General features: G+C 46.8%; 1 long non-coding RNA gene across 1 annotated transcript; it reads left to right on the top strand.

Moving 5' to 3' along the window:
- Nucleotides 1-75,990: 75,990 nt before the first annotated feature.
- Nucleotides 75,991-133,277, top strand: LOC146871136 (uncharacterized). Its single transcript, XR_014980586.1, has 3 exons — nt 75,991-76,213; nt 129,550-129,615; nt 130,670-133,277. It is a non-coding gene; the product is annotated as an uncharacterized LOC146871136 (long non-coding RNA).
- The last annotated feature ends 10,902 nt before the right edge of the window (nt 133,278-144,179 follow it).

The raw sequence follows: 144,179 nt of genomic DNA, 5'->3' as shown, positions 1-144,179 counted from the left end.
GGAATTTTTTTACTTTTCCCAAGGGGCAGAATAAGACCAATGCCACCTTGGTCACGTGCAAGATTTGCAAAAGAGTCCTATCGAGAGGGGATCCTAACAAGAAATACTCTTGCGGCACGGCAAGTATGATGAAGCACATGAGGACCCTTCATCCAAACAATCTTGCAAAAGAAGAGTGCCGACGGATGAGAAACACTCCTGCGCCATCCACCTCATCGCAGCCGAGCACATCAAGAGTGCATCCATCAGCCCAAACCTTGGACATCCGTCCTCAATTTCAATTTTTAAAAGTGCTCTGCACTAAGTGCAATAAGACTTTGTGCTATGGCGAGCAGTCGATCGATCTGATCTGCCGCCGCCAAGAAAGTCACATTTGCTAGCTTTTTTTTTTTCTTTATTGTTCCCTGAAGTTCATTGTTTGGTTTCTCCTGTTTCTTTGTGTTTTTTTTCAGAAAAACCAAAAAAATCACAAAATTGTTAGAAAAACCAAAAAAAAAATATAAAAGAAGAAAGAAGAAAAAAAAAAGTTCTTGTAAGAACTAACTTTCCTGGTTTAAAAAAAGAGCTAAATTTCTTTGTTAGTGTGTGAAAGTTTAGATGAATCTATCTGTAGTACGTAATTGACTGAATGAATGCATTAGTAGCGTATGGTGAATGTATAAGTGCAGAACTATAAGGAAGTGCTGCAGCATCACACAGTAACCTCTTTAACTGCAGTGTGGTGTAGTACTTCCGAAGCACAGGGATGCAACATATGTACACAAATATGTTGCAAATCTATGCTTCTCTCTGCACGGCTGCTTAAACTGCAGCCATGTGGTGACACAGGCACCCTTGCACCATGGTGCAAGGATATCTGTGTCATGTGCTGTTTGTTTTTCTACAGGAAGACACACCTTCCTGCACAAAAACAATGAGAAAATGCATTTTTCACCTTCAATGTATGCTGAACATTTCAGCATGCATTGAAGATATATTAATTCTCTTTGTTGTCCTTTCCTACACCAATTTTAGAATGGTGCACCATTCACACACATATCGAGATTTATGATTTCTGATAAATCTAGACATGTGTCTTGTTCTATGAGTATTAAGTGCAATCATGCACAACAACACTTATAGAACACCCTTTCAACACAAAGTGGTCTAAATGATGAGGTTGTATTTACATGGAGTATAAAAAGTGCACCGAGTGCCTTTCCTTGCGAATGATAGAAGGTAAGCACAGAGTTTTGTCTGCAAAGATGTTCAAAGAAGAATGATTGAAATGATTGCGGTCCTTCAACAGCTAAAAAGGTGAAATATTATGAACCCCTCAAATCTCTTTTTTTGCAGGTCACATGATATCTGATTATGGTCAGATTTCAAAACTACATAAACAGAGTGTTTTTAGAAATGTGTTTCAACTTTGTAGCTTCTTGCAGGCCTCTTCATTCTGCATATTGAGACTTAATTAAACTTACCTTCACAGTAATAGGAATGAAAAATGGTATTCATTTTTTGCTGTTTTTCATTCAAATATAAATTCTTAAAAATTGCTTATTTTAAAATTTGGATCTGTGAAAGAAAAGAAAAAAGATTATAACATATAATAACACTTTTTTACAACACAACATAATTTCCACAAAGTAATTTGTTTGCCTTTTTTGCTGTTCTCAGAATATATTGAATTTCACTCGAAATAGTGATTTCAATTGTACTCATCACTTAACAGCGGGCAAAAAAAAAACAATCAGAAAGATTGTTAAAAAAACAACAACATACTATTCTCAGTAAGGTACCAGAAAATACATATCATACATGTATGAAATGCTTACAGATTACAAAATTTTATAACTTTAACTTAAAAAAACTGTAAATGTTGCCGCATTAAAATAATCACCGAATAAATGACCACCAAAAAGTCCATAATTCAAAAATATACCTTTCCTTGAGGCCAAATGATATTTTTGCACTTCTTCTTTATGTAAATTGTCTAATGGTAGTCCTATTAAATTATAATAATAAATTTCTCAGAGAGTGAATTATCTTCCTAAAACTTTGGCTTTAAAAATATTAGGTAGGAATTTTGTAATTCCCTAGGCAAACGTTGTTTGAAAACCAACTGGGCATCATTACAAAGTGTCCAGCCTTTGTAACATTTTAGATAGGCAGTGTAATGTCCAGATGTGGTGGAAGGGCCATCATGGAAAATTATTGCAATTGCTACAAAAGTCCTTCCTGATATTGATAGTTGTGCTGCTACAAATTGTTTTATTAAAGTATCCAATTTTCCTCCATCAGCTGTACAACGTTGCATCATTAAAATTATGTATTTTCCATATTTTGTTAAGAATAATGTGGATAACATTTCTGATTTACATTGGCTACACTCCATGTTTTGAATTGCACCTTTCACTAATTTATTGAAAGACACTGATTTACAGTCTGGTAATGTTAAATACAGAAATCTCTCAGTATCTACATTGGTGCTACATGTATAGCAATTTTCACAATAATGTTCCCATTTGTAAGAAAGGCCAAAATATTTTCTATTTCTACACCTTCATTTTCAAAAATTGTAAGCATATACATTAAAAATTCCTGAGCATCTTGTTGGATATTTTGTGTAAATTGTGTAGAACCAGAACACACATCCAAAAGAATACGAACATCTGAAACAGATTGTATTTTACTTCTATCTGTTGTCAATTTTTCATAAACAGAATGCAACAGAGAACAAAATCTTTTTTCCCGATTCTGCATAATTTGTGCTTGCAAACCTTCCAGATAAAAAACAACATTGCCCACTACATTAGCATAGCAGTTGACACCAGAACTATTTTCAAACTGATAACCAACAATCTCTTCAACAGTGTCCAATTTCTTTTTACCTGCAATCACAACATTATCTTGTTCTTTTCCCTTCTTGACATCTTCAGTACAGATATTCTCTAACCTTCTTTTTCGACCAACCACACGCTTTTCAAATACAGTAAATTGACCTAAATTGGGAGCATACACCCTTCTTAACCTATTATACTCTTTTACACAGTTTGCATCTGCAGTAACCTTTGTCTCATCAAAATCAATCAAAAACAAACCAGATAATGTTCTGACTCGCGACAAAGCAACAAATGCCATACCCTCTTTAAATACAGTAGATCCAATGTTCACCAATGCACTGTCTACACTTAATCCTTGAGATTTATGAATAGTCACAGCATATGCCAGAGAAAATAGAAATTGTTTCCTACGGACATATAAATCTTTAACAAGCAAAAAACGAACTGAACAACGACCAATTTCTTTAACTTCATCAATCTGATCAAATTTAATTTTTAGAAATTCAATTCCTTCTTTTTTCTGATAATTCACAAAATCCACCACTTTGCCCATTGCACCATTAACTAAACCTTTCTCTACATCCAAATTACGCCTTAAAATTACCCGACAGTTTACACACACATACAGTGTCTTTTCCAAACCAGCAGTTTTAGATATTTTTTTTTCTAAACAATCTAGTTTTGATCTCAACTTACCCGTCAAAATAATAGTGATTCCTTCATGTAGTATTTTATCGATGGCTTCCATTTTTACAATTTCTTCATTTTCCAATTTTAATATTTCTTCGTTGAATATTGAACACTCACGCAGTGTCGGCATTAAGCAAATCACTGACTTATTTTTAGCAATTTGCACGTACACTTTTGCAGCAACTGCATTTTCATTTGGAAAGACATTGCAAAGTAATCGACTCTCCAAAGCTTCTCTCCCTTTTTTTGAAAGAATTCCAATTCTTATATCTTGAAGAATACTTCCATATTCAGCATCATTTGCCTGTCGCATATTTGTTGTCAGTTCTTTGTATTCAAAATTACTCCAAATGTTCACATTACCAACACTGCCAAGAGACTTTCTGGTATCTTCATGGGCAAGTGTTTTAAATACCGGTTGTCCTTTTACCGGTGTCAGTTGCAGTAGATCTCCAAAAACTATGACGTGTTTTCCTCCAAATAACACGTCATACTCTGTTTTAAGAATTTGCTGCATTCTTAAATGCACAAAGGCAAGCATCAAGTTTGAAACCATGCTCACCTCATCAATAATGAGAAGTTTCATTTTCTTCAGCACTCTTGAAACTTCACAACAAGCTTCTCCAGATAGCTTGTGGTATTCCAATTTGTTCTCATGCTCTACTGGCAGCATTAGTAAACGATGTAAAGTAATTCCTTTAATGTTATGTGCTGCCAACCCAGTTGGAGCAGTGACAACACAAGACAAATGCGACTCAGTTGTTTTTTTGCATATAACTTGTAATTACTTTAATTAAGAAACTCTTTCCTGTTCCAGCTTGACCACTCACATATATTCGGATAGGTTGAAATAATGTACATGAGCACACTCTCTTTTCATGAAGTAATCCATGATCAATCTGCTCTTTCACTTGCTGATATATTTGTTTCTGTTCAACATTTAGTTGCTCTTCCAAGATTCCTAACTGTATTGCATCTTCTTGTGCTTGATACATTGCTGTTTCCACCTCATTCATTGCAATCGCTGCTTCATTTTCAACAATTGGTTGTCCTAGTGGATCTTGACTCAGTGCAGCAGAACTTTGACTGTCTTGAGAACTGTCTCTAGCAATCTCAGCTGCAATTGTAGCTTCTTGATCAATTTCATCATTCAACATTTACACATAATTTGGCAAAAGCACTGCATTGTATGCTATCTTTACCAGCATTAAATGAATCTTCATAGCTGGGAAAATCTCCAAGTAATTCCAGTTCAGAACGCCATGGTTTGAACATTTGCAAAAGGGCTAAATAGTAAAATTCCCTTTTGTCAGCAGTGTCGCAACTCAGTTTTCTGTGATTAATTAAATTTCCTTTCCTTTGTTTCACCAGACATCCTTCAGAACCAATCACTCCATATTTTCCATCGTTGATGTTCTCTGTAATATTCTGTTTAAAAGTGTAGTTTTGCAGCACTTCATAGAGACACATGTTCTCAAGATGATGACTTCTCTTTGGATAGTATGTGTCCAACATATTGGTTTTCAAAATATCTGTACTTTCAGGGTCATTTTCTGCTAAATATTCAATTTCTTGAACAGATTTCAGTACCCGATTTTGCATCCCTGCAAGACCTAGACTCACCCAAATAATTCTTCTACTTTTGGAATATAGACATGCAGATGATAACCGATCTGAACATTCATATGCTCCAATTTCACGATGCGATAACATCTTCAAACTGAAACTGTATGATTTCTTACTGAGAGTCTTCTCGTGAGAAATCTCTTCCCACATTTCTTTCAATTCAGTCTTTTCTGATTTAGTAATGTAAGACGTTACATATCGAGCAACAGCAATGGAATTGTCCGCAACATACTGAATATCCATGTTAGCGTTCCACATGGATAAAATAACTGGATTGTAGTCATTTATGTATTTTGATTCTTCGCTTCTTCTTAAGTTGTAGGTGTTTTTCTGAGACTTTCTTGTGATGGTATGTCGTACAGCTGACATAAAACTGTTCACTCTTCCTTTGGCTAATACAGGACGTGGAAATCAAAAACGACATTTGGTATAGAACTTATCCTTTGACTTGTACTTTCGTCGACAGTATTTTCCACACCTATGGCTTTGAAATCGTAAGACTTGTTGTTTTAAGTTTTTCTCTTCTCTGCTATTTGGAAGAGCACATGTAGCATAATCTTCAATGAAAGACAAAACAGTTTCATCTGAATCTGTTCCAAATTTGGGGGCGTCCTTGACCCATAACAACATATGTATGTGAGGAGCACCTCTTGCTTGATACTCCTTTCTCCAAAAGAAATCCACAACTTCTCCAAGAGGAGGATTCTTTTTATTGCAGATGAAAGACATCATAGCTTCAAATCTATGATTGAAATATCTGCATACATTGACAGGATCCAAAAAGCACAATTCTCCAGGTCTCTTGTATTCAATATTTTTTATATTGGAATTTGCCTCTCGAAGAAATTCAAGTAAATCATCCCAAGTATACTCAGCACAGCTTAGAGTAACAAACCATGTAGGAGTTCCCAAGTTCCGTAGCATGCATTTCAGTTCTCCATGTCGACGGTACCAATATTCATTAGTCCCACGCTGACATGCCATCAGATTAATCAACTGAGATTCTAAATGATCATCTCTCTGGTGCACTTTATCCATAAAATCCTTTGCAGTTACATTTTGAAGATGCATTCCAGTTTTTAAAATGTGATTTATTTTTATTTATTTATTTATTTATGTCATTTGTAGAGCGCATGAATCACCCCAGATGGGGTATCTCCGCGCTAAGGACAGATAGAGGTGATGACTGAGTGTTTAGAAGAGTGATGTTTTAAGTTTTTTCCTAAAAGGCAGGTAGTTATTGCAGAGACGAATATCCAGAGGTAGCTGGTTCCACAATTGAGGGGCAAGATAGGAGAATGCTTTGCCTCCTAGTCTGGTTTGTTTTATCCTTGGAATGATGAGGAGACCTTTTCCTTGAGAACGGAGGGTACGTGAGGGGGTGTTTCTGACTAGTTTATCTGCCAGATATGTCGGTCACATTTGATTAAGGCCTTTGAACACAGATTTTGAACTGAATCCTTTTACGTATTGGTAACCAGTGTAGCCTGCGGAGAAGGGGGAGAGAGGGGGTTCGGTAGGGTGCACTGGCTATCAGGCGAGCTGCTGTGTTCTGGACCACCTGTAAGCTGTTCAAGGAGGACTCCTTTGCGGCGATTAGCAGAGCATTGCTGAAGTCCAGACGGCTGAGTACTAAAGCGTGTACCAGAGTTTTCCGAGTGGAAGGGGGGTGGAAGTGGAATACTCTACGGAGTAGGCCAAGGGCATGAAAGCATGCTCGTTTGGTGGAAGTTATGTGTTCGTCCAGATTGAGTTTGCTGTCTATTAGGACCCCTAGGTTTTTGATCACTAGTTTTGGGGAAGGGGGCAGGCCTAGTTCTTCTGGCCACCAGCTCGGTGCCCAGCTAGTAACTGCATCCTTGAATAGCATTATTTCTGTTTTTCCTGCATTGAGCTGTAGGAAGTTATTGCTCATCCATGATGTTATTGTTTTCATGCCTTCCGAGAAGATGTTTTTAGTGTTGGGAGAGTCTTTATCAAAGGAGAGAAGCAGTTGGGTATCATCTGCAGAGGAGATTGGGGTGAACCCAGTGTTTCTCAGGAGAGTAGCAAGAGGGGCGACGTATACGTTGAATAGAGAGGGGCTGAGACAGGAGCCTTGCGGTACTCCCTTTGTTACCGACGTGGTCTTGGATTTGAACGGTCCTAGGTTTACTGTTTGGGTTCTTCCGTTGAGGAAATCTCGTAGCCAGTCTAGAGCAGCGTCCTGTATTCCTATGGTTTGCAGTCTTTCCAGCAAAATCTGGTGTGAGATGGTGTCGAATGCAGCGGACAAGTCGAGCAGTATGAGAATTACTGCTCGGCCCGCGTCCGTCTGCATTCGGATGTTGTCTATGACATTGACTAGAGCGGATTCTGTACTATGTCGAGGGCGGAATCCTGACTGTGAGTGGTCGAGACAGCCGGATGATTCAATGAATGCAGAAAGGTGAGTGTTGATATGTTCTTCCAACAATTTGCTATGTAGAGGGAGTAAAGAAATTGGTCGATAATTGGATATTACATCAGGGGGCAGTTTGGTGTTTTTTCTTATTGGCATGATCTGTGCCGCTTTCCATTCATCGGGAAGCTTGCCTTCCTTGATGGATTTGTTGAGAATGTGACATAGGGGTGCTGCAAGTTCTGCTGCTAGGCTTTTTGATACTTTTGCTGGTATAAGGTCCTTGGGGGAACCTGATTTGGCGGATCTCAAGAGAGATTCTGTTTCTTGAATCGTGAGCAGAGGGAATTCTTGGAGGATAAGTGAGTTAGATGGAGGAGGGGCTTTTGTAGTATGCGGGTTATGGTGCGTTGTTGTGGTGGTTATTTTATTGTATATATCATTTATTTTTTGTGAAAAATGGTTGGCTATGTTGTCACATAATGCCTGGGTGGGTTCATCTTCTGGGTTATAGGCTTTGGGATTAATGAGGGCGTTAAGTACTTGAAAAAGGACTTTGGGGGTGTTGTTTGTTGCCTCTAATTGGTTGGCTATGTGATTTTTCCGGGCAGATTTTATGTTTTTATGGTAAGAATCCAGGGCTGATTTGTATTTTCCCTTGTCCAGGGTGTCCTGAGTTCTACGTCATTGACGTTCAATTTTTTTGCAGTGGCTTTTTTCTGTACAGAGGTCTGCGGAATACCAGGGTGCCTGTGTACGTTTGGGGGTGGCAGAAGAGTGTTTCAAGGGAATCAGGGCCTCTATGGTGGATTTGATTGAGTTCTGGAAGGTAGTTATGCATGTGTCCATAGAGTCAAAGGCAGATTGTTGGGGAGGAATGAATGGGTCGCGAAATAGTGTAGGAGTTAATTTATGCCATTGTCTGTATTCTCGAGATAATGATTTTTTCGTGGTTGTATGATCGGAGGGGCCTATTAGATTAAATTCTATAGTAGAGTGATCAGACCAGGTCAGCGGGTTAGTTGATATATATTCTCTGTGCGGTGAGTTGGAGAAGACTAAGTCCAGGGTATGGCCTCCAATGTGTGTGGGAGCATTGTTAATTTTTGTAAGTCCTAGCGTTGAGAGCTCGGTCAAGAGGGTAGCCGCCTCTGGGTCGTTAGTGATCTCACTATGGAAGTTGAAATCACCTAGAAGAAGGAATTTGTTGAAGGATATCACGTGTGAGGCAATCATATTTAGGAGGTGTTATATGGAGTCAGAGATAGGTCCAGGAGGACGATATACAAGTGCTCCTTTCCAACTCAGCTGAGAATGGATGTCAATTCTGAAGGTTAGGATTTCAATTTTATCACTAGTATGTTGGTCAAGTATTGTTGCTTTTATTGGGTCTTTGTATATGATGGCTATGCCACCGCCTGCCTTACGTGGTCTGTCAACTTTAAGCAGACGATATCCATTAGGTATTGCGATGTCGATGGCATGGGTGAAGGAGGGTTTTAACCATGTTTCAGTAAGGAAGCCAATGTCAGGGAGAGTGGAGGAGAGTAGGTCCCAGATGTTGATCGCGTGTTTCGGCAGTGAGCGTACGTTGGCTAGGAAACAGTTCCAACTAGTTCTTATTTCCCTTGTTTTATCTAACTATTGCCAGATTTTCTTATTCTTAGTAGGAACACCATTAACTAGAATGACTAGTGGCTCATTTTCTACATGATCTACACCAATAGTTTCAAAATGTTTCCTTAAATCTAATGGTAAATACACAACTCTTCCTTTCAATCCTCTTTGCAACTCTGATGGAGGTAATGTACTTGTTTTGGGCTCCATACGAACAATAGCCTGAAACGGGTGAACACATTGTATCAGAATAGACTCATACGTATTTAAATCTATCAGCTCTGGAGGAATAGCAACCAACTCTAGATTATTATGAACAGCTCTAGCAGGCATTTTATTCTCATCTAATTTATTATAACAATATTTGCAAATACGCTGCTCACATCCCAAATCAAAACAATCCTCTACCAACAAATAAGTTGCAAATTCCATCCACTTATCATTATCTTCTATTTCACTTTTTAAATACAGATTGACACCCCTAGTCTGATTTTTATAGTGACTTCGCCGACAACAAATACAAGAAACATTTGGTCTTTCACCTGAAATTACCTTAAACTTTGTGATTTCATCCTCAAATTTTTCTGTAATTACAGGTTCTACATTGTCTTCAACATTTTGTTCTACTAATGTGTCAGTTTCTTCACTCTCTTGCTGAGGCCCAAAGTAACAAAACTCAATATCCTCACAGACCTGCTTCACATCTGAAACTGACCCACGCAAAAGAGCACTGTTCAACTCACTTAACTTTAGTGCTGGACTTTTTGCTAATACAACCTTCTCACTAACTTCCGTATTTGAGTATGATGTACTGACAGCATTTTGAAATGGTGAAAAACACTTTCACAAACTTTGCTAGAAAGACAAGCCAGAGAATGACCTTGCAAACCAGTATGTTTTCTCACTCTGCAAGGGTCTAGTCCTTGCAACAGCTTAATCTTTTGTTTTACACTTTTTTTAGTATAGACTCGTAAAAAAATACATAATTTTTCAATAGATTCCTGTCGTACACTACAAACACTACTGCAATCCCAAGTGTACACAGGGTTTTTAGCACGTCTCCCTAAAACTTCATCAGCTATCACTTCTTCTGCATTTCTTTCTCCATTGGACAACCATCACTAACCACATAACCTCTACCACTGGTGACAACTGCATACAATAATTTTTCACTTAGTGAATAACTCTCTTCATTAAAAAAAGGCTCTGAACTAGAACTGTGTTTCCATTCTCCCAAAAAAAATCACAATTTTTTTTTATTAATAACTCTTTTCCTCCTACTTTTGGCCTTCATTACATATATTGGTTTATCTAGTGATCGCATTCTGTTTAACAGTAAAATAAACAGTTTCCTTTTTACTTCAAAAGCCTTTTCCACAATGCTTTCTGGCATAATTTCTCAATTTTAACGTTGAAAAACAGTATCTGCAAAAAAGAATCACAAATAAATGTATATTAATAACTTTCAAATTTACAGTATTCCATTACTGTACAAACACATTTTATATAAAAACAGACTAAGAAACTATAGCCCTGAACCACAAGTGTGACGATGATTAAAACACTACATACATAGTGCATACTACTTTGAAGCAGTTCATGCCCTAAAGCCTACCTCACTAAAAGACTACATGCTAACTGACTGAATGATTACAGTACTAAAAGGAGACACGCTGGGTGAGTAACAGGGTGTTTGCTAGAAGTGTATGAATACTAACTGGGGAATTGAAGGTGCGAAAGACAACTGTGTAGCTGATTAGAGAACTGAATGCATACTGGATAGGCATTTAAAGCAGTCCATGTGCTAAAGCCCGTCTCACTGCATGAGTACTTGGGTACTGACTGAATGATTAGACTACAGCAAGGAGACTGCCTGGATGAATTTATAAGTGGTAGGCTTTTCGCACAGGGAATGGATTAGTACTTGGTACTGAATGGGTCACTAGAAGAGTGCAAAGGGAGTGACAGGATGCTTGCTGGACTATATGGATACTGACTAGGGACTTGAAAGTGTAAAAGTCTATAGGTGGTTAGAAGACTGCATGCATAGTGCATAGGGGTTTGAAGCAGACCATGTGCTAAGGCCTTGCTCAGTGCATGAATACTTAGACAGTGACTGAATCATTAGAGTACTGGAAAGAGAGTGTCTTGGTGAATTTATAAGTGTTTGGGTTTTGGCACAGTGAATGGATTACTACATGGTGCTGAATGGGTCACTAGAAGACTACAAAGGGAGTGACAGGGTGTTTCCTGGAAGTGTATGGATACTGACTAGGGAATTGAAGGTGTGAAAAACAACTATGAAGGTGGTTAGAGAACTACATGCATACTGCATAGACATTTGAAGCAGTCTATTTGGTAATGAATGGTTCACAACATAAGTACTTAGAAACTGACTAAATCATCAGACTACTTCTAGGACAGTGCCTGGGTAAACATTTTAAATTTTCAGTTCTGGTGCAGTGAAGACAATACTACATGGTACTGCACTTTAGTGTCAAAGCATGACTCATTTTATCAACGCATAAGCAAACACTGGCTTCTAATGCTACTAAAACTTGACAACATGACAGGTTTTATAACAGTTATCTGTCAGCAAATACACGATGTTACCAAACGCTTCTCTCACAGTGGTTCCCAAATGTACACAGTCTCACAGTGTGATTCTAGACAAGCACCACTATCCCTAGGAGTTTACCAAAACTCATTCACTACAGTGGAAGAGGTAAGGGAACTGCACACAATCTACATATTTCACGACTGCACTTTATTGTCAATGCCTGACTCATGTAATCAACACATAAGCAAACACTGGCTTCTAATGCTACTAAAACTTGACAACATGACAGGATTTAAAATAGTTATCTATCAGCAAATACACAATGTTACCATATGCTTCTCTCACATTGGTTCCCAAATGCACACAGACTCAGTGTGATTCTAGACAACAACCACTATCCCTATGAGTTTACCAAACCTTATTTACTACTATGGAAGTGGTAAGGGAACTGCACACAATGTGCATATTTCAAAAGTGCACTTTTGTATCAAAGCCTGACTCATTTAATCAACGCATAAGCAAAGACTGGCTTCTAATGCTACTAAAACTTGACAACATGACAGGTTTTAAAAGAGTTATCTGTCAGCAAATACAAGATATTACTAAATGCTTCTCTCACAGTGGTTCCCAAATGCACACAGGCTCTCTATGTGATTCTAGACAAACAACACTATCCCTTGCACTATACCAAAACACATTTCTTCATCTACAAGGAGTACTACATTTTACTGCAGAAACATAACTCATTTCACAAATTCATAAACAATGACTGGTTTCTAATCCTACCAAAATATAAAAACTGCATAGTTATCTGTCTACAAACACATGAAGAAAACAAATCCTTATCACAAAATGGTTTCTACATGCACACACACTGCCAATAAGATTGTAGAGAAAAAAAGTACTCCCTACACTTTAGCAGAAGAAATACATTACTCTGATTAAAATAAAAATAGTCTACATACATCCCCTCACAATTAAATAACTCACCTTTCAAGATGTTTTGTAGATTAAGAAGTATATCAGTCACACACCAGATATCAGTCACACACCAGATTTTCTTATACAGAATCTCTGCACTGTGCACCTGTCAGCAGAACCAAAGAATGGCGAAGTTTCCCTCTCATTTTCCACACATATACATGTAAACATCAAATCACATTCCGTCCAACAAAAATTCAAAAGCAAACACACATTTCTATTGGTTAAACATTTCAACCCTTTCCAAATGACATAAACTTCAACCCTTCCCCCAATCTGCCTTCTGCCCGTTACCATAGAAACAGGTCATGGAACACTGTACTGAGCACACAGGTCACACGTTCAGCACACACAATGTTGCTAATCAAAACAGCAAGTGTGCTTGACTTCTCAACATATCAGCTTATCATATATAATGTTCCTTACAATCAGTTTTTGTTAACCAATAAGAATCATGCGTTTAAAAAACAGAAATATGCACCCTACCTTTCAGTGTAGAAGGTTGTTAAACAACCAATGATTTCCTGTCTTTTTTCAAAATTGCATCTTAGCCACCATTTTAGAAACATCTTACTTTCCAAACTGCCATTTCATTTACAGAGACCATCTGAGTGCATCCAGACCTCCTTACAAGATGCTTACAGTGTGGATTGTGGGACACATCTACATTTTCTGGAGCCAAAGGTATGCAGAAAACAAAGGCATTCACAAAGACCTATGTTTGCCAAATGTAGACATTAAATGGATTGGACAGAGAGGGTTAAAGTGGCACCAATTGATGCCATCGGTGAAATCCTTCATGCAAATCCAACACCCTGACCTCATAATAGTGCACTGTGGTGGCAATGACCTAGGCACTTTGACTGGGGTAGGTCTGGAAATGCTTATGAAGGACACCTTTGCAGAACTGATTTCAATTTTCCCTAAAACTGCCTTTGTGTACTTTAACATATGCCAAAGGCAGAAATGGAACAGGTCCGATCATTTTTGTCCACAGATTGAGAAAGCTAGGAAACATGTGAATAAATCTGTTTCTGCTTTTTTCCGAGACTACAGAATGGGGTCCATTTACAATAACAATCTGCGCTTTCATATGCAAGAGATGTATAGGAGCGATGGAGTACACTTTACTGATGAAGGAAACAGAGTCTTCCTCAACAACTTTAGACTCTGTATAGGTACTTACTTATAAGTACCAAAAACTCTCAATGAACACAACAGCTCTTTTTAGAGCCACTCAAGAACAAAACACTTAAGCTTAATCTTTATCTCCCAACAATTTAATTTTTTTTCCCTTGGATCCGCGAACCTACCGCGAGAGGATCCGTGCATCCAACGCGATAGGATGCACGCACCATGCGCGCATTTCGCCGTCTTTTTCTAAAAAAAGGGGGGCCCCAGGGGGTCCTTCTGGGACCCCCTAAACACCTCTAGAGGGTCAGAGTATTTCCACTCTGCCCCCTTTATATGTTTTACACACTTATTCCCCTTGCTTCTTCCGCCTCGCTTCTACCGAGGCAGAAAATGGCTGCCAACAGTTCCCGGTTTCGAATGTAGAGAGACATTCGACAGCCAATTAGCATTCAGCGTGCGATCGGGAGGGTGCGCGCTCGGTTCGGGGAGGGTGCGCGTACGGTGCGGGTAGGGTCCGCGGATCCTCTCCGGCCATAGATATCACTAACTTTTTTACCCTAATTTTCTCAGGAACTACTGAACAGATTCACACCATTTATGCAAAAGGCATGAGTCTGAACTGAGGACTACCTCTTTGCCAAATTTGGTGTCATTCCGTTCAGCGGTTCGGGCTGTAGCTGCGACAAAAGATCCTATGGGAAATTGCATGGGGAAAATGCGTTTTGGGACCCCCCTTTTTTCTCGGCCCCCGCTTGACGAATCACCACAAAACTTTCAGGGTAGGAGCGGAGCAGAGCTGGCCAAAAGGTTGGAAAATTTCGCGAAGATTCGTCAATCAGCATCAGACTTATTGGGAATAGAATGTTGCAGATTTCCTATGGAAAATAGGTCCTAACTATAACTATCTACTGGCGACCGCCAGTAGATAATATATATATATAGGCTTGCCACCTTTGGTCTTGTGTTGGAGTGCAGCTCAATCTTTGGGACAAGGCAAGGGAGCATTCATTTTTGGCGGCGGTCCAGCCGTCGAGCAGCACCACCCCGGGATGAGAGGGGGCCACTCGGCAGGATAATGCCAGCCGTCTTTGTGGAAGCACTGACCAGGGATTAAAGCGGACCTGAAAAGCGATGGCCCATCTGTGGGCTTGAAAAGGGCAGAATATTTGTGCACCATTCATGGTTTTATTCACCGGAACTACAAGTCCCAGGACGCTTGGGACAGTTGACCCGCCCATCTGGCGGCGTAAAACAGCCTTCTGGGACTGGAACCTGAGCACTTCCTAAGCGCGATTGCCTCTGAGGAAGAGGGACACACACCCTCGAAACGCGTCAGGCTGGTCGCGTGTATGGCTGCTACATTGTAATAGTTTTCAGCATGCCGCTTGTACTCTGAAATAAAGTCTTGCCACCTTTGGTCTTGTGTTGGAGTGCAGCTCAATCTTTGGGACAAGGCAAGGGAGCATTCATTTTTGGCGGCGGTCCAGCCGTCGAGCAGCACCACCCCGGGATGAGAGGGGGCCACTCGGCAGGATAATGCCAGCCGTCTTTGTGGAAGCACTGACCAGGGATTAAAGCGGACCTGAAAAGCGATGGCCCATCTGTGGGCTTGAAAAGGGCAGAATATTTGTGCACCATTCATGGTTTTATTCACCGGAACTACAAGTCCCAGGACGCTTGGGACAGTTGACCCGCCCATCTGGGGGAGTAAAACAGCCTTCTGGTACTGGAACCGGAGCACTTCCTAAGCGCGATTGCCTCTGAGGAAGAGGGACACACACCCTCGAAACGCGTCAGGCTGGTCGCGTGTATGGTTGCTACATTGTAATCGTTTTCAGCATGCCGCTTGTACTCTGAAATAAAGGCTTGCCACCTTTGGTCTTGTGTTGGAGTGCAGCTCAATCTTTGGGACAAGGCAAGGGAGCATTCATTTTTGGCGGCGGTCCAGCCGTCGAGCAGCACCACCCCAGGATGAGAGGGGGCCACTCGGCAGGATAATGCCAGCCGTCTTTGTGGAAGCACTGACCAGGGATTAAAGCGGACCTGAAAAGCGATGGCCCATCTGTGGGCTTGAAAAGGGCAGAATATTTGTGCACCATTCATGGTTTTATTCACCGGAACTACAAGTCCCAGGACGCTTGGGACAGTTGACCCGCCCATCTGGGGGCGTAAAACAGCCTTCTGGGACTGGAACCGGAGCACTTCCTAAGCGCGATTGCCTCTGAGGAAGAGGGACACACACCCTCGAAACGCGTCAGGCTGGTCGCGTGTATGGCTGCTACATTGTAATCGTTTTCAGCATGCCGCTTGTACTCTGAAATAAAGGCTTGCCACCTTTGGTCTTGTGTTGGAGTGAAGCTCAATCTTTGGGACAAGGCAAGGGAGCATTCATTTTTGGCGGCGGTCCAGCCGTCGAGCAGCACCACCCCGGGATGAGAGGGGGCCACTCGGCAGGATAATGCCAGCCGTCTTTGTGGAAGCACTGACCAGGGATTAAAGCGGACCTGAAAAGCGATGGCCCATCTGTGGGCTTGAAAAGGGCAGAATATTTGTGCACCATTCATGGTTTTATTCACCAGAACTACAAGTCCCAGGACGCTTGGGACAGTTGACCCGCCCATCTGGGGGCGTAAAACAGCCTTCTGGGACTAGAACCGGAGCACTTCCTAAGCGCGATTGCCTCTGAGGAAGAGGGACACACACCCTCGAAACGCGTCAGGCTGGTCGGGTGTATGGCTGCTACATTGTAATCGTTTTGAGCATGCCGCTTGTACTCTGAAATAAAGGCTTGCCACCTTTGGTCTTGTGTTGGAGTGCAGCTCAATCTTTGGGACAAGGCAAGGGAGCATTCATTTTTGGCGGCGGTCCAGCCGTCGAGCAGCACGACCCCAGGATGAGAGGGGGCCACTCGGCAGGATAATGCCAGCCGCCTTTGTGGAAGCACTGACCAGGGATTAAAGCGGACCTGAAAAGCGATGGCCCATCTGTGGGCTTGAAAAGGGCAGAATATTTGTGCACCATTCATGGTTTTATTCACCGGAACTACAAGTCCCAGGACGCTTGGGACAGTTGACCCGCCCATCTGGGGGCGTAAAACAGCCTTCTGGGACTGGAACCGGAGCACTTCCTAAGCGCGATTGCCTCTGAGGAAGAGGGACACACACCCTCGAAACGCGTCAGGCTGGTCGCGTGTATGGCTGCTACATTGTAATAGTTTTCAGCATGCCGCTTGTACTCTGAAATAAAGTCTTGCCACCTTTGGTCTTGTGTTGGAGTGCAGCTCAATCTTTGGGACAAGGCAAGGGAGCATTCATTTTTGGCGGCGGTCCAGCCGTCGAGCAGCACCACCCCGGGATGAGAGGGGGCCACTCGGCAGGATAATGCCAGCCGTCTTTGTGGAAGCACTGACCAGGGATTAAAGCGGACCTGAAAAGCGATGGCCCATCTGTGGGCTTGAAAAGGGCAGAATATTTGTGCACCATTCATGGTTTTATTCACCGGAACTACAAGTCCCAGGACGCTTGGGACAGTTGACCCGCCCATCTGGGGGCGTAAAACAGCCTTCTGGTACTGGAACCGGAGCACTTCCTAAGCGCGATTGCCTCTGAGGAAGAGGGACACACACCCTCGAAACGCGTCAGGCTGGTCGCGTGTATGGCTGCTACATTGTAATCGTTTTCAGCATGCCGCTTGTACTCTGAAATAAAGGCTTGCCACCTTTGGTCTTGTGTTGGAGTGCAGCTCAATCTTTGGGACAAGGCAAGGGAGCATTCATTTTTGGCGGCGGTCCAGCCGTCGAGCAGCACCACCCCGGGATGAGAGGGGGCCACTCGGCAGGATAATGCCAGCCGTCTTTGTGGAAGCACTGACCAAGGATTAAAGCGGACCTGAAAAGCGATGGCCCATCTGTGGGCTTGAAAAGGGCAGAATATTTGTGCACCATTCATGGTTTTATTCACCGGAACTACAAGTCCCAGGACGCTTGGGACAGTTCACCCGCACATCTGGGGGCGTAAAACAGCCTTCTGGGACTGGAACCGGAGCACTTCCTAAGCGCGATTGCCTCTGAGGAAGAGGGACACACACCCTCGAAACGCGTCAGGCTGGTCGCGTGTATGGCTGCTACATTGTAATCGTTTTCAGCATGCCGCTTGTACTCTGAAATAAAGGCTTGCCACCTTTGGTCTTGTGTTGGAGTGCAGCTCAATCTTTGGGACAAGGCAAGGGAGCATTCATATATATATATATATATATATATAAAATGATTTTTATCAATATTACTGTGAAACAATATTTATTTTCTATATTTTTGTTCTTACCATTAGAAGTATAAGGAAATCATATTTTTGTAACTGATATTTCTGACACAATATTTCTGCATCACGGTGTTGTTGTGATTGATATTATGTCAGTGATCCAAATTGAGAAAGGTGCAAGGAGAGTGTCGCTAGAGCGCATCTTGACATTTCTGAAGATAAAATAAACTACCACACAGACAGAAGTTAGCATGTTCTTGGGAATGGTGGTTTACTGTCGTCCGTGGATTCCTAACATTTCCCTGGTGGTGAAGCCCCTATGAACAGACCCTATGCACAATTATGTCACTAATGGATGAAGCGTGGAAGCATTTCAAAAGCTCCAAAATTGACTCTGTAGCGTACACACTCCTAGAATACCAGACTGCAAAGAAGAATTTGTGCTATTTTGTCACAAATGTGATGGGTGTGCACTGTCTGTTTTGTCGCTGGCATATGGGGAGGGAAAACGTCAAGTGGCAAATTTCTCAGCCACAATTGATCCTGTAGCTGCTGCACCTCTTGGTTGTCTCAAAGCAGTTATAGTTTTAATAGCAGCTAACGCTGTCAGTACAGCAAATGGGGTAGTGGAAGCATCCTACTTGTGCCATGTAACCTTTGCACTGAACTGATAGCTCTAACAAGGACATGCTGTACCTCTGACAGATTGAGAGTTACTATTTACACCAACAGTCAGTATAGATTTGGTGTCTTCCATGAATTCAGACAGTTTTCGTCACAAGAGGGTTTCTGGCCTCCTCTGGTTCCCTTATTTGGAACAGTCTCTACATTATGAATTTGACGGCACTCCAGTTGCCAAAGGAAATAGCTGTTATGAAGTGTGCTGCCCACAGGAGTGGTTAGGATTTTGCTACAGCAGGCAACAAGTACGCAGACAAGGTTGACGGATATTACGCTCAAGTCCAGCACATTTCACTTAGATGAACCATGCAGCGAGGATAATGTGACAGTTTCAAATATGTTCTTGAACACTGTACAGAACTTTGATGAGCTATGAGAATTACAGCGGAAGGCTCTTCAAGTGAAAAGGCAAAATGGGAGAAAACAACCCATGTGAAGGATTCCAGTGATATTTGTGTATCAGATAAGGTAAAGGCAATTTTTCCTGATTCCATGTTGCAATCTATGGTCCGGCATATGCATGACCTGACCCATGTTGATTGACACAAGATGGTGCAGACCTTCAAGCATAAGTAGCACAACTCTCATTTCCATGTTATGGCTGAAAGCCTGTGCCAGAGGTGTACCGTCTGTCAAAAAATTAATGCAGGTAGAAAAGTTGTTTAGACCATGTGTCACATAGGAAAGCCAGGCTCCAGAATGATTTCCTGGACATCACCGCTGTAACCAGATGAGGTGTATATTGGGTATTTTATGTTAATTTTCCAGATGGGTGGAGGTGTATCCTACTATGAGATGTGACAGTCTAACCGTGGCCAAACTACTTTTACTGGAGTTAATTATGAGGTTTGGAATGCCAGTTCATCTTGAACCCCATCAAGGGAGTCACTTCAAGAACAAAATGATGCAGCTACAATTCACAGTCTTAGGTACTGACCTTCACTGCAGTTAAAGACAGAAACATCAGGGTTGATAGAGAGGGTAACAGGGACGATCACTGTGAATTTAGAAAAAGTGTGTACCTCTACTTCTCTCAAATGCCATGTGCACTCATACTGGTACACATGAGCATTAGAAGCACTCCATTTAGGAGTGCAGGATTCCTGGCACACCTGGAGGAATTTCTGAATCAAAGAACAAAACTGTGTCTCATGAGCCTGAAGTGGCAGGGAGTCATGGAAGGATCATGGGAAATATAGGAAGCCTTATGCCTCTGGAGCAAAAATGTTGAAGTGGAGGTGCTGCAGGGCTCCTCTGAGCCCGACTCACTTCAATATTTCATTAGTCTTTAATATCGATATATTCCATCAAGAAAGACAATTACAGAATAAAAGTGCAAACATAGTGAATAATACAACAAATCCAATTTACACAATTAGAATAAGTTCGTAAATAACACAAAAATCTAATGACTCCTGTTTCTAATAAACCATACCCAGGCCAGAAATGTAGCCACAGCAACTACAACACATTCACCAGTATCAAATCTCAGAATTTTTAGGGCTACAAACCCCTGTCTAGTTCCCAATGTGCGACATATAGGTTTAAGCCACTTAGCCCGGGGGGCAGCATAGGCCGGGCAAACAAAAAATATGTGCCCAACTGAATCAGCACAATCAGTACACCAGCTACAAGAATCACAGGTTGCACCCTTCCATTTTTTTGCAAATGATTTAGTCGGTAAGGTGCCAACTCTAAATTGGTGGTATAGTTTCCTGTCTCTGGGCCTGGTAATAATGTCCCAGTAGGCTTCTAGCAGAGGGGTGTTTTTATGCTCTAGAAACCTGCCTGACAAGGACTCAGCTGGAACTAAGGATAAATGTTTTTGTAGCACCATTGACCAATAAAGGCTTTTAAAATGTTTTTTGGGGGGAAAAGGGTTAGTAGCCGGGTTGGTCCATAGAATTCCCAGACCCATAGATTCCAAAAGTTGACTAACTTGCCTGAACCAGGTAATGTTACCGGCTCCCATAATGGACCGGACATCGAGAAATGCCTTAGCATAGGGGCCTAACTCCGGGACCATCCATAGTCTCCTCCAGAAGGACAGTGGTTTAAACCTAGCAATGTCGTCAAAGGAATGGCAGCCAAGGTCCAGCAGGAGCGGTTTCACTGGGGTAGAACAGGGGAGGCCCGTAAGCATTCTGAGAAATTTACGTTGTGCCTTAACCAAGGGGGAAAGATCAGCAAAACCCCAAAGTTCAGCGCCGTATAGAATCGCTGAATTAACCCTTGCGTTATAGATTTTAATGGGAGAGCCTATCATTTTCGACTGGGATTGCTTTTGTTCTTTAATCAGGCACCCAGAAAGCTGGGCAAATTTAAGAGTTAAGACATCTATTTGCGGCCTCCAGTCCAACTTATTTTCAAAAACCACCCCCAAATAAGTCATGACAATAGTTCGTTCGAGTAAATTATTATTCATGGACACATGGCCTTTCACACGTCTCCCTTTATTAAAGACCATGTATTTGGTTTTTGAAACATTTACTGACAGGTCAAAGTCGGAGCAAAAGTTGACAAATACATTCAAAGCCACCTGTAACCCAGACAAGGTCTGGGATAGGAGTAGGGTGTCATCGGCAAACATGAGGAGTGGAATTTTAGTACCTCCCAACTTGGGGGCGTCCGTAGGTGTAGATGAAAAGTACTGCACAGCTCTATTTATGAATAACAGAAATAGAGTAGGCACAAGGACGCACCCTTGCCTGACACCCCTACTAACTTTGAATCTGTCGGTAACCTGCCCCTGTTTCCCCCATCGAACTTGTGCAAAGTTGTTTTCATGCAACCTGATGACGATGTTCAAGAGATCTGGCGGCATCCCTAGCTCCTCTAATGCACCCCAAAGTTTAGTCCTATTGACTAAGTCAAATGCTGACCGCAGATCTACAAAGGCAGCATATAAAGTACCACCACATAGATAAACCGTTTTCCAGACGATCAGTTGAAACTTGAACGCCTGGTCGATGGTGCTTGTGCAAGACCTGAAACCGGCCTGCAGGGGCGAGATGATATCCTCCTGCTCGATCCAGAGCTGGATTCTTGCCAGGATCATTCTTGCAATAATTTTTTGAACAGAGTCAATTAGACTAATCGGGCGGTAGTTCCCCGGGCAGGAGCGGTCACCTTTTTTGAAGATGGGCAGAATCTCAGCGCCCCTCCAAGAATCGGGAATGGCAGCCCCCTTAGCTACAGCATTTGCTATGAGTGCGATGTAAGGCACCCAGTTGCCAAGGTCGGATTTGAAGAGGTCCGCGGGAACACAATCTATGCCTGGTGCCTTACCACTAGGTACCCTACTTAGAGCCGACACAACCTCTTCACAATCAAATTTAAAAGTCGGGGAGGTGGACAAATCCCTGGTTAATGGGGGGGCGATCCCCTCAGCCAAGTTGGTATCCGAAAACTGAGATTCAAAATGCGACACCCAGATGTCCGGGAGTACATGATTAGTAGGGACCTGAGTGCTCAGAGAATTGCCCCACTTAACAATATGCCAAAACAAGGTTAAATTCCTATGTTTACTAGCAGCCAAAAGGTCATTCCAATGGTCATTGTCCCAATCTTGTTTGGCCATAACTTTAGCCTTGCTGTAGTCTTTTCTGGCTAGTCTAATGGCAACCTGGTTTCTAGTAGTGATAGCAGATTTCAGTTTGCTATAAGACTCACGGCAAGCTTTATTATACCAAGAATTTGGTTTTAAGGTAAGTGATTTCTTGGCCTTGCAAGGTTTGGAAAAAAGAGACTTGAGGCCATAGAATAGATTTTCATGTATTTGGGTGGACTCACCAACAACATCCTCAGGGCTCCAAAGAGCCTTTAAGTCCTTCAATGCACAAAAAACCTTTGAGCTGATCTCAGATAGTACAACACTGTCGATGGCAACCTTTTCCCAGCGCACTCTCCGTTGGTTGTTAGTGAGGAGTGCATCAGCAGTCACTATCTCTGAGGGTTTATTTCTATGGGCTAGGGAAAATATAAAACTCAAAACTAGTGGGTTATGATCACTCTCTGGGCGGTCTAAAACCACCATATCACAAAGTGTGGGCCAAAACTCCACTTTGATTAGGGCATAATCGATTCTGCTACTACAACGTCGACCATCGGAAAAAGTCATCTTGCCATTTTTATCGGACGGGGTCCGTCCGTTGGCAGCCCTATAACCGCGCTCCATACATAAGCTCATCCACTGGATAGCAGATTCGGTCCACCTCTTGATAGGGGGGAGATCAAGAGGAGGGATGTTCAAGATCGCATCCACTTCCAATGTGAGTGAATCCCGAGCAGTATGCAGAGGCTCAAAACAGCAGTTTAGGTCACCCAGTATTACCACGTTAGTACATGTATTGACGGTGTCCAAAAAACCCATCCAATTGTAAGAAGGTGTTAGTACCACGCCCACCAGGGAGGCCCCTATTATATACATTTATAATCAAGATTTCTGGGTCATCATTGATTTGCAATGAGATAATCAGTATATCAGGGCTGTCAATGGCCAGTTCGCTAAGACTACACTTGAGGGTTTGCCTTACCCATATACAGAGACCGCCCGAAGGACGGCCCCTTGTTCCACTGGAAGCCCCCTTATAAAAGTTTACATATCCATAAAAATAAATAGGGTCCACAGCCCAGGTTTCCTGGAAGACAAGGATATCTTGGGTGGTTACCCAGGCAGACCATTCTTCGTTAGTTATTTTACTACGGAGACCAGCAATATTCCAAGAGGCCAAAGTGAGTAGGGGAGAGCTAGAAGAGTCAGTCAGCAGGGGAACAGGTAAAGAACCCAGAACGGCTGGATGGGTAACGGTAATGCCAGGACCCTTACACTCAAACACAGGGGCACAGGGATCAGTGTATGTAGTCAATGGACTGTCACTATATGACGTACGAGTACGGGATACCGTCTCAATTCTCGATTGATTTGGGTTAACAGGACTGGTGGCCTTCATATCTGGACACTCCAGAACAGGTAATAAGGGATCGGAAATTGTAAGGGGGGCTATTTGAAGAACACGAGCATAATTGGGGAACAAGACGCCCGAGTCCATGTATACCCCCCTAGACCCGCCCCTACTTACTAACCCGGAACATTCAGGGCCAACAAGGGCCTCATAAACACAACCCATATTTTTTTTTAATTAGATTTGATGGCAGTCAATCTACCCCTTCTAATGTGTTCAATGGTGCAAAGAAATTAGACAGTGGGAGATGGAAATCGAATCTTGGCTGGTGACGGAAGCTCCTATTGACCCTTTCCCAGCCAGTAGACATGTCACAGGATATAACACAGGGGTTGTGAGGATAAAAGTATGACAAATCCAGAGTGGATATTCCAGTGACGCTCAAAATATTGGGGTAGGAACATATATGACTCACCACCCTTGGGTCCCGAAAATGTATAATCACACAATCTCCCTCCACTTTCTTAGCCCTATTTCCCACCCAACTCACCCTACGAACGGTCAGAATCTCGGCACTTAGTCTAGCCGGTAATGGCCTATTTCCATTTAACCAATGTATTACTTTATTCTTCAGCTCGCTATGAGACTCAGGCTTAGCCTGGGGGAGCCGTGGAACACCTACCATGATGACAGTGTATGGCTGCGACTCAGGAGGAAGGTTAATACATCGAAGTTTAAAAAGAAGACCATCACCCTCTGTTATAGGCAGCCCCCTTAGCTACAGCATTTGCTATGAGTGCGATGTAAGGCACCCAGTTGCCAAGGTCGGATTTGAAGAGGTCCGCGGGAACACAATCTATGCCTGGTGCCTTACCACTAGGTACCCTACTTAGAGCCGACACAACCTCTTCACAATCAAATTTAAAAGTCGGGGAGGTGGACAAATCCCTGGTTAATGGGGGGGCGATCCCCTCAGCCAAGTTGGTATCCGAAAACTGAGATTCAAAATGCGACACCCAGATGTCCGGGAGTACATGATTAGTAGGGACCTGAGTGCTCAGAGAATTGCCCCACTTAACAATATGCCAAAACAAGGTTAAATTCCTATGTTTACTAGCAGCCAAAAGGTCATTCCAATGGTCATTGTCCCAATCTTGTTTGGCCATAACTTTAGCCTTGCTGTAGTCTTTTCTGGCTAGTCTAATGGCAACCTGGTTTCTAGTAGTGATAGCAGATTTCAGTTTGCTATAAGACTCACGGCAAGCTTTATTATACCAAGAATTTGGTTTTAAGGTAAGTGATTTCTTGGCCTTGCAAGGTTTGGAAAAAAGAGACTTGAGGCCATAGAATAGATTTTCATGTATTTGGGTGGACTCACCAACAACATCCTCAGGGCTCCAAAGAGCCTTTAAGTCCTTCAATGCACAAAAAACCTTTGAGCTGATCTCAGATAGTACAACACTGTCGATGGCAACCTTTTCCCAGCGCACTCTCCGTTGGTTGTTAGTGAGGAGTGCATCAGCAGTCACTATCTCTGAGGGTTTATTTCTATGGGCTAGGGAAAATATAAAACTCAAAACTAGTGGGTTATGATCACTCTCTGGGCGGTCTAAAACCACCATATCACAAAGTGTGGGCCAAAACTCCACTTTGATTAGGGCATAATCGATTCTGCTACTACAACGTCGACCATCGGAAAAAGTCATCTTGCCATTTTTATCGGACGGGGTCTGTCCGTTGGCAGCCCTATAACCGCGCTCCATACATAAGCTCATCCACTGGATAGCAGATTCGGTCCACCTCTTGATAGGGGGGAGATCAAGAGGAGGGATGTTCAAGATCGCATCCACTTCCAATGTGAGTGAATCCCGAGCAGTATGCAGAGGCTCAAAACAGCAGTTTAGGTCACCCAGTATTACCACGTTAGTACATGTATTGACGGTGTCCAAAAAACCCATCCAATTGTAAGAAGGTGTTAGTACCACGCCCACCAGGGAGGCCCCTATTATATACATTTATAATCAAGATTTCTGGGTCATCATTGATTTGCAATGAGATAATCAGTATATCAGGGCTGTCAATGGCCAGTTCGCTAAGACTACACTTGAGGGTTTGCCTTACCCATATACAGAGACCGCCCGAAGGACGGCCCCTTGTTCCACTGGAAGCCCCCTTATAAAAGTTTACATATCCATAAAAATAAATAGGGTCCACAGCCCAGGTTTCCTGGAAGACAAGGATATCTTGGGTGGTTACCCAGGCAGACCATTCTTCGTTAGTTATTTTACTACGGAGACCAGCAATATTCCAAGAGGCCAAAGTGAGTAGGGGAGAGCTAGAAGAGTCAGTCAGCAGGGGAACAGGTAAAGAACCCAGAACGGCTGGATGGGTAACGGTAATGCCAGGACCCTTACACTCAAACACAGGGGCACAGGGATCAGTGTATGTAGTCAATGGACTGTCACTATATGACGTACGAGTACGGGATACCGTCTCAATTCTCGATTGATTTGGGTTAACAGGACTGGTGGCCTTCATATCTGGACACTCCAGAACAGGTAATAAGGGATCGGAAATTGTAAGGGGGGCTATTTGAAGAACACAAGCATAATTGGGGAACAAGACGCCCGAGTCCATGTATACCCCCCTAGACCCGCCCCTACTTACTAACCCGGAACATTCAGGGCCAACAAGGGCCTCATAAACACAACCCATATTTTTTTTTTATTAGATTTGATGGCAGTCAATCTACCCCTTCTAATGTGTTCAATGGTGCAAAGAAATTAGACAGTGGGAGATGGAAATCGAATCTTGGCTGGCGACGGAAGCTCCTATTGACCCTTTCCCAGCCAGTAGACATGTCACAGGATATAACACAGGGGTTGTGAGGATAAAAGTATGACAAATCCAGAGTGGATATTCCAGTGACGCTCAAAATATTGGGGTAGGAACATATATGACTCACCACCCTTGGGTCCCGAAAATGTATAATCACACAATCTCCCTCCACTTTCTTAGCCCTATTTCCCACCCAACTCACCCTACGAACAGTCAGAATCTCGGCACTTAGTCTAGCCGGTAATGGCCTATTTCCATTTAACCAATGTATTACTTTATTCTTCAGCTCGCTATGAGACTCAGGCTTAGCCTGGGGGAGCCGTGGAACACCTACCATGATGACAGTGTATGGCTGCGACTCAGGAGGAAGGTTAATACATCGAAGTTTAAAAAGAAGACCATCACCCTCTGTTATAGGCTGGCAGATTGTAGTATTACTCTTATCAGAAATAGCATTACAAGCTGGATCCTTTGGCATAACAGTGCTAACATGAGGGTGAGATACCTCCACAACATGATCTTTGTGAACAAGGGAATTGGAGGGTGCGCTGGCCAAAAGAGTATTACCATTAGGAACAATCCCCGTTTTAACTGCTACATCGGAGGTTGGTGGAATCTTTGAGCCAGTTGGAGTCGCTAAAATCTTCTCCAATAGAGACGTGTTGGTAAGCACCATACTCTCAATTTTCCCTAAGGAAGTAGAGAGTCTGTTAACTCTCTCATATAGGGGTATGAAAAAGGATTTAAGTAGTTGCTCTACAAGCTCAGAAAAGCCAGGGGGCATGGGGTTGGCAGTAGGCAGAGTAGTGGGAGGATGAGAAGACCTGGGACTCCCAATAACAGGAATTGAACTATGGGGCAGATAAGAGTTAGGAGCGTCACATTGAATTACAGGTTTGGACAATTTAGACACTTTAGGCACTTTAGCGCGTCTGCCCTTGGAGAACACTCCCATATGTTTTCTTTTTCCAGGAATGGGCTTGGACTTACTGCCCAGACTCAAAGTGTCAATGCAAGGCTGCACAGTAATGGGCTGCGAAAGGATCACACTAGTATTTAGGGGTAGACCGCTTGATTCAGAAATGTTTATAGTATCGGGTATATTATCCAGCGGACTCTGTGCTGATATGTCCGGCGACCCTTGCGAGTCTCTAAGTGGCCTGTCTAAAACTGGTTGGGGCAGCCTACCATCAGGAGAAATGGCTGCCATAATATTGCCAAGAGACGATAGCTTAGCAGAGATTTCTAGGGACAGTCTTTTTTCAGTTAATATAATTTCTTGTTCAAGAACCCGGGCTGCTCTTGTAATAAAATTATCAAGAGTCCCTGTTACACGACCCCCATTACTACTCTGAGCAATCTTCCTACCGGACCTTAGGGAAGTCATACTCAAAAGTAAAGAGCAAGCAGTAGGGGGATAGCCAGAAGAAGTGACAATGGACCTAAGAATACAGGGTAATACACCTAAAAACACGTAAAGATTAAAACACTAAAATGCTGAAATGGCATAACAGCTACAACATATGGCTATCAACCAGATAGCGATAAAACATAAACTCACAAATGCGCAAATGTTTGTTTCACAGGTTCGATGTCACACTTAGGGGGATGGCCCGTCCCGTCCTCGGCCGTCCACGAACGGCCACAAACGGCCCGCTCTTTGCCCGGTCTTCGCCCCGGGCTACGACCCGCGCGCGTTCCGCTAGCGCGTTAGGGAGGAATATTATCAATGATAGCGAGGGCAAGAGGGGGCGGGGTCGGGAAGAGGAGCCAGGTGAGGCGATTCGATTTGGCGCTGAGCACCGTGGTCCTCGCAGTCCCGAAACTGGGCGATTCAGCAGCTTTCCCCCTGATACAGCTTGGCGTCCTTGAGGGTCCTTTCGCTTCGTAAGTCACAACAAAAATGAAAACCCAGCCAGTGATTTATGCTGTCAGCGCCTGCGAGCGGCTCCCGCGAAGCAGGGGCCGCGAGGCGTTGGATGGATAGTTGGTGGAGGCGGGGTCGGGAAGAGGAGCCAGGTGAGGCGATTCGATTTGGCGCTGAGCACCGTGGTCCTCGCAGTCCCGAAACTGGGCGATTCAGCAGCTTTCCCCCTGATACAGCTTGGCGTCCTTGAGGGTCCTTTCGCTTCGTAAGTCACTTCAATATTTATATGACCCACCCCTCGGCATATTTGGTTGAATCGTTTGACATCAAGGTCATATCATACGTGTAAGAGAAGCAGCTCCTGCTCACTTATGATAGGGATTCTGCAAGTGCAAAGGATGCATTTGCACTTAGCCTGAAGGTGTTGCTTGAATGGCTTAGAGCCAAAGAATTGCAGTGCAACCCATACAAAACTGATATCTTACTACTTGGGCGGTGGCCACAAAAATGGGCATTTTGGTTGACTCTCAACTATCTTTCAGTACCCAGGTGTCAGCAGTTGTGAAATCATGCTTTTGGATTTGTCGCAAGCTAAGGAAATTTCTCGACTTCCTGCCTCATAATGCACAAGTCACTGTTTTCAGGGCACTGAATCTCTCTAGGCTGGGCTATGTCATCGTTCTGTACTTAGGTGTTCCTGAATATTTGGTTCAGCGGTTACAAGTAGTTCAGAACATGGCGGTCTGCCTACCCTATAAAATAACTCAAACACAAGGAGATGATGGAAGGAGCACTGAAACTTTTCAGACACTCGCCCCCAGTCACAGATCTGGGTTGAATCCAGCATCGTTTTTTAGCTCAGTTTGCCAGCCCAGTTCAGACCCAGCCATATGCAAATCAGTCTTGACCCTGTGCATCATGGGAACAGTCCAGCCCAAACTGCCAAGCCAGGTCTTCCCTGGACTGGAAACAAACATCCTGGGGCCGGTTTTGGGATAACACCCCTCATCAGCCAGGCTAACTTGATTCCAGTGGGAAAGTGTGCAAGGGACCCACGTCCGAGCATACCCTACCAACTTAGGGAGAACAAAGCAAACTCAAGGAGATGATGGATGGAGCGCTGAAATATTCCTGACACTCACTCTCAGTCACAGATCTGGGTTGAATCCATCATCGTTCTTTAGCTCACTTTGCCACCCCAGTTCAGACCCAGTCATATGCAAATCAGTGTTGACCCTGTGCCTCATGGGAACAGTCTAGCCCAAACTGCCAAGCCAGGTCTTCCCTTTACCGGAAACAAGCAACCTGGGGCTGGTTTTGGGATAACACCCCTCATCTGCCAGGCTAGCTTGATTCTAGTGGCAAAGTAAGCAAGGGACCCAAGTCTGGGCACACCCTGCGAACTGAGGGCGAACAAAGCAAACACAAGGACATGATGGATGGAGCGCTGATACTTTTCAGACACTCACCCCCAGTCACAGATCTGGGTTGAATCCATCATCGTTCTTTAGCTCACTTCGCCACCCCAGTTCAGACACAGGCATATGCAAATCACTCTTGACCCTGTGCCTCATGGGAACAGTCCAGCCCATACTGCCATGCCACGTCTTCCCTGGACCGGAAACAAGCATCCTGGGACCGGTTTCGTGGTAACACCCCTCATCAGCCAGGCTAGCTTGATTCCAGTGGCAAAGTGAGCAAGGGACCCACGTCTTGTGTTTGCTACTCTATAAAATATCCAAGCATGTGTTGGTATCTCGGCTATGGGAGAAATTGCATTGGTTGCTGGTTTGGAAATGCATCATGTTCAAGGCTCTGACACTGACATATCAAGCCGCCCACAACAAAGGGTCCATGTACTTAAATGAAAGGATCATGGAATGCAGACCAGGGAGGTCCCTGCACTCCAGTAATGCTGGTCTAACCTCAGTCCTCCATTTTAAAAAACAGTACAGAGGGGTCTCCTCTTTTACACTCAAGGTGGCCAGTGTGTGGAATCAGATGCCTGGGCATCTGAGATCCATCATGGACGAAACAAAATTCAAGAAAGAACTGAAAACATTTTCATCCAAACTTTACGGATTGTAGAACTTCCCCTCTTCCTTGCTTTTTTCCCGTCTCTAGCTGCCTAATTAAAGGGACACTCCTGGAGTAGCCTATATAAGACCTTCTCATTCATTCGTAGGAGAAAAGTGGAAAGAAAGAATTATGTCCAAATTTAAATCTGGATTTGGTGAAGAAACTGAAACTATGCATTGTTCAAGAACAAGAAGCCAATGATGGGTTTAAGTGAATGTGACCAAAAATATTTAGAGCCTGATTACGAGTTTGGCAGTCCAACCATCCGAGAACTGCATCTGCTATGTCCACGTCACCACTGTGCCGGCACTGGACCTCCAACCGTATTATGAGTTGTGCAGTCTAAAACCCAGACCGCCGGCACGGCAGTCCACCCAGCGTTCTTGCGCAGGTGCAAACTATTGGTGGTGTGTCCATGGACGCCACCAGGCCCATGGTCCTGGCGGCAAGCGTATTATGACTACACAGTCGTAATTGCAGTCGCACAGCGGTGGTCAACAAACAGCGGTACACCGACATCACCCACCGCCGCGGTTTGCACCAAATAATACACCACAACTAACTGTGACCACTGGATGCTTTAGAAAAATACACACTGATGTGTATTAGCGAGTAGACAAGCCTGCAAATCACACTATAAACACGCCTTGACCAGTATCCTTAATGTTTAAACTGTGGGCCAGAAGAGAGGCACCATCATCTGCACCAGACTCTAATTTTTTAGGCTAAGGCACCCCTTTTTTCGATCTTCCCCTTAATCACTCTCCACCACCTTCATATGGGGACACAAAGATACCCATTTCCCCAGTCAAATCAAGTCACAAATCCACTCCCATCTTCATAGTCACCATGGCAGAAATAAAAAAATCCTCCTCACAGAGGAGTTGTTAACAGTCATGGTGGATGAAATCCTCAGAGTGGAGCCCCAAGTTCTTGAAGCCCAAGTCTAGGACACTCCTTGGGATTGTGGAAGCATCCTTCTTGTGCCATGTAACCTCTGCACAAGTGGCCAAAATTGAAACTGGAAAAAGGAAATGTGGGACAGGATAGTCAACAGAGTGAATGCTGTTGGCACCACCCTGCACACACAGGGAGACATAAGTAAGAGATGGAACAACCTCAGGCAGAAGCTGTTCAGCCAGCACAACAACCACCAGTTGGAGGCACAGAGGACTGGCGGTGGCCCTCCCAGTGCACCATTACAACTCTTACCCTGGGAGAAGGTCTTGACCATCCTGCATACTGAGGGCTTTTCAGGAATTGAAGGGGGGTAAGTTTGCGCTCAATTCTGCTTTTCCTATTCTGTTCTCTATCGCAACTCCAGGAAATGCCACATGTTGCAATGCTGTCTGTAATTGCATTTCCATTAAAATATTCATCCAGGACCCATGATATGTGTTGAAATGTAAATGTATGGTCCATCCAAAATACATGTTACCAACAGCTATGGTGTACTGATTGTTTGTCAAGTGTTGCTGAAGTGACTACATCTACCATGAGGTCTTGTCACTCCAACTCTGACCAAGATGCTAGACTGTTTTTGCCCCTTCACACTTGTTGTCCATCTTACTACTGATATACACTAGTCAGGCAGCTTACCTCTTCTCAAGTGTTGGTAAGTAGAGATTGAAAAGTTACCACTACTACCACGAGGCCTTCCTTCTCACTCCAACTCTGACCAAGATGCTACACTGCTTTTGCCACTTCTCACTTGTCGGCCATCTTACTACTGATCTGCACTATTCAGGCAGTTTAACTTTTATCGGGTGCTGCAAAAGTGACATAGAACTGACTATAACTACCATAAGGCCTTGTCACTCCAATTCCATACAAGTAGCTACATTCCTTTACCCCCTTCTACTACTAGCTACACAACTCAGAGAATATGTAAAGTACAGACAATTTTCTTCACCAATACATGTCTGAACACTTTGCTTGATGGTGTCCTGGACACATCAACTAAAATTATTGATGGCCTGAATTAGGCCATAAACTGAGTACCCCTCATATATGTCAGCCATGAAAGACACACAGCTCATTTGCAATGACAGGTGACCCCCTGACTATAGGCTCATAACAGAATGAACAATACCACTTATATAACCAAGCTGGCTGTTTGTCTGACTTCGACATAAATAGGCTTTGGATTGGACAGATACACATGCTACAACTACACTGTGTGTGTAGCTGAGTGTTAGAGATGTCACGTCTATCCCTAAACCTAAAAAAACATATAGCGTCACAACCTATGAGGCGATGAGATCAGATACATAGATTGAATACAATCTAATGCCTAGTAACAAAATACAACACCATTGAAATTGCTTACTGAAGTAATCGCTATCTTATTTGCCATTCTAGGTCCAGAATTAACCTGACACAAACAACGTCGATGTACATACCTCAATTCTACCATTGACTATGTTCTTCATTTCTCAACAGGCCACTCCAACACTGTGTCTGAGCAGAGGCAGGAGAGCCAACAGATTCCCTCTCCCCCAGGAAGAAGAAGCCTTCAGTGTTGTCAATGCTCCTGAAGCAGTGGACGTCGAGGACCGTCCTGGACCATCATGTCAGCCTGGAACAACCACAACTCCCACCACAGTCGCAACAACCCAGCTAACTGCAGTCCCAACAACCAGTGCACCAAGCACAGTCAGTTTCACCCACTGCCCCCCAGTTCTGGACTCTCAGATGGCCACCACTACCCCAGTCAATAAGGAGTTCGGACCAATTGGGAGGTTCCAGTCTGTGCCAAGGGCACTGAGCCGCGGGGATAGCCCTAGTGGGAGGGTAAATGTGGGCCTATAGAAGTGGACCCACTGAGGCTACGGACACCCAGGCTACCATCACACAAGTCTTGGGACTCTACCAAGACTTCCACAGTGTGTTGAGCCAGGTTGTCACACAAGTGCGGGAAATGAAGGAGCTGCACAATGCCAAATACCAGGAGTTTGCCGGAATGCAAATTGAGGTGGCCGGTATCTACACTAAGGTTGTGGGACTATACACTGAGATGGCTGGGGTCTGCACTGAAAGGTCCGGCCTCCACACTGAGGTGGTCTTCCTGGTAGGGATACTGCTGGACATAAACACCACCCACTGCTGGGCTTTTTCACCTGCATCTGACCCTTCCTGTGGTCGTGGTACATCCAGAGAATCAACATCTGCAGCAGCCACAGGAAGGGAGGCCCTGACAGAGGAAGATATGCCTGCAAGTGCCCCTGGCTGAGCTGCTCCTGATCCCACCTCAGACAGAAAGAGGGGACGCCCATGCAAGACTTCAAGAGCAAAGGTTGGCAAGAATACTACCACAGCCAGCAAATCCCTTCGCCCCAATGTCTTCCTATGTATCGTACATATTTGCTTTGTTGACTGTTCCTGCCCACTTTGCCCTATCTGATGTGAAGTGTATGCTTGACTTTGGTCTCTAGAAATTTGGAACTCCATGCACAATGGTTTCATCCACCATGACTGAAGACTGCACATTTATGTCCTCATTGTACTTTGTTTAGGTTGTTTTGTTTTTGCATAGTTCACATAATTAAATATACACATCACCAAAGCAATGCCTCCTATTGTGATTCTCACACATATGTATTTGAGGGTATTATCATGTGAAGTTAGCAATTTCATCAATGGGGACTCCTCGATATATGGAAATGTAGTATGTAAACAATGTACAAATCTGAACCACTACCATGTCACATAAACACATACATTCAAGTGTCTGGCCTAACACCATCTTTATTCCATTATACAAATCATAGGCCGATAAGATGTCACGCACATAGCAAAGAAGTCATGTCTATGTTATACAGGGTCAGTGAACACATATTCACTTGCAGAATTTCACTACATGTCAAGGAGGGGCTACATCTGTCAAGATCACACACAATAGGCAACAAATATTGGTTGGATTTCATCAGCTGGAGCCATATTGCCTACCTCACAAAAGAAAATAAACCTAAATTAAACATTTAAACAGACAAATGTCAGTACAATACTTTCCAACCACAGGTTCAATTCAATCCAGTGTTGTGTGCATCTGGTGGAATGTCACAAACAAATGTCAGTGTAATGCTACTGGCACTTTGGCCTACAATGAGGAGACACAGCAAAAATTACATATAGTTCAGAGGCAATGAGGAAATAGCCAATGTAAAAGCTGGACAGCATGATTTGGGCTCAACTCAACAATTTCTTGGATCACATGATAGCACACATATTGCATTAGGACCAACGTACCACAATAACCAAATCCAATGGAAGCCAGGTAACTTCCATCCTATCACTGTGCAAGCTTTCTTCGTACCGGCTTTGTACACCCAAACTCTGTGACAAACGTTCCCGAGAACAATCCATGCCCACTTCAGTACGCTGAACAGCAACATATACTTGCTGATGTCACAAGTCTGAAATGTCCAAATGATGATGTTATGGCAAAGTTATATAAAATAAAGCAACAGAGAGATATTAGCTGTGCAAACATACATATGACAAACATCACATTTTCAATTTCTAGAGAACATAGTCCTCAATAACTAACATCTGATCAAAGGTACACTACCAAAACATACACCTTTCCCAAGATGTCTCCAAACCGACATAGTCTGAGTTACTAGCTTAAAAACCAGCCGCAGACATAACTTCAAGATTACCTAGATTGTTCTTTCATCACATCTCATAGAATATTTACACTCTGGAGAAGTAGGTCTGGATGAGATCTTGACGCAAATCTGCTCATTTGCCTTCACCACTATCATCATCTTCATTTGGCATTTGAGGGTCCCTGCAAGGTGGGTCTTAATGGCCTGCATCCGGGTCTTCATGGCCTACATCCTCTGCGATGTGAGGGATGTTCCGTCGCAGGGCAATGTTGTGGAGGATGCAGCAGGGCACAGTGATCTGACACACCTTCCCGGCGGAGTAGCGGAGGGCTCCCCCAGTTCTGTCTGAATATGACTTTCAGGAGCCCAAAAGCAAGCTCCACTGGCCGCCATGTTCTTCCATGGGCCTCATTGAAGCAGACTTCCCCTGGCATTGTAGGATTCCTCAGTGGGGCCAAAAACCATGGCCGGTTGGGATATGCTGAGTGTCCTAGATGGGAGATAGATAGAAGGGCAGCATGTAATAACACACAATCAGATCATAGTAACTGACTTTTCCCAAACAAGCTTTAATACATCACACTTACCTACAAGATAGGCCCTCTCTGGTAGTAGTTGTGACATCAGATGGGGTATGGTGCTGTTCTGCAATGCGAAGCCATCATGACCAGATCCTGGGAACTGGGCACATGCGGTGAGATGTACAAATCCTCTAAACAGACAACTTGCATGTTAATAGAATGGAAGTGCTTCATGTTCTGGTAGACTTGCTCCCTCTTGTGGGGTGGTACTAAGGCAATATGTGTGATATCAATCAAACCAATTACATGTGGGATGTGACCAAATCTATAGAAATTCCCCTTCATAGTGGCTAAATCCTCACATCTAGTGAACTGGATGTAGCTTGTCATGTGTTGCAATAGTGCCAATAGCGCCTCAGTGAAGACCCTGCTGAACAGAGGTTGTGACATTCCCCTGGAAAGAGAAATGGTGAAGTGAGAACAACCTGTGGCCAAAAAAAGGAAAACTGCTGTGACTTTAACTAATGGTGGAATTGACGCATGATTACTGAGGTGAGTTAGGAGGTTAGGCTCCAACTGATTACAGAGATCTAGAATTGTTTACTGGTTCAATCTGAACTTCCTGATGATGTGACATTCTTCCATGGTGTGTAGGTCTAGAAATGGGCAGAACACTGTAGGCTGGCGTCTCCTCCCTCTCCCAGGGTACCTCTGTGAGAAGTACATTTTATGGTTTAAGTATTTTTATTAATAATTCACATGCTACAAGCAAGGTTATGTATTTAACAGTCATCCAACACAGCAATGAAGCACCTCAGCGAAAGTCCTGTAACAGTGTTGTCCGAACCGCATGTGCAAGGTGAGTAGAAACTTCCACCTAAGGAAACTCTCAAAAGAAAAGAAAAAACTAGAAAAAACCCCAAACCAAAGAAACAAAAAGGGCCCCTCCCCTCCCCCCGCCCCTCCCCCTCCCTGTGCTCCACGTCCTTCCCTCCGCCATCCCGAGCCCCTAACGCTCCCATCAGCCGCCCTCCCCCGGGACCTTGGTGATGCGTAGCAGCCGAAGATATCGGGGACACGTGACCTCTGCAAACTCAGTAGCCAAAAGTGATAAAAGGGGCTGCCACAGTTCTCTATACCGGTCCCCCTCCCCAGCTAGTGTCAGTGCCAGTTTCTCCATACCCAAAACGTACCACAAACGATGTAGCCAGCCGATGAAGGCGGGGGTCTGGGGGGTGCGCCAATGTGTGAGAATGTTTTGTATCGCTGACCCTAGGGATGGCCATCAGTCTGCCCCTGCGAGAACGCAGTGGGTAAGTCAGAGGGTTCGGGAGACCTAGCAGTACATAGGCTGGAAAACGCGGAATCTCGGTCCCGAAGTGTTTATCCACTTCGTCTAGCACCTGGGTCCAGTAGGCTTGGATGTGTGTACAGTCCCAGAGTAAATGGACCAAGTTTCCCACTTGGCCAGAGCCCCTCCAACACGTCGCCTCACAAGAGCGGTCCATCTCGTGCAGGCGCTCCGGGGTGTAGTACCAGTATGTTACAAGCTTCGTAAGTGTCTCCGGAAGCCCCATATGATATGCAGAGTGTCTGGCTCTATAGTAAATGCCCTCCCATTCCTTATGACTCAAGGCTCTGCCCAATTCCCTCTCCCATCGCTCTCTGCTAGGATTGTGTGAGTGCTTATGTTTGAGCTGCAGCTGCTTATAGAGATCAGAGATGAGGTTCTTGTCCGAGGTGCGTGTAAGGAGCCACCGCTCATACGTGGAGAAGCGTCTGTCGGCCCCAGAGCGGACCTGCGGTTGGAGCGCCCAGTGCCTCACCTGCAGATACCGTAGCCTCTCCGCCTCCGGCAGCCCAAAGTCGCTCCTCATCTTGAGTGAACGAGTGCACCCCCTCCGCCCCATAGATATGATACAGAAATCGACAGCCCGCCGCCCTCCAGCTCGCAAAAGCCGTGTCATCCATCCCCGGAGTAAAATCAGGGTTGCCGGTCAGCGGCGTGAGAGGTGACGGGAAAGTCATGAGCTCATGGGTAAGATTAGTGACATCCCACACTTCTAGGGGGACACGCGTGATATAAGAGGCGTACAAATTGGGGGGCCTGTGGGATTTACGCAGGAAGGGGATCTCTTGCAGGGGCCTCGCCGCCACCACCTGGTCTTGAAACAGCCAGTGTCTTGAAACAGCCAGTGTTTCTTGGATTCCCATTTGCTCCATTCCACTAGATATCTCAACTGGGCTGCCTGAAAATAAAGGCCAAGATCGGGAACCCCAAGGCCCCCAGACTCCGGCGCCAACGATACCAACGCCCGACGCATTCGTGGCTTCCGACCATTCCAGACAAACCGGGCTAGGTCGGCTTGCATTTTTGGAATCCACCCGACAGGCGGTCGGAGGAGTAAAGTGCGAAAAAGATAGAGGATTTGCGGGAGAATGGTCATCTTGACCGCCGCAACCCTGCCCAACCAGGAGAGGGAATAGTGCCGCCACCGATCGAGCTCTGGTCGGATTCTGCCGCGGAGCGATGAATAATTAGCGTGAACCACCTGAGGAAGGGAGGGGGCTAGCTGAATCCCTAGATACGGTATGGGTGTCTAAAGCCCAACGAATGGGGAGCAGTGTCTGTAAAGACTCCCGGGTGGGACGTGACAACGAGAGGTCCAGGGCCAGGGATTTCTCAGCATTCACTTTGAACCCGGCCGCTCGTGCGAAAGCCTCCAAATCCGCCCAGCAAGCCGGAAGCGCCGACGCCTGTTCCACCAGCGAGATCAACACATCATCTGCGTATAAGCTAATCGTATGGACAAACTTTATTCACGTAATACCCGGGTTCTGTTGCATTCTCTGAGCTAATGGCTCCATATAAAGGGCAAAGAGGAGGGGGGACAGCGGACACCCTTGTCTTGTGCCGCGCTCAATACGGAAGCGAGAGGATGTATGACCATTTACCCGGACGGTTGCCGTAGGGAACCGGTAACAATTAAGGATGAACGCACGGAATCGATCGCCCAACCCAGCCCTCGCCAGCACCTACTTGAGGAAGGGCCAGTGTACCCGATCGAACGCCTTTTCGGCGTCTATGGCTAGCATCATAAACTCCCCCGGAACCCACATAGCCTTCTCAATAAAATGTAATATCCGTTTTGTGTTATCAGACATCTGGCGCCCCGGGATGAAGCCCGCCTGGTCTGGGTCAATGAGGTTGGGCATATGGGGGCCGAGGCGAGCAGCCAATATTCCTGTGTACAGTTTAAAATCTATGTTGAGGAGGGATATTGGGCGGTAGGCCCCACAGCGTGAGTTGTCTTTCCCGGGTTTGGGAATGACCGCCATAGAGGCCTCCAGTAGGTCACTCGGGATCGCTCCCGGGACAGCAAAAGAGTTAAACAACCGAGTGAGAATCGGGGCAAGCAGGGAACAAAACGTCTTGTAAAACACAGCGGAAAAGCCATCTGGACCGGGGGCTTTCCCCAGCTTAAGACGAGATATGGCGGTAACGACCTCCTCCACTTGAATGATTCTGTCGAGATATTCGGCCTGTGCCGCTGTCAAAGCAGGCAAAGTGACTGAATCTAAAAACGCCGTCCCGTCAGAGCCCTCCAGGGGCGCCCCCTCATAAAGAGTGGCGTAAAAAATCCCGGAAGGTCTCCGATATGTCCCCATCCTCCGCAGCAGATGTGCCATCCTCCCGCCTGATCGTTTTGACTCCCTGACGCTGTCGGACCTCTCTCAATTTATGTGCTAGGAGTCGTCCACCTCTGTCCCCCCCCTGCATAATAGGCATGACGTAGCCGCAGTGCTGCATATTCTGCCCGATCCTGGTCAAGTGCAGCCAGCTGTTGACGAGCAGCTTGAAGCTGCCGCCACACTCTTGGGGCTCCCGTCCGCTGGTGCACCCGCTCGAACTCGCGGACCTGCTGTGTGAGTTCCTCCCTCTTGACCCCTCGTTCCCTGTTGTCTGCCGCCGCAATCGAGATGAACTCCCCCCTGACAACCGCCTTCAGAGCAGCCCATTGTGTGGCGAGCGTGGTGTCCAAGTTTGCGTTGTGAGCAAGAAAGTCGTGAATGAAGCGTTGAATGCGCTTAACCACATCACCCCGGTGCAAGAGGGCATCCCTAAGGCGCCACACCCTGACCGGTCGTGACATGGGCGGAAGGGTGAGGGTCGCCAGTACTGGAGCATGGTCTGACAGAGAGGCCACCCCAATGTCGACCCCGGTCGCGAGCACTCGTACCTGGCCCATCACTAAGAAATGATCTAGCCTAGCATAGGTCTTGTGTGCATTGGAATAAAAGGAATACTCCCTATCTCTAGGGTGAAGGCTGCGCCAGAGATCGCACAGCCCCAGGTCCTGCAATCGCTTCCGTCCCTCCGCAGAAAGTGCTCCCACCTGGTGAGTGCACTGAGCAGATCTGTCCTGGGCATTATCAAAAACCAGGTTGAGGCCGCCCCCTATGATAATATTGCGATCATGTGTAGATGTGGCCTCGGTAATGGCAGAATATAGGAATCTCTCCGGTCCCTCGTTTGGGGCGTAGAGGGAGCTAATAGTGAACGTCAGTCCCCCCAGTGCAAAGCGATACTTCAATAGCCGCCCCTTGATCTCGGCCACCCTGTGTCAGACCTCTCCCCGAAACCTCTGAGCCACCAGGATCGCCCCCCCCGCTGTCTTTGCAGGCCCTGAAGAGAAGAATTGAGTGGGAAACTTCCGGGACCTCATCCGGTGACAATCGCGCGGCAGAAGGTGTGTTTCCTGCAGAAGGCAGATATCAGCTAGCGAGTTCTCTAGGCACGATAGAACCGCCCTGCGCTTTACTGGGTTGTTAAGACCCCGCACATTGAGGGTCAAGATCTTAAGTGTGGTGGGAGGCATGACATGTGGTGGATGGGGAAACCTGCAATAGAGGAAAATCAATTGGCGTAGTCCCGGGTCGGGCAGTGCGCAGGAGAACCATGAAAGTGCGGGCACAGTAGGTCAAATAATTCTCAAAGAAGGAGTGGGCGTGAAGCACTAACATCCCTCCCCAACCCTCCCCAACAAACCCCCAAAAAAGAAACAGTTGACCACAGTAGTGGGAACCATGTAGTCCATCACTCGTCAGTGATCGGTGAAAAGTCATCAGGTAATCCACCAACGGTGAAAGGAAGCCCTCCTCCAACCAAGGATCTGAACATTGAAGACGGAGACATTCTGCACAGCTTAGCGTTCAGAGTCAGCCAAGAACCGGGCCAGAGAGGTCCGCGGACACCGCCTCCAGCGCCGACTGTCGGCCCCTCACGATCTCCGCAGCCGGTGGTTTTTCGAGACGGCGTTTACAACCCTGCTGCCATCAGCGAGGCCCGGCTTCATCTGGACCTGTCTTGGAGTCCCCCTCTTCCTCCGGGAGATCCACCCCTAGTAATTTGCAGGCCTCGGACAGAGAGCGTAGCTGGTACAATTTGTCCTCCTTACGGAATATCAAGCGAAAGGGGTGGCCCCAGCTATAAGAAATGTTGAGTTGCTGTAGATGCGTAGTAATGGGTTTAAAGAGGCGCCTTTTCTGCAGCGTGAGAGCAGACAAGTCTTGGCACAACACCGGTTTGTGGTCTCCGAATTGAAGGGGGTGCGCCTGATGGGCTTTTTGCAAGATCGATTCCTTGGTGCGATAGTCCTGCTCACAGACCAAAATGTCCGATGGGGGGGCCTCCGCCGCCCTAGGAGGGCCCACCCTGTGCGCCCGGTCTATACACAAGGCCGTCTCCAGAGGGCGCCCAAAAATGTGGTTAAAGAGTTCTCTCGTGTAGGTAAAAAGATCTCTTGAGGCGTCATCCAATGGAACCCCCCTGATCCGAATGTTGTGGCGACGGGAGCGGTTTTCCAAGTCTTCAAGGTGAGTCTGATGGTCCACCTGTTGGTCATGCAGTCTAATGATCTCCTGCTAGAGGGCCGCTACCTCCATGTCCCTCCCATCACTCTTACCCTCCAGGTCAGCAACCCGCTCTCCAATGCCATCCATGTCGCGACGGACCTCCTTAAGCTCGGACGTAAACTCTCGCTTAAGCGTGTGTATGTCGTCCCGCAGCGCGGAAAACATCGACTCCAGGAAAGCTTCGGTGATAGGCTCTGCACCCCCGGCTTCTGGCGAACCCCGTCCAGTGGGACCCTCCTCCATACCAGAGGCCGTCTGTCCAGTGGACGCCTTAGAAAACAGGTCCTTGAGGGAGAGTCTTGTGCAAAATCCCTGTCCCCCACCACCGACTCTCAACCAAAGGACAGGACTCAAAGGGATCCTGCAGTAAGGGGCGTGAAGTTCCAAATCTCCAGCGGCCCAGCAGGCCCCTCCAGTGGGCTGCCCACGCCCGGAAGACTGATGCCCCTGAAACCGCGCCCCTAGGCCCCACAGCCCGGGTCGACCGCCCGCCTCGTCCGCAGCAGAACCGCCGTCCCTCCCAGCAGCAGCGTGGTAGCTCAGGAAGAACGTCCTCCTCTCAGTCCCGGCGAGCCAGCGTCCACCCTGTGCCAGCGGCAAGCGCACCGTCGGTGTCACCGCCACTGCCCTCAGGTCCACCAATCCACTCCTCCTCCACTGCTGTAGGGTCAGAGCGCAGCCCCAGCGCCTCGCTCCTGGTATGCCGCCCGCCGCTCGACCTCCTGATCGGTTCCTGGGCCCCAAGCTGCAAAGGCCCGCCACTGGCAGTGATCAGTCCCAGGGTGATGGTGGATGGGGAGGGGGACGCGCTCCGCAGGCCCTCGCCGCAACCGCCCCGGCCGCAGGAACAGCAGGCCTCTCCAGATCCCAATGACGCCGCTCCCTCGCTGCCTCCGCGCAGGGGGAACCCCAGCCCCGGGCTCCGCACGCTCCTACCAGACCATTCGGCCCCGGGCACCGTCGCGCGGCATCCGCCGGCCCCTCAGCCACTGCGCCACTCTCAACAACGATCGATCTTCAATCTGTAGCCCAAGATCCGGGGGGGGAGGAGCGCACCCCCAGCCCCCAGCACAGCTCCGCGAGCGAGTCGGGGTGTTTCCAGGCACGGCTCCACTCTGGGCCGCCTCCGCTTCCCGCTCCGTCCCACGCCACAGTCATGTCACCAGGCTCCCAGTCCGGTCCACTCTCACCGTCACGCCAGGCTCTGGGCAAATCCTCCGCTACTCCGTTGGTCCCTAGGCCCCGCCGGGCCGGTCACAGCGCAGATCACCTCCCAGTGCAGCAGGTCAGGCCCAACCGCGATGCCGCCCAGAGCTCCGCCTTCACTCCTCGCTGGCCCTGCCGTCACTGCTGCCTCTGAGGGTCGTCACGGCCCCGGCCTCCGATCACTCCAGCAAGGCCCGGCCGCCGCACTTCGCCGTCCGCCCCACTCCTCGCCGACACCAGGCTCCGGCCGCCGCTCCGGCCCCCCCCCGGCTCCGGGGTGCAACCCGCTGCCACACCAGGTCGCCGTCCGTGCTTTGACGACCCGCAGGCCGGTGCTTTAGAGATCCGTAGCGGGAGCTCTCGAGCAGGACGTCTGCTCACTCCGCGATCTTGGCTCCGCCCCCAGAAGTACATTTTAAAAAGTATATTGGTCTCAGTGTCCACAGTTAAATATATGTGACCTGTTAGGCCAAAGTCATGTGTTTGTACATGTCTACATAATGAAGCACTAAACATGTGACATCATAAATGTCTAATCTACCTCATTTATCAATCATTCCCAAGCAGGGCTGTAACATGAGTGAGCACACCATCAATGCAAAGTTGAAAAATCTGCAGTAAAGTGAGGCATGCATGACATACATAACCGGCAAACACAGTGTACAAAGTGCCACACACATTGTATGTATATGTGCACAGTATTGTACTACACAGATGAAGTGTCATACTGGACATGACATGGGAATGTTGCATTTCAAACGCCAACATCTCATCACCCATTGCAATGGTGGTGAAGCACGTCAGCGTCTCAAATACATTCTCAGCGACCGTTAAAATGCTGTCACCAACACTCTAAACACGACAACTAACATGGCCTGACCTCGCAATGAGGACATATCGAAGGTTCCGTTGCTGGCAGTCGATGAACATGTGCTGTGCGGTTACGTGACCGGCGGTCTCTGCCATAGGTTAGCGTTGGGGAATGTGACAGCTGCAAGACAATGGCTGGGTCTGTCTACGTGCATGACCGCATACGCGGTGCACATGTACACCACGGTTCAAAAAAACACTCATTTACCAACTGTCACTGCTGCCATTAACACCTCATCGCCATCAGCTGCTGTGAGCCCTCTATGGGAGCTACCATGCCAGGCCATGCAGGTGAGAGGGCCCCTGCCTTCACACCAGAAGAGCTGGAGGCTCTGATTGGAGAGGTCCTTTCCCTTTATGGTGAGCTCTATGGGTCACCAGAGGAGCATGTAACCTCTACATGGTGTCTGTAGGATACTGAAATCTCAACCTTAACATGTCCATGGTCTACTATGTGCCTATGAGTCCCAAAGAGAAATCACAGACACATCTGTTAGGATATGTTCTCACTACTTAGGGCAGGGATGTGATGGATGATCGTGCTCTGTACATTGGTTGCAAAATTATCTATAACGATGTTGGGTTCGCCCTATATCCTACCCCTGTGCGAGGCACATTCAATGTCATGCATAGTATCATGTGCACTATTATGTGTTTCACATGGAGCTCTTGTTCAATCTACAAAGGAATGATAATGCAGCTATGCATTACTAGTGCATGTATGGTCCCCCAAATCTCCCAGCACAAATCAGTCCACACCAATGGTTTGGTTTGGAGTGATGGAACGTTACTTACCCATTCAGAGAGCAACACAATGTTCATGTCCTGTATTGAATGGTCATTACATATACACTAATCTATGAACAGCTTGGAATTATGATGTTAATGTGAGATCACAATAGTAAACCTGCAGGCAGCAAACCCTGCCAATGATTCCTACACAAGATTTAGCAGAGGTTATTGTGCTATAGTACTGCAGCACAGTGCCCTCTCCCAGGAGACCTTATGATCCAGAAATAGTGTCCATAATAGTGTTCCAGAACAAATTGTTGCCCTACAACATCTCAGTAAAGCCAACTATCATACTGAACCTGACAGGAGCCACAGACCTGAGTGTACTTGCCATTTAACCTCATTTTCAATGTGTTTCACTGCCTTAGCACAGGTCCATCAATACCACAAGTTTGTTGTAACAGGCCCATGAATCGTTCTCCAATTGGGCAGAGTATCTGCACTCTCAGCACCTACTGTGCAGATAGCTGGTGAGTACAGCGATGAATTCCATCACTGCATGATTTGGAGACCTTCCTCTTTTTGTCATCTATCTGACATTAAGAATGTCTAGGAAGACACTATCCTATTCAGAAGACTATATTCAACGCATAATCGACGGCCCTTCTCTCCTCTCTGGGCCTCCCACCGTGTTATATCTTGGTACAGTGTGTTTCTTCCTATTTACTTCTCCACCAGTGGAACACTGGGTGATGATGTCATGCGGAATGTTGATCTGTGAAACACACAGTTGGAGATGGCCTGAGCGCCTGGCTGGCTGCTCCTGGTGGGGCTCTTTACCTGCTCTTTACCTGCTCATTACTGGCTCTTTACTAGTTAACTCTGGCTCTACACTGGCTGTATACCTGATCCTGTAACTAACCTGAATAAATCATCTTGAATCATACCTACCAGTGTGGACTTGATTACTACATATTTTTGGCGACAAATTTAAACTAAGAACCTGCTTCTGCTACCTCTGAGGACATTAAGAGTACCTACTCTGAAGATAAAGTAACTCCTCTGTCTACTGCTGCACTTACTTAACTACTGGCAACATGTTAGCCCCACCAGTGACCACTACAACGGTCGCCCTCAACTCTACATTGCCGGTTCCAGTCTCAACTGCAGCTCAAGTCTGCTACCAGTCTCTGTTTGCTGTACCTACAGCGTCTGTCCTGTGCAGCCCATGCCTGACACTCTACAACGCCTGTGTCAGGTGCTGTGCTCTCAAGAGAGAGTAAGCCTATGCTGTGCCCTCAAGTGAGGGTAAGCCTGTGCTCTGCTGTGCCCTCAGGTGAGGGTAAGCTTCTGCTGTCTGCTGTGCCCTCAAGTGAGGGTAAGCCTCTGCCTGCTGTTCACCCTGCATCTGAAAAAGGCTGTTTCTGCTGTTCCTACAGCGTATCAACATGCAAGTAACAAGGTTTTACTGCGCAAGTTCCTGTATCAAATCCAGCTCAAGCTTATCAACAAACAAGGTAATTGATTTGCCTTAACTTGGTTCTCTTCTGAAGAGTATGGTGTCTGCACACTGGATATGTGTCACGTTTACATGCATGTATTTGCATGATCTCCCTACCGCGTTTCATTTGAAAACTGTTTCTACAGCGCCTCGACTGCCTGGTGAACGTTTCATCTAACCCAGACCTCAACTGTACTTTTAGATACGGAAGCTGTTGTTGTATCTCTAAGCTTCCTCTCACTGCCTCATCCCCTTACTGGGATCATCATTCTTTTATATTTCAGCCGGGTTGGAGGTTGAATCATTGCTCGTGAAGTTACACGGAGCTTTACGTTTATGCCCGGCAGCACGTAAATGATCGGCAGCACATCAGCAGAGATTTAGAGTAATACGAGACAACTTTTGTCTTAGCTCGTGTGAGAGGTACTGGGCGATGTCTGGCAGTGTAATTCATATGTGGCAAGGTGAGCCTTAGTTTGTCATTTATTTTTGGGGCCCCTCTGAGACATATGGAACTGCTGTGTTGCTTTTCAAAGTATGTCTCGAGCGCAAGGAGAAGAGCGTGCGCTTACCTCCACATTTTCCATGGTTCTTGTGACGTTTTTCGAGGCTCCCATCGTCGTTTGGAGGCAAAGGCGTGCCGCGAACCACCCTGCACGACGTGGGATAGCGTGACGCCATCTTGGACTTGGAGGATACAATCATACAGATTGCTTGTTTTGAAACGTTAAATGTACATCTTTTTTATCTTTTTGCCAACCACGTTTGTTAGTTGAGGTGTGTCAATAAAGTTAATTCAAGCTCCGTTCTGTTAGGAGAACGATCGTGGGAGTAACAATTTCATGCTAATTGAAGCTCTATTTTGTTAGCAGAGCGATCGTGGGAGCAATAATTACATGCTCTGTTTAACGTTATGTCTGCTCATGGATGTCCGTGAGGATGAGGTTTGAGTTCTATCAGCTCACTGAGTCTTTATGTCCTTTCAACGTTTTTAAGAAACTTCAACATGAAGGTAATGGGCAAAACTGGTTTTGAAGGTTTATCGGAACCTTGTGACATTTAATTATTAACAGTGACTTGTTTCTTGTGGTGGTGGCATTTTTTTACTCGAGTGCAGCGTTGTAATGTTTAACATGGTGAAATCATGTATTATTACATTTGTTTTTCACAGTTCTGTGTTACGCTGCCATCTAGTGACATTTTGTCACATTATGAGTTTGAGGCTCCAGTTCATACAAAGTCAATTTTCAGAACCAGTTAGGTTGCTTTTGTGTTACATGTGAGCAGCGGTCACACAGTGCACATTTGGTGTGTCAGTAGGGTATTAAATTACCACACAGTGCGCAATCGTGCACAATCTATGTACCTCTCCGTGAGGTGTGTTTTGGGGTCTGTCCCACTTTTGTGTGCACATTAGTTGACCTCTAGTAGAGGTGTCTCGTGGACGTGTGTCCCGTGTTTGCTATGCACAATCTGCTTGACCTCTCCGGAGGTGTGTTGGGTTTTTTTTTTTTCTCCACTATCCTGTGCATGTCATTTTTGTCCTGTGTGTAAATCGCCCTGCGTCTCATGTATGGACTATGTGTAATTCGCCCAGCGTCTCATGTCTTGTGTTATGTATAAGTCGCCCTGCGCTGCATTTGTTCTTATGTGTTTAAGCCGCCCTGCGTCTCACGTTATGTCGATGTATAAGCCGCCCTGCGCTTCATGTGTTTTGCGTTTTGTGTGTAAGCCGCCTTGCGCCTCACGTTATTGTTGTGTATAAGTCGCCCTGCGCTTCATGTTGGTTTAAGCCGCCCTGCGCTTCATATTATTTATGTGTAAGTCGCCCTGCGCTTCATGTTTTTTTTTTTCTCTTTTGTGTGTAAGCCGCCCTGCGCATCACGTTACTGTTAATGTAAGTCGCCTTGCGCTTTAACTTCATGTTCACTGGGTGCTAAGATCTTTCTCTGTTGTTTTACCCAGTGCTGTTATAAAATCTTTTGTTATCTTTAATTCTATCACAGGGAAGCATGTTTAATCTTATGCATTTTTCGTCTTCTCTGTCATCTTGTTCTCACTGATGTGATTGCTCTCTCGCACACTTACCTGGCCAGTTCGAGTGCAGAGGGAGTACTCATTGACGTTTTTTTTTCTCATTTGTAGAAAGGAGGATGGGAAACAAGTTATGTTATTTGTTTCTTTATGACCTGTGCTTGTTTTCTGTTTCCTTAAGAACTTAGCCTGTTTTCTCTTTTTCTATCTTCGCTCTGTTCGCCCTTGTACCTTTCTATTTAGTTTGGTTCTTCTGAGCTCTTTTTCCGTTTCTTTATTTCTTTGTTTGGTTATTTGTTTGGAAGGAAGGAGGATATGTTATATCTTGGTACAGTGTGTTTCTTCCTATTTACTTCTCCACCAGTGGAACACTGGGTGATGATGTCATGTGGAATGTTGATCTGTGAAACACACAGTTGGAGATGGGCTGAGCGCCTGGCTGGCTGCTCCTGGTGGGGCTCTTTACCTGCTCTTTACCTGCTCATTACTGGCTCTTTACTAGTTAACTCTGGCTCTACACTGGCTGTATACCTGATCCTGTAACTAACCTGAATAAATCATCTTGAATCATACCTACCAGTGTGGACTTGATTACTACACACCGCCACCACCATTATCCCCACTCCCAACACCTCCCGCGTTCTATTAGATAAACTTGAAAAACTAAAGAAAAAACAAATCAGAACTGAACTCCACGCCCGAATGCTCACAGAATACCTTAAATCAGGCGTCATCCCACTGGGTCTCCAAATCAGAAACACTCCAGCCATATTCACCCAAGACCCCAAGTTTCGTACAGGCTTTAGTCATTAACCACAACTTGCTCACGCCACTGGATGGTCTTAGGAATTGATATAGCAATTGAACATAGCCGCAAAGAACTGGAAGAGATAGCAGAACTAGAAAAACTCATTCTGGCTGACACCGCTTTCACGGACACCAAAAATCTCCTAGAAAAAATCAACACAACCATTGCTACCTTCAACACCTTTGAGCTCAATAAGAAAATCACCAAAATCCAGAAGGACATTAAATTCTACAACGTAGAAAAAACATTTCCATATCTTCGTGACGAATTCTACAACACTCCATACATCCCTCCAAGGACCCGCAACTGGGGCAGATACCGCAACAACCAACAGATTACCTTCTCAGACTCCTCCAACACTTCTATTGAGGATTCTGACGGAGGCGAGGGACCCAGCACATCCAGAGCTGTCTATAGACCACAACCTCTACTACCACAAGGTTTTTTAGGGAAAGGCCACGGACGTAGCCAACCTCAAACTCGACCACGGAACAACCGCCAATACCAACCTCAATTCTCAGGAGAAAGACAAACCCGAAACAGGTTCTACCAATGGGGACCACAACAGTAACCGACCAGACGGCTACCCTCCTCCCCCCTGCCTCCTCCACCCCAACTGCCGTGGATCCACAATCTATACCAATATTCAATCTATCAGATCACATCCTAACTCATGATGAGACCCAAATTCTCAGCAGGGGCCTCAGTTTCGTGCCTACGGAATGGACCAACTTTTTAGACCTACAGTCTAATCTGCTACTGCTTTTCCGACGAATCGGGCTCAAACAATTCTTCTCGGATAAACCTTCATCCATCCTACCCTCTGGACCACGTTTCCATCCACCATCCACCTTCAATCCCCCATCATCCTCCATGCCACCAGAAATACTGGCCTTCGAACGCTTGGTCCTACAGGAACTCACAGACCTCCAAGCACAATTTGAATATGTCCCCTACAACCTACCCTTATCAGAGAAACAAGCCTTGATCAACCTCAAGAATAAGCCTGAACTTATAATCAAACCAGCAACCAAGGGCAGAGGAATCGTGGTCATGAACACGGATAAATATGACCAAGAAGTAAAATGACAAATATCTAACCAAAACCACTACCACCCACTGACTAAAGATCCCTTACCAGATCTCGGAACCAAAATACAACAGACCACTGGACGGGATAGATCCCTCAACATTATATCCCAAAAAGAATTCAACTTCCTGAACAATCAACACCCACGCACACCGGTTCTATATGTACTACCCAAGATCCACAGACAGCACCAACCCCCCAGGTCGCCCCATCGTTTCAGGTTGTGGTTCCATACTTGAACCCTTGGGTAAATACATTGATGCCATCATAAATGAATTCGTCCCATCCACTGACACATTCATCAGAGACACCATGGATCTCATCCTCACCATTGAAGACAGACCCTTTGACAACCACACCGATCTCATGGTTGGATTGGACATTGAATCACTTTACACCAATATCCCGCACAGTGAAAGACTCAAAGTCATTGAAACTTTACTTGAGACTAGGCCAAGACCCACCTTGATTCCAACTGAGTTTATCATGGATCTATTACACATTGCCTTAGAGAACAACTATTTTTCATATCGCGACACTTTCTACCTCCAAGTCAAAGGTGTCTCTATGAGAGCTTGCTTTGCCCCAAACTTTGCTATTCTCCTCGTCCACAACCTCGAGAAGACTCATATACTCACTGCTAAAAATCCCCTTCTTAGCCATATCTCTCTTTGTCGATGTTACATTGACGATATTCTTTTACTATGGAAAGGTACCACACAGACTCTCAATCCCTTCATCGAATGGCTCAATCAGTCTCAAATCCACCTCAAATTTACTTGTGACTCCAAACCAAATGACCTCCCATTCCTAGATGTCATTATACATGCTGAAGATGACAAAATCGGGACTTGCCTTTACCGTAAGCCAACTGAAAGAAACACCCTTCTTCAGTACTCAAGTTACCACCCACGAGGTCTCCGGTATGGCCTTCCATACGGCCAATTCTTGCGCATTCGAAGGAACTGCAAATGGCGGAAAGATTACTTCCGAGAATCAGACATCCTCATTAAAAAACTTATTGACAGGGGATATCCTAAACGTCTAGTACAAGAGCATGCAAAAGAGCCTGGTACTGCCACCATGAACATCTTCTCACACCTCAACCCAAGAAAACCATGACTAGGATACCATTTGTCTCCAAGTTCATCCCCTGCAGCAATAAAGTTAGTAACTACGATCTTTTGAAACATTCAGAAAACCACCTCTCTTCTCGTACCAACGTGGTAACAATCTAGCTACACATCTAGTACATGCCATTACATGGCCTACTAACACCACAGGCAAGAACACAATCACCGCTGCCTGGGGTTTACCCCCCGTTATTGGACATTACAAATGTCAAAACTGTGCCGTATGTGATCTCACATTAAACACAAAAGACTTCAAAACCAACAACAAATCTTACAAGCTCAATACCCTAACCAACTGTAGATCACAAAACATCATTTACGCCATCCGCTGTCCCTGCAACCTCATTTACATCGGCCAGACCACCCAAATGGTCAGAGGATAATTCACCACGGAAGCAGAATTCACTGCAAAGTCCTCACTGCACCATTGGTTTCCCACTACATTGAGAAAAATCATTGTGAGACAGACATCACCTGGCAGGTGATAGACCAACCAACACTGCCCGTCAGAGGTGGTGACATCAAAGCCCTCCTCAACAAGTGTGAATGTAAATGGATCACCATTTGTAACTCAGTCAATACAGCCTTGAACACAATTGACGAATGGAACAGTACCATTTTACTTTGACCCTCTGTCACCATGCTCCTCCCTACTATGAATACCTAACAACATTCTCACACCATACACGCTGTACCGTGCCCTACTCTGCCCGGTACCTTTGTTGTTACATAAGACCAGAACACACTAGGACTACACGACCCTGATACTCCCGGCTAGCAACGAAGCCCTCCTGTCTAATCCTTATTTGACTCTCGTTCGCACAAAAGTCACTAATTATTCATCAGGACTACATGAATGGTACTCCCTAACAATCCTTACAGTCCTGCTTTCCATATGTAATATTGTCTAAGTTTAATTGTTCTTTCCAAATGTATCAAATAACCTTTATTTCATTCGTTTAGTTGCAATAGCTTACTAGTTTAATTGTTCTTGTTCTGAATGTAATTAATATCCTTCATACATTTCTTATTGTTTAGCGGCAATTGCTTTCCATTCGATAAATCACTTATGAGCATTTGTATCTCTTTTTCTCCCGTCGCCATGTTCCTCCTCCCGCCCCCTTGTGCGCCGCGTCACTTCAGACACCCCCCCCTGCTACTAACACATGACCATGTGACGTAGCTGCACCCGGAAGTATCAACACTTCTTTAAATACAGTCGCCACTTCTCAGTCCCTGCACACTGCACACGAAAGTGGCGGTATTCCATTGATTGATTCCACTTCCTGAGGTAAGCCCCACCGATCTCACTACCGATACACCCGGCTCCACTTACACTGCCGGTTGACATTTCCCCCTACTCTTTCCATAGGTCTCCCCCATCAGTTCCCATACCGTGGGACATAGAGGAGCCTCCAATTACATGCCGCCGATGTCCACCAGTGACACGGCGCCCGCATTAACACATCCTTCCGATGTTTGATGCACCAAGGTAATTCTTGCTCGTCCCGCGCTTCCTTTTCACCCCATCTGAGCCCCATCCACTCGCTCACGTTCTCCTCCTTCACCCACAGGATCTCCCTAATCCGCTGGATACCGTTCGCTTACACCTCTGGCTCTCTGCGCCACACGTGGACGCGGAACCATGTCCTTTCAGGTAGCGCAGCTCTTCAACTTTCACTGCCAGATATCACCGCCTCCACTTTAGTGTACATCGCCCTGTTCTATTAATGATTACCTCGCAGTGTGCTTAAGTCACTTTAACACGGGCACGCGTATTTTAACACGCCGACTTTCACCCATCATTCACATACGGTCTCACTTAGTTTCACGCCGAACTAGAGACTGCAACACTTGGATATCGGACACCACGCCGACCTACTATTCTACTCTTAATCACATCGCTGTATCCTCTGCAGTGTGATTAGTCACTTCATCACTGTAACGCGCATAATTCAATGCTTCGACTTTTACCGCCCATTCACATACGGTCTCTCTTCTCTTCACGCCATCCAAGAGACCGCTGCACTTGGTAAACGGACACAACGCCACCGACCAGCGCTCACTCTCCTCCTCAATTTGCGGTAATTTTTCCTTCACGCTACCCACGCGGTTTACATAGCATGCTTCTCAATTAGCCCTCACAGCTACGCGCTCCCACCCCTCCTCCCCCCAACCCTTACCCTTCTCCATTCCCTCCTTGTACAGCACCTCCAAAACTCACAACCCGGTCCTGAAGATGATCCTGATTAATAGGATTGAAACGTAGTCGGCTCCTCAGCGCAACTGATGGCGCACCTCCTTTTGTGGTTCAACTGAAATTGTTGTCATTTTTCATCTAAAACATTGTAAATCATTGTCTTGAACCTTAATATTCACGGGATATACTTGCCCACATCCGCACCTTGCGCCGTTTTCGCTGATTGCACATTGTCACTTGCGTCGCCACTTTTTGTGTCACATTTGAGCACCAAGTCCAATTCGGGTTGTTCACGCATTTTTTGCCTACAGTGCTGTTACAACTGGACCTTTTCAATTTTGATCTTAATTATATTATGCCATGTGCACATTTCAAAAATCTGCCCAGAGTCTCCCGTGTTCTTTTCATGTAATGTATTGTACATACATGTCTAACCGTCCTTCCTAGTGATACCAGTTGAGATACTGTTGCTTTGTTTTGTTGCAGGGATTCTGCTTATGCGCAGAACTATGCGCAGGAACCCAGGCCCTCAGTGAATTGCGGTGTACCAAAAACTCACCTCAGAACCCAGAACCCCTCATCCGGCCAGCATCAGTGTCCCATTCGTTATCCGAGGTTTAGCTCGGCGGTCCCAATGTATAGACAACCCAGAACAAGCGACTTAGTATATTTCTCAGGAATGGTGGGAATCAGAAATACCTTTTCGTAATTATTCTCGTACCAGTCCACAACAGAATAAACAGAGACACGGTAAAAGTTTAAAGAGTTTATTTTATAAACCTTGTGTCCTAAGATGCAGCAGTTTGGCTAACATTAGCAGACAAACGATTAAAATCAAAACCATCAGCATAGTTACAATACCATAGAAAATGAAAGGAGTAATCATACTAAAATGACAGTGGATCTAAGCCACCTTCCTTTCTCTAACACACTAAAAGTATTATTAGACTAATAAAAGGTCTCTAGGCTTGAATGGGGAACCCCATACCGTAAAGATCAGCTCAGAGAGTTCACATCACAGGATCAGCTATGCTCTGCTCCTAGGAACGCTCTTCTTCCGAATGTAATGAAAACATGTAACACTGCAATATTAAAAGCACTCGACTTTCAGGTATTTGCAGCTGCGTGCGTGTTATGGCTAAACTAGTGGGCCGATCAACCTGAACTCAACAACATGCACCGTCTAGCGACCCAGACTGTTTCTTATACACTGTGTACAGACCAAGGTCGCTGCTCACTGTTTGGGATGTTAACAACAGACAGTTCTCATGTGAAGCAAAGTCGAGTAAGCATTTCTCAATTTAATAACATGTGACTACAGTGTCGTGTGCAAAAGCGGCAAGATGGCTTTCTAACATTTAACGCGGTTATGCTAACTTAGCATTGTACATAGGTAGATAACGATCTTCACTACACCCCCCCTTGATCGGACCACTAACCAGTAGGGGCGCACTTGCAAGAATGCAGAGTTCAAGTTTGATAGAACGGAACCAAGGGCACGAACTATAAGTCCATATAAGGGAAGTGAAAAAGTTCGAAGAAAAAAACAAAGAAAAAAGTTAAAACGGAGTAAAAAAACCAAGTAGATTTGGATAAAAAAAAATTAAAAAAACATCATCGACGGACGTAGGACGAAATGAAAGTAAAAAGTCAATCCATCAATGTATAGGCACAATAAGTTGCAACAGCTTCCAAGAGGAAATCATTGGAACGCTCCGCAAAATTATCTGCCATCCAGTTCAGGAAGCCTCCAGCGCCAGGCGAGGACAACTGGCGTGTTCTTCAAGATAACTTCTTGCTAAGAAGTCAATCGCAGCCGTTCCGATGTCCCAATTCCCAAGAACTCCATGCGCTGCTGCACAGGCCATAATACCGACACCAGAACAGTCCAACTCATGAGCCAATAAGGGGCACATTAGCCGATAATAATCCGGGTCAGGAGACACCGAGTTTGACAGACACAAATCCAGAGCCCATTGGAACGGACAATCTAGGCAATGAAAGACTGGCTGCACACAAGTAAAGTAGGCAAACCGGAAAGACAATCCATGGGCTACGCTCAGAGTTGCCAGCGGTAAAGTGCCATAGAATTCAAGCATACGGTTACGAAGATGGAGCAGCCGGGACATGTTGTCGTGTGACGCAAGTTGTGCATCCATAGCGCAGGGCGCAGATCAACAACAGTATTCCAGCTATGAGGGCGAGAAGTAAAGGGAGACCTCCGAAGACACTGGAAAAAATAGAATGAAAAAAGGCCGGGATCACTCCAAAAATAGTTTGAAAAGAGGTCACGAGGCCGGAGCCCACAATTTAAAAAACAAGAGCTATGCCACTTGTGGATGAGGCATTAAAGATAGTCTGTATCAGAGTCCCAAAATGAAGCGGCAGATCAGTATTTAAAAGCGCTTGCACCTCAGTGCGCGTGTTTGCTACGTGAAGGACAAATGTTTCCCGGGACGAAGTCAACGCGACTTCTTTTTGAGACAATAGAGCCCTTATTCTGCTCATCTTGTTGAACTCTGCTTTCAAGGTTGGAATGGAAGGCCAGATGGATACATCGAGCCGACCATGCGGGGGTGGGAACAGGACGTTATTACAGCAAACTACTCTCTGTGATACAGTCACTATGTAGGGAATTCCCACTAACATCCCACAGCAAGCTTCATTATTTAACAGCAAATAACTACCGTTAGCAAGCAGCGTAAAAGATGGAGTAATAACTGGCACAGGAATCCCTTTCAGGACGCAAGCTAAATTAGGGGCATGCACACAACAGAGTTATCCGGAGTGGAAGTGCACTCTTCACCTTTCAAGTAAACCTCCTTGCCGTCCCTCACACATCTGTATGTGAAAGGGAGCGACCAAACTTCATGCAGGAAGGCAGTACCCAATTGTTCGTATCTGCCTAGAGCATAATGTTTCATGCACGAACTAAACTTAAACAGGGAAAACGGTAATGTGATCAACCCATGTACAAGCCACACAGCAGAATTCAATTCGGCAACAGAGAAAGGCAAAGGTTCTAACTTTTCAATGTGTAGCAATGAATATGTAGCATCTTTCATGGACATGAATTGCTGTTTTGCAGTTAAATTAAAAGGAAGGAACAAAGATGAAGTATTCATGTAATCCCAAGGGACGTTCCCTGCCTTTAAAGTTTGCAACGTCCATGCAAACTGCATAATGGAACGCAACTGATTTTGACCATGATACAATACAAACAAATCATCCTGCACAATGTCTACCACAGATGATACAATATTATCTAAGGTATAAATTCTAGAAGATAGGGTGTTAATACTATTATCTATTACAGCCAACACTTTTTCCATATTGGCTTGATCAATAGCACGTAATCTGAATGCAGCCTCAATTTGTGATAACTTCCAAACTTCATTATAAACAGCATACACCCATCGTTTGGGCCTGCCAACTGCAGGACCCTTAACAAAATCATTCAAATCTATTTTGTCATTTAATTGTGCTAAATGAAGTTTAACAGACGCTAAAGTGGAATGTTGCAGCCAAGACTGGCATAACTTCCCTACTGAGTAGGTAGTTACAGTGTGAGAAGATTCAAAATGGGGGTCCACACGAACCTGTGTATACCCCTGCTTTAAACCCAGAAACCGATGTTGACAGGAGTCTGAACTCGTTTGCCACACCAACCCTTCCGGATTCAATTCAGAAATATTGAAGGACGTGTTGGAAACCTGTGTCTGCAACATAGCAAGTGCTAGATCCGTATGATTACCCCAATTGGGATAAGCACCCAGATCCGGAACGGAGGGAGAATTTAATTTTTTAGACGTAGCCAATCCAAAACAGGTTGTCTGAAAAATCGAGGAATTTAAAAACAACATATGATTCGGGATAAGACAGGCACGATGCAAAGCTTCTGTTCCCTGTACTTGCCATCGTTTGGAGCCCCAAACCGATTTAAGATCGACTGTAGCTTTCCACAGATCATACCCGCCAATTGCCAACTCGTCCATAAAGGACTTGGAATACAACAATTTGGTGTGTGTCAGTCTAACTTTAGAAGCAGACTCAGGCGCAACTTTAAAATAAAAGGAGGCCGGACTGGACACACTAAAATCAGAAAAATAAGTGTACTTTTCCACTAACGTGGCAGAGCTGCCCATCCTAGGGGCGGGGCAGTGTTCCCATTGTGTATAATTTACTAAATTTCTAAAAGTATTTGCTTTGTGTAGGACATGCGTGCCATAATGTTGATAACAAAATTGCTCATCATAATTAGCAGTATCTAAATACAAATCCTCAGCATCAAATGCAGCATAATATTTCAAATCAGAAAACAGTGCTTCTATGGCTTGAACATCCCAATCATCTGAGTGAATGTTCTGCTTAACGACATCACCCATAGAAACACGAAATACATTTGGCACATTAATCACTTCAGTGGGGCCATGAATTTGAAATTTAACGGCATCCCAAGCGATCCTATCACGTACAGGCCAGGCAGTAATGTTCACAAAAGTCTGGTCCCTCTTCATAATGTGTGATGAGGAGTGGGGGGCCAAAGTTCCATTATTTAGTCGAATCATAGACCGTTCATTCAGGTAGTGTCCATTGATAAGTCTAAAAAACACTACCACAAAGCCAATGGACATAAACAAAAAAACACATATGAGCATCAGCCAAATGTAAGTCCAAGGGGGTATTAAAAAATGTCTTTTGAACCAAGCCACAACAATCGAAACCTTGGATGGGGCCATGGAAGTCATTGAACGAGAATCAAAAGATTCTTGTGAGAGGGCAACTGTGGTGGATTGTAAAACAGGCAAGGTAACATCCGCAGGATAAGCATACTCAACTTCTTCAAGCACACCACTAGGTGTTTGTGGCAACAAGGGACCAGTAACGGCATGCATCTCGATGGCAACATCAGGCACTACGTCAGAAGCTCGGGCCACAACAGAATTTCTCAGCATCGAAGGGCAGGAAACCGCCGGAGTCATACTAAGAAGAATCGGCCACTCGCTGTAGTTTGACATTGTCAATCGAAATGTACCTGTTATCCTTTCGACCAGGAAGTGGAGGTAAAATGACTGTTCTAGTACCCTGCACTCCAAGCACTGGAACCGGTGCACGAAAAGAGGGGCCGAACTCCTTCTTGTTCTCCACCTTCTCACGGACCAGATCACCAACTCGAGGTAGCCAGCCGACTACCGGAATCTGAAGTTCAGCTTCAGATGAGGAGGGTACGTGTTCCTTCGCTAGACTGTTTCTGGCTTCTTGAAGATTCTGCAATACAGCACAGTGTTCATCTGCGTCAAAGGGTGCGGCTGACGCCGCCATGTCTAGACCATCAAGGTCTGGAACAAACATTCGTACACCAAAGAGCATCATGTATGGGGTCCGCCCACCCAGAGACCTTCTAGGGAGATTATTAAGTGCACGTTGCACGTCATACAAGTGGGCTAGCCAGTTCCGGCCAGTACCCAAAACTCTGGCTGTCAAAGATTGCTTTAAGTCATGGTTCATTCGCTCCACTACACTATTACCCTCAGGTCGGTATGGAGACGAAAATTTGACTTGGACCCCCAAATTTCTCATGGCCTCTTTGTACGCCTTAGAGGCGAACGCCGGGCCCTGATCAGAATGAAAGGTACCACATGCAAAACTCCCAACAAAGACACGCAAATCTTTTATGACAGTGCGAGAATCAGCACTCCTTTGTGGCCACACCCACAGAAAACGTGTGCACGAATCAACTGCAACCAAGATGTATTTGTACGCAGTATCAGAGGTAAAAGGACCGCAGTGATCTAAATAAACGCAACCCAATGGTTTATTAGATATGTACAACTGAGTTTGTGGTGGGCGCGCCGCAGTTGAAGGTTTAATCTGCTGCTAAATGTCACAATTAAGAACATAAGCTCTGGCCTGTTTGTACAAACCGCACCACCAGTAACGTTGTTGTATCAGAGATACAGTAGCTGCAACGCCGGCATGCGCGGACGCCATGCCCTCGTGAGCCGCTAATATCAAAGAAGGTCTGCAGTCCGCGTTGGGAATCAATCTGTCACCAACGTCATTAATCCTCACTAATGGGACTTTATCAGGACTTAAGCGATAATGGTAACGAGCAGGGAAACCTCTCGGTGGCTTCGTTCCCTGTTCTGTAGCAGCAATAGCTGCCAAGATGTCATCATCGATCTTACTTTTGGATCTTGTAACTGCTGCTACTAAGTATGTCGCCACTGCTGTTTTTGCTGCCTCGTCAGCTAAGCTGTTGCCGACAGCATGGACACCAACGCGTTGGTGACCAAGAGTGTGAATTACATTCACGAGAGGCAGACGTTCTTTAAGATCTACCACTCGAACCCAAAGCAGTGTATGCTTAATAGTGCTACCTTTGGAATCATGGTAGTCATTCTGAGACCAAAAATGTAGATTGTCGTAAGATTGAACACAATAAAAGGAGTCACTCACTATAAGTGTAGTGACTCGGGGATCAGCAAACTCCAGTGCAAGCACCAGAGCACGAAGCTCCGCCAACTGAGCGGTACAATCACCCAATGACTGCGTATGCACGACATCGGACTGGAATTCACCATTTACGAAAGTACCAACTACAATTGCGCAAGCCGCTGAATAGGCGTGCTTTGATCCAGTTGCGGGTTGCGCAGAACCGTCAGTGTATAGACACAATGGTAATCCTCGAGCGGGCGCAAGGACAGAAGAGCCGGATGAACGAATTCATACTGCAAAAACTCCTGAGTCTGAAGTGCCGCATCAAAGATAAAAGTGACGTCCGGCGAGGTCAAGGAAGGGGCCCATTGTATCCACCTTGGATGCAAAGCTTTAGAATTCGGTACACTTGCTTTTGTCACCGCCTCAAGGGCAGGATAGGGTGTTACCACCAACATGCGTTTTCCTTGCGACAGCGCTCGTTCTTTCAGAATCGCCATCTGCACTGCTGTCAGAACCTTCTCGACAGCAGAAAAACGCAGTTCAGCTGAAGTGTACAAGTGAGATTTGTAAGCAATGGGGACGGTGTCGCCCTCATTGAACGTTAAGTATGTGAAACCAACTGCGCCGGGCACTATTCTTATGACCAGGTTAGTGTGGTTATCACGTGTCAGTAAGTACTTAGAAGCAAGAAGATCAGCTTGCAATAACTGCAATATAGCTGAATGCTCTGGCAGCCAACAAGATTTGGAAAAAGTAGGTTGTACCAAGGCGTAAAGCAGCTTGATACGCTGGGCATAATCCGGGATGTAAGTTCGACCGAAATTCAAAAAACCCAGCAGGGATTGTAATTTCTTCAGTGAAGTAGGAGCACGGAGGCATGCGAACTTCTCTAGAAAGTGCGGAGCCAATCCTCGACCTTCATTGTTGAGTTCGTACCCCAAGAACAACACTGTATATTCCGCAATGTGTGACTTCGCAAAGTTGAATTTGTAACCGAAGTCTGCAAACAAAACAATAATGCGATCAACGCGACGGAGATGCGGGTCCAACTCGTCATCTGTGAGATAAATGTCATCCACGTACGAGTACGCATCCGGGTCTATACCCTCCAAGAGGGAGACCACGCGAGCGGCAAAGACTCCTGGGCTGTTCTTATAGCCCATTGGTAATCTTTTGAATTGTTTTTGTTTGCCACCAGAGGTGAACGCCGTCCACTCACTACTAAGAGAGGACAGGTTATGGCTGTAAAAGCCATTGGAAATGCCAAGTGTGGTTTTAAACTTTTTTCTCATGAGACTATCGACGAGAGCCGAACTGTGGGTGTTCTGTACTGCACAGGTCCGGCAATGAGAGTTAAGGTGCCGGTAATCCAAAACTAGGCGGTACGACCCGTCAGGCCTCGTCACAGTGAACAAGGGATTATTCATAGGTGACACACATGTTTCGATTACTCCCTAATATTCCAATTGTTCAAGGATTGACGCGACGTGAGGTCTAGATTCACGACGCATGGGGTATTGGGGTTGAGGTTGGGGCGTAGTCCGCAACGGAATCTCATGGCCGGGAGACAATTTATCCCAGCCAACCTGATTTCGATATAACGCAGGCGCTTGCACCTGAGCCCATTCCCCTGCGTACTTTTGAGCTAGGACCTTAGGCACAGTGTGCGCAAAGGACGGGAGGATTACTTCCTCCCCTCTAGGAGCATCTAAAACGAAAGCAGGGGGCCAATCTGCCTCCGCCAACAGAATATCATAGGTAGTGGTCAGATTATCCCAAAAAAAACCTTGAATTGTACGTTGTATGTCACCTTCAATTTGAATGACTATATTATACAGTCTATCAGGGGGATACACCCGAGTGTCATCAGTTTAAATATTGACAAATATATTAGTTGCTGTCGCCACCAGATATGGACGCAGTGCTTGTCGCACTACTGTAACTTCCGCCGCGCTGTTTTGCAGCGTTAGCGCCCATGTCAGGTTCTGAAGCTGCGTCCGTACCATCTGAGGCATACCTCGCTGTCAGTGCAGCAACTTTCTTCTTCTGAAACGGGGGTCGTTGATGTGCAGAGTCCTCTTGCTTGCCTTTGCTGTCAGTCTGTCGGGATTGCTCACGTGGTTGCGGTGCACCCCGACTTTTGCCTCCGCCACCGGACTGTGAAGCTGATGTTTCCTGTGAAGAACGAGGAGAACGTTGGTCAGAAACCTGAAATCGATCAGGTGACTTAATAGTAGCACGATCACGCAGATCATAAGTGCGTTCACTACTTGACTGTACTGGAGAGGCAGGACGAGACCCGTTTCTGTTGCTGCTTCTCCTGTTTTTTCGCCCGCCAACTTTGTTTTGGAAAATTAGGGCGTTCGTCCTTACCAGACGAGTTTGCCTTCGTCTGCTGTATCAAATCAGGATTCTTCACAGTTGGTTTAACACCTAAGGCGCTACGACCAACTTGTTTATAGGCGTTCGCGATAATTTTCACGAATTCCCTCGGCTTGTCGTCTTCGTTCACTGTCTCTAATTTATTAAGCACCTGGAATTGCATAGCATCTCCTTTGAGGTTGCCCAGTATCATGGTAGCAACCACATCAAACACATCGACAAGCCGCATTCCCAATTCAACAGCAGCCTCCGCACCATGATTCTCCTGAACACGTTTAATAACGGAGGGCAGTACCGACAGAGACGGAGTGCCAAAGCACTTCGAGTATGTCGCTGCAAAGACCTTACCCCAGTTCTCACAATCGGCCATATCTGGGACTAAGTCTTTCGGCAAAGTGATGGTAAGGATCCTGTGTTTTTCCACAGGACTCGTATGCGGATAAACCGCTTCCAACTGGTCAAATTTCTCAGCAAGCCAATAAGGGAAATCATCCCTATTTTGGGGTCGCTTGCCTACAACCGAATTAACCATAACAGGACTAATAACCACCGCGTGGTGGTCCGTTGGTTGTCTCGCAACAGCAGTAGCGACCACCTGCACGTTGCGTGACACGTACTGCACTAAAGCTCTATGTACTGTAATAAGGGCTGTGTGAAGCACACGCAACTCAGCCACCGTTACCTGTAGATAGCGGGGATGAGGCGTATATCCGGCCAGTACAGGCCATGTGGCCCCTGCAATCGACAAAGGGCCCATTCTCGCCGGTATAACCGCATGGGGAAGGGCGCCATTAAACCAAATGCTATACTGCCAGGCAGAAATAGGAATTTCCTGAGTCCTGTATGGCGTATAGTTGGCTGGTAGCTGCGTGGCAGTATAGGTGTGGAACGTATCATCGTCTTCACTCACCGCCGGCAAAGCAACCCAAGAGTAGAACAACTCAAACGGAAAAAATGCATCGGCACTTACCACAAAAATCACAGCCATACCATCGTCCGGCACCCCATACTGCACCAGATGACGTTTCAGGGGTGCCCGGCTATGAGCCGGAATATCGACCGCCATTAGGACACAAACAGTAAATCTACAGAATATTAGTAGCACTAGGGTTCAGATTAAATAACCTTTTTAATGATCAAGCTTGAAGGAACCTATTTAGTCGAAACACAGGTAGGTTAAACCGTCACTCCAGTCTTCCGGAAACTAGAGTGAGGGTGTTGTGGACTAATACAAGCACTACTAAGGCGTCTCAAATCAATAGACCAAACGTTAGGTGCGCCATGTTGCAGGGATTCTGCTTATGCGCAGAACTATGTGCAGGAACCCAGGCCCTCAGTGAATTGCGGTGTACCAAAAACTCACCTCAGAACCCAGAACCCCTCATCCGGCCAGCATCAGTGTCCCATTCGTTATCCGAGGTTTAGCTCGGCGGTCCCAATGTATAGACAACCCAGAACAAGCGACTTAGTATATTTCTCAGGAATGGTGGGAATCAGAAATACCTTTTCGTAATTATTCTCGTACCAGTCCACAACAGAATAAACAGAGACACGGTAAAAGTTTAAAGAGTTTATTTTATAAACCTCGTGTCCTAAGATGCAGCAGTTTGGCTAACATTAGCAGACAAACGATTAAAATCAAAACCATCAGCAAAGTTACAATACCATAGAAAATGAAAGGAGTAATCATACTAAAATGACAGTGGATCTCAGCCACCTTCCTTTCTCTAACACACTAATAGTATTATTAGACTAATAAAAGGTCTCTAGGCTTGAATGGGGAACCCCATACCGTAAAGATCAGCTCAGAGAGTTCACATCACAGGATCAGCTATGCTCTGCTCCTAGGAATGCTCTTCTTCCGAATGTAATGAAAACATGTAACACTGCAATATTAAAAGCACTCGACTTTCAGGTATTTGCAGCTGCGTGCGTGTTATGGCTAAACTAGTGGGCCGATCAACCTGAACTCAACAACATGCACCATCTAGCGACCCAGACTGTTTCTTTTACACTGTGTACAGCCCAAGGTCGCTGCTCACTGTTTGGGATGTTAACAACAGACAGTTCTCATGTGAAGCAAAGTCGAGTAAGCATTTCTCAATTTAATAACATGTGACTACAGTGTCGTGTGCAAAAGCAGCAAAAGCGGCAAGATGACTTTCTAACATTTAACGTGGTTATGCTAACTTAGCATTGTACATAGGTAGATAACGATCTTCACTACAGTTTCACGAACCTACCCAAATCTCAACGTGGATTATGGGTTATTCTCCTGTTGTTAAATACATGAACCAGCTAGGGGGCACTACCAATGGCAAGTTAACAAAGAAATACAGCAAGCGTGGTAGCATAACTATCTTTGATAGGGAGATTCTCGCCATGATCGGGAGATGCAGGGAGCACCAAAAAGGGACACATGTTTTAAGTGATCGCAGTGCACGTCCGGGATTTCCTTCTCTCATATCCTCCAGGGAATTAAATATATGGATCTCCAGATACTTAAAGATGCCGGGAGCCCAGTTAAGATATATAGGCAGGACCGCTGGGCGGGGTGCATCTGACATCAGCAGGAACAGGTAGGTCTTACTTTTATTGACTCGTAGTCCGGAAACCCGCTCGTACCTATCCAAGATTTCCAATGCCGAAGTGTCACCGCTCCCAGCATTATTAAGGTAGATCAGGAGATCATCCGCATATATCGAGATAATATGTGTCTGGCCGCCAACTGTTACCCCCAGCCCATCATCTCCCTGGCGGAATAGTGTTTCCAGCAGTTCTATTGCTAAAGCAAACAGGAGTGGCAACAAGGGGCATCCCTGTTGTGTACCCTGGAAGATAAGGTATTGCGTGGAGACTAACCTTCCCGTCCTGACCTTGGCAGTAGGTGGTTCATAGAGCAGCTGAACCTATTTTACCCACTCCTCACCAAGACCCATGTGTCGCATAGTATCAAATAGAAATTCCCATCTAATCATATTGAATGCTTTTTCTAGGTCTATTGCCAGGAGTGCTGCATTGGGGAGAAGCCGCATAGTAGGGTGGTATATTATATGATAGAGAAAACGTATGGTATCAAATAGAAAGTCCCATCTAATCGTATTGAACGCTTTTTCTAGGTCTATTGCCAGGAGTGCTGCATTTAGTAGGGTGGTATAATATATGATAGAGGCGAGGTAAATTATGAGAGGTGCTTCTCATTGGGATAAAGCCGTCTGGTCTGTGTGGACCAGTGTGGACATGTGCAGGAGCAGACATTGGGCCAGCAGCTTACTGAGGATTTTAAAATCCATATTGAGCATGGAGAGAGGGCAATAATCCCAAACCCGTTGGCCATCTAGCTTGATTTTAGGGAGAGGGACTACTAATGCATCCCTAACAGACTCGGGGGGACGCCCCAGTCGTAGTGATTCTGCATAGATAGATGTCAGGTGGGGGATTACTCTGAGGGCATACGTGGAGTAAAATTCTGCTGGTAGCCCGTCTGGGCACGGAGTTTTGCCCATGGCCATGATTTTATTAGCCACTTGTATTTTGTGAGGGTTAATGGGACCATCCCAGTCTGCCAAGTCTGGTTGGTCCAACCGTTTAAGTGGGGCCAGAGATAGGAAGGTTCTCTGCTTGTCGTGCGGCAGATGGGGGCCTGATAGGTACCAGTCAGCCCAGCTTAGAGTTCGAAGATAGAAGAAATTGGAGGAAGGTTCTACCTGAGTGTATGGGTCCAGAACTACAGGAAATGCTCCCCCTACTTACGGGAGACCCCAATCATGATGCGTTGGCCTTTGTAATTGGATTAGCGCAGCTCTAGATAAAGTAGCCCCCATGAAAACCGTGAAACCGGCTAGAAATAAACCAACAGCTCCTTGGTTTTCACCGGAACTCCACCAGGAGAAAAGCCTCTGCAAACGGCTCGAGCGGTTATGGCGGAAAAAGTATGACGCAGAGGCCAAATGCACATATAGAACAGCATTAAAAAAGATTCCACAAACTAAAACGCAACACCCTGAAGGAATACTTCGCGCATCAAATTAAAGCTTCTGATAACTCTTGAAGAGAAGTTTTTAAGATCGTGAAGGGTTTTCTGAAGCCACAAGTCTTAAAAAGCACGATTGCCCCTTCAGCTAGTTTATGTGAAGATTTAGCTAGTTTTTTTCAGACGAAAATTCAAACTATCTATGCCTCCATCCCCAAGACAATTCCACCGAGGCCATTAGTTAAGACCTTTCCGACGATTCAGCATGTGGAATGCTGGTCTGATTTCCGTCCTTTTAGTCTAGATATCTCTATGTTGGAGCTGTGCAAAGTTAAGTCTGGCTCCCCAGCCGACCCTTGTTCACCTAAGTTCTATAAAATGTTTGCCTTTTGGCTGAACCCCTTACTTAACTTTATTTGGAACTCCTCTTTGAAAACAGGCACTTACCCAACTAAGTGGAAAACAGCGTTTGTCCAGCCAATCCTGAAGAAAGAAGATGCAGACCCAGTAGACTTAAAGAATTTTAGGCCGATCTCGCTTCTCCCGGTGCCAACTAAGGTACTTGAGAAGGAAGTCCAAACACAACTGGCCGAATTCTTGGAGTCTCACAAACTTCTTCATGATTCTCAGTCGGGTTTCAGATCGGGCTATAGTGCTGGAAGTGGCAGAAACTGTAAGGGAGTCTGTGGATCAAGGTAACTGTGCGATGCTAGTGCTGCTGGATTTATCCGCAGCATGTGATACGGTGTCGCACCAGATCCTCATAGAAAGACTAGCATCTCTGGGAGTGACAGGAACTACCTTAAGCTGGTTCCGCTCATTTCTGGAGGGACGATCCCAGAAAGTGTTCCTCCGCCCGTTTGTGTCCTCTTCCAGCTCCTTGGCATCTGGAGTTCCGCATGGCTCGGCCTTGAGCCCTTCCCTTTTTAATATCTATTTGGCCCCTCTGGCCCCAATAATTGAACAACTGGGGGTAAAGGTGATTTCCTACGCTGATGATACTCAGCTTGTGTTCTCCTTCAGGGAGCACTCAGAGGCGGCATTCACTAACTTCAAGCGGTGTCTACTGAAAGTGGCATCTTGGATGACTGATAATTGCATGAAGTTAAATGCAGAAAAAACGGAGGTACTCTTTTTCAATCAACCATCTCCCCCCAGGCCAGAACTCTGGTGGCCCTCAGAACTGAATCCCCCTCCCATGCCGGCAACCTCAGCCAGAAACTTGGGATTTAAGTCTGATTCTAACTTATCAGGTAAATTGCAGATCGGCCAGGTTTCCTCCACATGTTTTTGGAAGTTGAAAGCCTTGAGAAGATTTTTTAATCTAATGCCGATGGACTGTAGAAAGTCAGTGGTCCATGCATTAGTCATTTCACAGCTGGACTATGCAAACAGTCTATATCTGGGTTTGCCAGAGTATCTAATTAGAAAGTTGCAGATTATACAAAATGCGGCAGCAAGGCTCATTAGGAATGTGCCATATCGCCATCACATCACCCCCCCATCTCCGGAGCTTACACTGGCTGCCGGTCAAAAGACGCATAGAGTTCAAGGCACTAACCCTGGCCTATAGAGCAATTAGAGGTTCTGGTCCAGTATACCTTAAGCAAAGACTCCGGAAATACCATCAAACCAGGGTGCTACGGTCAAATCATCAGGAGCTACTTGTAATTCCCCACTTTAGGAAAGCTAGGATTGGTGGCCGGGCTTTTTCAGTAAGAACAACCGTGTTATGGAACTCTATGCCCGAACATCTACGGAAGTCCAAATCGGAACGCATTTTCAGGAAACCCTGAAAACGTGGCTGTTCGACCTGACCTAGCAATTTTAGCCCCCTGGCTACATTCACTGCTCATGCTGCTAGCGCCGGGACACCTCCGTTGGAGGTAGCCGCGCGCTCTAAAAATACCACTAATAATAATAATAATAATTATGTGCCATTCCAGTTAAGCCGTATTAGGGGATACGCCTGATTTGTCAAAATATGGGTTGTTGTCTCTAGTGTGTGTTTAGTTGTGTGGTGTCCAAAATGTCCTATTGCGGGGGTCGCATCTGTGCTGTGATCTGAGGGGACGTGAAGTAATTCCCCAGACTGATAGCTTTGCCTAAAGGTGCCCCGCATGCGCCGCCTCCCCGGTCCCTCCAGGCAACCTTGTCAAGTTTCCTCTCCCGCTCGCCATGCCTGGGGAGCACGCGCTCCCCCATCCGCCCCCGCGAGAGCCCTCAACATGTCATCCCAAGCGGAAACTTACGCAGCCCAGCTATTTCTTCTCTGTGTAGATTAGTGCTCTTCGCCTGTGCCCAATTCTCCAGAGATTTTAGCCAATGGGATACCTCCGGGGGGTCCCTGTGTCTCCATCTTTTAGTTATTAATCGCTTTGCGGTAATGAGGCCTAAATCGCAGAATCTGGAGCTCACTCTGTTGGCTTTTGTGCGTTTGTAGAACCCCAGGATGCAAACCTCCCATGTGCATGGCATGACAGCGTTAGTGCTGCTGGCTAGGGTTTCTGCAACTGTGCGCCAATAGGCATGAAGCATGGGGCAGGACCATAGCATGTGTAGTAGGTCAGCGCCCAGTAAATGGCATCTTGGACAGTCTGAGGTCGTGATGTTGAAGTATCTGTTTATCTTATCTGGAGAAAGGTACGCTCTGTGCAATATGTACGTTTGTATGAGTTTAAAGCGTGAGTTACACGGTATGTGTGTGGCACCAGCTAAGACACATTCCCAATCTTTATCTGTCCAGGGTTGACCTCTGTCCTCGGCCCAGCTCGCCCTAAGTTTTTGCAATGGGTTCAATACATGTGTAAGGAGGGCCTGCACCAGTCAATGAATCACGTGTGTTCCCTCTCCCATCACATGTAAGAACTGTAGCAAGTGATGTGTTTGTAGTTCAGTCGACAGGTCTCCCCATGTTTGCGTTAATGTACGCATGATGGCTGCGTATAGGAGAAACTGACCTACCGGCAAGCCAGTATCCTCTGACAATGTTGCAAAAGACGATAGGGCACCATCTACATACAGATCCCCCAGGGTCTCCACTCCCGCCGCCGTCCAGGACGCCAGCTTTATGTCAGTTACAGACTCCCTACCTCGGGGTGTACCCACCAGCGGTAAAGTTGGAGTGTAAGGGACAGTGCCCTTTGTAAGCTGAAGGCTCCTGCGGTAGCACCTATATGCTATCCCAAGGTGTAGCTGCGTCGGGCAGAGAGAGGTCGCCAGTGGGTGAAATAGGCCACAGATTTGCGTCTGTGTCCATGAGTGTGTCTCCGTAGCGGTGTCTGCCAGGTGCCTACCACTGAGCCACTTTGCGACTAATTGCAGCTGCGCAGCCAAATAATATAATTCTAAATGAGGAACCACTAAGCCTCCACGCTCCGGTGGTGCATATAATTTCTGCAGCGCTATCCTGGGTCGCCCCTTGTTCCACACTAGGCCCCTGATCAACCCCTCCAGCTCCCGAAACAGCCGCACTGGGACATATACTGGCAAATTTGCAAAATAATACAATAATCTAGGCAATACTATCATTTTAGTGAGGGTGACTCGGCTCATCACGTTTAGTGGCAGAGTTTTCCAGAATTGCATCTGCGCCCGTATGGAAGTAATGGCGCGCACCAGGTTGCCTTCCAGTAGGTCTACAGGGGACCTATAAATGTATATGCCCAGGTATCTAAACATTGTCGGGTGCCAGTTGAGCGCAGCTCCATTCATTGTTATCCCAATTGCGTCCACGCGTTCGTTGAAGGGGTAAGTGCCTGACTTAGTCCAGTTCACTTTAAGACCCGAGAAACCTGCCGAATATGTCGGACACCGCCTGCGGTATCTCATGTAGGTCTTTCATATACAACAACAGGTCATCGGCATACAGGGACACCGTATGTAGCCCATCTGCCAGGGGTATACCCCAGTCTGTGCCGCTTTCTCGCAGCGTAGTCGCTAAAGGCTCCATCGCGAGGGAAAAAAGAAGCGGAGACAACGGGCACCCCTGCCTGGTTCCGTGCCTGGCCCTGAAATCGTCCGAAACAAGTCTGCCTGTGCGGACTCGCACTGTGGGCCGTTGATACAATAACTGTACCATTTGTAAATATCCATCTCCTAGCTCATATTTACGCAGCACTGCTGCAAGATAAGGCCACTCCACTGAGTCAAAGGCCTTCTCCAGGTCGAGCACTAGGCAGCCAGATCGCGGCCACCGCTGCTTTGCATATTTCTGAACCCTGTATAACCTGCGGATATTAAGGGAGGTGTTCCTGGTTGGGACAAATCCGTTTTGGTCGCTGTGAACTAGGGCCGGCACAAACGGAGACAGACGCCTAGCCAGGGTGGAAGCAAGGATTTTATAATCCGTATTTAACAAGGCCAGTGGGCGATAGGAGCCTAAATCTACAGGGTCTCTACCTGGTTTCAGGAGGGAAACTAGCGTTGCCTCGTTTTGTGTACGCGTGAGAGTGGAGCCCTCTAGGGCCGCCGCGTACACTCGGAGCAGCTCTGGTATTAGTATATCGGAGTACGCTTTAAAAAATTTGGCCGGTAGTCCATCCGGACCTGGGGATTTGCCGTTCGATAGCGAGAAAATACTCTCTCGCATTTCGTCTGGCAGCAGAGGTGCCCCCAGCCCGTCCTGCTGATGCTCCGCCAGACACGGCAGCGCCAAAGGCGCAAGGAACTCCTGTATATCTATGTCCGTAGCTTGCAAGCGAGACTGGTACAGTGCGGTGTAGTGCTCTACGAATGCCTCGTGTATACCTGCCTGAGTGTGGACCATTACGCCATGTATGTTTTGTATAGACGTCACGGGCGCGGTAATTGTATCTTGCCGTATCAGCCAAGATAGCAACTTGCCAGGTTTGTCCCCCATGTGGTGGGTGCGTGCCGAGTGTCCTACGTAGTTCAGATTGCGGAGTTGGTCAAGCAATCTGGAGTGTTCCTCTTTGGCTCGCGTCAGAGACCCATCTCTGCCCTCTATGGCTTCCCCCCTCCCTGGAGCAGATCAGTTTCGATGCGTGTGAGTTCCGTTTCTACTTGTTTTCGCATACCTGCCTGCATGCCAAGACATTCACCTCTTACCACTACTTTAAACACATCCCATTCTACTTGGGGCGTCGTAGCGGTACCAGTGTTTTCTTCGAAGTAGTGTGCTATATGTGTGGCCAGCAGGCTCCGGAAGGGCCCATCTAATAACATGTCTGGCTGCATCCATCAAGTCGGAACCGGTGCCCGGGAGGGTTCCCACCGCATCTCTAGTAAGTGTGGATTATGATCTGAGTGCGTCCTTCCTAAGTAATAAACCGCGGACACATGTGGAAGCAGTCCCTCAGAGAGCATGTACCTATCCAACCGTACATGTAAACTGTGAGCGCCAGAATAGTATGAACAAACCCTGTCCTGGGGATTGCGATGCCTCCAAGCATCCCTTATGCGCCAATGTTCCGCCCAGTTAATCAGCGCCTTCATGGCAGCGTGTGTGGCTGCGCCCGGCAGGGGCAGGAAGGAGCGATCCAATGCGGGGTCAAGTACACTATTGTAATCCCCCCCCAGCAGCATAGGTACATCATGCCACGGCGCTAGGATGCGTGACATATCATCGAGAAATGCGGCTTGATCGGTGTTGGGAGCATATAATGATGCAATCACAACCTGCTTGCCATCAAGTGTGCCCCTTACCACCACGTATCTTCCCTCTGCGTCTGTCAGTGATTGTGTGACTGTGAAGGGGACCCCTGGCTGCACCCAGACCAATACGCCTCGAGCGTATGCTGAGTATCCCGTAGCATTGTCCTCGCCAGCGGCGACGTAAGCGCTGTGTTTCCACCATAGTCAAGTGCGTCTCTTGCAAAAGAGCTATTTGTATTCGATGTCTCTTGAGGTGTGAGTATATCTGATACCTGCGGGACGGTGTATGCATGCCTCGCACATTCCATGTGCCAACCCTAACCGTAGACATATGGCACAGTGTTTGTGACCTCGTAGTGTCCTGCGTTCCCCACATGAGGCCTCCTAACAATGTTTGTCGAACAGGAGCAGAGTGTATTGAAAGACAGCTCGCGGCAAACCAATATAATAACAAAAACCTCAAAACAATGCCAAAAGGGCGATAGTGCAACAGGCAATCGTCAAAACCATCAATAGAGGCAACAGTCAAAACGACCTGGGGGGGTGTGCTACACATCGAGTACCAGAGATTAATAATATGCGTATTTCATACGCTAGAGGCCCCCCCATCTACAGGCGGATTGCAGTGTAGCGTGTGTCAGCTATGCGCCTGGACCCAAGGACTCCAGCCAGGTCAACGGCCAATGCTAGCGCCAACACAGTCATGGCAGAGCTGGAGATCAAACCCCCCCCTCTCCTCCAGTGGCCCGGCCGCACCCTCCGCCCTACTCCCAATGCAATAATCAACCTGCAGCCCCGGCACACGGACACATTATCGACTATTAAATGTTTCTGCTCATACATCACAGTACCTCCACTTGAAGCCCAACCTGATATGGAGTCTCTCAGTGTTCATATAATGTGGTTGGCTGTCTGTGGAGTGACATCTGGTTGCTCCGTCGAGTCCTGCGAGGCTTGTAGTCCATATATCAGTTCATCATCACTGGACAGGCCATGTTGGCTCGTGTTTGACACGCCCTCCACCCCCAGAGAGCCACTCATCTCTGCCACCGCCTGCAGGGCATCCCACTGTCCGCTAAGAATCAAGTCTGTGTGTGGCCCCATCGACGGCGAAGGCGGCGACCGGGCGCCCAGCAACCTTCTCCCTCTCCTGCGGCGGCGGGAGGGGCCCCCTTGTTTTGGCAAAGTGGCGGTCACGGTGTCACCCCTAGGCCTTGCGGCGGCGAAGGTGTCCAGTCAGTCCTCTGTCTCCTCAGGCGTGGCAAAGAAATGTGTTTTGTCATTTGCCACTACCCGCAATCGTGCCGGGAAGAGCAGGGAGTATTTCAAGTTGTGCTGCCGCAGACGTTTCTTCACTGCCATGAAGGAGAATCGTTGCCGCTGTACTTGGATGGTATAGTCCGGAAAGAACATTATTTTGTGGTTGTCTATCTGGACATCTTGTAGCTTCCTGGTTTCCTGTAAGATGGAGTCCCGGTCCTGATAATTGAGAAGTCGGAGAAGCAGGGGTCGCGGATTAGATCCCGTGGGGGGGGGCGCATAGGCACTCTATGCGCCCGCTCAATCACGAACTGGGGCGAGAGGGTCCCCTCCCGCAGGAGGTCCTTAAGCCATTTTTCCAAGTGCGGCACGGGTTCTGTACCTTCCCAGCGTTCCGAAACTCCCACCAGGCGTACATTGTTTTGTCGTGCGCGCCCTTCAGCATCCTCAGCCCTAGTCTCCAAGAACCCCACACGGTTGAGCAGGTCCTGAACTCTCTTGTCCGTCTGGGCCACTTGAGGTTGGATGTCGGCAAGCGAGGATTCCAGGGCTGTGGTGCAGCCAGCTAGCTTCCAGTGATCGGCATGCAGGTGAGTAAGGTCGATTGCTACTTTATCTATTTTAGATTCCAGAGAGGTGCGGGTCTGGTTGATGTTTTCCTCCAGCCGCTCCATCGCAACAAGCATTGTGTCTAATTTATTCGCCGTTTGATCTGTGTTTCCATGTTTCGCCATCTTGTCCGCTTTGTTCCTGGCCGGGATCTGTGGGGTCTGTGTTCCTCCTGCACCAGTCCGCGCCCGCGTGCCTCCTGACATGGGCCCACCACTCCGCACTCCAGTGCCACTCCGTAAATCGCAGGGTCAGTGGGTGCTCCCCCCAAGCATGTGGCACAGCTGTAGGGCTTTCTCCAGGGGCAGGGCAAAGCCGGTGTCCACGGCAACCACCACCCGGTCCCCGATCGTTGCAGCTGGGCACCGCCTACTCTCCCAGACACGCCAGCTATGACCGGGCTGTCGTCTCAGCCGTCAATTTTGTGTCCAACCTTTGACGTCGGTGCGAGCATATGTTCCAAGGGGCAGTTGGTGTCCGCCACGTCTATGGTGCAGATCACCTCCCTGGTCGCCATCAAAGGTGCGCCCCGGCGATCCACCCCCCGGCGAAGTTAGACACAGTCATGTGCAGCGCGTCGCAGGAGTGCAAAACCCACATCAGGGTTGATGGTCCACTCATTGTCTGGGCAGCAGCGCTCATCCACACCGCGGATCCAATGGGGGCGTACTGAGCATCTACCTCATCAGGAACAGAACCTGCATCGCTGTAGGCTCACGGCAGGCAGCGACACGACAGGAGGGCCCCTCACCGCCGAGCCATCCAGCATTTGTAAAGGCCCAGGAGCTCCAGTCGCAGCACGCTCCCCGCCTCCCGAAGCGTGCAGGGAGAAGGCCAAGTCTAACTCCGCCGCTCCCGCCTCGCCAGCAGAGGGCAGGGCACTCCAGGTGCACCGCGGTCACCACGCCGGGTAGAGGAAGGGGTAGACGGGGCGCACCTCTCCGGCAGTAGCGGCATGAACAGGCCAGGCGCGTTTCTCCCTTATCACGGCGCGCCCGCCGTCTCTCAGTCAAACGTGGTGGGTGGAGGGACCGGGCCACCACGGGCAACGTCAGATACTCACCGCCCGCAGGCTGCAGATCTTGATGGGGCAGATGCACAATGTGAAGGCGGGCGGCCACAGCCCCGCGCTCACCACCAGGCACCAGTCGCCATCACCGCCAAGCCAGTTCGGCAATCACGCGGGCCGCCCGGTCTCCTCCTCCGCGCATCGCCTCCTCGCCGCAGCAGAAGGCAGACGGATCAGATCCGGAGGGGCGGGGGCAGGCCCACGGCCCTATGGGACCCCCATTCAGCACACGCCAGCCAGCGGTGGGCAGCAAACGCCCCATCCACGAGCCCACGCCGGCCCCCTGGGCAGCTGCGCCATGTTTTGCGGCCTGGTGGGTGGAGCCAGACCACAGGCTCCAGTAGTTATACACAGCGCCTCTGAGACGACGCACCTCGGGTCGATGTCGGCGCCACAGGGCTCCGGCAAGCTCGAAACGTTGTCGTTGCTTTCAGGGTAGTCTCGCCCACATACTCCGTCTGGTCGAGGTTTTGCGTAGCGGCTGCATTCGGAGATATTGGCCCGTTTGGGGGAGACTCCTGCAGAGCTGTACTTCAACACGTCCTCCGCCATCTCCGTCGTAGCCACGCCCCCCCTTATAGTTATAGTCATAGCATCTTAACTTCAAAAAGAGCTTTTGTGTGTCTTTCAGGTGTTGATGTTTTGTCTCGTCCTGCCCTTGTGTATTATCCAAGCCATGCAGCTGATCTTCTAGCTGTCTGACTTCCTGGTGCAGTTCGCGCTGTGCTCCCACGGATTGTCCCAAACAGAATCCTTTTGTCACCACTTTAAAGGCTTCCCACTCTGTCAGTGCTGTAGTCGCTGTATGTGTGTTAATGTCAAAGTATGCGTCTATGGATAATCCCAAGGTTTCCCTAAAGCAGGTGTCTTCCAACATATTTGTGTCAAGGCGCCACAAGGGGACCAGGGGGCGTCTTCCCTCCAGTTGCATAGTCAATATTAAGGGGCTGTGGTCTGATAAAGTGCGCCCAAGGTACACTGCATGTGTAATCACTTGCCCTAGCTTGGGTGTACAGAGGAACTTGTCTATTCGTGTATGTAACTGGTGTAAAATGGAGTTATACGAATAGTCTTTATTGCCTGAGTGTTGTGTCTTTCATATCTCCATCAGTCCCCCGTGAGCAATCCAGTCCCAAAACCCTGCTGCTGTGCAGTACGCCTGAGCTCCAGGCAGGGGAGGGTGCGAGCGATCCAAGTCAACGTCTGTTACGCAGTTTTAATCCCCACCTATAAGCATGTTATCGGCTGCCATCGCAGCCATGTGAGGGGAGAGGCTGTGCAAGTAGGTCATCTGATCCTGATTAGGGGCGTTGTGAGGAAGCCCCCGCGAGTGCAGTCCCGATGAACAAGATGCCCGTATCAAATGACCCCTGGGTGCCTTACCGTTATGATCAGGAAAAGGACTACGAAAACCAGGAAGGGACTTCCCCCAGTAACAAGGGTTTTTCCTTCAACACACAGCTCGGTGAGGATATCCCGGAAATGATCCACCCCAGAAGGGGCGGAACGGAAATCCGAGACCTCCAATCAGAAGGGTCTGACGTGACACCGGAGTGGCTGGAAAAGGAGGAAGGAGGCGTGTCGAGTTTGTCAGCTGTTGAGAGTCGAAGAACTCGGGAGAGCAGAGGAAACGCTGGCGAGTCGGAGGAAGACGCAGAGAAGAAACCAGAGACCGTTGCGTAGAATGGAGTAGGAGATGGAAGAGACGGAGAGCCGGAAACCCCAGAAGTGTGGTCCGAAGACTGGTGGATCCCGGAGGAGGCGGATGAGCCGCCGCAACTCAGGAGAGTTGCGGCAGAGAGCGGTACGTGATTTGGGCGGAGGGAGGACCGAAGGAAGGGGTGGGAAAAGTGGTAGACCAAGGGACTGTTTCCCCACTGTCTTAGACACCCGTTAGAAAACCCCACGGCACGTCCAATGTCCTAATCACTCTCACTTGAACACGTTCTCATAATTCTTCAGCACTTTTTTCGTCATCCACGCTGAGACGCAGATCAGCTACCCTTTTGGTTCTTTTCTTCAGGTACTCCCTCACTACATCGCCTAGTTCCTCACTTGGTGTGGTGGAAGTAGAAGTAATCACCGAGAACACATACACTGACCGCCACCTTTTCTTTTCTTTCTTGAAAGAACTTCGGGACCCTACCAGCCCATCAAAGGGAAGCAGACTCCGTGGCCTGGAAGGATTACATCTCCTGCTGGATCCTGTCACAACAACACTTTATTTGGTTTTCTCTGTGCCAGAATCAACAGACTTTCTTTTCCGTTTTACCCTCCATCCTGATATTAATTTACTTCACAACCTTAATAAACCTCACAGTATAGATCCCATATGGCCTCCTCGCTTCTGTTTCCGATCCTCCCTCCGACAGGTGTATATACCACTCAGCAGGATCTCACGTCCAAGTAGTCTCCCTTTCAGGAGCACGTATCTACCATCCTTATCCGTCAGTGTATGTATTGGCTCAAAAGGTACGCCTGCTCGACCACAGATTAGTGCGCCTCTGGCATAAGCAGAATAGGATGTTGTGTATATCTGCCCTCTCCAGCGCCTATGTAATTTTTAGGTCTCGGCTGCGAAAGGCTGCGCTTGCGCAGTCTCGCTCCGAGATTTAATGAGTTTGAGTGACTTTGAGAAGAGGGGCTTGCACCCGCCCCTCTTCTCTCCTGTTCTCCATTGGCTGGCCTCTTAAATGCTGGCCAGCCACTGGAGAAGAGGTCCAGTCACTCCGTTGAAGCCCCGTCCTTTTCGGATCGGGGGGCGTGTTTTTTGCGAGAAGTCTCAGGGAGGAGACAACAGCAAAACACGCCCCCAAATCCGAAAAGGACGTGGCGTTTCTCCGAGGCATTTTCTGCTGTGCCTCGGAGAAAGGCAGTGGTGTCTTTCGGTGCCCTCGGCTTGTTTTTTATGCAAGCTTGCTACGGCCAGAGGGATTGCCGTTGCCTCTGCTTGTGTTTTTTAGCTGAAACCCTATCAGAGGTAGAACTGCCTGCTATGGCTCTGCTTGCTAGCACCAGTGGATACATTCCGGAATGTTAACAAGCAACACTCAGAAAGCGTGGGTGCGAGTGAATTATATTTCTTTTTTTTTGCTGTGCTTGGTGTCGGTTTAGGGTTCCCGTTTGTTTACACATTCGCCAAGTTGAGCACTATGTATGAGGAAGTGGTCGCCGATGGGTAAAAAGCATAGTGTGAATGAAAGGCTGAGAGGAAAGTTTTGTCAGCATTTTATCTGTGGAGGGGGCATTCCCGCGTTTTCAGGAACGCACACGAGGAGGTGTAGCACAGCCCCCCTCTGATACATTGTACCCAAGATTACTTGTCCAAGAGAACATCATGCAGTCTGGGAATTGTTTTACGACCAATATGGCCACCGCCGAAATCAGCGGTAAATATGTTCGTAGTTAACAGGAGGTAGTGTTTGTTTTCAATTTAATTTCATTTAAACACAACCCCATGTGTATGGGGGTGGGGGGTGGGGGCTGAGATTTATCTCAATGGGTCCTGTCAGCGCAGCGAGCGTACGCTTCCGTTTGCCTCGTGACCCCCTTAACAGCTGATCCCGGAAGTGAGCCGCGCTGCCGCTGCACGAAAGATGGCGAGTGGGGCTGTGAGCGGTGGCCGGGGCTGCGGGACTCTCCTCGGGGGCCTCCTCCTGTGCCTGCTGCTGAGCGGTGCGTGGGGGCGCGTGCACCACCTTAGCCTACAGGTAAGGGGGCGAAAGACCAGTGCGGAGGTGAGGGGTCTGGGGGGAGAGTTCTGGGTAGACCAGGGATGTTGAAGGAGTGCCCTGGTGGGGGGGTCGAACATTGAAGCGCTCAGCGGCGCAGGGATGTGTATTCCTGGGCACTTCCGCCCCTCTCTTGTGTCTTCGGGGTGGGGGCTGCGGCGGGCGAGGTGAGGGGCCAAACAAAACACGCGCGTAAAAATCAATCAGGTGCTTTCCATATGCAGCCCCGGAGCCGTCCGCACCGTGCTTTGGACGCCTTTCCCCCTTGTGCTTGTTATACAGACAATGGCTGTCCCTGCACTATGTGCGCCCACGGTAGAATGTAACCGGAAGTGTATTCGGTTTATTGTTTGAACACTTGAGTCCGGAACCCCGCAGTCAATGGACGCGTTATTACTCTGTGCTAACAGATAGCCCTGGCATATCTACCGCTACCTGGGGATGCTGTATTTACTCCTCAAACATTGAAGCGCTCAGCGGCGCAGGGATGTGTATTCCTGGGCACTTCCGCCCCTCTCTTGTGTCTTCGGGGTGGGGGCTGCGGCGGGCGAGGTGAGGGGCCAAACAAAACACGTGCATAAAAATCAATCAGGTGCTTTCCATATGCAGCCCCGGAGCCGTCGCAGGAAGCCGCGACTTTCAACATTGCAACGTGAAACAGAAGAGCAACGTGTGAAGTCTGGGAGTGAGGGAATTCAGAGACAGTCAGTCCAGGGACACATGTGAGGGCAGAGGTGGACAGAACGTACCAGGGCTTATGCCAAAGAAACTAGGGTTTCGAAGAACTGAAAAGGTGCACATATGTGCAGTGATCATATGTAGAACTGTGTAGAAGCCTCAAGATTCATGCACGATCAGTAAGGGGGTGAGTGCCGGCATGTCTGCCAGCAATCGGACACTGCCAGCTGTGCATGCCAACTGCAATTGGAAAGATGTGGCGGAGCTGCAGACTTTGCAACTGTAGAACCGTTTCCGAGTCTTGGCGTCGGTTCCACACCCTGTGGTCTTGGGCAGATCATTTAACCTGCCTTTAAAAACATTCTGATCTTGTGTGATGTAACTGCTGCTCCTGTAAAGAGAGCACTCACGTCGAGTTTGCGCCAAATACGAATGCCAAGGGGCACACTGTGCCACCCGTGTTAACACAGCAGCAGTCTGAAATGATACAGTACGAATTGACTGAAATTTATAAACTGAGGCGGTGACTCAATATGCACGTGTTAGAGTAGTCATGTTTGTAGCCACAGCTTGCAAGGGCGAGCAAACCCGCAATTGGTCGCTAGGCAGACGCATAAATAACAAGGGCCAGAACGTTGCACCGATGACTGCCTGGAAGCTTTAACAGACATAGTCTAGCCGCTGTGTAGGACTGGTAGTCAGACTGTTGCAGAGAGTTGTAAATCCTTGCAGGCACTGCAACAACAGTCTAAACGTGTTAGCAGACCCACTGGATATTTTAGGAGAGATGCTATTGCTGCACGCATCGGAAAACGTCAGCACGTACAGCGAAGCAGGCAGCAGGAGTCTAGGAATGCGAGCACGCACCACTTAACAACACTCCAAGATCTCAAGTGGGCATGTAGTATGCAGGCATGCTGTTGCCCCGGTATGCACCGCAATACAGGATTTGGTATGCACCACCAAAATGGAACTGTCGCATGCACAGTTACAGCAGCAGTTTGATAATTTAAGCATGCACACTGTATGTAGTATGCTAGAATCAGAACATTGTGTTAAAACTCTGCATGTGTTCTTTAGACTGCCCACACTGCAGCAGCAAGCCTAAAAACAATTCCGAGCATGTACTGCAGAAAGCAATTTGCACTCGGAAGCCGTTCCTATATTTCAACCCAATGAATCCGCCGAGGAGCTTTTTAGTGCGCTGCACTTGCTGGCTTTGTGTGTGTGGCTCTGTGGATGCAAATGCAATATGTATCGCATTTGAGTGATTAAGCTATTGACATTGTAAATAACAATGCCGTTTCTTTAAAGGTTTTAAAAACAAAAACTAATGTCATGAGCAATGCCAATAGCTCTAACTTTAACAATGCCGAGACCATTGCATTGTAAATGCTTGTTCTATCTTGCTACCAATGAGATGCGTCTCCTGCAGGAAAGCGATCTGTACTCCCCTTCTTCGCAAATAGCGGTATATGTTATGCGGCATTGTTGCAGTACTCATTCCCCTAGTATTCCAGGACATGAGTTTTAATGTATGGAGTGTGGGCGCCATTGGTAAGAATGCCAACTCTGAACCCTCTTCCCAATCACCCCCCTGATCCTCACCAATTCTACAAGGTTTCGCATCGCCACACCGGCAAGGGGGTAAGCCACGGCAACAAACAAAAACACAGCCCAAACAGCGCTGAACTCCCTCTCCCAAGATCAGCCCGGCAACAGCCAGCTGCCCAAACAGTAAATAATATATATTGTTCCACAGAAGGATACAACCAATCGCTGGTGTGGACCTCTGTGCGGGGCTGGCTGCACTCCGGCACATACTAGCAGCTGTGGCTGTCCACGCCGAACCAAAGGGAAAGATGCTCAGCTTGTACTGATCTTTCTAACTGCAAAGTGTTCAAATATTCAGGCACATAGTGCCCCATACACCAGGACATCAAAGTCAAAGATCATCTGCCGCCCTGGAGGTTATGACCGGCAACTGGACGCTGTCTGTGAGGGAAGAGTGAATCCGATCCCTCAGTCACCCTCTCAGAGGGTGAGCCATCTTTAGACGGAGATCTGCTGGGGTACACGATATCTGCTACTGCCTGTAGAGCCGCTTCTCTCACTCTGTCTGTTTGTGATGGATTCAGGCGGTTGATCATTCTTCTTTTGAGTCTCTTTCGAGTCTTCCTTTTGGGGAGAGGATTTTGGCTCCCATTGGGGCAGCTCAGACTCGTGAGGGGCCCTTTTGACTTTTTTTTTTTTCTTTAAACAAGTTGTCGCGACACAGGTGTATGCACACATCCCGGAGGCCGGCAGCACAAAATGTACTATTACTTGACTATCATGACACAGCTATCATGCCTACAACCCAACGGGCCGGCAGCAAAGTCAAACATTCATGTAGCAGCATCCCCATTGTCTTCTGATGAGTTTGTCACAGCGTATGTCATGAGTGTAAATACAATAAGTCTAAACTTAACTTAACAGTAACCCCCCCTCTGTCCCCACCCGCCTGCCATATTAGAATGAACTGTAGTGCCACCCTGTATGTCGCGTGATGTGTATTAGTGATGTAGTTGGTCCAATCTTCCATACCCTTTATGTCACTTTTCTGGATTCTCACATCTTATTCCCCGTGCCTAGATCCCAGTCCAAGATGTTTAGTGATTACCTCTTGCCCCAGCCGCTCCACCACAGCACCCCCGCTTAGTTCCTGCATAGGTCTGAACCTCCCGCGTCTAGCCAGGTAACGAATGGCTGCCAGATATCCAAAGGTCTGGATCTGCTAGGCATTAATTCCCAATAATTGGATAGCTGGTCCTTGCAGTATATTACATTATTTAACCATGCTGCTATAGTAGGGGCTCGTTGCTGCTTCTAATTGAGCGCAACCTGCCTTTTAGCTAATAAGAGTAGCATGGACGTAAGTTTCCGGGACTTCTTCGGGACTTCGGCCACATAGCCCAAGAGTGCCGTCAACGGGGAGGCCCTAACCTCGTTATTAGTTATTTGCCTGATGTGCTCCAAAACTGCCACCCAAAAGCTCTCAATAGGTCTGCAGTCCCATGCTAGATGGAAGGAAGTGGCCCCTTACCCCCACATCTCCAACACTTTGTGTCCGGATAAATTCCCATACGATGCAGCTGAGAGGGCGTCCGATATAGTCTGTGTAGAAAGTTAAAATGAATCAGTCTTAGTCTATAATTTGGTGAGAGGCTTTCTAATTGTGAACAGCAATATTGCCATTGTTTTTCTGTGATAGTGAGATTGAAGTCTCGCTCCCATTCTGCTTTTGTAGTGCATATTATTATAGGTGACTCTTTTTGCGTTATGCTGTAAATTCACGTAATCAGTTTGTGGGGCGAGGGGTTAGCCAATACATTCTCTAGCGTAGGTAGTGTAGGAGGCACCTGTGAAAATGACGCGTATCTAGCGCGGCATGCAGCCCTAATCTGATAGTACAACAACATATCCGAAGATGTGGGTGCTTCGGGATTACACATTTGTTGTATCATCAGGAACGTGTCCCCCGGGAATAGATCGCTGCCTTTTTCCAACGCATGTGCCTTTGCTCTTAATGTAATAGCTTTGTCCATTAATGGAGTTAGTAGCGGGTTGCCCCCTATTGGCATGGATGGGGCGTACATTTCCTCAAGTTTGGCCCTCCTTGCAATTCCTGTCCATGCCCACCTCATGGTTTCCACCGTGTCAATTTCTAAGTGTGGTCTTTTGTAAGGCTAATAGATTGCCGTGTTTAGAGGCATGGGGGATACTTTATCTATTTCTATCGCCACATGAGGCTGAAAAGGCTTTGGGTGGTGCCAGAAGGGCAGGTACTGTGCTTGCGCGCTGTATGTGTAAAGTTCAAAATCGGGAGCTCCCAGTCCACCTTGAGTAAAGGGTAGGGTCAGCAGCTACCAGGCAGCCCTAGGCTGCTTGCCCGCCCACACCAGGTCTATCATATTGGATCTCAGTTTCCGGAAAAAGTGTGTATTCAGCGGCATCGGAATGTTTGCAAACAAGTATAATAGTTTGGGAAGGATTACCATTTTGATGATGGCTATGCGACCCATCAGTGATAGGGGAAGTTGTCTCCATCGCTTTGTCCTACTCTCTATCCAGTCCATTACTTTCCCATAGTTCGCCAGCCATATTTCCTGGAGTGATCTGCTTATCCATATTCCCAAATATTTGACTTCACCACTCGCCCACTGAATAGGAAATTCTACGTCCACTGGGGTGGTGTCATCTGTGAGTGGAAAGATCACCGATTTCGACCAGTTTACCTGGATTCCTGTAAGCCCACCATAGCGAACGATCTCTCTCATTACTTCTACAAAGTTTTCTTTCGGGTTGGTTAGATATATTATCATATCATCTGCATACATGGAGATCAACAGTCCTCGAGACGTAAACCCTATGCTTCGCTGCGTATGATGCTGGCGTAGACGGGCCGCCAATGGTTCCGTGGCGATGGCAAACAACAAGGGCGACAGTGGGCATCCCTGTCTTATTCCCCTGGTTATGGCAACAGGTTCCGACATTTGTCCGTTAATCTTAACTCGAGCCACAGGGCCTGTATAGAGCAACTGTATTTGTTAGATGAATAGGGGGCTAAACCCTAAGCGGGGTAGCAGTGTGAACAGGAATCGCCACTCCAGTGAATCGAATGCCTTTGTGGCGTCTAATAGCGTGGGTACTGCTTGTACAGGCGGAGCCAGATAGTGAAGCAAGCCAAACAATGTTCGTAAATTATGGGCCGTTGAACGTCCTGGTATAAAACCAGACTGGTCCGGCAGCGCTATCTGCGACAACATTGGTTGTAGCCGGTTGGCTATGAGTTTGGCTTATATTTTTGCATCTAGATTTATTAAGGAAAGGGGGCAATATGAATCAGGCGCTGTAGGATCTTTATCTGGCTTCAGCAGGGCGATAAGGGTGGCCTCACGTAGGGTGGGAGGGAGGATACCTGTCCCCGCCGCCTCCAGGTATACCTGCAGCAGGCGTGGAGCTATTAAATCAGAATATTCCTTATAAAAGGCTGCAGTTAGTCCGTCCGCTCCCGGAGCTTTCCCCGCTGGCATCTTTCCAATCACTTGTTTAATGTCTTCAACCGTGATGGGGAGACCCATGTATTGTCTAGCACTGTCACTGAACCACGCCAGCGCTATAGTGTCCAAATAGTCCACTATGTCAGCCTGTGAGGATTTGGACTGGGAAGTATAAAGCTTCTCATAGTATCTGGTCATTGTACTTAGAATTTTTGGCGGCGTTCTGACCCTTTCACCATCTTCTGTGAGCAGTTCAGTGATATAATCAGCTCCCTTAGGTGTTCTCATTAGTCCTGCTAACGTTTTCCCGGCTCTATCCCCTTCCCCATATCGCCGCGCCTGAGCATGCTTGTATAAATATGCCGTTTCCCTCTCCGCCTCCGCCTGGAATTCCAATAGTTTAGTCCGGATCTGCGCCTCAATAGCCGGGGTCGGGGTGCGCTCCCTTACACGTTCAAGTTCACCTATTTCCCCCTCCAGTTTTTGTAGTGTGTTACGTATGTCTCTAAGTAGACCTTTCTTGAGCGCTATCCAGTCACCCCGTATTACAGCTTTAAATGCCTCCCATAGCATACCCGGGAATTTCACTGTTCCCTCATTGAATGTGAAATACTCCTCTATCTTTCCCCGTAGTTCTTCACGAAAAACCTGGTCTAGCAGCGCCCCTGAGGGAAATAAATAAGTAGATTTGGAGTTCAGAATAGCAAATCTACACTTTAACTACAGGTGCTTTTCTTGACAATATAGTGGTAGTCGATATTCTGGAGGGGATATTGCTGAAGGCCCTTATTTTATACCGTGCTGTTATGACATACAACGGTTTCCCCTTGCTGTTGATGCTTTCGCTGGAAATACAGAAAGGCTTGAATCCGGAACCCATAGCGATGGAAAGCTAGTGAAAGAGGTGAGATATGCTTCTGTGGATGATGGTGTAGGTGTTGTTTTGCTGCTTAATGTTAGACTTTTTTATAGTCGTCAGAGCAGTAAGAGTAAGGCACCCAGATGTAGTCTGTTTACGTAGTCAAGACAAGATGTTGTGAAGACGGTGGTAGCCTGAAGCTTCTTGGGGAAAAGCTGGGTGAGGGAAGATGAGTCAGATAATTTGAAAGAGATTGAAAGCTACTGTTGTGACTTCATGCACTTGGACTACAGATAGGCTGGAGTTGTATGTCCTTTCCAGGTGTCTTACATCATCAATCTCGCTGGCAGTGTTCTGAGTTCAGGGGCTATGTCGAACGGTAGGCCTTCCATTATCGACAGGTTAGGATCTCGATTTTGAATGAGTTACATTCAGCATCCATTTGTCTTTCTTCATTAGTAGTGGGTCTAGTTGTCTAGGTCCTTTGGGCTTTCCTGCTTTAGGGTGATCTGAGTGTCTCTGGCAAAGTTGTAGCAGATTAGGTTGATCAAATCAAGACTGGTGCATTTGTCAAGTCCTCCCCTCTCACAATGTTGGAGTGGTGGTTGCCTAGGCCACATGGAGAGGGCAGTACTAATAATAAATGTATTGCAATTATGTGTTTTTAGGTCTCGCGCCTAGCGTTGCAGTGCACAGCATTGCTCGCGCAGCGAGAGACCTCTTATACGGGGTTCAGAAATCGAGTCAGGAATCGCACACGCTTGTGCGTGTGCTTTTCCTTTTGTGGCCCGCTATTGGCCTTTGCGTGCGCCCATGGTCTATTGGTGTCTATTACGCGCACCAAAGGCCGTGTGGTTTCAATTATCATGCCCAGACACGGGCGCAATAATTGAAACCACATGTGGAGCGCACACCACTCGCGGGCGTGTTTTTTTTTTTTTGTTTTACAATCGCGAACGCTTTCACTCCCGCTTGTTTTGTTTTACAGGGAGCATACAATGCCAGAGAGCACCTTTCACTGTGCCTCCACCCTTTAGTACTTCTCTACTCCACCCCGGGGTCCTCGCATGCATGTCCCACCTTGCTATGTGCAGATTTTGCAGTTAGAGTAAAATCACATGAGATTTTTACCGTGTAGCCTGTACCATGCAACTCTGAATGAGGGACTCGTTCTGTAGATAATACTAGTCAGTCCATACACCAATCAGAATGCAGCACTATGAAACACGTTTACAAATCCTAATGTTTATCCAGCACCAGTGTTACAAGCTAGTTCAGAGAGTCTTGTTTACTTAGTAACAGAAAGCTTCGATGAACTCTGCGATTTTTTTTTTTTTTTGTGCCCCCTCCCGTGGCTAAGTATTGTCACAGCCTGCTGCAGCGGATGGTACCCAGTCACTATGAACCCCTCAAACACAAACGAAAGGCCTCATTTGATAGCCGATTGGGGGCAGGTGGGACATTTTGACTGCTTGTTTTAGGGCCCGTGATGTCTTTGCTATGCTACATTTGAATGGAGTACATCATTTCAATGATGCCAGCACGCTTTGAACCCAAAACAAGCATAGACAGACGCGTTCTGAGCCATATAAAACAGCACCATCATTACGACCTCTCATTAGACACTCTCCTCCACTTCCAAGCCCACAAGTGAGGCACACTGCAGAGCAAAGGCTTGAAATTAATTTTTCTCTTCAAGAACACGCGCTGTACATCATCATCGAGAAAGTCCAGGTACTCCCGCTGAGCTTCCCGGAGCTCCTGGTCATCAAAGCCCACCACATCCATTGCTAGAGAACACGACAAAAACAATAGCGCTTTGTAAACCGTTCTCAAATGCTCGAGGTGAGCGCGAGGATGTAACGCTCTAAGTAGGCCCGTGGGTTGCGCGTGCTTATGTGGGTCAACACTGCATTAACTCTAATTGGCCGTTTTGCACCTGGATCACACATCATTTTCATTCCTTGCTTTTTTAACCATCGTTGTTTTGCATTCTGGGACTTGTAGTTCTATGTTGCTATTCCAGAGACAAACGTACAAACACCATAAATACGTTACAATCCTTAGGTGTGTGAGCTCACTGCATTGGAACCAGTCGCACTATGTGATTGATTTTCCCCACAGTTGAAATGGTTCTTACTTGTGGGTATCCATCCATAGCTCAAGTATCCTGGCACGTACGTGTTATTTGGCTGTCCCTAGGAACGAGGATATACCCCCTCCCTATCCACCCCGCTCCCCCTTATCAAGGCCTTTTTTTTCTATTCAACATTGATTTGAATTCTGGGTACTGGAATTTCAGATACGCCTCTTTGACTTCCACCAAGATAAGTGTTCTTGGCTTATAAGCCTGTACTAGCTGCAGGCGTCACACTAATATAGAATCACATGGAAGACATTAGATGAATGGAGGATACATAATTGTAACTGCATTATGGTACCATTATGTAATGGAAAGAAAGGTTCTGCTGATAAAATAAACCACATGGCGGAGGGCAAATTAGATTGTAAATTGCACAGGAACCCGAGGAAGCTTCATTTGGCTCTAGTTGACATAATAGTTATGGGTTTTTAAAAATACTTCATAATTATTTTGATGCAGTTTGGAATAAAATAAGACATATTTCTTGAAAACAGGGAAACACTGAACATGCTGTTCAGTTGTCCGAAATAAAGGAAAGTGTTTAGTTATGTTAGTAAGTAAGGGTTTGGTACAGACAAAATGCTATTGTATAGTAAGAAAATGTGATTTTACCTATGAACTGTAGTACTACATGTCTACATTTATTTGACTGTTTTGACTGCACAGCTGTCTGCAGCAAATATTGTTAGCAATTGTATAAAATATGTATTGGCTCCATCCTAAGGAGTGTGCCCTCTCACCTCATGTTGTTGACTATTTAATATACCATTCCACCTTCCAGGAAGTGATTCTATTGCATAAGGGCTATTTTAGATTTGAAATCAGCATGCGGTTTGATACATCAAATTCTGTACCTACTACAGACATTCTACCCAGAAAATCAATAATGTTTACTGCTTTCTTCCCAGCACTGGCAAAGTCAGTAGCGTAGGCTTTAATGTGATAAACAGCATTTGTGCATGCTTTCTTCCCAGCACTGGCAAAGTCAGTAGTGTAGGCTTTACTGTGATAAACAGCATTTGTGCATGCAGTGCACTTAAGCGTCACTCTATTATGGTGTATTTTTTTGTATGTGTTGTCTCTATGACCTACTTCGTAATCACATATCTTTTATTTTTGTGTGCATTTTGTGCCATAGTGGCATACTTAGGTCTCGCATTACTGAAAATTAGAGCTATTGGTGTTGCATTATTATTTGCAACCCCAAAAGCTCAAACTTTAACTAATGCGAGACCTATTGCATTGCAAATGCTTGTTCTTTGTAAAGTTTTATTGTGTTCCACTGTTCTTTTGTAACGTAACTGGCTCTATTGTACAGCCCTCGGGTAATGTCCGCGCTTTATAAAAATGCACAAATAAATAAGCATCAACAAAAAACAGTCTGGATAAGATCAGTAATTAGGCCGTCCTCACAGACCCATTGAAAATGATGTGCTTCTTGCAGGCATGCCATTCGGCTGCCAAGAATCTATTGTGCTCGCTCCTCTTTCGCCAGCAAAGAACAGCATATCATTTGTGTCCCTATGGGAACCAAGTGGTAGACACCTGGAAGGAGGAGCCAGTCTCGCACTACATTTCCCGATCGCTATTAAGGGCGCGCCCTGAATCTGCGCAAGCGCCATTTCGCCGCGCCTTGATGTGCGCGCGCCGCATCCCGCATGACGTACAGGCGCGCGCGCCGGGTGGCGATGGCGGTGCGTGCACACGCAGCGGCAGTAATGGCCGCTCAGGATCGGCGGCCTCCGAGTCCCGATGGCTTCGCCGGGCAGAGCTGGAGCTCCTGGGTTCAAAGCGTCACTGCGCCGCTAGCCGAGGGTGAGTGAAGGGTCAGTCCCTCAGGAGCCACGCCAACAGGCCCGAAGTCCTCCTGGGGTCGGAGTTTCACCGCCCGGGACCGGTCCGTTCAGCAAGCGTCCGCCCTAAAACAAAGGAGCTCCCAGGTCCTAATGCTGCCGGTTAAGCCGACATTGCGCATGCGCACATCACGCCCACACCTTGTCCCTGCTGCGTATGTACTGTTGTGGTGCCAACCTTATCAGGCCAGATATCCGGAACCTGGAGGTAGTCCCTGTAACATTGCGCCGTGATGCTGGGCGCTAGGACCTCCTCGGCTGAGGAGGCGTGTTGTGAGGGCGGGATAAGGGAGGAGGCAGAGGCATGCCCGGGAAACGGGCAGTAGAGAGTAGGTACGAGACAGGGAAGGTCGCAAATAAAGAAGCTTGTGAAATCCTGATCCAGTGTCCGCGTCCTGTGTACGAAGAACACTACAACTGGCGACGAGGGTGGCTACGGCCCATGTGGTGTGGGTGTGTAGCCCTGTGACTGCGGCGGCCGGGAGGAGCTGCGCGAGCATGTGGAGCGCTCCTCAGAATTCACGTGGTGTGGTTCGGGAGCCTACCCCGACCGCGTTCATTAGGGCGGGTTGCGACGCGGGTGCCCAACCCGGTCGCGTCTGGAGTGGCGTCAGACTGAGGGGTAGCTGAGAGTCCCGACGCTAGAGTGGCGGAAAGAGTGAAGGACACCTGCGGCCCCCTCCCGACGGTGGAGTGGCATGAAGGTCTCATGTTCCCTGCACGCAAAGACGATCTGGGTGCCCACCCCAGTTGCGTGTCTCCTGTGCCCTGATACCTGTGGGTGAGTGCCTTCCTTCGTGTCCGAGTGCTGGATGAGGCCCGGTTGCCTGAGACACTGCTGCCGGTGTGTGCGAGGCTGCATCACGAGGGGTGCGTGAGGTGCGGCGGCCATCTTTGAGTCAGGCGCCTGCACCAATCCCTTGCGAGGAATCCCTGGCGGCCATCTTGAAGTCAGGTGAGGTTCAGAAATCAGCACCAAGCATTGGTAAATGCAACGGAATGATCTGAAATTCATCAAGCACTGGCAAATTCGACTGAAAAGCTTAAAAGTCATCAAGCCTTGGTAAATGCAACTGAATGGTCGGAAATTCATCAAGCACTGGTGAATTCAAATGTAAGAGCCTAAAAAAGTCATCAAGCACTGATACATGCAACTGAATGATGTGGAATTCATCAAGCACTGGCAAAGTCGAATGAAAGAGTTTCAGAGTCATCAATCATTAATAAATGTAACTGACTAACCTGAACGTCAATCAAGCATTGATACACTCCACTGAGAAACTGTGAAACCTCGTTGAGCACTGATAAATTCAACTGAAAGGCTGTTTCCGCACCATGTCTACCTCACCATCTCATCGAGCGGGCTCAGCGCAAGCCAATACTGGACACATGGGGATGCTTGGAGTGTCGTTTCTGCGCCCACCCGAACCACTGGTCCTTGAAACAGGAGGAGGTATGGGTCTTCGGTGAAAGGAGTGGCTTGAGGACTTTGAAGATTTTCTGAAAGGGTCGCACGTGACGGACGCCGGTCAACAGCTAATAGCACTACGCAATTTAACAGGAAAGGATGTCGGCCAAATCATAAAAGAACTCCCTGCAGCCGATGTGGCATCTTACACGGATGTGTGTGTAGCCCTAAACCGGAAATTTCTGCATAAAAAGAACATTGATTACGAGAGATACACGTTTAACCTGGCGGCTCAAGCAAAAGAAGAGCCCATGTGCGCTTTCATCACTCGCTTTAAACGTCTGGCACGCTATTGCGAGTTTGACTCTTTCTCGACCGAAGATGCCCTTCGTCTGAGGGTCATTGAAGGATGTCAGTCCGAATCACTAAGACGGAAACTGTTAAAGAAAAGCTATTCGCTGGACAAAATTAAGGAGATGACACGGGTGCATGATCAGGCTGAGGAGCATGCCAAAAAGATGGAAGCAGGGAGAAGTGAGAAACGTGAACAAGCTTTCAGACTTCAATCCTGCAACACACGCAGATATTCTCCAGTGAAGCCGAGGTCTTCGCGGTCCAAGATGCAACAGCAGCCTGTACACCGACGACGTCGTATCGCCAGTCGAAATAACAGACGGCGAGAGAGGCATCTTAAATGTTATCGGTGTGGCTATGATTTTCCCCACACGGACAGGTGCCCCGCTATGGGTCAGAAATGCCAGAAGTGTGGAGGGGAGAACCACTTCGAGAACGTGTGCGGAAATTACAGAAAAAACAAACCGAAAGATCAGGAAAGGTCATCTCGATCTGTGAGCACGCATCATCAGGCCAAAGCAGTACGTGATCACAGAGACTCGTCAACAGGATCCTCCCGCTCCAGCTGCCAATCTTGCCTAAGTTATAGATCTCGACACACGTCGTCTCAAGAATCAAGGTCACTGTCTCCGATCTCGCAGGACAGTGATGAATATGTATGTATGGTCGCTGACCCTGACCGTTTGAAGAAATGCCCTCAGCTCAGTATCCACGTCGGCAAACACCGGACTAAATTTGTGATGGACAGCGGAGCCTCTTTAAACTATATGCCAGTGGCGGAATATCAGCGAATTAAGCCACCCCCGCGACTAAGCCCGGCTCATGTGAGAGTGTACACGTGGATGTCAAAAAAGCCACTCCCATGTTTGGGGAAGTTCTCAACGCATCTCACATATAAAGATCGTACCATTCCTGCGTACATCCACGTCATTGAAGGGCCAGAGGCTGACTGCCTTCTGAGTTTTTCGACTGCTGAGCGGCTAAGACTAGTGGACATTTTGTACAGGGTTGATGATTAACTTGATGTGGCTCGGAAATTTCCAAAACTGTTTGTTGGCCTTGGAAAGATGGCTCATTGCCAAGTTCGATTACACATCAGCGAACAAATAGCTCCAGTAGCGCAACACCATCGACGGGTACCCTTTCATCTCTCACATGCAGTTGAACAAGAGCTACAAGATCTGCTCGCAGCCGACATCATTGAAAGGACAGATGGACCCACACCCTGGGTCTCTCCGGTAGTCGTAGTGCCAAAAAGAGGAGAACCTGACAAAGTCCGGCTGTGTGTTGACATGAGGGCGCCTAACACCGCCATTGAAAGAGAAAGACACCCAGGGCCACATATCAGTGACATGATTGCGTCACTCAACGGAGCAAGAATATTCTCCAAATTGGATCTCAATAAATGTTATCACCAACTGGAATTACATGAGCAGTCGCGTTACATCACGACTTTTTCAACCCACCTTGGCCTCTTCCGATACTAAAGACTCAGTTTCGGAGTGTCTTCCGCTGCTGACATTTTTCAAGAAGCCATTAGGAAGACGATTCATCACATCCCCAATGCCCTCAACTATAGCAATGATATACTGGTGTATGGGTCCACAACACAAGAACATGACACTGCCTTAGAACGAGTCTGTCATGCACTAATGGAAGCCAATCTCTCATTAAATAAAGCCAAGCGTGAGTTCCACAAGTCTACATTGAAGTTCTTTGGCCATATCTTTTCCCAGGCGGGAATGAGACCAGATCCAGACAAAGTGGCAGCGCTGAATGACACCCCCAGTCCCCGGGATGCAGGAGATGTTCGCTCCTTTTTAGGGATGGCCAGCTACTGTGCCCGGTACATCCAAAACTATGCAACCATCAGCTATCCCCTGAGACAGTTCACAAAACAAGGTCACACGTTCCAGTGGTCAGCGGGATGTGAACAAGCCTTCAATGAAATTAAAGCGGCTGTGGAGTCAGCCGACAACATGGTTTACTTTGATCCGAAAAAAAAGACAGAAATTACTGTAGATGCCAGTCCTGTGGGGTTGGGAGCAATTCTAGCTCAATATGACTCAGAAGGTGATCAAAGATACATAATCGCGTACGCAAGCAGAAGTCTGACTGAGACAGAGAAAGCATATTCACAGCCCGAAAAAGAAAGCTTGGCTGTTGTCTGGGCCTGTGAGCACTTCCACATTTTCATATACGGAAAACATTTTACACTAATCACCGATCATCAGGCCCTCATTACCATTTTTGGTAATCCTCGAGCCAAGATGCCACCGAGAATAGAACGCTGGGGCCTTCGCCTCCAAGAATACACGTACACCATTGTGCACAAGCCCGGAAAAGCAGAAAACCCTGCTGATTATATGTCAAGACACCCTAAAGAAATAACAAAGTGCAAATCATTTGTAGCCGAGGAATATATATGCTTCGTGGTGGATCAGGCCTGACCACCAGCAGTCCCGCTGGGGGCCATCTTAGATGCCACTCTCGAAGATGTCACTCTGCGAGAGGTAAAGCGCCGTATACAGAGCAATGACTGGAGACACTTAGATGTTGACACTCCAAACAGTGCTGTTGACAGACATGAACTCGCAGCCTTCAAGCACGTGAAGGAGGAACTGTCAGTAGCCACAAATGGTCTGATCCTAAGAGACAATTGAATAGTCATCCCGAAACATTTACGGCAAGGCATCATCAACCTGGCACATGAAGGCCACAGAGGCATTGTGGCCACCATGAGAGCTCTGAGGGAGCGAGTATGGTTTCCGGTCCTAGATCAAATGGTAGAGATCACATTGAAGGACTGTCCCCAATGTCAACTGGTCAGTCAACCTGATCCTCCCGCACCGCTGCAAATGTCCCGATTGCCGGAGGGTGTGTGGCAGCAAATTGCTGTAGACTTTTTTGGGCCATTTAAGTCTGGACAATATATCCTGGCCATCATGGATGAGTATTCACGGTTTCCGATTGCGCAACTCATTACATCAACCAGAGCGTCCAGCACAATACCTGTGTTCGATGAAGTGTTTGCCGCTTGGGGCATTCCCAAAATAGTGAAAACAGATAATGGGCCCCCATTCAACAGTCAAGATTTCGCAGAATTTGCCAAACATCTCAACTTCAAGCATCGCAAAATTACCCCTCTGTGGCCACAGGCTAACGGAATGATCGAGAGATTTATGTTCACTTTAAAGAAAGCCATCCAACAGGCTGAAGTGTCGCGACAAGACATTCAAAAGGTCTTAAATGAAGTCCTGCAGGCGTATAGAAACACGCCTCACTCTACCACTGGTAAGTGTCCCGCGACCCTGATGCTGGGCCGGCCAGTGCGCACCAGGATACCCATGGTTGACTGGACTGATGAGGCAGTAATCCATGAGTCTGACCCAGGTGACATAGCTAGCACTGATCGACTCAGGAAAGAGAGGATGAAGACCTATGCAGATCGTCGTAGAAGAGCTGCCCCACTCAAGATCCACAAAGGTGACTGGGTACTAGTGAAACAAGAGCAGCAAAAGAAGACTGATTGTCGTTTTCATGAAACTCCTCTAATGGTCACCAAACAAAAAGGAACTATGATCACTGCGGAATCGGACGATAAGAGAATCACCAGGAATGTGGCGCACTTTCAGAAGTGCAGTCCTAAAGTCAAAGAACTACTCGATGGTCCAACCACCGGAGAACTGAGAATAAGTGCAACCGAAATCAGTGATCATTCACCGAGAGCGATTCCTGGTGGAGGAGAACCAGACTGTCCAGACGGCAATGTTTGTCCCCGCCGAACTATCAAGAAGCCGAGTCGTCTGATCGAAGAACTGTAACTATGTGACATTACTTTTGGTTATCTAAAAAAAAAAAAAGTGATGTAACACATTTTGTTAAGAAAGGGAGAGATGTAACATTGCGCCGTGATGCTGGGCGCTAGGACCTCCTCGGCTGAGGAGGCGTGTTTTGAGGGTGGGATAAGGGAGGAGGCAGAGGCATGCCCGGGAAACGGGCAGTAGAGAGTAGGTGCGAGACAGGGAAGGTCGCAAATAAAGAAGCTTGTGAAATCCTGATCCAGTGTCCGCGTCCTGTGTACGAAGGACACTACAGTCCCGCCTCCATGAAAAGGGTTAACAATGATGGTTATAGGTTCAACTGAAGATATGGAGTACTCATTTGGGAATACTGTGCGTGGCACATAAAGATGGGATGGTGGGGTATATGAATAAAGTGAGGTGCAAGGAAGCTATATAGAGTTATGGTTACTGCTTATTGATGTATTGAAGGTAAGAGTTATAATGTTGGTAGAGGGACAATAGATTTGCGTTACATTGAGAGTGGGTAGAGGTTATTAAAGGTGAGTACAAGGAATGGTCCAAAAGGTGCGTGATAGAATACATGCTCTAGCTACTTACCGATAATTTTCAAAATGCGTTCTAGTGCGGGACTAATGATCTCAGGCTGATTAGTAAAGTAAACAAAGACAGCCCTTGTTAACAAGCGTTTGCAATGCAATAGGTCTCGCATTTGCAAGAGTTTAAGCTATTAGTATTGTAAATGACCATGCCTTTTATTTGTTTTAAAACCCACAACATAAAAAAGGCATTGTCATTTACAATGTCAATAGCTCAAATTCACATAAATGCGAGACCTATTGCATTGCAAATGCTTCTTTGTAGAGCGTCAACATGGTGCCTTCAAGGCACATCAGACTATTTTAAGAATCTAGAGTGATAGAAGGAGCTAGACCCGCCATGCTGTATTCGTACCCAGCAAAAGACACATTAATGCAGTTATTGGTGTTTTGCGTAGCACCAACACGCTACTTTCCAGGCACTTCAGTGCGCTTAGAAGCCTGCAACATTGACGAAAAGCTTGGTACATAACGCGATCCTACTTGCAAAGCAGAGACCCATTACTTTCGTTATCTGTGTATTTTATTTATTCATTTGTATTTTGTGTAGTGCAAACATGTTGCGTCCATACGCTTTATAGCGTTTCGAATCCCTGATTGGAGGAAGACCGCGCCAGGCTCGTGCTAATTTTTAAACGTAAAGAGACAGGTTTATTTATTTTTATTTATTGGAGCTTAATATCGTTCATTTACACCACTTAGGGACTCTGGAGACAACGAGTAGTTAGATCTGAGCGCACGCCATCATTTGTATAAAAAAAAAATACGCCTTTTACATTTCACCAGGGCTGACTTTTGGGATATGTGTAGCCTTTAAGATACTTCAGGGAGCCTCATTTTCTTGGAGAAGACGCAGTTGTGCATAGTGCATTGTTTTTGGCTGGAGAGTCGTTTATTATTTATGAGTCCATTGCACAGCGCCAGCATGTCACCTTTCAGACACCTTCGAGCGCCTCACGATTCTGGAGCGAGAAAAGACAGAGCTAGGTACAGTGTATCTTTTTCCAGCTGGACACACATTTATTATCAGTTCCTTGCACAACGCGCTTGGATACCCTATCCTGAAGGAGAAAAGGAGGACGGTTAGACGTATGTGGGTGGTAGAGAATGCAGTGTGGGAGAAGGGGGTCGCTTCACCTACGGGGGAGACTATCTGGTCAGCGTCTTTAAACACACGTCTTCAGTGTAGCATCAACCGTGCCATGTTGTAAGCTCTCATGCCGGCTGGCACGGCACACACTGCCATGTGATCGATAATGTGAAGACTGTCCTCACAGGGCACCTTGCACAGGATCACACGTCGCTTCACTCACGCACACACAGCTGAGCACCACTGAAAGTTCCATACTCACCGGCTGGCGCATCGGACGTTGCCATGTGTTCGTGAAGGCAACACTCCCAGGACATCCGTGCACACGATCACACGCCGCTTCATGCACTCAAGCACACACGGTCTGAGCACCACTGTAATTTCAATGACCACCGGCTGGCACACTGTACGCTGCCACATGCTCGTGAAGGCAGCCCTCCCAGGACAGACACCGCACCAGGGATACATGCACACGATCACAGGCCGCTTCACTCATGCACACACAGGCTGAGCACCACTGTAATTTCAATGCCCACCAGCTGGCACAAGGGGCGCTGCCAGGAGCTCGTAAAGGCAGCACTCCCAGGACATCCGTGCACACGATCACATGCCGCTTCATGCACTCAAGCACACAGGAACTAAGCACCACTGTAATTTCCATGCCTACCGGCTGGCACACCGGGCGCTGCCATGTGCTCGTGAAGGCAGCCCTTACAGGACATACACCGCACCAGGGATCTGTACACACGATCACACGCTGCTTCACGCACGCAAGAACACGCAGACAGAGCACCACCACCGGTGACAGCAGGGACGGCAGTATGCAGCAGGGGACACGTGTCTGTTCTTCCTCCGCAGTGAATGCGTGCACCTGCTGCCCGCCTGCCAAGTTTACTGCACTCTTGTAGGAAGCAGGCAACTTCTTCTGTCCCCTAAACATGGGGCTGGCGAGTTTTGAAGCCTATCTGTCTGTTGCAAATCAGTAAATGTTAGACTCGGGGATCTCTGATTGGCGCAAGGATGTCCTTGTGTCAAGCAGGGACCCTCTCCTCCACGTCAGGGCAAAGGATAACCCCTTTTGGAATGACCCTTGCTCACCCTCTAGGTGCGTGGCGTGAGCAGCCAAGACGAGTCTTCAGGCGTTGTTGGTTAAGCAATTATAATCACACACACAGTAAATACCTTAATCTCCCCCAGAAACGGACACCAGGCTTAGGTATGTGAAAATACGCTTCTTTATATAAAAATAAATAGGCAGACTTAATACAAGACCAGTAACGTTTTTCTTTATGCCCCCAGATCGTAAAGCAGGCAAATATTCTTTGTTCGCGGTTTCAAAGGGATACTTTGCAGTCTCTCGCAAATGTTACTTGTGGTTCCAGTACTTACAGAAAATCGGCTCCTGCGGACGGGGAAATAAGGCGTTGCGGGCCCCGAGCCCGATACTGGAATTCTTAAGAAAGTGTGGGCAGAGTCGGCCCGGGTCGGTGTGACGCTCAGCTTGGGGAAGTGTTCTTGGGTCCTCAATCAGCGGGTGTGGGCAGGTAGGCAGGCGCGGCCAGCGACCTTTAGCACGGCGGTGCAGGGGGGGTCTCCACAGTGGGGGCGGTGCAGCCCGGGGTGTTCCGAGGATAACGAAGCGGGGTCACAGGGCACGGTCCGTGCAGCTGGTGACCCGGCAAAGATCACGATCGTCGGAAGGATTCCGGCGGGAGGGGTGACAGCGCTTTCAGCGCGCTCCAGTGGCAGGCGGTGACAGGGGTGCAGGCAACCTAGCCCGGGGACCGAGAGCGGCTCCGAACGGAGCGGGGCTCTCACGGGGTTGCGGCAGGCAAGCTCCTGAGTGTCACGGCCCTAGGAGGGGGCGCTGAGGGGCGCAGTCTCTTTCCAGCGGGATGCACACACGGCTCGAATTGGAGGACGAGCAAAAGCACAGAGAACCCACTGGTCCTGGGGTTCAGTTCAGGGGGCAAGCTCAGATCAAGCCCTTGGAGAATGTTTAAAGCACAAAGCAGCAAAGTCTTTTCAGCAGGTCTTTTCCTCTCCTTTCTCAGCAAGGCAAGCAGCAGGCCAGTCCTTCCAGCGTCTTCTTCTCCTCCTAGTCGGGCAGAGGTTCTTTGTGGTAAACAGGATTCTGATTTGCAAGGAGCAGGGCTCCTACTTTTATACCACATTTCTTTTGTTCTTTCAGGCCAGGGGGGCCTTCGCATAACCGTTCTCAGTCCTGAGCACTTTGTTGGGGGTACTCTGATTTCTGCTTTCACTGTGAGGGGCAGGCACATCAGCCGCTCCACAGGAGGTGGAGCCGGCATTCAGGGGACAAGTACCTTCAGGAGCACCTTGTGGACAGCGCTTCGCCCGTCCTGGGCCAGGTGCAGGCTGAGTCATCAGTCGCTCCCTAGGGGGCGGAGCCAGCATTGTGGTGGTGGAGCACTGCCCTATTCAGAGTTCAAGGGGCACCCCCACCTCCCACCAAGGTGTTCTCCTGCCATTCGCTACCTGTCATCCCCCCAGCCCTGTCACTCACATAGCCCAGACCGTCAGATACACGCACAGCAGAGGCGGCTGAAATGATTAAGCGAGTAAATACGGACTTTCTAAAAGTCGTATTTACAAACCCAGGATAGTAAAATAAACTTGGCTACAAGAAGTATTTTATCATTCCGAGTTCATGCATATGAAACATATCTCTCTACCATGTTCCCTGAGCCTGCTGGGATTATAAGGTGTAATAATTCCAGCAGCTCATCTGGCCTAATGGGAACAGGTAGCCTTGCAATAGTGAACCACGAATATGGCGGTAATTCACTACTAGGACAGGCCACACAACCAGGGCTTGTCCTACCTTACACCTACATGGGTGACTAACATGAGGCTAAGGGAAGGTTCTGGAGGCTGGCAAGTGTGGGCACTTGCCCAGCTGGCGGGACAGTACGGGACTGCACGCGGGGTCTGCAGTGGCAGACCCAGGACACATTTTACACGGCCGCTGTTGTGGGTGGCGCAACCAGCGCTGCAGCCCACTAGCGGCATTGGCATTCACAGGCCCTGGCACTCCGGGTGCACTTTACTGGGGACTGACTGGGAATCCAATAAACCAATCATGTATATCAATTATGAACACTTTATCTAGGGAGCACTTGCGCTGCGGTCACGGATTACCCGTGGCTCGGCGCCCTGAGCGGACAACACCAGCAAAACAATCGAGGCACACCACCAAAAAGTGGAAGGGAAACTCACGCCAAGGTGCCAGGTCTAACAGTAAACCTTGGTGGCACGGGCGAAAGATGGACGTGCCCAAGATCACACAGGTTGGTGGTCAATGAAGTAAACACTTGCTGCTGAGATCTGTGTGCAGCCGCCGGTTTTAATCCAGCAGGGTTGCCCCAGCCTCTCGCCTGTCCGTGGGTGATAAGTTTATTAAACTGGGTACCCCGATTCAAATGGTAAATCCTTCGTAGTCAGATCGAAGATCTGTGTATATGTTAGGTAGTTATGGCATACATCTAATTAATTGTACAAAGCATGGCTCTGTATCACTTCAGATCTACACGGAGAGTGCGTAACCACGACCTCCCTTCACAATAATATAGAACCGCGCCCAGCTCGAGTAAGCACTCACTCGCATCATTACGGGCATTTTTTCCAGTACTGCACCTTTCATCTACAAATCACTGATTTAAAACAGAGCGCGGCTTCCCTTAAGCGGGCGCCACGCTCCGAAGTAATAAATAAACAGAGCACGTGCAGAGATGGGGAAACTGTGGGATCGCAAAGAGTAAAGAAAGTGAAGGTGTGCGCTGCTATTACAGGAAACACCCGGGGAAAGCAAAACAGCGCGTGCATAAGTCATGTCCAGGCGCGTGCACATGCTGTGTCCGAGCAGGCACGCCGAAGGAAGACAGGGAGGGAACCAAACATTCTTCCCTTCCAATAGGAACCACGGATTTGGCAGGCACGCCAGTAGGAAGTGTGGGTGGAGCTTCCACCCTCGCTTCGCAAGAAAAGCGAATGTTTTCCTGGAAATTCAGAGAGGAGACGCCATGCGCGTGCACATCGCCTGTCCAAGCGCGCACATGGCTTGTCTCCCTTCGCGCACCAAGCCGACAACTATAGTCTCGCCAAGGCGACGCAGCGCATGCGTTGCGTTCGCTAGACGCGACCTAAAAAGTGCTTTGAGTCCTTTAAAGGAAAGAGTGTAAATCCACCTGTAAACGATTCAATCCCGGTGGGCAGGGATCCAAGGAGACAGGGTGGCAAAAAACAGTGAGTGACATGTCTTCAGTGCAATCATTGCACTGTCTGGCATAATTTGTGACGCTAAACAACGCTCACGAATTACAACTGACGGCGGAGCTGGGACAAGGCTTTTGGAATCGTATCGATTCCAAGAAGCCCTGTAAGACGAGAGCAGCGCATGTCTCATTCTGCTCCAATCAAACACGGAGATCGCTCTGTGGGCTGTTCACCCTCTGCGGATCACACATTCAATCCCCACTAGGGCCAACCCAGCTATTCATCCTTCTAAAGCTAATCATACAAGCCCCATTGAGTTGGGAGGGGCATTATTAACCACCTTGACTTCAGCTGTGCCATTATTTCAATGTATCCACTTTGAGCTCCGGATGCCTCCTTGGTAGCAAAGTTAATCTCTGGGCTCCGAAAGTGTTGTGCCTCCTCCATGTTGCTGACGTCTAGGAGACCCTGCTGACGTCAGCAACATGGAGGAGGCAGAACACTTTCAGAGCCCAGAGATTAACTTTGTTGGGCTGCATGCAGCGGCACTGCGCTGTAGAAGTCGCCTTGCTCTACTAGGAGAGCCTGAACCACAGAAGGCCACCGGCAAGGAGGTACAGCGTGGCCCTAGAAATCAGAAATACAGCTCCTGTTCATGTGTGGTGAAACCCAGGGTGTCATAGCGCCCCACTCCACTACATTTCCTGGCAAGCCACACTAATACCAAGGAGGCATCCGGAGGCACGCGGGGGGTGCTTTTAATGGGGGAGACGCGGTCCACACAGATAAGGGGAGGGGAAGTAAACAGACGCTGCTCAAAGTGTTTATTAAAATAATTGCACTGCTGAGTTCCGAGCGGAGCACTGAAAGGCAGACCATCTGTGCTGTGAAGAGCTCGTGACTTGGCTCTGCCATTACGTGAGGAGCAGTCACACAAAAAACATAGAAACGGGACAGCGCTCATGGAATTGGCGCTGTGCTGGCTAGTTTAAAGTAAGCAGCAGAATTTCACATTTTGCGAGGGTGGGTTGCTGAAGCAGGAGAGGCTGTCCGAGCAGCCATTACAAGCGTGTGGACGGCGCTGCAAATGAGAAAACAAGTGCTTTGAGTCCTTTAAAGGAAAGAGTGTAAATCCGCCCATAAACGATCCAATCCTGGTGGACGGGGATCAAAGGAGACAGGGTGGCAACAAACGGTGAGTGACATGCCTTCAGTGCAATCATTGCAGTGTCTTTGGCATAATTTGTGATGCTAAACGACGCGCACAAATCACAACTGAAGGCGGAGCTGGGACGAGGCTTTTGGAATCGTATCGATTCCAAGAAGCCTCGTAAGACGAGGGCAGCGCATGCGCTGCTTACGTCAGGCCGAGACCTAACAATTAATATAGACACTTCATATAAACTTTTACGTAAGAATAATTTCCAACCAATTGCAGAATCATAAAACCTGACTAGATGGCTGGTATTTTTCCCTGGAAAAGGTGGCAACCCTATTTCGAGGTTACAGGAAAAAGCAGGAGGATCCTTGAATTCTAGCCCCACCCACCCAACCTAGGTGCAATAAAGGCATGCCTGGTTTCTCCTGTATAAATTATACCTCCTTTGTTAAAGGACCGAAAGGAGGGATGGGTGGCTGTAATGTAATGACTGTAAAGAGGAAGAGCTATACTAAGGGTAGTTTAAATTACCACTAAGTAACTGGGACATTACATTTCTCGTCCAAGTCATTACAGAAAAGATTCTGAAACTGAAGTCCTTTGACCACACGATAAATTGCTGTTTTGACAATGCAACACAAAGAGTTTTATTGCATAGAAAAAACAATCCACACTACCATCAATCCTCATGCTGAGTTCAACACACCTGTACCCAGCTTAGCTGAAAGCCTGAAACTGAATTGAGTAGATCATGTTCTTGGGTCGATACTCCCTGCAACTGTGTCCAGAAAGTGGTCATCTTGCTTGTGGACTTTCCCTGAAAAGGAAGATCTGAAACATCATACTGCAATTCCAAGAGAATAGTAGATTTGATCCATCTGCTGATGCTCATAGTAGTCTCCTTCTTCCAACTTCCAGACTGTCCAAAAGTCACAAACAAGTAATCAGTCTTTCTTTACTACTGGCCCCTGTCAGTAATCAAAGGGGGAATGGATCACTTGTACCTATAATTCCAGGGTCAGGTGTGGTCATCAACATTAAAACCCTCAATCACGTACAGGAGCGAGGGCGGTATATCTTGATTCTCCGCCTCTAGAAACGTGAAAGCATCATCATTGGGTTTTATTTTGAAATGCTTTCCTCCACCTGGAGGTTGGACCATTGGTTTTAACAGTAGTGACCAGGAATAGGGTGGAAAAAGTGAGGTGAAAGAAGGAAAAAGTGAGTTAAAATTGCTTTGCTCTGCTTCCTAAACAAACTTTATTCGGAAGGTGTTAAAAACAAGTTGGTGCTTCTATAGAAATGTTAGTTTTCTATAGCACCGTGCTGTTCTAGTGAAGGTTAAACGGTTGACATGTTTCAGCCCCGTATCTTTGCCCAGGAGGGGTCGGAGGGCTTTCTTCCGGACCTACGTGAGAATATTGGGTCACAAATACTAGAAGTACCCAGAAAGGGTGGTTTATTGACTCGCCCTTCTTCTTGGTCACAGGTCAATGGTACCTGTAACTTAATATTGCTGCTTCCTCGGGGGACCGGCGGGCGAAGAGTACTGTAGTTGAAGGCCTTCCTTCTTGCCCGCTCCTATGACGCAGCCCAGTTGACCGGGGCTCCGTCATAGGTTACAGTTACCATTGACCTGTGACCAAGAAGAAGGGGGAGTTAATAAACCACCCTTTCTGGGTACTTAATAGTATTTGCGACCCAATAGTACGTCTGCAAAATCGGGCAATCCTACCACTGGTGTGAGTACGTCCCCACCTGGCCACACCCCCTAGGGCACGGGTACTCATAGTACGGCCCGCGGGCCGGCGGCGGCCCGGCAAGCCTTCCGTGGCGGCCCGCGGACCTTCCAGACATCATACCTGTGTGTTTTTTACATCGCCGGTTGCAGCAGCGTGGAGCTTCTGGGGCCCGGGCGATTTCTTTTAAAGACCATTAACTTGTAAATGAGGCTTTGTTGAATTTCACCTCTTCTTAGCGCCCCTGATGCAGGGGCGCTAAGAAGAGGTGAAATACAATAAAGCCTCATTAACAAGTGAATGGTTTTTAAAACACCTTTTAAGTACTTGGGTGCGGCGGCGGCTGTGTGTGTTCTCGGAAGCTGTCTCAGCGCGGGTGAGGTGTCAAAGGGTGAGGAGGACAGCAGGGTGAGGTGACGGAGGGCAGCAGGGAGTGAGAGCAGCAGGTGAGGTGACAGGGGGAGGAAGACAGAGTGCGCAGAGGGAGGAAGACAGAGGGAGAGGGAGAGGGGGAAGACAGAGGGAGACAGATAGGGAGACAGACAGGGAGACAGAGGGAGAGAGAGGGAGACAGAGGGAGGGAGACAGAGAGAGGGAGGGAGACAAAGAGAGGGAGGGAGACAGAGAGGGAGAGGGAGGGAGACAGAGGGAGGGAGACAGACGGAGGGAGAAAGATGGAGAGAGGGAGGGAGACAGACGGAGAGAGAGAGAGAGAAGGAGACAGGGAGACAGAGAAGGAGACAGAGAAAGGGAGACAAACAGAGTGAGAGAGGGGGAGAGAGAGAGTGATAGAGAGAGGGAGGGAGACGGAGAGAGAGTGGGAGGGAGACGGAGAGAGAGTGGGAGGGAGACAGAGATAGAGAGGGAGGGAGACGGAGAGAGAGCGGGAGACAGAGAGAAAGGGAGACAGAGTGAGTGAGACAGAGTGAGACAGATGGAGGGAGACGGAGAGAGGGAGACAGAGGGAGGGAGTGAGACAGAGGGAGGGAGATGGAGAGAGGGAGGGAGACAGACGGTGAGAGAGATAGAGAAGGAGACAGGGACACATAGGGAGGGAGACATAGGGAGATGGAGACAGAGGGAGACAGGGAGGGATAGGGAGGGAGAGAGAGAGAGAGAGAGAGAGAGAGAGAGAGAGAGGGGTAGAGAGAGAGAGGGAGGGAGGGAGACAGAGAAAGGGAGACAAACACAGAGAGGGAGACAGAGGGAGAGAGAGAGATAGAGGGAGGGAGGGAGAGAGGGAGGGAGGGAGAGGTAGGGAGACAGACTGAGACAGACAAGAGGGAGACAGAGGGAGGGAGACAGAGAGAGGGAGGGAGACAGAGAGAGGGAGAGGGAGGGAGACAGAGAGAGGGAGGGAGAGGGAGGGAGACAGAGAGAGGGAGGGTGACAGGGAGGGAGACGGAGAGAGAGGGAGGGAGACAGAGAGAGGGAGACACAGTGAGGGAGACAGAGGGAGAGAGAGGGAGGGAGACGGAGCGAGAGATAGATAGATAGATAGATAGATAGATAGATAGATAAAGATGTGTGAATGCCGGGTCTGGTGGCTCAGTGGATGAAGGCGTCCGCTGCAGGGGCCTGTGTTCAACCTCATGGTCATAGGTTTTTTTTTGCTCTAGCCCCGCCTCCTCCCCCACTGCCCCCGCCCCCACCGGTGCGGCCCTCAGCCACAAACCACACTGTAAATTTGGCCCCCGAGAGAAAGTTTGTGAGTACCCATGCCCTAGGGCATAGTGAGGAACTTAAGGCACCCATTTTAACCAGCGATAGACTGGTATAATATGCTCTGTGTAGGAGCTTAAGCTGAATTGATTTGAACCTGGACCGAATTGCCACCTCTCGGGGGGGGGGGGCAGGAGGGATGCCAGCGCCTCCTGCCATTCTTCATTGTTTAAGTCACCCACATCTTCCACCCACTTGGCTCGAATATTCCCAAACGCACCAGGTGTGTTATTTAGTATCTTACTGTAGGTCAGAGAAATCGCTTTTTCCTTAAGATAGTCATCAAGGAGTCTGTCTTCTAAGGGCGAGGCCAACGGAAGGTCTGTACCTTTGTGGATTACCTTGCGAAGTGCATTTTGGACTTGAAGGTATCTAAAAGTTTCTCTCACGCTCAACTCATAGTCCAGTTGGAGGTCACTGAAGGGAACCACCTTGCCCCCTGCCCACACATCCCCGACCCTCGAGAGACCAATCAGTACCCATTTGTCAAATCTGGAACATTTTGCCAGGAGCCCCAAGCGGTCCGACTCCAGAAGGGGGGTGGCCTGTGTAATCGTGGTTTTCCATCACAAAGCGGACGTTGCCATATGCCATATTGAGACGGTAGTTGCAGTTGGGGTATGCACCGGCCCATTCTTCCTCCCCCCTCCCCACCCATACAGTGCCCTTTTGTAAGATCCTGATGTCATATTATATTTGTCCATCCAAAAGTAGGCTCTGTTACTGGCCAGTGTACCCAGTGATTAGTGACCACTAACTGAGAGACCGTATTATAACTGTTGATTGCTGAGAGGGCGATTCCTCCTTCGTACCAGCTTTTCTTGAGCTTAGTCAATGAAATGCGGGGATGCCGTTATTCCAGAGAAGGGTCCGGACTTCTGACACCACGGCCTGAAAATACTTGACTGGGTCAGGGTATGGTGCATTTTGTAAAACGTAAATGAAGCGGGGCAGGGCCATAATTTTTTACAGACACTCCCTACCCAGCAACGTGAGGGGCAAGGTCTTCCAATGTTGCCCATCGTCTTGTAGGCGACGGAGCGGGGGGGGGGGGCTAGATTATTGTTGTAAAATACCACTGGGTCTGTCGTGCTATAAATTCCCAGGTATCGAAAGCCTTCGGTGACTTTCTTGGCTCTGCAATGTGTGGGCAGATTGAACCCCATCTCAGTCAATATGTAAATGAGTGATTTGTCCGAGTTTATAGTGCATCCCGAGCATTTTTGAAAAAGGGTGAATATGTGTAAGATTCTACGAATTGAAAAATGTGGTTTGGCCAAATAGAGGAAAATATCATCAGCATAGAGGGAGCTTATCTTCCCAGTCCTCAGTCCAATTTTGTCTCCTTATAAGGGGGTCTCCTCTATTCCAAATTGCCAATGGTTCAAGGGCTCGAGCGAATATCAGCATGGAAAGTGAACACCCCTGTTTCGTCCCTTTCTGCAAAGTAAAAATTGCCGACCGGCCACCATTTATTGTAACTCTTGCAAAGGGTTCTGAATAAAGAAGCCACACCCATGACAGGAATTTCCCAGGGTGGCACATTCTTGACATACCCAAGGAGGCAACGAAGAGGTGTGTCCAGTAATCAACATTTAGTTATAGTCTGAATCACTGTGGCCCAGTCCCGTGCAACCTACGGACAGGCCCAAGCCAGGTGGAGGAAATCTGCTCTTGGGGCGCCACACCTGTGACAGTTATCAACATCTGTTAGCCCTATTCTGTGCAGGGGTGCGATATAGGCGATGTAGGAAATTAAAATGTATTAGCCTATGTCTATTATTTGGGGAGAGATCAGCTAATTGCCCACAGCAAAAGTTCCAATGTGCTTCCGTGAACTCTGAGCCAAGATCTAATTCCCGGTGTGATCTCACACGCATTACTATCTGTGGGATGTGATGCTGCACCCTGAAATCGGGCAATTTTAAAAGGTATAACTCAGCTGCGAGATTGAGCTTATTTTGGTATTTGTCATACTGCTCCTTTTTTTGTCCAAATTGGGAGTAATTGAAATCGAGGGAAAAGCAGCAAGTGTGTGGTTAAAATGCTTGGACTGTGTTAGAAATGGGGGTCTCTAGTTGGCAATGGCTGGCCACTGTCCAAGTAGGGACCCTTCTTCCTAAGTCAGAGTAAGCAGCCTACACCCTTTGACAACCCCTGCTCAATCCTGTGGTAACGTAGCACGAGCAGCTAGGCTTATCTCAGAGGCAGTGTGTGAAGCATTTATGACCATACACAGTAATATAATGAGGAACACTACAAATGGACACCACTCAAGTAGTTATGAAAAATAGGTATTTTTATATAGACTTAATCACAAGACCAATAACAGTAAAAATCCACAATACTATAAAAAATATAATTACTTTAGAAATGCTGCAAGGAAAAATAGTTCAGGATGCACAAAATGATGTTTAGTTCAAGGCAGGGGTCTCTGCGACCCTTTTACTCACAAAGTATCTGGTTCCTGGAGCAAAGCAACAAAAATGTCGCTAAGGCGTTGTAGCGATAAATTTCCTCACGCTAACCAGCGATGCGTTGAATCCTTACCGCAAGGGAGGATGATGCGCTGGGTTGCGGGCAGGACAAAGCGACAAACTTCCTCACGCTAAGCCGGTGATGCGATTAAATCCTTGTCGCGAAGGGAGGATGATGCACCGAGCCTGTTGCGTGTGCGATCTTGCTGCGTTGACAAAGATGGCGCTCCGCGAGGAAGCGACGATCCGGATTCGATGCGGGGAAAATGGCGAACGCTCGGCGTCTGCGCTGCGATGATCCTGTTGCGATGATTTCCAGATGGCGGGCGTTTTCAGGCCCGCAGACAGGTGCTGCGACGATCTTCGGGGTTAGCGAGCACTCGGCGACAGCGGAGCGGCGATTTTTCTCACGCTCACCAGCTGCAGCGGCTCACTAACGGAGGTTAGCTACGATTTTCAGCGCTCTCTTCTCAGCAGTAGAACTAGAGGCCCTGGAACACACAGGAGCCTCACCTGCAGATAGTAATCCTCGCTGGGAGGAAACAGGAGGCTGATGGTGGAGTCTGATGTGCCTGAGACTCCAGCAGGAGGCTAGCTCTCTCCTAGCCCTTGGGTGATTGCTGTAGCACAAAAATACAAAGTCCAATCAAAGTTCTTTTCCTCTTCTTGAAGTCCAGTAGTAACAGCTGCAGGCCAGTCCCAGAAACAGCACACAAGCACAAGGACAGTCCTTCTCCTGCAGATTCTTGTAGCCACACGGACAGAGGTTGTTCTTGTTATCCAGGAGCAATACAAATTGTAGGGGTTTGTGCACAAATATTTATACCCCCAAAGTCTTTGTTCTTAGGGGTCCCAAGTCTCTGAACCCAGCCAGAACCAGTTCTGCCCAGCCCTGGAGCACTTTGTTGATCAGGCTGCATCCTTCCTTTCAGAAAGAGGGGCTCTGCCTCAGACGCACAGTGGGAGGTGGAGCCAGCATTCACCTTGCCAGGCACAGTCCTATTCAAGTGCAGGAGCTACCCCTCCCCTCACACCAAGGCAGGTCGCTCTATTCAACCCAGGTCTGACTCAGCCTGCCCTGGCCTATGGAGAACAGGTAGCCTTACAGTAGTGAAAAACGAAATGGGGTGTAATTCACTACTAGGACATGCTACACACATCAGGGCATGTCCTACCTTACACATACAATGCGCCCTATCATAAGGGGGACTTACAGGAAGCCAAGGGAAGGTTTAGGGGCTGGGAAGGGGGTGCACTTCACAGCCAAGATGGCAGTTCTGGACTGCACGCAGACACTGCAGTGGCAGGTCTGAGACATACTTTACAAGCTGCTTCTGTGGGTGGCACAAACCAGTGCTGCAGGCCCACCAGCAGCATTCGGTTTACCAGCCCTGGGCACACACAGGCCACGCTACTAGGGACTAACAGGTAAACCAAATAAGCCAATCATGGATGTACCAATTCATATGTCATCTTTACAAAGGGAGCATTCGCGCTGTGGCACTGAATGGCAGTGGCACAGCGCCCAGAGCATCTATAACCAGCAAAAACAGAGGAGACACAGCGAAAAAATGGAAGGGAGACTCACGGCAATGGTGCCAGGTCTAACAGACTGGTATTAACCTGGATTGTTTGTGAGGAGTGGAGTGAGATAAAGGCCCAGTCTGATGGTATATTAAAATAATGCAATATGCTGATAAATGTATACTCTATGCAGTAAGTAGCAGTGAGTTGTATTCTCGTGTGCACTAAACTGGTCAATTTCTTGGCAAATCATCCTCTCCCATACCACTATCCAATGCTTTGACAATGTCAGCACTTTGAACCAAGCTTAATGGAAAAAATAAACATCAAGGGCATGTTCACTGGACATATACTCAGCATGGTATTCTTTAACACAGTTATGGCTGTTTATATGCAGTTAGCTGGGTTTGCATCTCAATTGATAAATGTGCACCTGAAGCTTAATTGTGCAGGCCCCCCCCCCGTGTGCTGAATTTCCTCCTTCCTAGCCACCAACAGGATACATCTTTCACATCTCACAAAGGGTTGAAAGCATGGTGGTAGTTTGTCTATTGAGAGAGTTAAAAATGTTGAGAAACCAAAATGTTGGACAGTGGGTGCCCCACAGTGCCTCTTTATGGGACAGAAGCCGTGATTGTGGAACAGGAGCCATTATTCCAGGACAGACCTACAAAATGTGGGATGTTTGATCACTCTATCCTGAAGAGTATGTATATAGGCACCCAGTCCTGAAGAGTATGTATATAGGCAGATGATAGATGTGGGGTAGGTGGTATAGACCTGAAGAAAGTGAGGCATGTAGAGAAAGCAGTACCATGAATTAGGTGGGGTTCCAAGAAGGAATTTGATACGGAGGTGCTGTACATATATCTCATAGCTTTGTTAGAAAGATCTGACTGATATTTTGCATTCATTCTTACAAATAGTGTTTCATTCTGTGACATCTAAACCTATTAGGTAGTTCATTCCATTTCAAGGGGGACACCAGGGTCCATCATTTTGATGTCTTTAATCCCACATCAAAAATGTGACAGTGCTGCGAAGTGACTCCATTTCATCTTACACCATGGTCTTTACTTTTTACCTGCCACCAGTTTCCATTCTAGGCTTTATAGTTTATATTTTCTCTATTCAAAGTAAGAGTTGATGCATTCCAGCATGCATTGTGCTATTGGGTAAAAATCCATGACTGGCCAATGGTGCTGCACATGCAGCTTCATATGACTTTGCTGGAAAATAATTCTGGGACCTCTTGGCAGCTGTGCTTTAAAAGGTTGAGCCTTGTGCCAATTTTAATGAAGCAGGCACATCATGAGTGGTTGTATAGTGAGGTACTTGGATGATGTGTTAAACGAGGAGCTGATCCAAGCATAGTGGGGTAGTTTTATAGAGCGTATAGGGTGATGTTCTTTGAGATTGGTCTAGATGATTTTCAGATAAGGATGTAGACTTTGAAGATGGATGGCTAATAGAGCAGAGTATTTGCTTTTACAAATGCAGCAATTTGAAGGTTACAATTTTGAATCTTGGCACAGCTGACTCAAGAATCCATCTTTGAGGTCTCTGAATTCAGCACCATAAATTGGAAAATAGAAATCTGTTATCTAGAACTCTTAGAAACAACAGAGCTGTAATATACAGAATTGCATAATAAAACACTATTGGATAGTCAGCATGGAGTATAGTGGAGGGATCATGTAGAAAAAATGCGTGATGGAGTTGTTGTAAAGGATAGAGATTTTGTGGGTTGTAGACATCCATGAGCACAAGCGGAGGATGTGATCATAATGGATACTCTGTGTATGTTCAAGGAATATATTGGCCTGGTTGAATAGGTGTTAGCAGAGAAGAGAATGGAATCTGCCTTGAATTTCTAGGATGAGGGGATTGCAAGTGGCACAAAGGGTTCTATTTAGTGAAGGCTGTTAGAACTCTGATCTTGAGGTGGAGGACACGCATGATGGATTTCTCAAGTGTGAGGGAACGCAACATTTGTTTACAGAAAAGTTAGTGAGTGTGACACATGTTACAACAGGAGTTGTAGTGCTATATTTTAAAATAGCTGAGTGGACATTGAGGAAAAAGTACTAGTTTCAAAACTGGAGACTACTGTAATGTTAGTGGTCGAAAGGTTATGGCGGTCTGATGGTTCTTGATATACTATACATTTTGGTAAGTTCAGTACTTCTACCAGTATAACTCCTTTTTTTTTTTTTTAGGTCTCTCCTGGTGTTGAAGCGCGCATGCGCTTCTCGCCTGCGAGAACTATAGTCATCAAGGCAGTTTCAAGAAGGGGACTTGAAGACCCGCCCCTCATTTTCTTTTTTTTCTTTTTCTTTATTTGTTTCAATTTTTTTATTGAAATTTATAAGAAAAAATACATATATTATAATAACTGTATGCATTGTCATACGATAAATACATAAGAAATTTGTTAGGCATAAGCATGTAGTAAAATTTTCTGAATAATTAATCATATTCCACAATTTAATAAACATAAATAAATATATAAATGTAAAGACAAATATTAGCTTAATATTGAGACAATAAAAGATGGAATCAAGGGAAGGGGGAAGAGAAAGGAAAAGAAGGATCACAAAAGAAAGCGATAAGTGAAAATGTACAAATATGAAGCATAATGCAATATAAATACGTTCCAAGGAAAAAACACTCTAGAAAACAATGCGAATAGATTAAAGATGAATATAAGGATCAAGTAAGTTTATTGGATGTATATAAATGTAAGAGAGGACATTCCAAGTGATAAAGTAAGATAAGATGCGATACAGACTTACCATAACATAAAGTACTTATGCTGATTCAAAGAAAGGGAAAAAGTAATATTCTGTGATATAGACAAAATTAAATAAATTAAATTTTACTACAGGTATATGGATATATTGTTACGGAGCCAAGGGAGAAGAAGTAGGAAAAGGAATTATGAGATAAGAATAGAAAAAGTTAATGAACTGGATAATATAGAGAAATGTGCAAACGATAAATGAAAACAATAGGTATATTGTGCAGGATGAAAGTGTAAGCAGAGAAACACATATGTATATATTAAAAGATATAAAATTACATTTGAATGCTCTGGTGAGTAGCTATTAAAAACAAGTAGTAGATAACTACAATATGTATTAAGATTTATTAACCACCAATAATGAATGAAGAGTGAGAATAAGAGGAGATAGAAATTTAATTACTGCGTAGATGGGCCATTAACGTTTGCATCTGTATTTGCAGCTAGAAAAGGTGACCATACTTGAAGAAAGAGATCAGATTGATCCTGTATGTTGTATATAATACGTTCGTAGGAAGCTGTTTGAATCATGGCCACCATCCATGTTTCTTGTGATGGTGGTTAAGGCTATTTCCATTGTCGTAGTATACAAATTTTGGCTGTAGCTAAGGCTGTGTGTAAGAGTCGGGCTTGTGGTTTAGAAAGTGATTGTGATTGACGTGTATCATGCAGAAGAATGGTAGCATGCGAAAGTGGAATTTGTAGCGGCATCGTGGATTATAAGGTTTTACCTATATAATTCCAAAAGGGTTGAATCACTGGACATCCACAGATGATATGAGAAATGTTACAAGACGTACTATCACATCTCCAGCAGTTATAATGGGGAAGCAAGCCAGCTTTATGCAGTTTTGTTGGTGACCAGTGCCAATCATGTAAAATCTTGAATAAGCAAAATTTCAATCGTGCTTCACGTGCACCCTTCTTGAGATTGCTAAGAATGTCAGACCATTCATCATCGGTATAAGAGACCGATAATAAGGTTTGCTATTTAGTACGTAAAGCTTGCGATAAGGGTTGAGAAATAAGATGCGAAGTGAGAATTTGGTAGAAGCCATCTTACCCCAAGTGTGGAGATATGTTACAATTGGTGAGTCGGGGAAGAGCCATGGTGAAGGTCCTAGGCTTCTTCGTAAGGATTGTTGTAACTGGTTGTATTTTGAAAGTTGTATATCAGGCAAATTCAATTCTTCCTGCAGTTGGACAAATTATTTAATATCACGGTTTGAAAAAAGTTGATCTAGGGTGGAAACACCTGCTGTTTCCCAGATAGGCCAAAATATAGATCGTCTATTAATACGAATTGCAGAATTATTCCAAAGTGGTGCTTTTCTATTGAGGTGAGGATGTGAGCCCATTAAGCAGTGTGCCCTTTGCCAAGCAGCGCGCATAGCCGACAAAATAGGATTAGTGGAGTCTCGTGGACGAAATTCAGAGCTGTATAAAACAGAAAGGCCTGCTTTTGTCAATGAAAGATAGTGTACAAGATGTACCCACTGTGCTGCATCCGATGAATGTGAAAGCATATAAAACATTTGCGAAAGCTGTAATGCCAAAGCATAATGTTCCACTGAGGGCAGACCTATTCCTCCATAGGAGCGATGAGCCTTTAGTTTTGAAGCTGAGAGACGGGGTTTGGCAGAGTTCCATATAAAAGATTTTATTTTAGAATCAATCGAACGTAACGTGGATAAAGGGACTTGAATAGGGAGCATGCCGAGGACATAAAGAAAACAAGAGAGAATAACCATTTTCACGGCTTGAACCCTGCCCCACATTGAGAGACCCAAAGCCTTCAATTTTTCAAAATCTCGTTGCATTTGAACAATGAGGGGATTGAGATTATCCGTAACCATACCCTCTAGACCTTTGTTCACTAGTATACCCAAATACTTGAGATAAGAAGATTTCCATTGAAATGGAAAACCTTGAATGGCCGCTATTGTGGTCCCGTTCGAAATGGGCAGTGCTTCGCTTTTATTCCAATTAATTTTGTAACCAGAATGGGAGGAGAATTCATCTATTATTTTTAACACAGATGGTAAAGAGGTGGAGAGATCTGTTTAATTGAAGAAGAATATCATCTGCATAGAGATGAATTTTAGCTTCTCCTGTCGGAAGAGAAATGCCCTTAATATAAGTAGATTGTCTTAAAGAGGCAGCTAACGGTTCCATGGCTAGAAGGAAGAGTAACTGGGAGAGGGGGCAACCCTGACGAGTACCACGATTGATAAGGAATGGATCTGAGATAAAACCCCCACAGTTTACCTGCGCCGAAGGATTTTTGTACAACAAGCGTATTTTGTTTATGAATTGACTCCTAGGCTGAATTTTTGTAACACTCTAAAAAGATAATCCCATTCAATCCGATTTAACGCCTTTTCCACGTCAAGCGACAAGGCCAAAGCGTCATCAGGAAGATTCTTGGCATACCATAATGTGTGGGCAAGAGTGCGAAGATGGTTCCTAGAGGAACGCCCCGGGACAAATCCTACTTGGGTACAGTGTATGAGCGATGGGATAACCTTACGCAAGCGTGAGGCCAGAATGCTAGCTAGGATTTTGATTTCGCAATTCAATTAAGATATGGGGCGATAGCTGCTACATAATAAAGGATCTTTACCAGGTTTAGGTAACACAGCAATAACAGCTTTATTAGATATAAGGCCCAAGGAGGCCTCACGCTCTGCCTCTTGAAATGCAAGTAAAAGAGAGTCAAGCACATCCGCTCCTGCCCAACGATAACACTCTGCAGGAAAGCCATCTTCTCCTGGGGCCTTATGATATGGCAAGCCAACAACTGCACGTGATATTTCTTCCCTGGTAATTTCACCCTCCAATAAGATTCTACCTTCATCTGACAAACAGGGTAAGTTTACATTTGTAAGGAAAGAATCCAGTTTGTCAGTATCAAGTTGAGTTTCAGCAGTGTAAAGAGACTGATAATACTGGGCAAATTCATTAACAATATCTTGGGGTTTAGTTAGAGGGCCGGTATAGCCATAGCTGCTTGCTGCTGACGTAGCTGTGATGCTAATAATCTTCCCACTTTTTCCCCTTGCTCATAATGTCTCCCCTTCATTCTATGCAGGGCGTATTCTGCCTTAGAAGTAAAAAGGTTATTTAAAGCCATACAAGCTTTTTCCAATAACTTACGATGTGGTATTGTTGTATTAAGTGTATATAATCGAGTGTAAGACAAAATATCTTGTTCCAATTCTTTTTGCCTCTTAGCATTTTGTCTATTAAACTGCGCTGCATCTCTCATAAGCTGCCCGTGGATAGTGGCTTTTGCCGCTGCCCAAAGAGTTCTGTGAGTCAACGGACCCTTGATTGACTGACATGAAGTCTTGAAAATGGGATTGTAATAAAACGTTGTTTTTGGGTGTCCTATAACGTTGAATGTTTCGACACCAGGGTTTGCGACCTGGTTTAGATAAACCAGTTTGTAAGGAAAGTAGAACTGGAGAATGGTCAGAGATCACTGCCTCCAGTATCTGAGAGTCCTGTTATATTTGAACTACATTCTGTGTGATTAAGAAGTAGTCCAAACGAGAGAGTGTGCCATGCGTAGGGGAAATGAAGGTATATTCCTTATCCATCAGGTGAGAGTGTCCAATGGTCTACCAAACCTTTATCTTCCACCACATCGTCCATTAGAGCTCTATCTGCAGCATTTGCCTTATCTAGAGGGCCTGTTTTGTCTAGGACTGGATCACGCGCTAGGTTCCAATCTCCCCCAATAAGAAACTGGGAAGCACCTATTTCAGTTAAAAGGCGATTTAGTTGAAGGAGAAATGATCGTTTTGCTCCCGTGGGAGCATAAATTGAGCCAACGCATATGTGTGTTTCACCGATGCGAAGTTTGGCAAAGACATATTGTCTATCTGGATCTATCCAGGATTTCAAGACTGTCACTGGTAAGGATTTACGTATAAGAATCGCAACTCCACATTTGCGGATAGGTGGTGCATCTGGATCTGTTCTCTTCTGTATGCTGCTGTGTATAACCCGTCCCACCCAATCTCGACGTAATTGTTCAGACTCTTTGGCGTCAAGGTGGGTTTCTTGAAGGAGAGCTATGTCCACATGCTTGGACTGTAAATAAAGAGTGTCTTTTTTTCTTTTAATTTAATGTGTCAATCCATGAACATTCCATGTTATTACTCAAAGATCGTGTGAAGTGGCCATGTCCGATAAGAAAAGGGAGGAAAAGGAAAGCAGATAGGAAAAAGAAAAAGTAAGCGGATAAAAAAGGACAATGGGCCGTAACAAAGATCAGGTAAATAGATGAACCAAATGAGTAATGCTATTTGATGATGGAAGAATATATGTGTAGAGATATCTAGAGGTGTGTTCAAGAAAAGGAATAGTATGTAGCGTAAATGACAAAGGGAGAAGTAGGGAGGAAAGAGTGCCAAATATAAAATGGCACAAGGGAAAGAGTATTCTAATGAAAACAAACAGAGAAAGAAGTTACCAGGTACAATATAGTTGTAAACAGAGTTCTAAACAAAACAACAAAAAAAAAGGTAAGAAGGAAAATGATTATAAATAGAAGAAAAGGAAATTAATGTGTTGTGTTGTGCAAAAAACAGTGTCAACAAAGTGGATCTTTTAACGGCGAGTACAAACTTGTGGGCTACTCGTGCCGGGGGAGCCCTGTCCGATGGGACCAACAATGGTAAGGGGAACATATATGAAATAATACAAAACACATTCTAGTATCTGGAATTTAGAGTTCGAAATGAAGGAAGAAAAGGAAAACTAGCATCATGGTAGTACAGTGCAGGAGAAAAAAAAGATAAGAGATATGACTAACAGAAGAAGGTAATCCAGACATAATATAATCAATAATATAGAATGGTAGAATAAAATTGTCATATATGCAAACAGTGTAAGAGATAAGTAGATAAGTCAATAATAAAGTGATTTGCGGTTGTCAAAAAGGTAGTCATATACTACTATAGCAATAATCCTAGTATCTATAACGAAGAATATGAAAATATAGTAATTGAATATTACTGTCAAAATTGTTATCTCATCTAGTCAGAAAACAGAACAGAATAATATTATCTTATATATAAACAGTGGAGGAGATAAGTGAATCTATAATAAGATAATTTGCTTGTTACAAAAGGTAATCACATATTACTATAGCAATAAGCCTATTAGCTATAATGAAGAATATTAGAGTAAAATAATTAAATATTGCTATGTCAAGGACCCAGCATATCATAAATATTCCCAAATGTTATGTAAGCAAATAGCAGAATAATTGAATATTAAGCATTGAAGCGGTTAATCAACAATATTAATTATATATATATATTCACTGAAAAAAAACAAAGGTTTCAGGGGCGTTATAGTTAGGAATTGGCATTTAAAAAACCTTAGAAATTCACTGACAAAACCATAGGTTTCAGGGGTGTTATAGTTAGCTGGACATTTCCCTCGTACAAAACCCTAGAAATTCCCCTGTTATAGTTAGTTCAGCTAACTATAACTCGCGCCCCCGCAATGCACTGCTGATGACGTCCCATGTTACATCACTCATGACATGGTCAGTGACATCACTGATGACATCGCTGATGACATCATCCATTGAGTATGTGTTTCTGAACAGTTTTAATATGTTTAATATATAAAGGGAAAGGCCTGTTGAAAAATAAGTGGGTGTACAAGTGTGTGAATGGATGATTTTCTAGGTGCGTAACTGACTCTATAAGTGAGTCATTAAATGTATCTTACTGCAGACTAGTGACTAAACTGTGTGAATGTCTGTCTGTGTGTTGGTGTATAAGTGGCTGCATGGTTTTGTGAATAGCTATATGAGTGTCTATATGGATTATTGATTGGTTGTCTGAGTATCTTTATGGGTGCCTGAGTGTTTGTGTGGGTAGGGTGTGTGTGACTCTGTGACTAGATGTGTGAGTGGGTGATTCAGTGGGTGCATGGTTTTAAAAGTGCATCTGTGATGGACTGTATGTATGGGTGTGTTAGTGATTGAATGTATATCTCAGTTATACATGTGTCACTAACTACATATGTGAAACGCAGTGCATATGTGTGTAAGAGTATATAACTATCTATATGTGAGAGTGTGTGATTTTGGGAGTGGCTGTATGCGCCATAGTGCAAGGATATCTGTGTCATGTGCGGTTTGTTTTTCTGCAGGAAGACACAGAATTTGTTAGTATTTTTATGAGTAAGTGAACTTGAGTGTTTTTAACTGTATAGGTGAGTAAATTTTACTGTGATTAATTATTTGCATGACTGACTAGATGTGTCAGTACCTCAATGGATGATTGGCGGAGTGTGAGTGTCTATATAGGTGTATAAATGCACAGAGTGACTAAGTATGAGTGACTGTACAGGTGAGTGAGTGGAGATGTATGTAGACCTAAGAGTCAATGAGTGGGTGAGTAGTTATTGGTATTGGAGTATCTATGGTTGTCAAAATGGCCGTCTGAAATTTTTAGTTGGTGTATCAAAGGTTATATTGGGGTGTGAGAAGATGCACTAATTTATCACATGGATGACGTCATCAGTGATGTTATCGGTGATGTCATTTGAGATGTCATCAGTGATGTCATCAGTGATGTCACTGACCATGTCATGAGTGATGTAATATGTGACGTCATCAGCAGTGCATTGCGGGGGCGCGAGTTATAGTTAGCTGAACTAACTATAACAGGGGAATTTCTAGGGTTTTGTACGAGGGAAATGTCCAGCTAACTATAACACCCCTGAAACCTATGTTTTTTCAGTGAATTTCTAAGGTTTTTTAAATGCTAATTCCTAACTATAACGTGCATGAAACCTATGGTTTTTTCAGTGAATTTCAAATGTTTTTTAAATGCTAATTCCTAACTATATCAGGCCTGAAACCTATGGTTTTTTCAGTGAATTTCAAAGGTTTTTTAAATGCTAATTCCTATCTATAACTTATCTCTGAAGATATCATGTTTAATGATTTTGATTGGATTTCTATATTTTTCAAATTCAGTGTGTCATTTCATTAATTACATTTATGTAAAATGCTTTTTTATCACCATTTTTTAAACTTATTTTTTCAATTAATACTTTTAAAAATTAAAAAATATTATTTGAACTTAATGGGTTTTTCAAACATATATTTTTTATATTTTTCAAAATATTTTTTTAACTATATGTGCAAAACTTTATTTTATATATATTTTTTTCCATGTTTTTGGATCCGCGCACCCAACGCGAGAGGATGCGCGCACCGCGCGCGCATTTCGCCGTTTTTTTTTTTTAAAAAGGGGGCCCCAGGGGGACCTTCTGGGACTCCCTAAGCACCTCTAGAGGGTCAGAGTATTTCCACTCTGCCCCCTTTATATGTTTTACACACTTATTCCCCTTACTTAATCAGCCTCGCTTCTACCGAGGCAGAAAATGGCCGCCCAACAGTTCCTGGTTTCAAATGTAGAGAGACACTCGACAGCCAATTAGCATTCAGCGCGCAATCGGGAGGGTGCGCGCTTGGTTCGGGGAGGGTGCGCTTACGGTGCGGGTACGGTCCGCGGATCCTCCGCGGCCATAGATATCACTAACTTTTTTACCCTAATTTTCTCAGGAACTACTGAACAGATTCACACCATATATGCAAAAGGCACGAGTCCGAACTGAGGACTACCTCTTTGCCAAATTTGGTGTCATTCCGTTCAGCGGTTCGGGCTGTAGCTGCGACAACAGATCCTATGGGAAATTGCCTGGGGAAAACGCGTTTTGGGACCCCCCTTTTTTCTCGGCCCCCGCTTGACGGATCACTGCAAAACTTTCAGGGTAGGAGCGGAGCGGAGCTGGCCAAAAGTTTGGAAAATTTCGCGAGGATTCGTCAACCGGCGCCAACGTTATTCCAAATAGAATGTTGCGGATTTCCTATGGAAAATAGGTCCTAACTATAACTATCTACTGGCGACCGCCAGTAGATTATATATATTCCTAATTGATAATATAAATGAAAATTCATAACATTCAATTTATAATACTATAAAATTAGATTGATTTAAATAATGCAATATTTGATATTCTTGCAATTAAATGTTGTTCATAAATGATTAAATAAATATTAATATATCCAGGTTATATTAGATATGTAGCGAAATGGAGAGTCAATGAATAAGGGAATATAAGAAAAGAAACGTGAAAAGACTGAAATATCAGTATTAAACATTTTATATTAATTGAAGTCAGAACCTTCATATTACATGGCAAATAAGAAAAGGAGAAAAGAGGAAAAAAGAGGGACGTAGTCCATAAATGTGAGGATATATAGATCAGTGGAATTTTGTAGAGTAAAGAAAGGGAGAAGAAAAAGAATTGTTGCTTGAAAATTAAATATGTATACTTACCAATTTGCAATACTCCAAAAAGTTCATAACATACATATTAGTATAACACTATTAAATAATTGGATTTTATTATAGATTAATATATATAATTAGGAAAAGGATATAGTGAAAATTAAATAGTGTAATGAACAATCAATAAGAAAGAAAATAGAAGAGAACATTAGAATTAAATGTCGTATATGAACATTTAATTCATAATATTCATACAATAGAATAAACAAGAAGGAGAAAAAAGGAAAATGTAAGAATAAAGAAATATGAGTCCTTAAGTGGTTAGTATATCTATGGCAGCAGAAGTCTATAGAATAAAGAAAGAATGGAAAGGTTTAAAGTATAATACTTTTATAGATGAACTCTAAATGCATAATATTCCTAATTTATTGCGGTATTGGAAAACTATAAATAAAGTCTTATCGTAACTGTAATAGTAAATAATTAAATATTAAATCAGGATTCAGAATACACCGTCTTATGTAACTCCATAAACAATGTGTAATATAATGAATAAATATTCAAATACTCATCAGATCGAAGTTTCAATAGATAACGAAGTGAGTGACTGCTTTATCAGATCGCAGTTTCAGCAAATAGTGAAGTAAATTACTTCTAATTGCTTTACAGTGGTAATCAAAATAATCGGTTATAGATCAGGTAGCATCTTCTTCAGATGATGGAAGAGATTTTATGATAGAACGCGACTTGTCTCTATCTCTTTCCTGTGTAAGAGCAGTTACTGCTTGTAGGGCTTGAGCTCGATCGCCAAAAGAGCGAATATGTCGATCTGGATCTCTTCCTCTGCTTTGAGATCTATTTGGGTAGTGATCAGATTCATCAGAGGTTTTCTTGGATTTCAGGGAAGAAAATGGAGATTGAAGCTCCGGTATAGGCGTGCTGCATTCCATACTTTGAGGAAGGAGAGTGTCTAGAAAGAGACGAAGACCCTCAGGGTTGAAGAAGTCTTTGGAGATGCCATCTTTTGTGATCCGTTGACGCGCTGGTTCAAAGAGGCCATATTTGACGTGCAACTGACGTAAGCGTGGTCTTAAAGAAAGAAAGGCTTTACGGCGATCATTTGTTTCTTTTGAGAAAGCTGCCATAATTCGAATTTGATGACCTTCAAATTGGTATGGACCATGCATTCGAGCTGCATTGATTAATTGACAAGCCTGTTCATGTCTTAGAAAGCAGACATTAAGTGTACGTGGATGCAAGTGTTTCCCACTTTTAAAAGGACCAATATGATGTGCTCTTTGTATCTCTAACGGTGGGTCAAAAGTGAGTCCTGTAATTTTTGGGATGTTTGCTATAAGAAAGGATTTGGCATCCGATCCTTCCAATCCCTCTGGAAATCCAAAGAAGCGCACATTGTCCCGACGACTTCTATCTTCCAAATCTATCATCTTACTCCTGAGGAAGAGAAGCTCTTGGTCTCGATCCGGAAAGTTGTTAATGCGATTTTCAACTGTGCCTACATGTTCAGTAAGTCCATCTAGATTTCCCTGGAATCCGGCGATGACTGCACGCATCGATTTTGTTTCAGTAGTAAGGGTAGATATGGATGTCTCCATTCCCTCTAAACGCCGTCCAACCGCAGTGATTTCCTGAAGTATTTTTTCCATGGTAGGGTCTGGTGCAGTAGACATCAGAGGGTTGGATGACTGGGCTGGGAGGTTAGTATCCCAAGTATCTGAAGTGGAACAACCTTGATGTAGAACTTCAGAGTATGAAGGTTGCTTTGTGGATTTAAGTTGTTGTACCAGAAGGCATTACCGTATGCTTCTGTATAGAAATTTGTAGCTCAAGTATTGTCAGATCATAATAGAAGTGCGCAGAAGCTAAAGGCATCCTGACTCCAATCAACACTGCTTGACCGTATCAGCAGCACATCAGCAGTGAAGTCTCCTCAGACAGTTTTAGAATTGCAGGAATCCCGAGGTACAATCCAAGGAGGCGTAAACTCAGTCAGATGTCTTTTGTTCTTGACAACGTCAAAGGTAACAGTAGAGCCTTATCACAGAGTCCACAAGGCAGCAGACAAATGTAAGCAAAGCAATGAATCCTTGTCCTATGGAGCCGGCAACATTAATTACAAAGTCTCTTCGGACATTTCCAAGGTTAAGAAGTCATTCACCACATTTTCAGAGGCACAAGGTTTGTCAGAGGGTGTCTACAAGGGAAGAATACCGCTTATTGTGGAGTTAGTCATTATAAAAGAAAAGCATCTTCATTAGCAGTGAATTCTGCTCTGCCAGTTTTTAAATGTAGGAGTCCCGTAAGAAGGCGCAAACTCAGTCAGCTGCCTGCTTTGACAGCAGTAGAGTCTTGTCACATAAAGTACACAGGGCAGCAGATATGAAGAAACCACTCACCACTATTAAAAGGCACAAGCTCACAGTTGCCTTCTGTCAAGTTGAATTGTTGTCGACAACAATGAGAACCACCTTGTCTCCTTTGCGAATTTAAATGTAGAAGACCCGTTGTACAGTCAAAAGAAGTGTGAATGCAGCTGCTCTTAGTAATGTAAAAGCACTACATTTAATAGTGGGGTCATGTCACACCAGGTATTCAGGGCGGCAGACAAGTTTATTCCAAGTAATAGAACTCCGTCTTATTAGCATAGTTTCCATGTTTTGTGAGGTGCTAGTCCTTCAATACATAAGTCTATTTATTTCACAACTGTAGACATCCACTGTTATTTAGAATGAAAGAGACTATCATTTTACCCTGGAAGTCTCCACTGTTAATAAATTATGGTAAAAGCTGCCGGAGAGCTCCTGTCTTCACACAAAGAGTCAAATGCAAGTTTCTTGCATGCAATTTATAGAGAAGCTTTCCTGACTTTCCTCAGGGCTGAGGTGAACACTTAAGTGTGTAAATCATTTCATTAGCACAGTTCCCGTGCTTCACACGGCTGCCCCACACACCGCGTCCAGTATTTTTAGAAGAGGTACAAGCTCAGCTATTCCAAGCAAATGTGAGAGTGCCACGCTTAATACTAGAGACATGACATACCAGGTGCTCAGGACAGCAGGCAAGTGTTTTCAAAATAGCCTACTTCCATCTGAGGAATTCAGTGCTGTTAGGCATAAAAATCTCTGAGGTGTCTGTCAGAGAAAGCTGCTCACTGCATTCCACAAAACACGAGCACAGACAGTTGATTCCTGTCAGGAGTTGAAGTGCTGGCACCGAAAATAGAGACAGCCATGTGGAGAGATTGGTGTATTGACTTTAAAAGCTCACGTCAGCAAGCACAGTTATTTGGACTGCGTTCAGAGCATTACAGCTATTAACAGACCTCCGGTTCACCAGATAAGCAGGGTGGTAGGGAAACGCACACAGTCATTAATCTTTAGTTAGAAAAGCCGGTCATACTTGCAGTGAAGTTTCTTCAAACGTCTGTGGTATTCAGAAGCTGCTCACCGCATTCCTGAGAGGTGCGAACTCCGGCAGCTGTGCTCTGTAAGAATGCCCGTGTCACAGTCCACAATAAACAGGTCCTCGTAATTTATGAAGGAGCCACTTCAGAGCTTTGAAAATTTTACACCAGGAAGTCCGACCCTTCAAACCTCGTAATTTTCATGAATGAGGTGTCGTTGATGACTCAAAGGACAATTTATTATCGTTAGGGGCTCCCCTCAGCGCTGCGCCTCGGTATCAAGCGGCCATCTTCGTCGTGGCCAGACCACGCCCCCCTCCCGCCCCTCATTTTCATTGGGTAGCATCAGCGTTTGTTAAATGCTGGCTTCCCATTGAAATGGAGGGTTTTCGGTTGCCGCCCTTTCGCCATTTGGTCCGGCCCATCCGGACTGGCTCGTCTGCTTTGCGGCTGTTGCAAAGCAATTTCTTATCATTAGGAGGCGTGTTGGATAAACTGCCGTGAGAGCCAGTCTGGATGGGCCGTCTCAAAAGGAGGCAGGGCGCCTCGTGTTTATTTTTGCATCGCGCTTTCACTTTAAAGTGAAAGCGCGATGCAATAATAAACAGCGGCTGCCTGGTGAGCGCTTGTCCTAATATCTAATCTGTGGTGGCTTCCCTTTATCTAGCCAGGTCTCCCGCCCATTATATGAGGTCCGCCGAGCAGTCTCTGAGCTCTTTTGAAGGTTTGTTTTCTCTGGAGAGGAGGTGGTGCTCAGATGAGAGAAGGCCACTTTTAATTCTCTTAGCAGTTCAAACTTTTCCCTCCGCTTCATCCTGCCTCTCCTTGAGGCAAACTGTAAACTGGATCCGCCCGCCAATCCGTCTTTTACCTCATGAAAGTTGCTGCAGTGGATGTCGGAGTGCGTCCCACAGGTGGGAACCTTGGAGCTTTGATATAATATATATATATATATATATATATTTTTTTTGTTTTTTTTTTGGAAGATTAAGGATCACAAGAAAACAGCCAGCCAGGGCAAAAATCTGGATTCCAAAGGATACAATGAGTCACAAAGATATACAATATCCAAGAAAGAAGTGACTCAAACAGATAGATTCACCAAAGAACAAAAATATATTTCCACTACAACGTTTCAGCTTCCGCCTTCCTCAGGTAGTACAAGATGACTCAGCTGAATTTTCAAAAAGCATCATGAGTGAAGATTCCATTTGGAATGTGGAATCAATGCAGTCCTGAGAGCTCTTGAGATGTGCAGAAATCAGGTTGTGTTGTCAGTAATGTTCAGTCCATCTGGATGCAGTGATTTTAAACGGGACATCCAGAAGTTTTCCCTGTAGTTCTTCCTTTGAAACATGTTCCATGGGGGAAATCTTCAAATCTGATAGTGAATGATCCACAAGGTTAAAATGATTGGTTACAGGCTGGTCAATTTTCTTATTAATTATTGCCGATTTGTGGGTCCTGAATCGTGTACGGAGGTCATTCACTGTTTGACCTGCATATTGTTTGTTACAGCTTTGCCGTTGGCACTGAATCACATAAATAATGCATGTTGAGCGACATGTAAGATGCTGCCTTATTGCATAGGTCTTTCTCGTAACGGAACTAATTACAGATGATGTTTGTAAAACATATTCACACGTGATGCACCTTTTAGAGTCACAGCAATGAACCCCTGCATTTGTTACAGCTTGCTTGAGTTCAGCTCTCACAATAAGAGATCATAAATTTGGAGCTCTGCGGTAAGCAATGACTGGCGGTTTTGGAAAAACCTTTTGCAATTTTTCACAAGTGGACAGTAAGGGAAATGTTTTTTGCATTATATTTCTGTAGTTGGGAGCTGATGGATGATGGTCAACTACAAATGGAGTTCTGTCACTTTTGTTTCTGCCGTTGGTATTCCAAATAAGTGCTTCTCTGGGTAACTGCAAAGACTTGTCAATTTGTTGCTGTATGATATGCAGAGGATAGCCTCGCCTTTTAAATAATGTAGCAAGCTCCTTTAGATGGTCTTTACAGGTTTCCTCATTGCTGCAGATGTGTCTTATTCTGAGTGCTTGGCTGTAGATGAAGCTCAGTTTAGTGTGGTGTGGGTGACATGATACAAATGAGCATCTGTAGGCTTGTGGTACAGATCAGTTGTAATTCTGTGTTCATGAATGGTGAGTAGCACATCCAGAAAAGGGAGATGAGGCTTCATTTTAGTATTGCTGCTGGTAAATTTGATGAGATGGATATATATAAAATTTAATGCATATCTATATAAATGCATACATATAAATATGCATGTTATGTACTTAAGTTTGAAAAACACTAATAAAAGCAAAGCTAAAAAGCCACCTAATTGCTTTAAGTTAAACGAGGGCGAGACCTATTGCATTTTCAATGCTTGTTTTATTTATTATTGTGCCGCCTAACTTGCGATCTGCCTTTGTAACCTTAGATCGTGTTTATGCTATGAAGGTTACAAAAGCAAATCGCAAGTTAGGCGGCACAATACTAAATAAAATAAAACTAGTTCTTGTATTGCTGTTATCTCGCCACGATTTCCAAGATTCTTTTCCTGATCAAAATTATTCTTCACTTATCTCTCACTGTTTGTATTTCTCACACATTCCACCACTGCAAAACCACGCTAGCTTCCTTCCAAGGCTTGTGATCACTGTTGGGTGATCACTCAAATAAGGCACTGCAACAAAATGTTCAAAACATGCTGTGCACACTGCCTCTTAAACATCCCCAGCACCAGCTGTCCTACTACCGATCTTCAGCCTGTGGTAGCACAGCTATAACAACCAGCATTGGCATAGCCAATAGGTCCCGCTTTTGGGACCTTATAAGCATTTAGTTATGCAGCACAATATCCTTGGTGCAACATCATCAGCTGTTGCATGGCTAAACACTTATAAGGTCCCAAAGGCGAGACATATTGGCTATGCCAATGCTTGTTATTTAGTGTTTTGAAGCTTTTAAATAGCAGCTTTACTTGTTCTGACGGTACTTAGTGAGCAGTAGAGTAGGTCTACCTGCATCATCTTGTATCGAGAGTAGTATATAATAGGTATGCCTGCTGGCCCTTCCTATCGAGAGGTGGGGGGGGGACAAATATGAGTCTGGATTGCCCTCCTTATATGTATTTTACAGTAAGATGTCTGGGAGTTGAGGAAGGTAATTATTTTTTCTTTACTGAGGTCATTAAACTTAAAACCTAGTTTTTCTTATGCATGGCTTCCTCAGAAGCCTCTATCGTTTATACCAGATTCTAAATGTGGCAATTCACTGCTATGATGTAGCAATAGTTGATAACAAAACTGGTTACCCACTGTTTTTACGTCATGAAGACCTATCAGGCAAAACTGACTGGGCTCTCTGCGAGTCTGTTAGCGCAGCTTGCCTACTTTGACTGAAAGCACAGCTACAGTAGAGGGAAAGAAGGCATGGATGATGGTTGGGGTTGGTTAATGATGGTAGATAAAGTGTTTTTTTCACATTTGGAACAGAAAGGGGAGCCATATTATGTATGTCTTACCCATTACTCATTTTTTCTCACCCTAGCTGTTATGAGCAGGGGAAGATGATTTTGGGGTCAAATATAACCTAAAAGTATAGCTGAGTTACGGGATGTTTTTCACCTTGGGGTTTTGAGTGACTATTTGAGATCACTCAGAACCCGTTGGTGAAAAAAATACCCATAACTCAGTTATCCATCTACAGTTCTATATGTTATGGGTATAACAGAGCCTCAGCAGGATGAATGCCCTACTCTAAATCTGGTAATTCACTGCTATGACATAACGGGTAACAAAGGCTGTTACCCACTGTTGCTATGTCATAAACGAATTCCAGCTGCTCTGACTGAGATATTGGAGGTTGTCAGTGCAGCCCTGGCTGACCAAAGACAACGGGGGAAGAGAGAAGGAAGTCACAGAGGGAGGTAGGTGGAGGTGGGTGGCAGGAGGCGAGTTTTGTGGGTAATACATAAAATAAAATTACAGCTGGGTAGTATTGAATAAATGGGATGTTTTTCACCGCGAGGCTTTCAGTGACACCAGAGACTACACAAGCTTCTCTTTTGTTTGTTTGATGTCACTCAGAACCTTTTGGTGAAAACAATCCCCTTTGCTCACTGTCGCCCATCTATAATTCTATATGTTTCATAAGTCATACCTTCTTTGTGGCTTTCAGGAAGTTTCTTCTCTTATTCTGTCCTGCTTCCTGATTTTACTGTAAACTGTTGAATCATTAATGAGCGAGATTTTAAAACGAGGACCAAAGAGGGATGATGGTGAGGTAATACATTTTTTTGGGACATATTAAAGATATTGTGAGGGAGGTATTGTGCTATGTGTATTTGTAAAGCGCACTATAACCTGTGAGAGAAGTTTGATGTTACTAGTTAGGATTGGGTATATTATGCATGCTCTGAACGATGGTGTGGATAGTAGAATATTGGTAATGTAGTTGACGGGAGGAAGTAGTTGTGATGCGAGATATAAGTTCTGGTGGGATAATTTGTGGTTGTTGAGCGGGTGAGGTTGCCCAGGTTGTGTTATGCATGTAATGGGGAGGGGGGGGGGTTTGCTAAGATGGTGTCCATTTGGTTAACATGCTCTGAAGGATGAGATTTAATGTATTGCAGCGATATTTGGAAGGGTTGTTAAGAGAGGTGGTACATATTGGCATGGGATGTATTAGGGTTTTATTGAGGATTGGAGAATGTATAGGTTGAATTTCTTGTGTGTGAGAAGTTGAGGGTTTTATGTTTGCAGGTGCTGTAGTTGCAAGGAGGCGGAAGCGGGTATGATGTCAATTTTTATAAGCATCAGAAGTATATTAAGTTGCAAGAGCTATTGAGGTGTTGGGTATATTCCCATGTTATTGTCACCATGCCTGAAACAATGTAGGGGATTTGGTGATTGTGGTATCATCTGATGTGGCTTGTTCACATGACGTATCCTGGTGCGAAGTGAGTCACATGATGTAGTCCGAAGTGGGATTGGTCTTTCGCCTGGTGAGCTTCTTTGGTAAAAAATTAGGGACTCCCCACGTCTTTGATATCACATGTAATGTTGAGGAAATTCGATTTTCGATCTCGCTTGTATTTAGCCACCATTTTGTGTCTCACCTCCATTTTGTGTTGCCCTCACTCAGGCAGCACAATGAACAAAGTTTTTCTGCTGATCTCACTGCGAAGTGTCAAAATAACCTCCTGCCTCTGTTTACGAGACTGATGTCAGGGACTGGCTGAGTCCACTAATTCCCGTCTGGTCCGACTGATCCCTGTTTCAACTATCTGTTGGTTTGCACCATTCTTTCCTGACTTTATCTTATCTTCTGGCCTTCGCTATTCTCTACTTGTATTCTCTCATTTCACAACTGTCCTCCAAAGCATACAAATGTCCTGCCACCTGCAAGTTGAGTTGTAGACACTACCACTGATTAACTTGTGGGGAGGGGTGACAAAAACAGTTGGAAGAGAGGTTTATTTTGGTTACTTGATATCTTGTTTTTAAACTTTTCTCATTGGTTATATCTTGTTTTCAAACTCTTCTCATTGGATAATCATGTATGTATTGGGAGTGTTCTTGGTGAATCTATGCGGTATAAAAGATTGTGCGCCACGGAGTAAAGTGGCAGTCTCCTAAGAACATACCGGGTGTACTTCTGGGACAACTGTACTTAGCTGCAGCTAATAAACCTGATCTTCTACGCTCAACAGAGTGTCCTGTGTCTCTGTTCAACAAAGCAGGTGAACTCAGGAGATTAAGGCGTACCCTGCGCCGCCAGGCCCATCAGGCCCTGGTTCTTCAATGTGATGGTCCTAAAGTGAGAATGATACAGCAGATGAGGAGGTTAGAGCCAAATGTGAGAAGTCCCATTCCATGAGTTAGAACATCATGCTTGAATGTGGGGGTCACATGTCATGTGTTTCGATGCTGGGATGGGGATTTCCTGACAGCAATGAGGACATCATAGAAAGTGGGAAGAGGTTCATATGATATGAGGGTGCAATGGTTGGAGGAGTTGAGTCATGACTTAATTGAAAGTGCCATAGCTTGTGGTAGGGGAGGGAGCAGAAGAGTCCTCCATAAAGACGTATTGCATATATTGAGGTAAAGTCATGGCTTAGCGAAGTTGGTAATAATGGGATACACTGTTGCAGGTTCTGAGCTGGAGGAGTGCGGGAAGAATGGCAAGAAGGTGGATGCCATGACCCTGATCAAAGAAGGTAAGATGGCATTCTGCTCACCTTCCATCTTTTCAGCTTTTGCAAAATGTGTTGCTTCTGCTGACATTAAGAGCCTTTGTATGCTTGGTAGTTGAGGCGAAGACCCACTCAGGGTATTTTCAAAACATGCCATTGAGCAATTGCAAGCATAGGTTGTGTTTGCAGGTCCCTAGCTAGCTGGAGAAGTGTTTATTTTTCCCAACCCATCTGCACTATATTCTGTGCACATGTCTTGTGCCTTTCTTCTGTGGTCTAAAACTAAGTCTGGCTTAGGTGCCTATGTCTACTCTTAATGATCTGGTCCAGTGCTAGCCTGAATGGTTCAGAACTTTTCATTTCCATAGTTGGGGCACGAATGCTGCTTTGCTTGCTTTGGCCCTCCCTACTTTGGAGGTTGGACCTGTGTGAATCTCTATTGGATAAGGAGTCCGTCTTGAATGATTTTGTCCTCTGTTGATTTTGACTTGGAGGGATGTTTGTGGGTTCTGGCTGTCTCTCCTTTCATTGCCTTTGGCTGGTAATAGTGCATTCATGACCTGTACATTGTGTGATCTGCTTCTGCTATTGCACCTCTGATACACACATGTTGATCGATTTTCTGCTCTTGAGCTTGCAGGTGCAGTAAATGGGATGGCTGCTTTGCATTGGAGAATGAAAGGAGCACTTTGGTTGCTTTTGTTGGGGTGGGGTAGCTCTTGTTCATTGTTAGAGCTTGTTCCTGGAGTAGTGCGTTAGGGACCCTTTGGTAGAGAATGCATACAACACATTGTAGCAGGGTGACCACCGCACTACATGTCATTATAGACCTGGTCTGCAGTTCCAAAGTGTCCACCTACAAATTCTTGATTTTATATGTTAGCCTAATTAATTCATTGGAAGCAAAACAAAACTAACACCCAAAATAAATTAGATTGTCAAACAAAAGTCCAGGCCTTGAAACAGTGTTCGTAATGACCTTGAGGGAGGTGGTCACCGTACTGTTTAGGTAATTTTGGAAGGCTTCCTTCACAGTAATGCACTGTCCAATCCTCTGCTTTTCTCTTAATGTTTGTAGACATGTCCATCTTTGGTCACTGCCCAGCACATGATGATTTCTATCTGGTGGTTTATAACCACTGTGGCCAAGTAGTGAAACCTCAAGCCTTTCAGAAGCATTGCGGTAAGATGTCCAGCACGTGAGATGGGGATTTGGGAGGCCAATATTCATGTCTTATTATCTTCTTGCTAGACATTTATGCTATCCTAGATGTATATGCTGCTGTGGAAAGAATACATGCATCTGTGTAAAGCTATATGTGTGTATGGGAATGGCTCAAGAGTGTGCAAGATTTTTGATGCTTTTGTTCCAAGTACGAAGTATGTTTGCTAGTTATGTCCATTGACTGAGATTTACTGCCTCTCCAGAGAGACGCCATGGCTCACTAAGCAAGCTTCATGGACGCAAACTCCGTTCTCCACGTTCCCAGAAGCACCACGCTGTGAATGGGCAACCCAGTGCCTGTGGAGCAACAAAGTCCTTGCGGGATAAGTCTCAAAGTTCACGTATTTGGAGCTGTTAGAAATGAGGGGGCTCCGGTTGACGCAGGTGTGAACCCACAACAAGCAGGGACCCTTTACTTCTTGTCAGGGCGAAGGATGACTCCCCAGAATAACCCCTGCTCACCCTCTAGGTGCGTGGCGCGAGCAGTCTAGGCTAAGTCTCAGGCGTACACGGTTAAGCAAATGCAATTACACATACAGTAAACCCCTTGCATGCACCACAAACGGACACCAATCAGGAAGTATATAAAAATAAGCTTTTATGTAGATTCAGCAGATTCAAATACAAGGCCCAGTAACGTTGAACTGATGGGGCCACAATTCTTGGAAATACGGTAAAGTTCTCTTTGTTTTACGGAAAGTTCTTTAGGCGGGCACAAGGTAACTGTAGGCCTCAGCGCACTTTGGGCTGAGGCAGCGCCCAGGAAGCACACAGCTGATGACAGGGAAATAAGAACGTTGCGGACCCTGGATCCGATGCGAGCTCGCGGTCGAGTTCGTGAGTACAGTACCTTGTTTCTTGACGCAAAGGCGGATGCGGGATTTCAGCGGCCCTTCGACCGAAGGGCGAGGCGGCGTCCGAGGCTCCCACACTTCACGATGGGGGTCTGATCTTCAGGCTCACGACAAGAGCGGGGTGTTGCAGGTGGCGGGTGAACAAAGCGGGGCAGCCGGGCACGCAGATACGTCCGGGCCGTCCGAGGCTTGGAGATGCTCACAAACGCCGATTCCGGCGGGAGGGTGAAGGTGCACAGCGAGCCTCCAACGAGTGAGGTGACGGGGCAGCCCAGCACAGCGTAGGGGGAGCGGCTCCGATCAAGCGAGGCTCTTCCCAAGGCGGGGGCGGCTAAGCAGTCCTGGTCACGGCTCAAGGAGGGACTGGGGCACGAGGGTCACAGCTCCGGCGAGGGAAAGGACACCACAGTCCAGCAGCAGGCGAGTGAAGATCAGGTAGAGCCCAATGGTCCTGGGGCTCAGTTCAGGGGGCAAGCTCAGTTCCAAGCCCTTGGAGATCGTTTTGGAAAAGCACAAGTCTTGAAAGTAAAAGTAAAGTGAAAGTCTTCAGCAACAGTTTCTCTTCTCTCCTTTGGCAGCAAGGTCACCACTGCAGGCCAATCCCCCAGGATAGGGACAGTCTTCCTCCTACAGCTTTCCCGGTGCCTCCTCCTCAGGCAGAGATTCTTCTTGGTCAAAAGCGGATCTCGTTTCTCAGGAGCAGGGCTCCTCCATTTATACAGCAAATCTTTTGTTCTCCCAGGCCAGGGGGGCCCTTGCCTAGTTCAGTCCGGTTTCTGAGCACTTTGTTTACGCGATGCAGGCTTCTTCTTTCAGAGTGCAGGGCAGAGTCATCAGACGCTCCACAGGGGGCGGAGCCGGCATTGAGGTAGCAGAGCACTGTCCTATTCAGAGCCTAGGAGCACTCCTCCCACCCATCTACCTGTCGATCGTCCTATTCATTACCAGGCTACCTAGCCCTGCCCATCTGGGTTCCCCCAGCCCTGTCACTCATACCAGCCAGACATCAGATACACATCACGCAGAGGCGGCTGAAAGGTTTAGGCAAGCAAAGGCCAACTTTCTAAAAGCGGCATTTGCAAACCCGGAATATTAAAATAAACCTTGCGAAAAGATGTACCTTATTATTCCGAGTTCAGGCATACTAAACTCGATCTTCTACCATGTTCCCTGGGTCGGTTAGGATCATAGGGTGTAATAATCCAGGCCGCCCATACTGGCCTATGAGAACAGGGTAGCCTTGCAGTAGTGAACAACAAGATGGCGGTAATTCACTACTAGGACATGCCACGCATCCGGGCTTGTCCTACCTTAGGCTTACAACGCACCCTGCCCGTGGGCCTACCAGAGGGGTGACTAACATGCAGCTAAGGGAAGGTTTTAGGGACTGGCAAGTGTGGGCACTTGCCGGTCAGCATGTCAGTACCAGACTGCACGCAGGTTCTGCGATGGCAGACCTCAGACATATTTTACCGGCCGCTTCTGTGGGTGGCACAACCAGTGCTGCAAGCCCACCAGCGTTGTTCGCATTTACATGCCCTGGCGCCCCCGGCGCATTTTACTGGGGTCTGACAGTAAATCAAACAATCCAATCATGGAATCCAACCAACATATACAATTTACATAGGGAGCACTCGCACCGCGACACTGGTTGGCAGCGGCACAGCGCGCTGAACGGCCAACACCATAAAAACACATGAGGCACAGCGACAAAAAGAGGAAGGGAGACTCACGCCAAGGGGCCAGGTCTAACACGTGTCCCCTCCAGCTGAAAAGTGGGGAGAACTACCCTACCCCAGGGAGTTCCTCATCACTAAGGCGGAAAAATCTGGACAGACCGTCAGCATTGGAGTGATCTGTACCAGGGCGATGTTCCACCGTGAAATCCATACCCTGTAGGGAAATGGACCACCTCAACAGCTTTGGATTCTCACCCCTCATATGCATCAACCATCTGAGGGGCCTGTGGTCCGTCTGAACCCGGAAGTGAGACCCAAACAAGTAGGGTCTTAGCTTCTTCAGCGCCCAGACCACAGCAAATGCCTCACGCTCAATAGCACTCCACCTTTGTTCCCGTGGAAGTAACCTCCTGCTAAGAAAGGCTACGGGTTGATCTAGGCCCTCCTCATTAATCTGTGAAAGAACAGCCCCCACACCATGCTCTGAAGCGTCTGTCTGAACGATAAACTCTTTGGAGAAGTTGGGAGCCAAGAGCACGGGCGCCGTGCACATAGCAGTTTTCAAGGCCTCAAAAGCTTTCTGACAGGTGTCAGTCCAGATCACTTTCCTGGGCTGCTTCTTCGAAGTCAGCGCTGTCAAGGGGGCAACCATGTTGCCATACCCCTTGACAAACCTCCTGTAGTACCCGGTGAGACCTAGGAAGGCTCTCACTTCCGTCTGGGTTTTGGGCGCCTCCCAATTCAGGATGGTTTCTATCTTGGGCTGAAGGGGTGCCACCTGGCCACTCCCAACTTGGTGTCCCAAGTACACCACGGAACCCTGCCCGATCTGGCACTTACTCGCCTTGATCGTGAGGCCTGCCTTGCGCAGCGCCATCAACACTTCCCAGAGGTGACGCAAGTGTTCCTCCCAAGTGGAGCTGAACACTGCGATGTCATCCAGGTAGGCTGCACTGAACGAATCCAGCCCAGCCAACACCTGGTTGACCAATCTCTGGAAGGTGGCAGGGGCATTCTTCATCCCAAATGGCATAACCCGGAACTGGTAGTGCCCATCTGGGGTGGAGAATGCTGACCTCTCTTTGGCCCCCTCGGTCAAGGCGATCTGCCAATACCCAGACGTTAAATCAAACGTGCTGAGGTAGTTGGCAGCCCCTAGCCGATCGATGAGCTCATCAGCTCTGGGGATGGGGTGTGCGTCGGTCCTAGTGACCGAATTGAGTCCTCTGTAGTCCACACAGAACCGGAGTTCGGGTGTGGCTCCCGGCGCTGCAGCTTTTGGGACCAAGACCACGGGGCTGGCCCAAGGACTGCTAGAAGACTCAATTACCCCGAGTGCAAACATCTTGGAGACCTCCTCCTTGATGCATGTCCTCACCCTGTCAGTCACCCTGTAGGCCTTGTGCCGCACAGGTGGACTATCCCCAGTGTCCACATCATGGACGCACCAATCAGTGACACCAGGGACCAGGGAAAACAGGTCAGAAAATTGTCCCAGCAACTGGCGACAATCATTCTGTTGCTCAGGGGTCAGGGTGGAAGAGAGGATGACACCATCCACTGACCCATCTTGCTCCTTGGCTGACAGGAGGTCAGGAAGAGGTTCTGTCTCCTCTTCCATTCCAGCATCTGTTGCCAAGAGCATGCCCACTTGGGACCTCTCCAAGTGGGGCTTGAGGCGGTTGACGTGTAGGACCCTTAAGGGGTTCCTAGGAGACTTTAGGTCCACCACGTAGGTAACAGGACTCTTGCGCTCCACCACCTCAAAGGGACCGGTCCACTTATCCTGGAGCGCACACGGCTCCACGGGGGCCAAGACCCATACTTTCTGCCCAGGCTGAAGCTCTACCAGAGTGGCGTTCTGGTCGTACCACCGCTTCATCTCCTCCTGGCTGGCTTCCAGATTTGCCTCAGCAAGTTGCCTGAATCGCCTAGTCTGATTCCTGAAGGCCAGCATGTAACTATATACATTCTGGGGAGGTTTCCTGGGAGATTGCTCCCAGCCTTCTTTGACCAGACTTAGAGGTCCTCTGACTGGGTGACCATACAGAAGCTCAAAGGGACTGAACCCCAGAGACTTCTGTGGCACCTCACGGTAAGCGAAGAGAAGGCATGGTAAGAGGACGTCCCACTTACGCCTCATGGCTCCTTCCAGGCCCATTATCATGCCTTTGAGGGTTCGGTTGAATCTCTCAACCAACCCGTTTCCTTGGGGGTGGTAAGGGGTGGTGAACTTGTAGGTTACACCACACTCTTGCCAAAGAGATTTCATGTACTTGGACATGAAATTGGTACCTCGGTCAGACACCACTTCTAGAGGGAATCCCACTCGGGAGAAAATTCCCATCAGTGCCCGTCCCACCACGGGGGCCGTCACTGTCCTTAGAGGAATGGCTTCCGGGTACCGGGTGGCATGGTCCACCAGGACCAGGATGAACCTATTGCCCATCGCTGTCCTGGGGTCCAGTGGCCCTACAATGTCAATCCCCACTCGCTGGAATGGGGTACCGACCACAGGGAATGGCTGGAGTGGAGCCTTCTCCTTCCTTCCACTCTTTCCACTTGCCTGGCAAGTCTGGCATGTCCTGCAGTGAGTATCTGAACTCCTGCGCATTTGAGGCCAATAAAAGTGGGTGACAAGCCTTTCAAAGGTCTTGTCCTGCCCCAAATGCCCTGCCAATGGCACATCGTGAGCCAGCCCCAGTAGGAAGGCTCTGAAGTCCTGGGGTACCACCAGCGCACGGGCTGACCCAGGCTCAGCAACCTTAGGCTCTGTATATAGGAGGTCGTTCTCCCAGTAAACGAAATGTGATCCTGACTGATCACCTGCGGCCTGGTCTGCAGCCTGCTGCCGCATACCCACGAGAGAAGGGCACTCCTTCTGTGCCTTGCAAAAGTCCTCCCTGGTGGGACCCCCTTCCTGCTGCCAATGGGTCAGCTCCGGCAGGTCTCCCAGTTCAGCTATCTGCTCCCCTGTAGGCTCCAGGGCATCCCCCTCAAGGTCTGCTTCCTCCTGGACCGTGGGAACTTCAGGGGCTGGCTTCCCACGCCCCTTGCTCCTTCTCTCTGAGGCCGGTTCCTGGGCCTCCCTCTCAGGCTCCAGGACCTCTTGAGTACCTCTACTGGCTGCCATGGACCGTGTGGTGACACACGCCCAATCCGGCATACCCAACATCTCCAGGTGAGCACTCCGCTCCACCTTAGCCCAAGGTGAGCTCTCCAAATCGTTCCCTAACAAACAGTCTACAGGCATGGCGGGCCTCACAGCTACCTGAAGAGTACCAGAGACCCCCCCCCACTCAAAGGGAACCTGAGCCACCTTGCAGTGTCTCTCTGTGTTGTCAGCGGCAACAACGGGATAGAATGCGTTGGGGACCACCTGCTCCTGAGACACCAGGTGACACCTGACAGCTGTCACACTGGCTCCTGTATCCCTAAGAGCTTCCACTCTATGGCCATTTATGGTCACCCACTGCCTGTACTTCTTAGTGTTCTCAGGCAGCTGGGTTGGAGGGACCACTTCACGGTCTCCTAGCGAGACCAGGGACATCTCTGCGGGACCCCACCCACCTTGGACATCCCTCTCCTCCCCCAAGGCTACACTAGTCACCTGCCGGGGTGGAGCACCAGTGGGCGCTGGTTTACCAAACAATGGACACTTTACAACAGAGGCAAAATGCCCCAAATTGTTACACCTGTAACATCTTACGGGCCCCTTTTGAACAGGAGGACCTGTCGGGGCCCCGGTCGGTTTCTGGGGTGGGGGAGGCTGAGAACCCTTCCCTTGGTTCCCTTGGGGACTATGTTGGGGCCCTTTTTGGAACTGCTTCTGTTTACCCCTGTCCCCCCCACTCTTCTGCTGGGGACCCTGCCCACCTTTGGCGGAATCCCCCACGGTACCCTTGTGGACCCTGGTACTGACCCAGCGTTCCGCCTCCTCAGCAAGCTTCCTAGGGTTAGTCAGCCTACTATCGATCAGGTGCTGGCGTAGCTCAGGAAAACAATTACTGGACAAGTGCTCCCATGCCACTAAATCAAGAAGCCCTTGATAATCATTTACCTTACTACCCTTTACCCAACCATCCAGCGCTCTGCAAAAGAAAGTCACATACTCCACATACGTACTATTGGGAATCTTAGTGCAACCCCTAAACCTCTGTCTATATAACTCAGGGGTCAACCCATACCTAGCCATCAATGCTTCCTTCATATGGGCATAAGAATTATGAACATCAGCAGGTAAATCTAACAGTGTGTCCCGCCCTTCACTCAGGAACCGTCCCCACAACCCCGCTCCCCAATCTTTCTCAGGGACCCGGTGGGAAGACATGGCTACCTCGTAGGCTCTGAACCACTGCCCGATGTCGTCATTCTTGAAGAACTCCTTCACCACATCCTTGGGAATATAAACTCTTGGTTCCGCCGGTACTGGCGGTGTGCTGCCACCAGAGGGATTAAGCTCCAAACTTTTTGCTTTCAGCTCCAGCTCCCTCAGCTTCATGTCATGCTCTAATTGTAGTTTCTTTTCTTCCATGGCTAGTCTTTGTTTTTCCATATCCATCTGCCCATGAAGTTTTGCCATCTCCACCTCGTGTGCCCGGGTTGCTGCCCTGTCTGCCAACTCTTCTGGTGACAGGCCTCGGCCAAACTCATGGACACTTTCTGGTGGAACCACTTCCACCTGATTCTCTGGTGCCTTTGACTCATACCAGGCCCTCAGCGCCTTCACGAATTGGGTCTTGTTTTTCAATCCAGTTTGGGCAATTCTGAACTTGGAGCAAAAACCTTTCAATTCTTCATTGCTATAATTCCGAAGTGCGCTTTCTTCCCAATCTATGTCCTCAAATCCAGAGATTATAGAAGCTGCCCTTCCGGCGGGAAGTGAACCATGCATGGTTCTAACAACGGAGATTCTTGGCAAAACAAAAACAAATTCTAGTCTTGTGGCTGTGTTACTGGTCTGCTCTCACTACGTGGTGATCAGTGGTTCACTATACGCAAACCGCAAATGCAAATCCGTAAATCCTCACCGCTGCCACCAATGTTAGAAATGAGGGGGCTCCGGTTGACGCAGGTGTGAACCCACAACAAGCAGGGACCCTTTACTTCTTGTCAGGGCGAAGGATGACTCCCCAGAATAACCCCTGCTCACCCTCTAGGTGCGTGGCGCGAGCAGTCTAGGCTAAGTCTCAGGCGTACACGGTTAAGCAAATGCAATTACACATACAGTAAACCCCTTGCATGCACCACAAACGGACACCAATCAGGAAGTATATAAAAATAAGCTTTTATGTAGATTCAGCAGATTCAAATACAAGGCCCAGTAACGTTGAACTGATGGGGCCACAATTCTTGGAAATACGGTAAAGTTCTCTTTGTTTTACGGAAAGTTCTTTAGGCGGGCACAAGGTAACTGTAGGCCTCAGCGCACTTTGGGCTGAGGCAGCGCCCAGGAAGCACACAGCTGATGACGGGGAAATAAGAACGTTGCGGACCCTGGATCCGATGCGAGCTCGCGGTCGAGTTCGTGAGTACAGTACCTTGTTTCTTGACGCAAAGGCGGGTGCGGGATTTCAGCGGCCCTTCGACCGAAGGGCGAGGCGGCGTCCGAGGCTCCCACACTTCACGATGGGGGTCTGATCTTCAGGCTCACGACAAGAGCGGGGTGTTGCAGGTGGCGGGTGAACAAAGCGGGGCAGCCGGGCACGCAGATACGTCCGGGCCGTCCGAGGCTTGGAGATGCTCACAAACGCCGATTCCGGCGGGAGGGTGAAGGTGCACAGCGAGCCTCCAACGAGCGAGGTGACGGGGCAGCCCAGCACAGCGTAGGGGGAGCGGCTCCGATCAAGCGAGGCTCTTCCCAAGGCGGGGGCGGCTAAGCAGTCCTGGTCACGGCTCAAGGAGGGACTGGGGCACGAGGGTCACAGCTCCGGCGAGGGAAAGGACACCACAGTCCAGCAGCAGGCGAGTGAAGATCAGGTAGAGCCCAATGGTCCTGGGGCTCAGTTCAGGGGGCAAGCTCAGTTCCAAGCCCTTGGAGATCGTTTTGGAAAAGCACAAGTCTTGAAAGTAAAAGTAAAGTGAAAGTCTTCAGCAACAGTTTCTCTTCTCTCCTTTGGCAGCAAGGTCACCACTGCAGGCCAATCCCCCAGGATAGGGACAGTCTTCCTCCTACAGCTTTCCCGGTGCCTCCTCCTCAGGCAGAGATTCTTCTTGGTCAAAAGCGGATCTCGTTTCTCAGGAGCAGGGCTCCTCCATTTATACAGCAAATCTTTTGTTCTCCCAGGCCAGGGGGGCCCTTGCCTAGTTCAGTCCGGTTTCTGAGCACTTTGTTTACGCGATGCAGGCTTCTTCTTTCAGAGTGCAGGGCAGAGTCATCAGACGCTCCACAGGGGGCGGAGCCGGCATTGAGGTAGCAGAGCACTGTCCTATTCAGAGCCTAGGAGTACTCCTCCCACCCATCTACCTGTCGATCGTCCTATTCATTACCAGGCTACCTAGCCCTGCCCATCTGGGTTCCCCCAGCCCTGTCACTCATACCAGCCAGACATCAGATACACATCACGCAGAGGCGGTTGAAAGGTTTAGGCAAGCAAAGGCCAACTTTCTAAAAGCGGCATTTGCAAACCCGGAATATTAAAATAAACCTTGCGAAAAGATGTACCTTATTATTCCGAGTTCAGGCATACTAAACTCGATCTTCTACCATGTTCCCTGGGTCGGTTAGGATCATAGGGTGTAATAATCCAGGCCGCCCATACTGGCCTATGAGAACAGGGTAGCCTTGCAGTAGTGAACAACAAGATGGCGGTAATTCACTACTAGGACATGCCACGCATCCGGGCTTGTCCTACCTTAGGCTTACAACGCACCCTGCCCGTGGGCCTACCAGAGGGGTGACTAACATGCAGCTAAGGGAAGGTTTTAGGGACTGGTAAGTGTGGGCACTTGCCGGTCAGCATGTCAGTACCAGACTGCACGCAGGTTCTGCGATGGCAGACCTCAGACATATTTTACCGGCCGCTTCTGTGGGTGGCACAACCAGTGCTGCAAGCCCACCAGCGTTGTTCGCATTTACATGCCCTGGCGCCCCCGGCGCATTTTACTGGGGTCTGACAGTAAATCAAACAATCCAATCATGGAATCCAACCAACATATACAATTTACATAGGGAGCACTCGCACCGCGACACTGGTTGGCAGCGGCACAGCGCGCTGAGCGGCCAACACCATAAAAACACATGAGGCACAGCGACAAAAAGAGGAAGGGAGACTCACGCCAAGGGGCCAGGTCTAACACGAGCCATCAGCAGGAGAAGCCAGAAAGCGTGTCGAAAGACAGTCTTTGGTGGGTTGTGAGGAATGGAATAATTTGATAGTACTATGGGGGTTAAAATGGTCTGTTAAACTGGAAGGAAAATTGGACCACGTTACAGAAAGTGGGGAAAGAAGGAAAATCGCGCTTGTAACCGTAGAGCTGCCTTTCGATATTTTTGGCCATCTTGCATTTCTAAATTTACCTGCATGTTACTCTTTTAACTGACACCCTGATGCTCTTCTTTTTTAGGTCTCGCTTGGCGATAGCCGCGCATGCGCGGCTCTCGCCATGCGAGTGCCTTTTGCGATCGATTCTTCCAAAGCTTTACTTGCACGCGTACGGATGGGCAAAGATGGCTGCTCTCGCCATTCATCCAAACGTAACAACATGCACGCGTACGTACGGACAGTGGACAGTCTGACGCCATCTTGTGCCAAGCTTTCTATTGCCATGGCAACTAAGCTGCCGTTTCGCGTATGCAGCTTGCCGGAGTTACCTACAAACGCACGGCCTGGAACTTGTTTTTAAAGCTGATATCCTGTGTTTCACATGGCGATTATTGCTGGCTTGGCTTGGCTCGGCTCGTGATCAGGCTCTTAAAGCCAAGCTAGAACACTGGGTCTGGCTCTGCTCTCCCTCTCTGTTTACTCTACTCGAAGCACGATTTACAGATCACTTTCCAGTGCGCCCACTGCACTCACATTGCAAGTCTGTCCTTCAATAGGGTGAAGAGAGAGTGCCTTGGGGGCATCAGACCGGGCACTGGAGCGGGCGGGGCTGCTGGGGGCGTGTAACGAACCCATGCTGTGCGCACAGGCTCGGAAAGTACCTCACATTCACACCGACACGCCCTCGCCGCCACCTGAGCAGAGTAGAATGGAGGGAGGCCCAAGCTCTGTGCGTCCCGCTGCGTGCCTCTCGGCGCTTTAATAGTGCCAAGTTACACAGTGCTGCCAGCCACACTTCTGCCACTGTCCACATTGGGATGGACGGCACAGCCTGCACTTCAGCCCAACCCACTTGCCCGATAGAGGGGTTAGAGGTGATACACAATCATCGGAGGGTTCAAAGGACGGTCTGCATTTGTGCCTCTGGGACTGGGTTCCTCCATTGTCTGCCTCCCCACCCCCCCCACACACACATCCGTGTCCCTCGACCATTCCACATGCCCCAGAATCGCATTACTACACAACCCAGGGAATTTCTGTGCAAAAGGAATTAACACAATAATGGCCAACACTTGTGAACAATAACCATTGCGTATGTTGTAATGCCCCCATCATAAGCACAGCACCCATTTTGTTCCCTGCCAGAAAGGAGCTCTGGCCTCCTACCTCTGTCCCTGTGTTACAGAGGGGCTTAGGTCGCCTCTCCGTGACTGAGGGTCCGGTCCTCCATGTGGGGGGGGGGGGGGGGGGGGAGTGAGAGAGTGTCTCTCTATGCTGCTTCTAGAGTTTGGATTCCCCCGCCCACTGGATGTCTTCTTTCTGAGTGCGAGCCACTTAGCTCGAACCAGACTCGAGCCTGAACCCTGGCTGTGATTCAGCTCGAGCCCATAGCGGTCTGCCTCCCTCCAGATCCGAGCCAGACTGTTGGCTCGGCTCTCCCTGTAATTCTGTTGGCTCGCCCACCTCGGATTCCGAGTGACAGAGGGACTCTGGCCTGCTGCCAGTTTATTGACTGAGGGGATCAAGAATCGGTGTGAGCCCTGCTCCCGCTTCCCTGCACCCGAGCCACCACCGCCCACAGCAGAGACAGTGGGGGAGGGCGAAACTGCCCCGACCACTTGGTACTCTGGGGCTTCTGCAGCAATGCATCACGCTGCCAGTGAGGGGCGCATTTAGTGGCCTGCGCAAGTCAAGTGCTTGAAAGCCCCTCCGGAATAAAACCGCGAGGCACTGGTACGTGCCGAGCAAGTGTCTCTGAACCACACACCCGATTTTCACCACCCTGTACACTAAAAAACACTGGGTCCAGTTGCACAAATGTCAGCGCTGTGCTTACGTCGGTCACAGTACGTGCACTCATTCCAAACAAACACCCGCTGGACTCGTTCCTCGCCTCCCTCACTCATTACAAAGCCTAGCAGGCAGTGATAAATTATTAATCAATAACCGCTGCAGTCTCTGGCCACCGGGGTCACCAAGAAACACGTATAGCATGAAATGATAGCTGAACAGAGCAAAATGAGCAGTGACCAAACCAGCACAGGCCACGTGCAAGGTGCGCGGCACCCCAGTAGGTGTTTAAATCACTAGGGCAGAAAGAAGGGCGGTATTCGCAGCCCTGTGCACCATATCATCCAGGAGCACCGTGCACTGTTGCTGCGCCATGAAGACAAGAGGGCTTTAAGTGGGATGAAAAAACTTGGGGGTCTCAAGGGGTGTGGCCAATGTAATTAAGGGCGTGGCTTAAAAACACGTAAGCAAAAAATCTGTGCTTAGCATAGTGTGCCACTGACTTTTATTTTGCTGTTTCTGTCATTGCATCCAGATGTGATAGAAGAAGTCAGGATTATTGGCTTTGTCAATGGTTGTTAGTTGCATAAGATACATAAGCAGCAACTATGGCTTGTATATAATATTGAAAAAGCTTCCACTTAAAGCCCTGGTGACACCAAGACAATGTTGCTGCTCCTGTGTTTCAAAAAGAGAAGGGGAAATCCAGAGAGAAAAAGACTCTTCAAAGGATTTCCCTTCCCGACAACGCTCACATGGCATGACGTCATGCCATACCTTCTCCACTTGTGAGAAGTGAGCAGTGTAAGTAGTGCACATCGATGTGCCTCTGTCACTGCAGTTCGGAAAAAAGCGAACCGCCTGTGCCAGGGCACAAAAGAGAGCCCGATAGAGACCCGTTTCGAGGCCCCTTTAAAAAACCGCCGGTGCTCAGACCCGGTGAGACCCACTTAAAGCCTTGAAGACAGCCACGTGTGTGGAGGCGCATGGGAACCTGCATGGCCCTTCATCTACCCAGTCCAAGTGTCAGCAAAGCAGATGATGTCATCTATTAGATAAAACGCCTCTCTGGCTTCAAGAAGAAGCAGGGCGCTTTAAAGAGAACACATCTATTGTTATGTTAGAGTATTTGTAAAAGCGCATGGCTGCCCCAGCAACGGGGCGTCACCAGCGCTAGTTTCGGAAAAAGAGATCGGCTGAGGGACAGATATTATACAGAGAATAGCCGGGTTTTAAGGAAATGGAAGGTGCACCAGGAAAAAAGTCCAAACGCTAATAAGGAAGTCCTTTAAGTTTCTTTTATTCTTTATCGTAAAACATGCAGTCAGACATCAGCCAACGCGTTTCGTTCTTTACAAAAGAACTTCTTCAGGGCTGAAACAATTCACGCAAGACAGCACATAAATATACACAAATACATATATAAAAAACACTAATACACCAAAAAACCACAATACATGTATAAATATAAATAACACCAAACACATGACAAACGAGCATGAAAAATGCAATAGGTCTCGCCTTTCATTAAGTTAAAGCCATTTGCTTTCCTATA

This window comes from Triturus cristatus, chromosome 1_1 (assembly GCF_964204655.1).
Source record: "Triturus cristatus chromosome 1_1, aTriCri1.1, whole genome shotgun sequence".
Classification (NCBI taxonomy): domain Eukaryota; kingdom Metazoa; phylum Chordata; class Amphibia; order Caudata; family Salamandridae; genus Triturus; species Triturus cristatus.
The sequence above is the reverse complement of the archived record's forward strand: the minus strand, read 5'-3'. Positions and strand labels throughout refer to the sequence as shown.